Genomic DNA, 144179 nt, shown 5'->3' on the forward strand with positions numbered 1-144179 from the left:
GATCCCTCCACAAACACGCCACCGAAATCTGGGACCTCCTCGACAGCACCACCCCGGACGCAGCATTCTTTACCGAACCCTGGACCAACACCACCTCGAACCTGGACATCACCATCGCCATTCCCCAGGGATACAAGATCTCCAGGAAGGATCGCCCCTCCCGCCTGGGAGGAGGAATCGCCATCGTCCACAAATCCACCCTCCGCCTGAGCACACTCCCCGATGAGCCTTCAGACCTGATGGAATACCTTCACTTCAAGATACCGGCCAGCCCTACCTCCACCCTCTGAGGAACCCTCATCTACCGACCCCCTGGACCCCACAGACTTTTTGCCAACTCCATCACAGACATCATCTCCCCATATGCCATCCCATCCACCAACTAAACCCTACTGGGAGACCTCAACTTCCACCTCGACAACCAACTGGACCCCAGCACCACATTCCTCCTGGACAACCTCCACAACATTGGACTCCGCCAGATCATGACTAAACCCACGCACTCGGCAGGACACACCCTCGACATCCTCTGCACAACAGGAAACTCCATCACCTTCAGCCACACCACCGAACTCCCATGGACTGACCATCGATGCGTCCACTTCACCTTCAGAACACCCACCATCCACAGACACCAGCACCTGCTCCCACGAAGAAACTGGACCAGAATCACCGACAACCAGCTAACCTCATCACTCAGCAACTCCAACCCAACCATCACGGAAAACGACGACCCCAATACCACAGCCCAAACCCTGCACAGATGGATCTCCGACAGCACCAACACCATAGCCCCCCTCAAGAAAAGACAGAATCTCCACTCATGCACACAGCAGCAAAGAACTCTTCAACATCATCGAGGAGTTCGCCCAACCCACCAGCGATTCCACCGACATCCATCCCGCACGAGACCTCTGTGACAAACTCAGCACCTTTTTCCACCACAAAATCAAGAGCATCTACGACAACTTTGATGTAGACAACCAACACACTGAACCCTCGCCAACCACCCCCGACATCCTGAAGCCAGCGATCGACAACTGGACAGCGCTCACCACCGAAGACACGCTGAAGACAATGAAGTAAATCCACTCCTGGGCCCCCATGGACCCCTGCCCCTACCACATTTTCAACAGAGCCACCGACACCATCGCACCCATGCTCTGCCACACCATCAACAACTCACTGGCAACCGCCTCGTTCCCCAACGACTAGAAACACGCTGAGATCAACCCCCTCCTGAAAAAACCCTTGGCGGACCCCACCGGCCTCAAAAACTACAGACCCATCTCCCTGCTCCCGTTTCCAGCTAAAGTAATCGAGAAAGCAATCAACAGCCAACTCGCCACATTCATCGAAGAGCACAACATCCTCGACTCCTCCCAATCTGGCTTAAAAAAAAAACGCAGTAGGGAAACCACCCTTCTCGCTGCAACAGACAACATCCGCACCTTACTGGACAAAGGAGAAACAGCAGCCCTCATCCTCCTCTCACCGCACCCTAATACGCAGACTCCACGACGCAGGGATCCAAGAAAAGGCCCTCGACTGGATCCGCTCCTTCCTCTCTGGCAGAACGCAGCGGGTCAGACTCCCCCCTTTCCTCTCGGACCCTACACTTACCACCTGCAGAGTCCCCCAGGGGTCCCTCCTCAGCCCTACGCTCTTCAAAGTCTGCATGGCTCCGCTTGCCCCCATCGTCAGAACCTACGGACTCAACATTGTGTCATACGCAGATGACATCCAACTCATCCTCTGCCTATCCAACGAACCCAACACCGCCAGACACAACTTTCGAGAAGGCATGGAAGCCGTCGCCAAATGGATGAAAAACAGCTGCCTACAACAAAACGGAAGTACTCATCATGGACCCGAACCCCGACGCCTAGAACGACACCTGGTGGCCCCCTGTCCTCGGAAGCCCGCCCACTCTCACGGACCACGCACGCAACCCGGGAATCATCCTGGACTCAGAGCTCAAAATGGACCACCAGATCAACTCTGTCTCGTCCTCCTTCTTCCAGACCCTTCGCCCCCTACGTAAGACCTTCAAATGGATCCCCCTCGAACACAGAAAGACCGTCACTCACACCCTGGTCACCAGCAGGCTCGACTACGGCAACGCACTCTATGCTGGAATAAACCAAAACCTCACCCGCAAGCTACAGAACATCCAAAACGCCGCCGCAAGACTATTCCTCAACATGCCAAGACACTGTCACATCTCCCAGCACCTGCTCACACTCCACTGGCTCCCCATCGAAGCTAGAGTCACCTTCAAGATGCTAACCCACACTCAGAAGGCCCTCTATGACACCGGACCAGCATATCTGAACAGCCAACTCAAATTCCACGCACCCCAAAGGACCCTACGATCCGCGCAGCTCTCCTACGCCATGGTACCCTGCACCAGAAAGACCAGATTGGGAGGCCGCTCCTTCTCCTTCCGCACGGCCAGAGCCTGGAACGACCTTCCACTCCACCTCAGACAGACAACATCGCACCCCATCTTCGCAAGAAACCTAAAAACCTGGCTCTTCAGCAGACCCCCTCCTTGATGGACTGGAACCTGCGACCCCCTCCACCCCCCAGTGCCTTGAGACCCTTACGGGTGAGTAGTCACGCTTAACAAACACCTGATTGATTGATTGATTGATTGTACTGGATTGTAGCGTAAGAGGTATATAGCTCTTTTTGCCCCTTTGTGGTTGGCTGAAATGCTCGCCTACATGGGCAGCATACTACACAGTGTAGAGTGTGGAAAGTGTGTCCATGTTGTGCGTATGCCCTACCGGACTGCGTTTAAGGGTAGGAAATAAGTTACTGAGGTAGAGGTCACTTTTGTGCAACCACCCACATGCCTCGTTAACTGGCCTCGGTGACCATACCCTTTGTTATGTAATTTGAGTTCAACTATGCCATGGTTCAACCTAGGATAATCTCTTAAAAGTTCACAAATACAGTTTTAACCTAACAAGTTTCTTTATCACCTTATCCTCTTTATCAATGCAAGCTGTTAGCACAATTGTTCTTTTGCTACTGGTGATTCTCTTGTAGGGCCCTCAATGACTTAAATCCCTTCTACACAAGGTCCTACTACTTCCAGTTCAGCAACACACAAATGGCAGTGTAGGAAGAATGCTGCTGTGTAATGCTTCTGTAATGTTATTGGGAACCGAAAATAGATGCTCTTCCAAAAAAGAGGCTTGGCACACAAGCTGCCTCCTAGGTGCTTCCCCTTTATTCCCGAAGGGATTGGCCATCCTTGAAGATGATAGTTGACATGCCTGTTGTAGTATCTTACTCTCATTGGTGAGCATCCGAGGCCCCTCACCGGCACTTCAACGACTGCCTCTTTACAATGCCCTGCCACAAAGTCTCCCCGGCTCTAATCATCATAGTGTTATCAACTGCTTTTCGATTCTTTTTGGGTCCCAAAGGCAGTGGAAGATGAAGATGCTGAAGATGGAGGTTTGGTGGGAGAAGAAATGTTCTGATTACTTACTGATGATCTTTGTTGTTCCTGGAGCCATCTTTCCCATCCAATTAGTTACTTAAGTGAGCCTTGAAATTCTGCTTGTCACCCTCCTTGCAGTTCCCTTTTGCTCCTTCCTCTGGGCGGTCTTACAAAGAAGTCCTTCATGCCTACCTATCACCCTTCCTATAACTACCAAACGAAGCAAGCTGGTCGAAGGTCACCCCAGTCGAGGCAGAACTGATGGTGTAAGTGACTGGACAAGGAAGGTGGTCATAGGTGTAATGAAGATTATTGGTCAGTAATTAGAACATTACCTTCTGAAATCCTGGAAGGAATGGGATGAGGCCCACCTCCTCCTCCCATTCCTTCCGAAACCTGAGTATACCCAGCGCTCCAGCTCCAAGAGGCGTCCTCAGAAAATGACATGACCATCACGATATGCAATATTAATGTGGCTGTCACATAAAGGGAACTTACCTTTTTTAGAGACTGATTTACACATTTGGCGAATGGGAAATTACTCTGTCAGGACAGCGTAGTAAAGTACTCCATTGCCCCGAGGTTGTACCTATCCGCCAAACTTAGAGGTGTCTGTCCTCCCAACAGAAATCTCTTGCATTTCCTGGAATCTCCCTCACATACTTTGAAAGTTTTACGGACGGAAACCGTCAACATGACAAAGCCGGCGGTCAGTCTTTCAAATGTGTTATTTTATTTTCTCAAACAAAAACCCAAAGCGGGATTTTGTTTTTGAAAATAAAAAAAAATCAATGACATGACTCCCTCATAATAGAAGTTTTCTCCCATGATGAGGGGATCATTTTGCAGTTATAATCGTGCTTTACCTCCAGGTAAAAGACAAAGAAAACTTGCCACTTATTCGGCCACTTAAACTAGGGCAGGTGGACAAATGGCAAAACCTCTTACAGCCCTTACTCTGCTGTAACTAACCCCAGGGAGCTGGAGAAAGCGACAGAGAAGCCAACATTGCCCCAGGGACTTTAAAAAACAAGCATTGGCTCACGGAGAACATCAAAGCGGCCGTGCGGCCCCGAAAGTGAAAGTGATCGCGATAGCGCTCAAGCGCAGCGCGCGCCCGCGCACATGCACTCAAGCTCTAGGCCCGCCATGGTAGCATTTTTTTAAGCCCTCACTAAAAGTCTCGCCAGACCAGTGCATGCGCTGGGTCAGGCGAGACCTAAACACCCTGCAGTAGCTTGGCCCCGCCCCGGCAAATGCACAGTGGGATAAACGGCCCTGCAACTCTCCATGTATGCCCTATGCTGCTGCTTGACACTCTCACTAACTCTAGAATGTTAGTACCAGCCTTCTGATTGGCTGAGCCAATCTCAGCATGGTGCTAATATGGCCATAGAGCCTTGTCTGACAGCCCCTGTCATTTAATTCTCATATCTGTGAATCTGAAAATAGTTTCTTCCTGAACTTTAAATAATTAATCTCTGTGATATGCAGTTATGCAATCAAATTAGCAAAGGGCCCTGACTTTCTGTGGTCCAGACGTTGTGGGTTAGTAGTTTGGGACCAGTGTCCCTCTGACCCCACTCCACCGTCCTGGGGTTGATAATAAACTCTCCACGGGTGGATGAGCCCCTCCTGTGAGCCCCAGCCTAACAGCAGCTTGCATGAAATAAAAAATGCATTTGTTTTCTCCGGATAAGAACTTTGGAATTTCATGGTAACATTCTGTACTTTAATGGAACAAGGCTGCTCGACTTGCCTGTTTTTTCTCGGAAGCCATTAAGTGTCAGCTGTTCGCCCATAATTTCCAGATGTTTTTTGTTAGATGCTAAACACACAGAAGGCGATGCATGCCCAAAGAAGGTGGCGACATAAAAAGCCGCGTCGTGGATAAGAAGCAGGCCGTAACATATTGCTGTAAACGTGTCGTCCGCCATAAATCTGCCGCAGCTACGCGCAGTCCCACTAAATAAAGAGAAAGGCGCCTCCATATCGCGCTAGGGACGTTACTAAAATCGGGAATTCGAAGCCTAAATCATAGCGGCCTTGGTGGAACACCAAGAAGCCTTTTTACACTGGCATTCACAGAACTGTACATAAACAGAACAGTCAAGGCTCACCCCCCCTTTATTCCCTCTGCCCCCGCTGTTCAGGGGTCTGTTGCGCCCCACCTAGATTTGCGTCATATAAGCAAGGCCACAGGAATTATGCAATTGTGCGGCCATTTTCACATAAGTATAGGTTTGTCGCATATGCCACACAATCCACCATGTGCCACAGAATCTGCTGATTTTAACAACAACAAAAAACAAAAAAAAATTGTTCCTAACTCAAACGGCTCAACAGTTACTACAAATACAGTGACACGTGTTGCAGCGCAGTGGAAGGCACCTTTCTGATGCTAGATGCTATATTTGGGTGATAAACTGGTACTAATGAAGTGCAAAAAATGCCCAGACACTGTCTGTTATCAAGGTTAAAAATATTGAAATAATGAAGTAAAACTACTACAGAATGTGCCACATAATGGAGCCTAATTGAGCTGTGTCGCGGCCAGGACAAGGTGGCATGGAGTCTGGAATTACTTTAGGGAGTGGAGAAATTTGAATTGAAGACAGTTAAGTTTGAGCCACGGTGATGAGGACAGGGCAGACTTTTTGTAGGCGGCTGACACAGGTTGCCTAATTACAGGGTAAAGATGATGGGAGCAACAGTAAAGAGTGTTGTGAGGGCCTCGAGCACCAGCTGGCCAAAAACGGTGCAGAGGGCCCAACGTGCTGCCCTATGCGTCAGTCTACAATACCATTTATATCTATGGTTTGTAGCAGTACTTATATGGAAGGCCACTGGCATACTGTGACAGGAGAGGGCCAAAGTTTGCAGCAAGGTTGAGTAAATTATAAGGCAAGAAAAGACAAATTCTCCCTGAGTTCAAATGTATGCCAGGAAAGTGATCTTTCTGTCTTCTTGGTGCTAAGGAACTCAGCTCTTCCACTAAATTCTTGAAATCCTGATAAAAAGCCCTGGCACACTCACCTTCTCGTCTCACCTAAGATATTACACCTCTAGTAAATCATCTGGTCCAAGAATGACCCGAGTGTGAAAAAGTATCCTCAAAGTTTTACAAAGTGAGCTGGACACAGAAAACTCCACAAGGGACACTTTTTCTGCCCATCCAATGACATACCCAAATGCGGACCAGACTCCTGGTGTAGAGCAGGTGACCACATTTGGTCATCTCTAAGGCCTCCTACAACTCCTCACAAGAAGGACTCTCTAATTCATACCTGCTTCAGCGACAATCTTCTTGGCCAATGCTTGCCTTTACCGACTGTGCCTCTGCCGAAGACGGTTGGTGGATCAACCATCATTAGTTCTTATACACATAGCCACATACAATCTGTTCCCAGGGATACCAACTTGTCAGATTTAACCTCTTCCTCCGATTGCCTCTCCAGTCTTCTTCAATCATAAGGATACACCGTGATGCAATTCAAGTTTCACTCTCCCATCATCTGTTTTACATAATTTAAGAAAGGTTTCACCACTCTCTTCGACTTGGTATACTTTGACCCGTTCAAATACCTACCGATGCCCCTATCCTTACCCAATCTTCAACAGCTACACTTTGTTCTTTGGTATGTTATCTCTTGAGAAACTCAAACTTTCTTTTCTTTTGATGCTTCTACTCTATTCCTCTCCAGTCTTCATTTGGAGACACCTCGAGCCATCCCTTGTCCCACTTCATCCAACCCTGGTACGAGTTTGGCATCCAGTTTTCTTCGCCTAAACAATTCAGAAGGTAGTCTTATGTGGTCACCTTACCTTATCCACATACAACATCTTGTGCTCGACTTTCTCAGTTGGCATCAAGACTTCCCTCAGAGGTGGCTCGTCCTTTAACTAAAGCTTCTCCAGACTTTATCACTCCTAGAATATAAAAGGAACGATCCCTCATCTGATCTGCTGATGCTCCAAACTTGCCTGTGCCACCAGCTTCCTTCGGGCTGTGGCAAACTCTTCTACTGTTTCCTCTTGGGCTTGTGTCCTGCACCCAAAGTGGTATTTGTCTAAGATGGTACAGGCACATGATAAGTAATGAATATAAGGTTTCCTTATTCAAATGTCATATTCATTCAATTTTCTGGCTGTCTCAGCTTCTAATTCTTGCAGATCCTCTATCCCTCTACACCAAGGCGATACAACAAGATCTCCAGCGTCTTTACCATTCCTAAGTTTGCCACACAAACCCAGACATAGTCCAGGACAACTTCCTTCCATTTTCCCCATTTGATGCTTGACTCTGCTGGGTGACTCAGCAAGAGTGGCGGAGGTGTGACATTCTGCATTTCTATCTCTAGTCAACTGAAGGGCCAGAAACACCACAGAAGCAGAGAACCAACTTGTCAAGTGTGCCTGCCGCCATTCCTTGGGTCGACAAGTCAAAGAAAGAAACCTGAGTTCCACTTAGGGGTGCCTGTCACCGTTCTTCAGGCAGATGCGTATTATGATGTCAACATTATATGATATATTGGCTTTACGACTACATTGTTAGTGGCATTAACTATCTGTGGGGTCATCCATAGACCAATATCATACTTTACTGTCAGGATTCAAGGTAAACACAGGTAACATGCTTGGGCTGGAAACTACAGACAACAAGTCAGTGGAACTCATTGAACCGGGTCACTAGGCTGCTAACTGCATGAAATTACATACTGACCTCCTGGTGGTAAGGTCACATCTGGGTCAACTGGGCAGCCTCATACTTGAGATCAATTAGGGCTTAGAGGCTTCGCCCGGCAATGTGTCATTGGCTCTCTCCATTTACGTACCAGTCTCACTCGTGTCCATCCCTCACATTTGTGGTGTTCCCTCTTCTCCTTAACACCTAGGTTACATAGTGCTGTCCCTTGACCCGAGACATCCCATCTGGGAGCAAGATATGGTCCTACCACCAGCAGCACATTCATCTCTGCTCGCTGGTGTAGGTATTCAGTGATGGTAGGGGTTTCAGTGGGTCTACATCCTCAGAACCCAACCATGAAGCATGTCCATTGAAATTCAAATTTCTCTGGCATACAAATATATGTATATTTATGTATGTATATATGTTCTTTATTCATTTTGCATAGAAAACACACTTTGGTAATAAAATTAACAACACTACAGTTCATTCCTTCTCCAAAATCCAATAATCTGAACCATACACCAGATCATCAGTGCTCTAGGGCGAGTACAATACATAGTGGGAGTATTATTAACCCCACAATCTACTCCTGAGAGTTCTCATAATTTAATATAGGAGATCATATATGACTATTTCTATATTTCACCTACAGCCACAGCCCGTGCAGGTAAGAGCGGCGGGGCCAGGTGGGGGGGAAGGAGGGGGGATTTAAACAGACGACGAGGGAAAATGAATTATTTATTTAATTTTCCCTCTTGGTCGTCTGTCGTCTCCCCCCCACCCGGCCCCACCACTCTTACCTGCACGTGCCGCGGCTGTTCATCTACCCAGCCCATTCATGACGTTCAGGTTGACGTGTCGGGACTTCTTTACATTCGGAATCTCCATCATCACCATCATTTCATTTCACAGGTACAAGAAACTGCTTCATATATTCTTAATTTACATAGTAGTTTGATAGTGCTGAAAATAAGTGCCAACCTATTGTAAAAGGCCTGTGTATACACAATCCGCCCTTATGTTTAAACTTTTCAATACAACTAATTTATTAGAATCTAAAACAGGGATCCAACCCTTCATAATCATTTATTTATCTATGATTGTAAACTATCTATTCTATAACAAACTATTTACATCTTTTTACATAATTTTTTCCTCCTCTTCGCAATCACAATTATGTTGTAAAATGGCACTGGCTTTCCTCAGGTGCACCTTCTCGGCTTCAAACTTGATCCTCGACTGCATTGTTGAGGTGCTGCATCGTTCCCCAACCTGTCACCAAAAGATGATACTGACAATATAAGATGGGTTCAAGTCTTCTCCTTATTCACAGCACCTCAGCCACAGGCCAACTGCATCGTAAGTGTCATCTTCAACATTAAATACGGCTGGAATTACATTTGAAGCCAGAACGAATGACGTCACAGAGATGGCACAGTCCAGGTTAGAACCACAGCTCCTGGTAGCATGATGCCACACACCTCCTTTGTGGTCCTTCCTTTGTAGCCCTTGCATCCTTTTCTGACTGTATTGCCCATTGCAGTTTTAGGCTATGTCTCCAAGCCATTGGCGACCCATGTATTGGTCCCCTCCTCACCTCCTCACCTACCTCTGCATTGCTTCATGTTCACTCTTCACCGGTCCATTGCACCTCCTGCCTACCGCTTGTGTGCTGTCCCCCTTAGCACCTCCCTCCTCACCTGCCATAAGATGCCAAAATATTCTTCTACTGCTGTCATCTCCTACATCCCTCTGGCACTCTCTGCTTGTGCTGTCTTTCTATGAGCTCTGCCTCTCTACCCTGCAGCACAGACGTCTCCTAATTTGCTATTTTCTGTAGTGTGGAACACCAATCTATCTACTTTAATTCTGCTTATATCTCACACCTTGAGCCTTGTCCTCAGCATCACTTTTCATCCTCTAGCTGTCGCTTCCCATCCAATACTGATTCCAACCTTAAGACCGCAAACTCCTTGCAGCCTTCCCTGCATCTCCCAGTCCTGTCTGCTCCCCTCTCTACCACATGATCAACCCCCTCGTTCTGCCCCTCCACTCTAACCTTCCTTCCGTCATCATAGAGGTCACTGAGAGCACCTCCGTGCATCCGATGGGTGAGGTGCCCTTCCTCCTGCCTTAAACGCCCCTTTCCCGAACTATGTTTACTTCCCCTTCCCATATATACAAGATGTGTCCACTGCACCTGCCACCTCCTCATCCTCTGAGTAGCCTTCTCCTTTCCCGTCCACCTGTGCTGCCCACCACCCCCATCTTTCAACTTTGTGTGGTTTGAGACAATCGCAACTTTTTTTTGTTGATTTCTGCTTTTCCTGTGTATGTTCTTTTGGGTACAAGAGTTATCTTGTCCTGAAGGAGGCATGAGAGTATGTTTCTGTCAAGAAGGAGACGTTGTCTTGTGCATTGTGAGATTGTCTGCAATCAATGTGTTTGAATTTAGAAATGTCCTGTGGTTGATACTGCATGCATTTTTTGTGTAACAAATTAAATATCGATACTTTTAAAAGCATAGCGATACATAATATTGTATAGTGAATTCATCACTGGTGGCCATACAAGGCTTCTCGGTTACCCCACCGTCATGCACTTTGTGTAGTATAGTAAAAAAAAAAAAAATATATATATATATATATATATATATATATATATATATATATATATATATATATATATGTGTGATCCAAAGTGCCATGAAGCAGCAGGAGGGCACTCGACGGTACTCACTTCAGGTAAGTTCAGATGTCGCTATTGAATTAAAAAATCCTTGTTTCCTATAGTAGGTAGTGGTGAACAAAAACAGGCCTCATTTGCATAGAGAGCGCCGCGCTGGTAATGTCCCGACAGTTTCAAGGACTACAGCCTCACCTCGCTGGTTCTCCATTTCGCTCCCAGCAGGTGATGTTGCTCCTCCCCACGGCCAGGCACCCCCTAATTCAATAGCGACATCTGAACTTACCTGAAGTGATACATTGCTCACATTGGGACTCCGTGTCCCATCATGCATCTGAACAAATGTTTGCACTAAGCCAACGCCCACTGGGGGCAGTGATACTAATCAATAAAACCGGAAGTTAAAAACCAAATGTGAGCCTCAGATGTTGGTTATTGCAGCCCAAGAGGAAGGGGGTGAAAGTCCCTGAAATGCGTCGGCACATAACTTGCAAGGTGGAGGAGAAAAACGGGCTGCATCTTTAAAGCTGGTGAGCTGAGTACCGTCGAGTGCCCTCCTGCTGCTTCATGGCACTTTGGATCACAAACATTATTCACGGCAGCCTGGCCGTGGGGAGGAGCAACATCACCTGCTGGGAGCGAAATGGAGAACCAGCGAGGTGAGGCTGTAGTCCTTGAAACTGTCGGGACATTACCAGCGCGGCGCTCTCTATGCAAATGAGGCCTGTTTTTGTTCACCACTACCTACTATAGGAAACAAGGATTTTTTAATTCAATAGCGACATCTGAACTTACCTGAAGTGATACATTGCTCACATTGGGACTCCGTGTCCCATCATGCATCTGAACAAATGTTTGCACTAAGCCAACGCCCACTGGGGGCAGTGATACTAATCAATAAAACCGGAAGTTAAAAACCAAATGTGAGCCTCAGATGTTGGTTATTGCAGCCCAAGAGGAAGGGGGTGAAAGTCCCTGAAACGCGTCGGCACATAACTTGCAAGGTGGAGGAGAAAAACGGGCTGCATCTTTAAAGCTGGTGAGCTGAGTACCGTCGAGTGCCCTCCTGCTGCTTCATGGCACTTTGGATCACAATATATATATATAGAGAGAGAGAGAGAGAGAGAGAGAACTTTGCCGCTTCGTTGGGGCGCACTCACTGGAGGTGGGAGGCAGATGCAAAGCTGCTCCCCAGAAGCATTTCCCCATACTCTGCCGACGCATTTCGGGAATCTCCCTTCTTCTGGACAGTTCTTGGCAAAGAAAGGCAGACAACAGCATACCAGCTTATTCCCTCTTTTATTTCGTTACATCTGCTCAGGTGAGCAGCATTTGCATCATGGGACTGGTAGTCTCTTTCTCACCAAGTGGGCGCTGCCTTTGAATTTGCCAATAAAGTTATTTACATGGGACAAACATTGTTCCAACGGGGATGCCTTGCAAATAAATGTCCCCTTCAGCTCCGCTAAACAACTGTGCAAGTGCACTGCGGCGGACCCGCCCCGGTCTTGCGATGGTGCTGTCCCGTGGCTTGGGCACAAAAATCTGAAAGTAGAAGTTTGCACTTTGTTGGGACGCACTCACTGGAGGTGGGAGCCAGAACGCAAAGCTGCTCCCCAGAAGCATTTCCCCATACTCTGCCAATGCGTTTCGGGAATCTCCCTTCTTATGGACAGTTCTTGGCAAAGAAAGGCAGACAACAGCATAGCAGCTTATTCCCTCTTTTATTTCGTTACATCTGCTCAGGTGAGCAGCATTTGCATCATGGGACTGGTAGTCTCTTTCTTACCAAGTGGGCGCTGCCTTTGAATTTGCCAATAAAGTTAATTTCATGGGACAAACAATGTTCCAACGGGGAAGCCTTGCAAATAAATGGCCCCTCCAGCTCCGCTAAACAAATGTGCAAGTCCACTGCAGCGGACCCGCCCGGGTCTTGCGATGGTGCTGTCCCCTGGCCTGGGCTTGGCCACAAAAATCTGAAAGTAGAAGTTTGCCACTTTGTTGGGACACACTGACTGGAGGTGGGAGCCAGAACGCAAAGCTGCTCCCCAGAAGCATTTCCCCATACTCTGCCGACGCATTTCGGGAATCTACCTTCTTCTCCACAGTTCTTGGCAAAGAAAGGCAGACAACAGCACACCAGCTTATTCCCTCTTTTATTTCGTTACATCTGCTCAGGTGAGCAGCACTTGCATCATGGGACTGGTAGTCTCGTTCTCACCAAGTGGGCGCTGCCTTAGAATTTGCCCATAAAGTTAATTTCATGGGACAAACAATGTTTCTTGTTTTTCACCTTTTTTAAAACTCTTTACTTGTGACTTGGTTCTACCGCGTCACAGGATGGCTGCCAACACATTCTGGATCAGAGTGTTGGCAGCCAATCAGAGTGAAGCTTGTGCCCGGGAGGGTTCGTGAATCCTCCTCGGTGCTCAGATATAGATATTCTTTCTTTTGCTAACTTCTCAGAAACTACTGAACGGATTTACACCATTTAAAAAAAGGGCTCTTTCTGAACCAAGACCTACCTTTTTGCCAAATTTGGTGTAATTCTGTTCAGCAGTTCGGGCTGTAGCTTGTTCCAATTTTTCCTAGGGAAATTAACATGGGGAAAACACGTTTTGGGACCCCCCTTATTTCTCGGCCCCCGCTTGACGAATCACCCCAAAACCTCCAAGATAGGAGCTGACTGGAGCGGGCCATAAGTTTTGAAATTTTCGTGGAGATTCGTCAACCGGCGCTAAAGATATTGAGAAAAGAAAAAACACTAAATGAATAGAAACAAGATCGTAATAATAACCACCTACTGGCGTATGCCAGTAGATAATATATATATATATATATATGATGACATATTGAGTGAGCAATAAACATCCTGTCATCCCAACTAAGAGGAGTTCGTGCTGGTTCTTTTCATCGCCCGTGGGGAAGTTGGAAGGCAGCAATTCAGTCATATATATATATACATATATATATATATATCCAATGAAGATGCACTCCTGTCGGAAAGCGTAGCCCTCCGAGGGGTGGCACAGCGCCGGTGGAGTAACCCGGTAATTATATCCTAGCAAAACGGAGTTCCAACTGTGCTCTCAGGTCAAGGAAAAAGACACCACACCGTCCAAGTTGCTTCAAGGGGGTTTATTGCTTCATAAACCCAACGTGACGCGTTTCACCCTCAACGGGCTTGCTCACACACCGTTATGCTACCGGACCATCGTATACATACATTATTCGTACAACCATGGACATGGAAAGAGGACTATTGCAAAGGTTTTACAGCGCCATTTTGGAACAGTGAATTATTAACAAATAGCAATACTTTATGGGCGCCATTACACAACGGTAAAAGCAACTCGTATACTGTAGCAAAGCATACTTTGCAATTTGCTTGTTTTTAAATGGAAAATCCGTAACTCGCTCCTAGTGAGCTTGGTTCTGGGACATAGTTAACCAGCTTATACAGACATGTTTAATAAACATCGGATATACATTAACAGAACCCTCTAGAGTGATTTTGTGCCGTGTGATTGAGCTGGGGGTCGCATAACTATTTGCTTAATTACTCCCTATGTTTAAATAGCGTTCCGCATTACAATGTCGTGACTCACTTCTAGTGAGCTTGGTTCTAGGGCATAGTTAACTGGCTTATACAGACATGTTGAACAAACATTGGATGAAAATTAGTGGTACCCCCGGGACTGAATTTGCGCCGTGTGGTTAATTTTCACAATTGCTCTCTGTGTTTGGGTAGCATCACGCATTGTAATGTCGTATGCCATATTAGGAGCGCGTCTATAATTGGTCGCAATCTGTATAGCTCCTTGATGGTGGCTACCGATCATGTTAGTGATGTATGTATGGCTATTGCCGGGACATTTGGCTATACTATACTGCCACCCACATGTCAGTTAAAACTTGTGTTGCTGGGTGTCCTTGTATATTACTAATTGGTCGCTCAATCCCTTGTGTCACAGATCTTACTGATGTATAACTAGACAGCCTATCACACCTGCCCCGTCCAGCTGTGTCGGCTACCTTGCATTGTCTCTATTGAGCCCAGAAAATTTTTTTTTATTACATTGAATTGTATTGTAACATATTGGTCCATTGGTGCATCCTTAACCAAAATCAAAATAAATTCAAAAGTGTCCCAATAATAAAGTTAAAATAGAATTGGTCTTATCTGTCCACTGGAGAGCAGCATGGGAAGAAAAGGGTAGGGATCCTGTGTCGCGGGCCCGAGACATAGTCCCTTCCTTTCTTCCTGTAAAAGAGAAACACAGGGTCAGTTGACTCCAACTACAATAGACATTCAACAGACAATCAAAATACAAATCACACGGCGCAAATTCAGTCCCGGGGGTACCACTAATGTTCATCCAATGTTTGTTCAACATGTCTGTATAAGCCAGTTAACTATGCCCTAGAACCAAGCTCACTAGAAGTGAGTCACGACATTGTAATGCGGAACGCTATTTAAACATAGGGAGTAATTAAGCAAATAGTTATGCGACCCCCAGCTCAATCACACGGCACAAAATCACTCTAGAGGGTTCTGTTAATGTATATCCGATGTTTATTAAACATGTCTGTATAAGCTGGTTAACTATGTCCCAGAACCAAGCTCACTAGGAGCGAGTTACGGATTTTCCATTTAAAAACAAGCAAATTGCAAAGTATGCTTTGCTACAGTATACGAGTTGCTTTTACCGTTGTGTAATGGCGCCCATAAAGTACTGCTATTTGTTAAAAATTCACTGTTCCAAAATGGCGCTGTAAAACCTTTGCAATAGTCCTCTTTCCATGTCCATGGTTGTACGAATAATGTATGTATACGATGGTCCGGTAGCATAACGGTGTGTGAGCAAGCCCGTTGAGGGTGAAACGCGTCACGTTGGGTTTATGAAGCAATAAACCCCCTTGAAGCAACTTGGACGGTGTGGTGTCTTTTTCCTTGACCTGAGAGCACAGTTGGAACTCTGTTTTGCTAGGATATAATTACCGGGTTACTCCACCGGCGCTGTGCCACCCCTCGGAGGGCTACGCTTTCCGACAGGAGTGCATCTTCATTGGATTTTGAATGGGAGAGCGACGGCCGGCCACAATCGAGATACCAACGCATTCCTGCATACCCCGCGAAGGACCCGACTTCACGCTATCCCTGGAACGGGATACACCGTGAGGTAAGTTCAACGGGTCGGAGGCGGGAGGAATTTGTACTATTAATGCGAGGTAATCAATGTAGCGAGTGTCTTGAGTCCCGTATGAGCGAACCTCCTGTTAGTTTGGTTTTACAACAAGACTGCACTTCCGTATTGTGACAACAACCGAAAACAGACATCACGCTGGCAAACTGGTCGATCACCGAGAGAGAACGGGTGTTCAGTAGGTCCAGGCGCACGCAAGGTGTATGATCAGTTTTTCTCGAATGCTGCTTTCCGTCATACCTGTAGGTGCAATGATTGACCTCACAGTGCTAGTACGGACCACATTCACGAAGGGTGGACAAATCAACCACTGTTCTATGTCCAAGCCGAGTTATACTTGGCAATGATTTTGCGGAAGTGTTTTTCAACCACAACACAAGTTAATATAATTTGACAAGGAGAGGTCTATAATACGAAGGACTCACGCTTATTTCTCTGCTGTATGAACAAGGATTTCCTTGTAAAGACAGAGCGACACCTACATACAACAGATTGTGGCAAGGGGAACCCTGTATTTTTACAGGGGGGTCTCGGATCGACACACACCATAACCAGGAGCTGGTCCACTGGAGAGCATCAGTTCCTTTGGAATGGAAGAGGATGATGAACGCAGAGCAGCAGCACAAACGCTGTTTGCGAGAGCACCTGGGAAAGGTCATAACCCAGCTCTCACCACCACGAGGAATGAACCAACCATTATGGAGACACTAAGGAAATATGAAAAACTTCATAAACAAGAAACAGCGAAGTGGTGGGAAGCGACATCATTACAGGACTACATAGACAAGGGCATGGTCCCTCGCGGACTAAGGATTTACATCACTCCCTCTTATGATTCTCTAAATCCCCAAATGTTGGAAGAATGGTCGGCGAACTCTTCAAACAGCTCGACCAATATGTTGAAGATATTGGTGAAGTACGCCTGGACAGATAGAGACAGTATCAAAACAGAGATTAGACGCATCAAAGAGGAACTAGAGTCTAACCCCGAACAAGAACTAATCTGTAAATTTCTGGAAGAAATGAAAAAGAGATTAAAACTGGTGGAAGAGGATATAAAAGCTAGAAAACAAAGGAAACTCCACAGAGACTGTGGCGATTATGAGTCAGGTAGAATCCTTACTCACAGCAGAAAATACGACCATCTTTATGAGAAGGACGCAAAAAAGAACACACCGACAACCTCAATACCAGTTAATAACAATGAAGACGAGACCATCTATTCAAGCGACACAAACACTGAAGGCTCAGATACGACACCTACATCTGAAGGCACAACGTCGGAAGGGGAAGCCACTCCACGTCCAACGTCTTTTTTAGACGAATATCGGCTCCTGAGACGGAGCCGCCAAACTCTGAAAACAAATCAGGAGAATCAGAGAGATGCAACACCAACGAGAAGAGGAAGGGGCAGAGGAAGAACAAGAGGACCAAGAGGAAGAGGAGGAAGAGGATCCTACAGAGGAGACAGAAAAGACTACGATTCGGAGCCAGTGGGAAGACAACAGACACGCTCCAAGACCAACGCATAATGGATGACAACATGGTAAATTTAACTATTGTGAACCTCTCCAATAGAACCATTAGTCTCAAAGACAAAAGAACCCTATGCTTTGGCCTCTCTTTCTGCCCATCAATCCCCATGAATTATGTGAATGACAGAATTGATATTTTTAAATTCTGCAGAAAACTAAAACTTAAAAAATGGCACACTCTGAAACCAACAAGAAATAGAACTAGGCCCCAAAAAGAGAGCTCTATAACAGATGAGGAATTGACTATAGGGGATATTGATCTGTTGGTTGCAATGCATGAATTACAAAACGACATCAGTGACGGAGATGCCAATATTGAGGCTCAACGAATTTTAAATGAGATGGAGATAAGGTGCGACGCATCTACCATTTCCGGTTTTAAACCAAAATCCACTTTTTTACCGATAATGAGCCACGACAATATTGACACTTTTCAGGAGCAGGTGAGCCAGAACCTTCTGGAATTTAGGCAACAGAACTGGGCCAAGAAAATGCAAACTTTTAAACATAATCTCACCCTTACACAAAGGAGGGCTATACAAGAGCTAGCCGAAGATGACAGTATTGTAATTCGACCCGCCGACAAGGGGGGCAACATTGTCATCTTGTCTAGGGAAATGTACGTAGCAGAAGCTACGAGACAACTGAGTGACACCAACACTTACTCTAGATCCAATCGTACAGATTATAACAACAGCATTGCACAGGTTTGGGAAAAACTGGGCGAATGGAAGGATAAGGGGTTGATTGAATGGGAAGAATTCTGTTACCTGAAGAAAGATCACCCTATCCTCCCTGTGATGTACCTACTTCCCAAAATACATAAAAATAAGGTAAATCCCCCTGGTAGACCCATTATCTCTTCCAGAGGATGTGTCTTGGAAAATCTATCGTGGTATGCGGATCATTTCCTCAGGGAGTTTGTAATTACTCTCCCGTCATATGTCAAGGACACAAAAGACTTCTTGTCTAAAATACACGATGTTAAATGGGAAGATGATTTCTTACTGATAACCATGGATGTCAATTCCCTCTACACTGTCATCAATCATGAACAAGGAACAGAAGCATGCGAAAGATTTCTCAAACGCAGACACATTAGATTCAAAGAGCACACTCTGATGATACTTGAAATTATCAAATTTTGTCTGAAAAACAACTTCTTTATGTTTGACAATGTAATCTATAAACAATCCCTCGGTACGGCGATGGGGACCAGCTTCGCGCCGAGCTTTGCCAATCTCTTTATGGGAGCATGGGAGGAGGACATCAGGAAGGAACCCAGCCTACAGCATGATTTCACTAAAGTAAAACTCTGGTTACGTTATATTGACGACTTGTTTGTAATCTGGAAAGGCAGCAAACAAGAAGCCAATAACTTTATCACCAGACTGAACCAGAACAACAACAATCTAACACTCACACATACTACAAGCAATGTGAGGGTTGAGTACCTTGATACAATTGCGAACAACAAATTAACAACTATTTTGTTTCGCAAACCTACAGCAGGGAATACGCTTTTACATGCTCTTAGCAGTCACCCTAACACACTCAAATGGAGCATCCCCTATGGGGAACTGCTCCGAGCAAAGAGAAATTGTAGCACAGAGGAAGGTTTCCTAAAAGAACAAACAACCATGACACAAAGATTTAAAGAAAGAGGATATCCCATGTGGGTTCTCAAAATGGCGATGGACAGGGTTAAAACGATTGACAGAGGTGCAATCCTTGAACCCTCCCCTGAGTCCAATTCACCCATAAATGATGAGAATGTAGAAACCAGGCTGATTCTCACATATAACGGCCACTCAGATAAAATCAAGAAAATGATCTCCCGGAACTGGAAGCTCCTCAAAGGAGATCCTGTTATAGGCAAGATGATACCTACACATCCCTCAATAAGTTACAGGAAAGGACGTAGCTTAAAAGACATGCTTTTACATAGTGATTTACCTAGCATGGAAAGAAGCAATACTATTGATCTACAAGGCTTCTATCCCTGTGGACACTGCAAGGCATGAGGCAACAGCCGCTTACGCAAGGAGTTTTGGAACAGCAGTACAAACAGTATGATTCCCATTAAACAGTTCCTCACTTGTAGTAGCACCAACGTAGTCTATGTGCTGGAATGCCCTTGCCAACTGAGCTACGTAGGAAGCACCACACACATGGCTAAGAAACGGGTCCTCGAGCACATGAGGGCAATTACGAATAAGGACCAACAGTACCCCATTGCTCGACACTTTGAGGCAAAACACTTTTCAGACTATACCAAACTGTCCTATTATGTAATTGAAAGAATTTTACCCAATAAGAGAGGAGGTAATAGTACTCTTAAATTGAGACAACGCGAATCACGTCACATAATTGGGATGGGGACTAAATATCCGAACGGCCATAACATTGATGAGGAGATGGCAATACACCTACATGGGGATTAAAGGGAGAGCAATTTTCCATCCACAATTAAGACACTGATCACATTTAAGAACGGAATGGATACTCCAAGGAGGGTGATCCATGAGGGAGTTTGTATTGAGGCCCAGCTAGGACAACGATGAATGGTTTATATAACTAATGATTTGTATTTTGATTGTCTGTTGAATGTCTATTGTAGTTGGAGTCAACTGACCCTGTGTTTCTCTTTTACAGGAAGAAAGGAAGGGACTATGTCTCGGGCCCGCGACACAGGATCCCTACCCTTTTCTTCCCATGCTGCTCTCCAGTGGACAGATAAGACCAATTCTATTTTAACTTTATTATTGGGACACTTTTGAATTTATTTTGATTTTGGTTAAGGATGCACCAATGGACCAATATGTTACAATACAATTCAATGTAATAAAAACATTTTTTCTGGGCTCAATAGAGACAATGCAAGGTAACCGACACAGCTGGACGGGGCAGGTGTGATAGGCTGTCTAGTTATACATCAGTAAGATCTGTGACACAAGGGATTGAGCGACCAATTAGTAATATACAAGGACACCCAGCAACACAAGTTTTAACTGACATGTGGGTGGCAGTATAGTATAGCCAAATGTCCCGGCAATAGCCATACATACATCACTAACATGATCGGTAGCCACTTTGGGAATATGTTGCACCATCAAGGAGCAATACAGATTGCGACCAATTATAGACGCGCTCCTAATATGGCATACGACATTACAATGCGTGATGCTACCCAAACACAGAGAGCAATTGTGAAAATTAACCACACGGCGCAAATTCAGTCCCGGGGGTACCACTAATGTTCATCCAATGTTTGTTCAACATGTCTGTATAAGCCAGTTAACTATGCCCTAGAACCAAGCTCACTAGAAGTGAGTCACGACATTGTAATGCGGAACGCTATTTAAACATAGGGAGTAATTAAGCAAATAGTTATGCGACCCCCAGCTCAATCACACGGCACAAAATCACTCTAGAGGGTTCTGTTAATGTATATCCGATGTTTATTAAACATGTCTGTATAAGCTGGTTAACTATGTCCCAGAACCAAGCTCACTAGGAGCGAGTTACGGATTTTCCATTTAAAAACAAGCAAATTGCAAAGTATGCTTTGCTACAGTATACGAGTTGCTTTTACCGTTGTGTAATGGCGCCCATAAAGTACTGCTATTTGTTAAAAATTCACTGTTCCAAAATGGCGCTGTAAAACCTTTGCAATAGTCCTCTTTCCATGTCCATGGTTGTACGAATAATGTATGTATACGATGGTCCGGTAGCATAACGGTGTGTGAGCAAGCCCGTTGAGGGTGAAACGCGTCACGTTGGGTTTATGAAGCAATAAACCCCCTTGAAGCAACTTGGACGGTGTGGTGTCTTTTTCCTTGACCTGAGAGCACAGTTGGAACTCCGTTTTGCTAGGATATATATATATATATATATATATATATATATATATATATATATATATATATATATATATATATATATATATGTATATATATATATGTATATTACCTACTGGCGGTCGCCAGTAGGTAGTTATAGTTAGGACCCTCTTACCATAGGAAATCCGCAACATTCTATTTTGAATAACTTTGGCGCCGGTCGACGAATCCTCGCGAATTTTTCAAAATAGGTGGGGCGCTACGCTCCGCTCCTACCCTGAAAGTCTCGGGGGGATTCGTCAAGTGGGGGCTGAGATAAAAGGGGGGTCCCAAAACGCGTTTTTCCCATGCATTTTTCCATAGGACCTTTAGACACAGCTACAGCCCGAACGGCTGAACAGAGTTCCTTGAAATTTGGCAGAGAGGTAGTCTACAGGTCAAGGAAGTGCCTTTTGTAGGTTTGGTGTAAATCTGTTCAGTAGATTCTGAGAAAATAGCCTTTAAATCAATATATATATCTGAGCCAGCTTACGGTGCGCTTACGGTGCGCTTACCGTACGCGTACGGTGACGTGCGCGAGCGCGATTCTGATTGGCCGTTAGATCTTAGTAAACATTCGAATCGGTCGAAACCAGGAAGCGGCGGCCGCCATTTTCTCTCTCGCACTCTGACAGGGGGTTGAAAAACAAAGTGCAAAAACATGTAAAGGGGCTGTTTTGACAGCTCCCAAGCACCTAGCCATGTCGAGGGAGTCCCCAACGATCCCCCAAGTGAAAAAAGGCAATTTTAATTTTTTCAAAAAATTCGCCGATTACGCTTACCGTACGCGTACGGTAATAAATAATAAAAAAAATAAAAAAATATCCACATTCTCCCCACCCCGTGTGCAAATGGTGCCCGAAGGGCACCATTTGTGCATGTCTTATCCCAGCCAAACAAAACATATATTTTACCTGTCACAACGATGCTCATCATATGTCTGCCATGTGCGCACGGTGCGCGAAGCGCATCGTGCGTTCATGGCCCATCTAGCGTAACGTGGGCACGCGGTGCACGAAGCGCACCGCGTGCTCACTGTGCGCGCACGGTGCGCGAAGCGCATCGTGCGCGCACGGAACGAACTGCGTTAAGTGGGCGCGCACGCCACAAATGGCGTAAAGTAACTTAGCATTTAAAAAAACGTACAAATTCACTGAAAAGCCATAGGTTTCACACACGTTATAGTTAGGAATTAGCATTTAAAAAACCTTGCAAATTCACTGAAAAAACCATAGGTTTCACACATGTTATAGTTAGCTGGACATTTTGCTGATAAAAAACCAATGAAATTCCCCCGTTATACTTACTGTAGGCAACTATAACTCACGCGACCGTAATCCTCTGCTGATGACATATGTGTCTTTATGAAAAAAAAATATTTGTAATATATGTATAGCTAAAATTTAATGGAAGAAGACATGGGCGAATAAGTGTCTAAATACAGTATTAGCATCAGCAGAGGATTGCGGTCGCGTGAGTTATAGTTGCCTACAGTAACTATAACGGGGGAATTTCATTGGTTTTTTATCAGTAAAATGTCCAGCTAACTATAACATGTGTGAAACCTATGTTTTTTTCAGTGAATATATATATATATATATATATATATATATATATATATATATATATATATATGGAGTGATATATATGGAGTGATAAATGGCTTTTGTCATTTTACAGTTTGGCATGGATAGCACTGGGCTAATCCTATGCTTAAAGACTTTGCTGTACAAATGGCAAAAGACTTTGTCCATTTCTATCTCGGCGTGGATAGCATTGTGCTAATCCTATGCTTAAAAACTTTGATAGAAAAGCTGACATTGAGGTGAGCAACTTTAGAGTGTCGCTGGTGTTGAGGGTGCTCTGTACACGAGCTGCCATCCACCTAAACTTGGGAACTACCCAGAGTTCTCTCCTTCTTTTTTGCATAATTTATGCGTCACTCTATGCCTGCAAGGGTTTTGTTTTGACTTATACTGGGTGCTCCCTTGTGTCTGGACAAAGCTAAACCTCTCTGAAGAGCTGTAATGACAGCGAAACACGTGTCAGGGGTTGCTTTTATTCATTTCAGGTTGGCTTGGATGGTATTTTACCAGTCCAAAGCTATAATACTGTGCCTGGAGTGATAAATGGCTTTTGTCATTTTACAGTTTGGCGTGGATAGCACTGGGCTAATCCTATGCTTAAAGACTTTGCTGTACAAATGGCAAAAGACTTTGTCCATTTCTATCTCAGCGTGGATAGCATTGTGCTAATCCTATGCTTAAAAACTTTGATAGAAAAGCTGACATTGAGGTGAGCAACTTTAGAGTGTCGCTGGTGTTGAGGGTGCTCTGTACACGAGCTGCCATCCACCTAAACTTGGGAACTACCCAGAGTTCTCTCCTTCTTTTTTGCATATATATATATGTCTCGGGCGATATTCCAAAACCCGGGACATGTATGGGGTCTAGAGATTATTAGTTCAACAAGTACTTACTTGCACCCACTGGGGTGAACCACTCAAGAAATCAGTTCAACAAGTACTTACTTGCACCCATTGGGGTGAACCACTCAAGAACTCCATGTACCAGCTTCCCCAGGGGCGACCCGGAGGAGGGGCTAGCGGTGTGCGGTCCATTGCGATTGGTCTAACTATATATATATATATATATATACACCAATAGAACATGCTCGGGCATTGTATTTTCAAAACCAGCAGTCATCTTGTGGTTCGTCTCTCGCCTTCTTCAATAGTCCTCCTCCCCAGCTATGTCAGCCTGGGGCTTGGTTAGGTCTTGCCCCTTTGGTTGGAGCGTCTCATCAGTATTGAAATGATGTAGGTCAACAGGGGAGACCAGATCTTGTCACATTTCTTACTGTTCTCCATTAGGTTATAGGTCAGGTTCTCTAGGGCCATCATTTGCCACAGACTATGCACCCATTGGTCTGGTGGCGCTGCTGCTGCTTTTTTCCCCTTATGGCTGCAATATTGCATTGAATTTTCAGTATGTGGAGAGAGGTGTCATGCTGTGGTTCTCCTGCGCGGATTATGGCTTGTGCTTCTTGTGTGAAGGGATGGTTCAATGTAGCCTGCGTTGCACAGTGTAGTGTGTATGTATGTTCACTCTGTGTTAGTCTGTGGCTCGCTTCAGAACCCTGCACAGAAAAAAAACCAATTCTGATTCACATAATGAGAATTAGCACACATTTTCTGACTGCAAAATACACAAACAATTGGGGTCAATCCATTAGCACACTAGTTTTTCCACAGTATCAACTGTAGGGTTAGTAAAAATGGAAATATGGGTGTGCCCAGGGTAAAGGCTTTAAGATGACCACTGGGAAAGTGGTGAACTCCACCATGCCATAACTATGGGGACATTAAAAGCATTTACAAAGGTAATAAATATACAATTTATGTACAATATGTGCCTGCTAAGGCTGGTGTATGTGTATCAATTGGGTGTAAAACATCCATTCACCCCTATAGTGTTTTCCAAGTGGATGAATTTGTGTATGCCAATGCATATTTCCGCTACACCTCCTGTGGATAGTCTTTTTTGGGGGCAATTTTCACAAGTAAATGTGGAGGAGAAGATGCTACATGGAATTCTATAATTTATGCAAATTAAAATTTTAACTCCTGGAAATGTTTGTACATTCCCTGAAAGTTGGAAATCTGTGCAACTCATATTGGGACGCTGTAATGCATAGGTTTCAGATTTCTAGCTAGGGTACAATTTGGTAATTTTAGCTTGAGATCCTGCCCGGGCAGACCTTCATGGAATTCTGCTAACTTCAGTGACTTTAGGTATGACCTAGAGATAGCTTCAGCTGTCTTGTCAGCATCATGTAATGAAACAAAACCATATATAATAAATGCACATGCATAGAGACACTTTTGGTCGGTTCTCATCCATTGGTTTGTTCAGCTGTCGTTCACTTTCGCTTCCTCCCAATCATACAGCATGTAGTAATAGGTCAGCCATTGGTTCTCTTTGGTGTTAAAAAGCCTGATCTTTTTAGCAGTGTTAGGTCCTTGGAGCTCCAGATCTTCTTAAGCTGAATGTAGGCAGCCCTTGCTTTGCCAATTGTTGCCTTGACGTCGGCGTCTGTGCAGCCCTGCTTGTTTATGACAGTGCCCAGGCCGGTAAAGGCCTCAACCTCTTCCAGTGCATCATCTGCAAGAGTGACTGCAATTGTGCTGGCTGTGTTAGCCTTCAGAATCTTGTTTTTTTCCCTGTGGATGATGAGGCCAAGCTTTGCTGATGTGGCCGACACATTGGTGGTCTTCTCTTGCATCTGCAGATGAATATGGGAGAATCGTGCCAGTTCGTCTGCAAAGTCTAGGTCTTTGAGCTGTATACAAGGTGTCCAGTGGATTGCATTTCTTCTCCTTGCCTTGGATGTCTTCATGATTTAGTCTGTAGCCAGCAGGAAGAGAAAAGGTGAGAGCAAACAACCATGGTGGACTCAGGTCCTCGCTTGGAAAGCCTTGGTGAGTTGTCCTCCATGGACTATCTTGGAGGTCATTCCCTCGTAAGAGCTCCTGATGATGCTTACAAGTTTATCTGACTCACCTTAGTGGCAGAGGACTTCCCAAAGGGTCTCGCTGTCCACACTGGTGAATGCCTTCTCATAGTCGATTAAGTTGGCATGGAGGGGGGGAGTACCAGTCCATTGACTGCTCAATGATGATGCACAATGTTACAATCTTGTCTGCGCAGAATCTATGTTTGTGGAAGCCAGCTAGCAACTGAGCATCGACTTGTCCCTTCTTTCTCTTCAGGATGACTCTGTTGAACCACTTGCCTGGGATAAATTGTCCCTCCTGTATGGAGCAAAAACTTGGAGGACAACAGTGCCCACCACCAACAACAAAGTCCATATCTGTTTGAGAAAAACCCTCCAAATCCTCTGGCCAAACACCATCAGCGACAACGACCTATGGCAAAATACTTTCCAACTCCCTGCTCTTAAAGAAACCATGAAAGGACACTGGGACTGCATAGTTCGTACCCTCCCCAAGCCCGCATCAAACACAACCAGGTAAGCCTTGACCTGGAACCCTCAAGGGAAAAAGGAAAAGAGGAAGGCCAAGATACACCTGGCGCTGCGGCCTTGAAGCTGACTGCAAGGAGATGGTTTACACCTGGAGTTAGATTGAAATAAAAGCCCAGGACAGAGTTGGCCGGAGAGTCCAGGTTAATTGCCTCTACCCTAGGCATACGTAAGTATCAGTTCTTTTGTGCTGCGAGTGATGAAATTTTGCTTGGTCACATGTGCATATCCACCTAAATAGAAGGACACTTCAGTGCCAGCACTTGTGGTCCAATACTTCACTTTGCCATTGTTTTTTAAATATCCATACTTTATCCTTTTTTAGTCTTTATTGGATGTTTATACTATGCTTTCAAGTTACAGCATTTCAAAGCCAATAGTATATTTTCTGCTCCAAAAACAATCATTTTTTCTGCTGTGTGTACTAAAGAAGGTTTCTACTCCTGTTTAAAATACACCCGCCTGCTAGGAAGCATCTATAATCTTGTATTCAAATTTTGTGAGATGATTACATTTTTTTATATGTGAACTTTTATTGCAAGCACATGGCTGCCAGGTTTTGGTGGTAGCATGTTACCTTTTTTATCTTCTACCTTTTTATTTTTATGGTATCGGCGTTCAATAAAAATAAAAAAGGTGTTTGTTCCAGCATGCCAAACCAAGATCTATTGGCTTTGCCAATGTTTCTTTTTTATTATTTATTTTTGTGGTATCATATAGCACATATAAGGCCCAACAGGCCTTAGGGGCATAACAGCCCTTTACATGCAGACAGAAGGAAAACGTTCAAAAGATGCATCAAAAAAAAAATGCATCAGAATCATTTACAACAATCACAATAGCACCAGTTGAAAAAACATAAATTGTCAAGAGAGGGAACAGAAATAGTAAGAACAATACAGAGTGGCACAAATATATCAGTATTAGTGGTCATCGAAAACAGCATCATGGTTGGTTGAAGAGAAGGTAGCGTAGGCAAGGGTGAATGAAGGAAACAGGAAAGAACTAGCAAGGGGATGAATGATATTTGTTGGAGACTGAAGAAACACTTATCAATGCAGTGAAAGTGAACGACTCTCCAGTGGCAAGAACCATTTTAGCTGTATGTCAGAATATTGAAGTACAAAATATTGTTATATAAAAGCACAGTGGCCTAAATATAGCCGACAAATGTATTGTGTAGGTAGTATATTCAATTAAGTACTATATATATATGTGACCAAGATCGCGGGTAGCGATTGAAACCCGTCATGGCAGTCACCATGCCTGGAACACTTGGGAGTTTTATTCATGGAGAATAAATCATTGCTTTGATAACTAAAACTTTGGAGTCTGCTGCATCTTTTCATGCACTGTGGTTTATACCTGGGCAGTCCTGTCGTGGGCATTGGCGGACTGGGTATGTATTGGGGTGATTCGTCAATTGGGGGCTGAGAAAAAGGGGGGGGTCCCAAAATGCTTTTCCTCTATGTTAATTTCCATAGGAAACTTTAGACACGGCTACAGCCTGAACTGCTGAACGGAATTACACCAAATTTGGCAAAAAGGTAGCTTTTGGTTCAGAAAGCACTCTTTTTTGTTAAATAGTGTAAATCCATCCAGTAGTTCCAGAGAAATGTATACACTTCTCAAATATACAAATATGGCCGCGGGGGATCCGCGAACCCTCCCGATCTTGAGCCTGCGATCTGATTGGTTGCCAACAATTCCAAGCAGGAAGTGTTGGCAGCCATCTTGTGACTCGGTTGAACCGAGTCACAATGAAAAAAGTTAAAAAAATTTAAAAAGTAAGTAAAGGGGGCAGGGTAGATACGCCCTGATCCCCTAAGCCTGCTCAGCATTTTTTTTCCCAGCGGCATTCGCGTTGGATCTGCGAATCCGTCCGAAAATGTAAAAAAAAAAAATTAGGCACCAGGATGGGCCAGGTCCCGGGGGCAATGATCTAAATACATGCGGGGGCCTGCGCAGGCCCCTGCAGCCCCCGGGACCACCACCTCCCCGGACTTTATTTTTTAATTGATTGCGTGGGGGCTCCTGTCCCCCACGGACCCATTTATGTTAAATGCGGGGGACCATGTGCCCCCCTACAGCCCTGGGGTCTGCTCCCCTCCCCTCCCCGGGGCTACTTTGAAAATGAAGTGTAGGGGTGCTTGACCCCCCCCACCACAGCCCTGGGGACCACCACGTCCCTGGGGCTTCAATACTGTTGAAGGGGGGCTCCCACCCCCAGGGCCGGCTCCAGCAATGTCCTGGGGTACCCACCCCCAAGACATTGCAGTTTCCTATGGGATGGCATCCCATAGGAAACAAGTGCTGCACTGTGAACAAGCGAGAGCATTTTGCTCTCACTTGTTCAAAGTGGAGCACATCGCTTTTTGCCCCCAGGGAGCTGCATGTCAGCAACTCCCTGGGGAATAAAAAGCCATGCCAGCTCCCGCAGGAGGCGGGAGCCAGCCAGGACGTCAGGGGCCCGACCATCTGCCCATGCCTCAGGGGTTGGGGTTCCTAGGGCCAAAAATGGCCCAAGATGGGGGCCGCATGGCCCCCTCCCTTAAAATAATATAAATAAAAAGAAATGGCCTTGCCCCGGGGGATAGTGTTCCTGGGGCCAAAAATGGCCCGGGAGGAAGGCCGCGTGGCCTCCATCCCTTAAAATATTATAAATAAAAAAGAAATGGCCTGGCCCCGTGGGATGGGGCCCCTGGGGCTGAAATCAGCATCAGCAGGGGAGCCGCACACACCCCTCCCTTTTTTATTTAATTTAAAAAAATTGCCTCAGATCCCGGAGGATGGTGTCCCCGGGGCTCTAAATGGTCAAGGGAAGGGGAGGCCACACAGCCCCTCTTCCTAAAATAAAATAAAGGAAGCTGGCAACTCGCCGGAGGCCCCGCACCTTTTGTCAAACTAAAACTACTCTGCAAATGCGCCTCCTGGCGAGCTCTTGGTTGGAGATGAAGTACCCTTTAATATTGAGCGTCCTTTGGGGCCAACTAGCCCACCTGTTACCTCCAGTATGCCCCACACAGTGAGATTGCTGAGAGGTGTTCGGAGGCCACACCCTTTTTTACACCACTCTGCAAACTCACCTTTTGGCGCACTGCTGGTGAGGTGAAGAGGTCCCCTTGTATCCTGAGAACCTCAGGAATAAAGTGGACTTCATCCCCCAAGCAGCAGTGCACCAGGAGGTGCGTTTGCAAAGTGGTTGAGAAAGGGGGCGTGGCCTCTGACCACCTCTCAGCAGTTCAGCTGTGTGGGGCTTGCTAGGAGGTAACAGGAGGGCTAGTTGTCCCCCAGGGACCCGCAAGGGGATTTCATCCCCAACCAAGAGAGCGCCAGGAGGTGTGGTTGCAGTGTGGTGGAGAAAGGGGGAATGGCCTGCGGCCAACTCTCAGCAATCCCATTGTGTGGGGCTTACTGGAGGTAACAGATAGGCTAGTTGGCCCCCAAGGACCCCAACAGCGTATGGGACTTCATCCCCCAACCAAGAGTGCACCAGGAGGTGTGTTTGCAGAGTGGTGGACAAAGGGGGCACGGATTGGTATCAGAACTCAGCAATCCTGCTGTGTAGGACTTACTGGAGGTAATAGGAGGGGTAGTTGGCCCCCAAGGACATCTTTGGGGGGCCAACTATCCCTCCTATTACCTCCAGTAAGTTCTACACAGTGTGAATGCTAAGAGGTCTTCAGAGGCTACACCCCCTTTCTCCACCCCTCTGCAAACGCACCTCCTGGCACACTACTGGTTGGGGGATGAAGTTCACTTTACTCCTGGGGACCGTGGGGGCCAAGAAGCCCTCCTGGTACCTCCTGTAAGTTCTACACAGTGGAATTCCTGAGCGCTGGTTGGAGGCCCAGAGCCCTTTCTCCACCACTCTGCAAACGCATTCTGCTAGTTAAAAAACCATAGAAATTCACAGAAAAAAACACTGGTTTCAGGGACATTATACTTATAAATTAGTACGTTAAAAAAACCTTAGAAATTCAATGAAAAAAAAACAGGTTTCAGGGACATTATAGTTGGAAATTAGCATTTAAAAAACCTTAGAAATTCACTGAAAAAACTCACTGATGTCATTTGAGATATCATGAGTGATGTCGTGAGTAAAGTCACCGACCATGTCATGAGTGATGTAATACCTGAGGTCATAGGCAGTGCATTGCGGGGGAAGAAGTTATAATTAGCTCACCTAAGTATAACGGCTGAATTTCTCTGGTTTTGTACGAGTGAAATGTCAGCCTAACTATAACGTCTCTAGAACCTTTGTTTTTTTCCGTGGATTTCTAAGGTTTTTTTAAATGCTAATTCCTAACTATAGCAATGAAACCTGTGATTTTTTCAGTGAATATATATATTCAATAAAAAAAACAAAAGTTGCAGGGACGTTATAGTTAGGAAATAGATTTTTTTTCAACATAGAAATTCACTGAAAAATCTAAGGTTACAGGGACGTCATATTTAGGTTCTTTGCACGCACAAAACCATAGTAATTCAACAGATATACCTATCTCAAAAACTATAACTCGTGCCCTAAATTAGCTGTAACTCGCGCCCCTGCCATGCACAGTTTTCTAATCAATAATTTTAATGAAAATGTTGCAGTGATATTATCAAAGATGCCGTAGAAGATTTCAGGACTAATGTCATATGTGGGGTAATTAGCGGTGCATGGTGAGGGTGCGAGTTACAGTTACCTTAGGGCATGAGTTCTAACTCACCCACATGCAGGCAACCCAGGAGGGGGGCACTCAGCCCCCCTCCCCAGGCTGGCCACAGCCCCGGAGTGTCAGGACTGATTTTCCGCTCCTTAAGCAAAGCTGTACTGGGCCCTCATTTAAAGTAAAACGAGGGATCTCCATTTTACATGCCCCAATTAAGTAGAGCCAACTAGTGGCAAGACGTTTCAGGAATTCTATTGATTCCTAAGTACTCCTCTGTGGTATTTTCAAGATGGTGGGCTTGGGTTTGAAGTTAGCATTCTAGTGTTTTTGTCCACATTAGTGAGCTTGGCGGTATCGTGCGCGAGCACCTGGCATGCTTCGCACTTCAACCGTCTTATCTGAAGCGGTGACTGAGTTTTGTTGAAACGCTTCCAGTTTTGACCTTTTGAATATTTTAGCGAGGATATTTTTGCTCGCATTTCTCCCGTCTGAGTTCAGCAGAACGTCTGAAGGTTTCTTCATGATATTTCTACAACGCATCTGAAGTTTGGTGAAAGAAATTCCTCTGTGCTTCTGGAGTCAGGTGAAAGGAATTTTGACCTCGCGTCTGGAGGTTTGTGAAAGGATACTCTGCAACGCTTTTGAGGTCTGTAACGAAGAATTATTTTTTGTCCTATCCTAAGGTTTGGTTCTGACTCTAAGAATCAACTGTTGGGAACTATATTTGGAAAAGAACTCTCTTTAGCTTTGAAAGGCTTATATTTTGTATACCTTGCGCATAGACTGCTCATATTTTTATTTGCTCATTCTCAGAGTTAGCTCAAGCACATATCAATATGCTTGACAAGTACATAGAATGAATGAACTGCTCGCTTTTCAGGACTGTTTTGAACTTAGCTACAGTGCTTCTATCCAGACCTGCTAGTAAATATAAATATATATATATTTGTACTTACCAACGATGGTAAAAAGCTTCAGCTGGTACTCTGTAAAAAAGGAAAAAGACTGATTTGAATAAGGTTGCTTCAACTTGTTTATTTTTTTTGTTCTTCATTATTTTTGGGAGCTGAGATTTACCAATCTAACAATTTATAGGAGAGATGATAAATCCACTGTTATAACAGGTACAATACATAAGTCTGAGAACAGTTGTGGTAGGAATAGTTAGCAACTAGAACTGTAGTAATATGTTTGCTTGTGGTTTCAGGTGCAGAGAACCAGTCCAGGGATTCTTCCTGTGAGGGCACCACAGTGGCAGTCTCTCTTTTCTTCCCATTCCCCTTTCCCCCTCGTTTCTGAGGTCAGAGTAGCTCTGGTACTAGAGACGTTGGAAAGTTGGGAAAAAAGGCATCGTAGACGGGGCATTCAGCCGTACTGTTCCTATGGACATAGAGTTCTGGTACCTGATTTGACAGATTGAAGTGCCATAGACATCTACCTGGGCAGGAGGGCTGAAGGTTTCGATGTTAAGGCTTTGGCATACATTTTAGAAGGATTACAAAAACAATTGAGTGAGACTAGAGAGGAGTTGAGGAAGTCTAGTCAGGAAACTGGTTTTCTTCATCAAAGGTTAGATGATCTCACAACTAGTTCCAACCCCAGCCTTAGAGAACCAAAATCTCCAACCTACTCACCTTCTCCTTCGTCAGCAGAATTGACTACTCAGGTAATCCATGCTATGTCTCCAACTATTCCTCTGGCCCCTCCAGAAAGCTTTCAGGGGGACACCCACAAGGCTCAGATCTTCCTTAGGCACTTTTCCCTCCATTTCCAATGGAAGCCCATTTTATTTAAGGAGGATCAGTCTAATGCAGCTTTCATACTGTCTTACCTGAGTGGAGATGCTGCAGCTTGGTCCATGCCACTGGTAAATGCAAACGACCCAGTACTTTATAATTTTGAAGAGTTCAAGTCAGAGTTTCTAAGAATTTTTGACCGCAGAACCATCTCTAAGACTACAGACAATGAACTGTTAGATTTGAAACAAGGGAATCGAGAGTTGGTAGCATGCTTGGCACAATTGAACAAATTAATTGTGGAGACCAATTGGCCTGAGGCCAAGAGAGCGGCAATTTTTTACAGAGGTTTAAAGAACGAATTGAAAGACGGATTAGCGCAAATTCTGAAAAGGCCTACGGAAGTATCTGAATTCATTGATTTGGTCCTGCAAATAGATCAACGTCAAGTGGAAAGAAGAAACGAACGTCGGAAGGAAGTACGTCATATACCACCCCGTTTTGATAGGATCAAGTCGGAAAATTCCAAATCCAGTGAAGTTGGTACTAACGAGTAGCCCATGAAAATTGGCACAGTACGAGGGCCACTAATTAAAGAAGAGAAAGAGAGAAGAGAAGGAGTGGCAAGTTGTGTATGTTTTGTGGAGGCTCGGGTCACTTCGTAAAAGAGTGTCCAAAGAAACCGAAGAACAATGCATGGGTAAAAGACAGGCCCCACCAGTAGATGGAGTTGCTCTGGTGGGAGCTGTGGATGAGACAACTCCAAACACTCAGCTGTTAGCAAATACTTTGCAGTCCTCTGCCCCACATTTAATAAATTCCAGACGAATTGCGTTTCGAGATGTTGAGGTAGATGAAGTTTCGGTAATGATCGACTCTGGTGCAAATGGAAATTTCTGCGACATCAAATTTGCTAGGACCCTTGCAATTCAATTTGTCAAGAAAGAAAGACCGGAACCAGTTAGAGCTGTTGATGTCACCAATCTTTCTTCTTATCCCATCACTTTTGACACAGAAGAAATTATTTTGATGGGACCCAGTGAACATCGATCCTTTTTTAAATTTAGCCTCATCGATGCTCCCCAATTTCAGTTGATTTTGGGGTTGCCATGGCTTACGGAACACAACCCAAAGTTTGATTGGGCGAAAAGAACCTATTGAATTAAATTCAGAATATTGTCTGGAACATTGTTTTCACTCAGGACCAATTGATTTACAGACTTCTCTAGCATCTCGTCTGGCAGAGCAGCCGCTTATGATTTGTGCAGTGGAAGTTCAAAGTATTACTGAAGAGTATTGCAATTTGAGTTCAGTTTTTGATGAAAAAGAAGCACAGAAACTGCCTCCGCACCGAGAGTACGATTATAAAATTGAACTCGAACTGGGCGCATCCTTACCCTGTAGTCGAATATATGCTTTGTCAGAGGCTGAGAATAAGCATTTAAAGGAATACTTGGATCAATACCTTGCCAATGGATTCCTTCGGCCTTCTCCACTATTCTTTATTCTGAAGAAAGATGGAAATCTGAGAACTTGTATAGATTATCGAGTTTTGAATCAAGTAACTAAGAAGAATCGTTACCAGTTGCCTTTGATCTCTGAACTGTTGGATCAGGTCAAGGAGGCTCAAGTCTATACAAAATTAGATCTGAGAGGGGCCTATCATTTAGTACGCATGACTGAGGGAGACGAGTGGAAGATGGCATTTTGAACTCGTTTTGGGTTATTCGAGTACCAGGTCATGCCTTTTGGCCTGTGTAATGCCCTGGCAGCTTTCCAGCATTTCGTAAACGACATTCTACGAGAATTCTTGGATCGTTTTCCTTTCGTTTACATCGATGACATCCTAATTTTTTCTGCAAACATGGAAGAACATGTTCAGCATGTACGAGTAATTCTGGAACGATTGCTTGAGAACCAACTGTATGTTAAGTTGGAAAAGTGTGTATTTCATTCCAACCGAGTGGAGTTCTTGGGGTTCATCCTATCGCCGGAGGGAGTGTCCATGGATGACTCGAAAGTGAGAGCGATAAAAGAATGGCCTGCTCCATGATCAGTCAAGGAAATACAGAGTTTCCTGGGTTTTGCCAATTTCTATTGGCGATTCATTCCAAATTTCTCTGAGAAAGTTGTTCCCATTACTCGATTGTTAAAGAAGAAAGAAAGATTTGTTTGGAGTCCGAAAACAGAAGGGGCGTTTCAGTTGCTTAAAGAAACTTTCATCACTGCGCCAGTTCTGATGCATCCAAATTTAGGAGAACCCTTTTATGTGGAAGCAGACGCTTCCAATTTGGCCTTTGGAGGAATTCTGTCTCAAAGGCATCTGGAAACTGGCAAGCTTCATCCAGTAGCTTATCGCTCTCGTAAATTAACTACTGCCGAAGTCAATTATTCAATTGCAGACAAAGAATTATTAGCTGTGTAAGATGCATTTCAAGAGTGAAGGCATTATTTAATGGGTGCTAGACACGTAATCACAGTCTTTACTGATCATCGAAATGTACAATTTCTTAAGTCAGCAAGAACACTTACCTCAAGGCAGCTCTGGTGGTCAATCTTTTTTGCTGATTATAACTTTGTCTTGACTTACAAGCCGGGCTCAGTTAATTGAAAAGCGGATGCCCTGTCTCGGTTGAACACTGGAGAAGGAAAAGAGATCTCAAAATGAGGTCATATAATTACCGAACAGAAGATTGTGGGATCAACAGTGTACGCGGATTCGGAAGACAAGATCCGAGAAGACTTTCTTGAATCTGAGAGAATGGATTGGATCCAGGAAGGCCTGGAAAGAGAGATCAGGGATGGAAAGCCCTTCTATCAAGGGAAGCTGTATGTGCCTAATGAAGAATTACGAAAGCAGGTTATCCAATTGTTTCATGACAATCCATTGGCTGGCCACAAAAGAGTAAAAAAGACTCTGGAACTATTGAAAAAATCATTTCATTGGCCTGGCATGGAAGCTCAGGTGAGGCAGTATGTGGCATCTTGTGAGCTATGTGTTAAAGGGAAGGTAATTCGACAGCCCCCACAAGGTCTACTCATGCCCTTACCAGTGGCCCCTTGCCATACAGTATCCATGGATTTCATTGTTGATTTGCCGTCTTGTCAAGGTTATTCTTCCATTTGGGTGGTGGTAGACCATTTTACTAAGATGAGTCATTTCTTTCCATTAGAAAGCCCTTCCCACTGCTCCGCAGTTGGCCAAACTGTTCACTCAACATATTGTAAAATTGCATGGAATTCTAAAGATTGTAATTTCCGATCGGGAACCGCAATTTGCGTCCCATTTTTGGAAATCTTTCTTAAAAGTTCTAGGAGTAGATTCTGGTTTGTGCACCAGTTTCCCCCCTGAGACGAATGGACAAACTGAGAGAGTGAAGCAGGATCTTGAGCAGTATTTGTGTTTGTACCTAATGGATCAGGAGGGAGAGTGGCCAGCTTCCTTTGCACTGCGGAATTTGCCTAGAACAATTCAGAGCATTCCTGTACAGGTTACTCTCCATTTTATTTGAATTCAGGAAGACACCCCAATATGTTAGTAGACAAGGTAGACAGTGACCACGATACATAGATCCCTATCTAGTTGAAAAAATGGTGAACTCCGTCAGTGTAAAAGTCAAACTCCCTAGTAAGTTTAAAGTACACCCAGTTTTTCATGTTTCCTTGGTCAAAAGCAGCCCCCCAGATCTAAGAAAGATTTTACCTCCAGCACCAATTCAAGTGCTATCTGAAAAAGAATTTGAGGTTAAAAGAATGATTCAAAGATCAGTAGAGGGAGAATATTTTATTTAATTGATTGGAAGGGTTTCGGTCCTGAAGAAAGATCCTGGGAACCCACTACTAATGTTCATGCCCCTAGGTTGGTTAAGGAATTCCAGAAGACTCATCCTCAAAAGCCTAAAGAGGGAGGAGAAGGGGTTTTGGTGGAGGGTACTGTCAGGACTGATTTTCCGCTCCTTAAGCAAAGCTGTACTGGGCCCTCATTTAAAGTAAAAGGAGGGATCTCCATTTTACATGCCCCAATTAAGTGGAGCCAACTAGTGGTAAGACGTTTCAGGAATTCTATTGATTCCTAAGTTCTCCCTTACTCCTCTGCGGTGTTTTCAAGATGGTGGGCTCGGGTTTGAAGTTAGCGTTCTAGTGTGATATTTCACTCGTAAAAAAACAATGAAATTCCCCCGTTATAGTTAGTTCAGATAACTATAACTTGCGCGACCGCCACTCTATCACAAGGATGATGTCATCAGTGATGTCATGAGTGATGTCACTGACCATGTCATGAGTGATGTATTATGTGACGTCATCAGCAGTGCATTGCGGGCGCGCGAGTTATAGTTATCTGAACTAACTATAACGGGGGAATTTCATTGTTTTTTTACGAGTGAAATATCCACCTAACTATAACATGTGTGAAACCTATGGTTTTTTAAGTGAATATATATATATATATATATATATATATATTTATATATATATATATATACACAACTCAGAGGCCCAGTTCCGGGGACATGGCTTTATTAAGGACACAGCAGCACGACTTGTTTCCTTTTCCCTTACGCGTTTCGGCGTTAAGACGCCTTGCTCACAGGTGGAAGTCCTTTGCAAAGTGCTTACGTGCGCGCTTTAAAACACAAAATAAATCACGTGACTGTTCAAATACTTCATTTCCCAAAGTGCATTGTGCTTTTGTATGTAAAGTACGTGCGAAAAGTTCTCATTGTAATTAGCATGGTGCTTACTTATTTTTCTTGCACAAAGCACTGTCGTTGTTTGTAAAATCCCAATGGAAAACAGTCAGGTGAGTCGGCTTTCATGCATGCAGAGTGCTCAAAGTAAGATCTTGTAACTGTCCTTGACATCGCCTGCCTTCCGGACCGACCAGCACGGAGATTCCTCAGCGCTGAATCCCTTCCTCGCAGGCCAACAGTTTTGCTATATAGCGTTCCTTTTGTAGGCATGTTGCTGCAAGTGGGTCATGCTCCAGATTCATAGTACCACACAACAATCCTCCGCGCACAGGAGCCCCCAACCCTACAGGGCGGCCTCTGTAACAATGGGCACGGAGAAGCCCATCACTTTAACTCCATAAACACAACTCAGAGGCCCAGTTCCGGGGACATGGCTTTATTAAGGACACAGCAGCACGACTTGTTTCCTTTTCCCTTACGCGTTTCGGCGTTAAGGCGTCAGTGATGTCATCGGTGATGTCATTTGAGATGTCATCAGTGATGTCATGAGTGATGTCACTGACCATGTCATGAGTGATGTAATATGTGACGTCATCAGCAGTGCATTAGCTGAACTAACTATAACGGGGGAATTTCAATGGTTTTGTACAAGTGAAAAGTCCAGCTAACTATAACACCCCTGAAACCTATGGTTTTTTCAGTGAATTTCTGAGGTTTTTTAAATGCTAATTCCTAACTATAACGTGCCTGAAACCTATGGTTTTTTCTGTGAATTTCAAAGGTTTTTTAAATGCTAATTTCTAACTATGCCTACAGAGATAGGACATGTGAAGAAAGAAGAAAAAATGCACAGAAAGAAAAAAAAGAAGTGCAGAAAGAAGCAACAGAAGTCCTCAAAGACGAAGAAAAGTGCAGGAAGAAGGATAACGTGCAGAAAGAACAAAAAGAAGAGCAGAAAGAAGCCTTGTTGCAAAATCATCCTGTACCCTCAACTTTTTCAGACGAATACTGGTGATAACTGAGTCTGACTAACCAGTCCTAGAGCCAGTGCTATGTTAAAAGACACTTAAAATACAGTGAAAACACCTACATACACTAGGGAACATTATGCGTTGGGGTCCCCCTGTGATTAGCATGACCTCCTCTGTAAGCCCCTAGTATATAATAGGGCAGGGGGATTAAAACTACCTCTTAAAACAGGCCACAGGGCGTTTTTGCACACGTTAACTCAGGGCCCGTCCCCTCCCTTCACCACTGTGTAAACACGCCCTGTGTCCGTTTTTAGCTGGGAGATTAAGTTCATTTGAATCCTGAGGGTCCCTAGGGTCCAACTAGCCCACTAGGTACCTCCAGTAAGTGCCACAGAGCTGCGTTGCAGAGAGGTGTAAAAAGTGGCACGGCCTGGACCACCTCTCTGCAATGCAGCTCAGTGGCGCTTACTGGAAGCACTTGGTGGGCTAGTTAGCCCCCAGGGGCCCTCAGTATTGAAGGGAAATTATATCCCCAATTTAAAACATGCCATAGTGCGTGTTTCACACGTCACCTCAGGCCCCGTCCCCTCCCTTCACCACTGTGTAAACGCGCCCTGTGGCTGTTCTAAGTTGAGAGATTAAGTCCCCTTGAATCCTAAGGGTCCCTAGGGTCAAACTAGACCACTAGGTACCTCCAGTAAGCGCCACAGAGCTGCGTTGCAGAGAGGTGTAAAAAGGGGCTTGGCCTCAGAACACCTGTCTACAGCGCAGCTTCCTGGCGCATACTGGAGATGCCTGTTGGGCTAGTTGGCCCTCAGGGACCCTCAGTATTGAAGAGGAATTAATTCCCCAACTTACAACTCGCCAGGGGGCGCGTTTGCAGAGTGCTGTAAGGAGGGGGCGTGGCCTCCAGCATGATGCCAGTCTTTTATTTATTTAATTTTTTAAGAAGGGGGCTGTGTGGTTCCCCTTCTTATTCTAATTTATTGGCCCTGATGACCCCATCCCCCAGGGCCTGTTTCCTAATTATATTTTTTTTACCCCAATCCCCGGGGCCGCCCACTGTTTTTTATTATTTTTAAAAAAATATATATTTATAGACACACTTAGGACATGCTGGACAAACCGTATGTACCTATCACCATGACGATTTGCGTGATATTCATTAAAAGGCGACTATGCATACAATGAATCCACGTGGAATGTATTTACACCACTAGTGAAGCTCTGACATGTCTGATGCCCTACCGTGCCTAATCCCGGTAGACACCCTTGTCGTTTATTTATACAAACATGGGTAGCTATTGACGGGCACATTTAATACACATGCACACCAAGCCATTCAAAGGGGATTCGACAAAAATTCGACCAAAACTATGCAAGAAACCCCCCTCACGGTTAATAAAACACACATCCACTGCCGGATGTGTAATACTTTTTATTTTACTCTCTGGAAAGGGGACGAACATCACTTGAGAGTCACAGCGCGCTCCTGGCAGAGCCCAATGCTGTGTTACACCCACCATTGCCTGCTGAGTGCCACACTCCTCTGTGTTGTATTCCACTAGCTAGTGCATATGCTATGACACTCTCTAGCCCATGTGCACTGTAACACCACCCCGTGAATATGTCATGCCACACTTGTCTTCGCACGGGTAATATTGCCCCATCTAACGTGCCTTCCTCGATGCCTATGTTATAACGCACAGTGCTATGCCATACATATTACAATCTGGGATCCATATCTTTGTCACAGTGCATATGCAACGTTACACTCCCCAGCACATATTTTATATTACAACTTTAGAGACTAGTTAGGTTACACAACACTGCCCTGTGCATATTACACTCCAAGGCACATATCGCATAGCACGCGCTAGTGCCTGTGCTATCTCGCGCTCTCCAATGAATCTGTCATTGCGCACAATGTATTGCATATTATATTTCATGCCCGGTTAATCTTATATCACACTTTTTGGTGCATAGTTTATACCATACACTATATCTAGTTTTCATTTTCAATCGTGCTCTCGGGACTATGTTCTATACCCTTTTCACGGGCATTACATTTTGCGATAGGGGGTGGAGGGTCAGGGGGTGTTTCTGCCAAGTGAGCCCGGAGTCACAGTCACAAACGTCCTCTTCTTCCTGAATAAAAGTGAGATTATGCTGCATACTTGTTCATATTTTAAGTAGTTCGCACAGACACACATTTTAAAAACAATAAAGTTCCTAATACCCGCCTTCTCTGAACAGTTAGCTTGCTGCCCCATCCCCCTCCTCCCTATCCTCTGTTGTGTGAATCCATGGACTAGCCTCCTCCCTCCTGCCATGCATGGTCTGATGTGCTGCCACTGCCCTCAATTTAGTATGATGTACCAGTCCACTCCTCCTGCCCTCCATTGCCCAATTCTATGCCCCATCATTGACCTCCTGCTTAAACTCTGTGCTTAGCTTGCTGCCCCTATTCTCCTTCCCCCTGCCCTCCGATGTCTTTGTGCATGCCCCTGCTCCATCCTTTTTGCCCACAACGTTCCATGGACCTGCCACTCCTATCTACTCTGAGTGTTCTGTTGAGCTGCCACTCCCCTCCCACCTGCCTAGCATTGTCAGATGACTGTAACCTGTCCCTTCCACCTCCACCCTGCCTGTCCACATGCCATGCCCCTATCCTCTTCCTCCTGTCCTACATGGTCCATTGTAATGCCACACCCTTCTGCCCTCCCTGGTCTGTTGTGCTGCAACTGCTCCTCCTGCCTGCCCCGTGCGGTCTGTTGTGAGGCAACTTCCCCTGAACTTTCTTGTCTGTGCACAGGTCCCGACACTCCCTTCTATCCTCCATCGTCCTTTGTGCATGCCCCTGCACCCTACTTCTTGCCCATCATAGCCATTGTGCTGCCACTAACCCTCCCACTTGCCATGCATGGTCTTCTGTGCTGCCATGGCCCCTCCCACCATCCCTGTGTGGTCAGTTAGCTGCCCCTGACCCCCTCCCACCTTCCCTCCATGGTCTGTGTGTATGCCATCACAGTCTCACTGTTGCTCTTCATGGTGTGTCTTGCTTCTAGTGCCCATCCTGCCTGACCTCCATGGCTATCTTGCTGCTCCTGCCCTGCCCCCCTGCCCCCAGCCCTCTGTTTACATGTGCAGACCCCTACTCCCTCCCTCCTGGCTTGTCTGTTCCATTGTAATGCCCCTGATCCGTCCCTCCTGCCATTTATGGTCTGTTATGCTGCAGCTTTCTCTCCTGTCTGTCCATTATGGTCAGCTAGCTACCATTGCCTCTTGCCCCTCTGTTCTCTGTTGTCCATGTGCATGGGCCTGTCCCCTCCCTCTTGCTTTCTATGGATTGTTGTGCTGCACTCCCGTCCCGCATGCCCTGTGTGGTGTATTGTGCTGCTGCAAACCCTGATGCCTGCCCTGCAGCGTCAGTTTGGTGCACCTCTCCATGTCCCTCCTGTCCTCTGTTATCCAAGTCCATGTCCCTACCCCATTTCCTTCCATGATCCAATGTACCATACTTGCGAACATTTTGAACTTGGTAAGAGGGAGATTTTGAAAAAACTGGGGTATTGATTTTCCCCTTTGAGTTACATTAAAAAAGAGGAGATTGTAGACAGGAGACAGATCAAATAAAGCCCATTTGAGCTTAAAAACATTGGACGTTTCCTGGCTGAATCGGGTCTGTTGGCATGTATGGTTGTACTACCATTGCCTCTTCCTTCTGCCCACAATGGTCTATTACATTGCCACAGCCTCTCTTGCAAGTCCTGTATTGTTGGTTTGTTGCCCCTGCCCCCCTTTCCACTGCCCTCCATAGTCTGTTGTGCTGCCACTGCCCATCCTGCCTGCTCAGTGTGGTTAAATTGTTGCCTTTGCACCCTCCTACCTGCCTTCAATTTTCAGAGTCCGTGCCCCTGGCCTCTGCCTCTCAACAGTATCCTAATGAACAACTAGATTGATAACATTCTATATTTATTACAAAAGTGTAGAACGCCTGGCGTCATCTTGATGTAATCAAAACTGTAATACCTAGAGCATTTCCTTTAGAAATTACATATATGAGAGGGTCTTATTGGCATAAAACTTATGGTTAGTGCTCTAAAAGACTAAAATAAGGACATATTTTCTGAGTTTTCAAATAGCGACAAAGCACTTTTAAATTATTTGTTATCTTTATGTTTTTTTATCCAGTTGACCACTTGATTAAATGTTGCACTTAGGGGAGAGGATGTGGTGTTACTTCCAGAACTGCAGACTTTGCAACTGGGGAACCAGGTTGGAGTTTCTGCTTCAGCTCGACATTCTGTGATTCTGGTCAAATCACTTAGTCTCCCCATGTCTACAACCAAAATGAATTTGTTCTTGTGTGATGTAACCAATGCTCATGTAAAGCACTCCAATACCTGACAAGTCTAAACTATATAACACTGCAAAAACACAAAATAATAAGTGTTTTGCAAACTTCTGTCATTGGGCTATATTTGGGCTACATCTGGGTGATTTTGGGCTATATTTGGGCTCTTTTGTCTCCGGTGGCCATCTTGGGAGACTTATTTGTTATGAAGTTTCCTAATTTCCTCATGTACTGCAGTCTCCTCAGTAGGAAATGCTTTCAGTTTTTTACTTAGATTCCATCATGAAGGTATTCAGATATGTCACACATTTGCCATAAATTCTGAATGTTAGCACTATAGTTGCTCATTAGATCACTGTAGTAAAACTACCGCTCACCAGGGAAAACTGCTGCTGGTATTGAAAGTGCATGTTTCAGTCTGCATGTCAGAATTTTTTAATGAAATAGAAGAGGATTTGAGAAGTCACTCAAAATGTGCCCTAATTTTTCTTTCTGCAGCACTAATCATACTTTTTATGGAAAAATGAACCCCCTCATTTTGATCCTTTTTAAATTAAATGTTTTAAGAGTTACCACTTTAATCCAAGCAAGATGGCTTCAGGTGTGCCATATGTTTATCATAAGTAGGACTGTTAGCGCTCTAGTTGTTCTTTGGAACACTCTAGGAAGCTGCAGTAGAACACAAATGAATCAACTGACAGTCTCTGCCCTTCTTGGATGTACATGTTTTACTGAGAATGTCAGACTTCATTCTCACATGACTGAGAAAGATAATGTGAATTTACAGAAAATAAGCTCTCAGTTTAGCTTATAGATCACCTTCCAAACCTCTGTGGGAAAAGCATGAGAAAATATTTCTCTCTCAATCATGATATCCCAGCAGAAGGCTTTTTCACATGGTGAAATCACTTTAGAATATACCACAATTCCTAAAATGAGTATAGTACCATCAACAAATGATTTATAATGTAACTAAAGTCTTAAAACCTTCTATTAACTGCAATGCTTTTTAATGAGGTGCTATCATGTATATTGGTCCCAAGATGGCTGCCAACACTTCTTGGATGAAGTGCTGACAGCCAATCAGATCTCAGGATGAGATGTGTGGTTAGGCTCCGCCCACATATATATATGATTTTACTTTTGATTTTCTCAGGAACTACTGAACAGATTTACACCAGGCCTGCAAAAGGCACTTCCTTGACCTTATGGCTATCTCTCTGCCAAATTTCAAGTAATTCTGTTCAGCCGTTCGGGCTGTAGCTTGGACTAAAGGTCCTATGGAAAAATGCATGGGGAAAACGCGTTTTGGGACCCCCCCTTTTTCTCAGCCCTCGCTTGACGAATCCCCCCGAGACTTTCAGGGAAGGAGCGGAGCGGAGCGCCCCGCCTATTTTGAAAATTTCGCGAGGATTCGTCAATCGGCGCCAAAGTTATTCCAAATAGAATGTTGCGGATTTCCTATGGAAACACGATCCTAACTATAACTACCTACTGGCGACCGCCAGTAGATAATATATATATATATATATATATATATTACCTACTGGCGGTCGTTATAGTTAGGACCACGTTTCCATAGGAAATCCGCAACATTCTATTTTGAATAACTTTGGCGCCGGTCGACGAATCCTCGCAAATTTTTCAAAATAGGTGGGGCGCTCCGCTCCGCTCCTACCCTGAAAGTCTCGGGGGGATTCGTCAAGCGGGGGCTGAGATAAAAGGGGGGTCCCAAAACGCGTTTTTCCCATGCATTTTTCCATAGGACCTTTAGACAGGGCTACAGCCCGAACGGCTGAACAGAATTACTAGAAATTTGGCAGAGAGGTAGTCCTCAGGTCAAGGAAGTGCCTTTTGTAGGTTTGGTGTAAATCTGTTCAGTAGATTCTGAGAAAATAGCCTTTAAATCAATATATATATCTGAGCCAGCTTACGGTGCGCTTACGGTGCGCTTACCGTACGCGTACGGTGGCGTGCGCGAGCGCGATTCTGATTGGCTCTTAGATCATAGTAAACATTTGAATCCGCCGAAACCAGGAAGCGGCGGCCGCCATTTTCTCTCTCGCACTGAGAGTTAGGTTTTAAAATAAAGCCCAAAAACATGTAAAGGGGCTGTTTAGACAGCTCCCACACACATAGCCATGTTGAGGGAGTCCCCAAAGATCCCCCAAGGCCAAAAATGTAATTTTTATTTTTTCGCTAATTTCGCCGATTACGCTTACCGTACGCGTACGGTAAAAAATTAAAAAAAAAAAAAAACTATCCACACTCTCACCACCCCGTGTGCAATTGGTGTCTGAAGGCCACCAATTGTGCATGGCTTATCAGAGGTGCGATAAACTATAATATTTTTCAAAAAAATAATAAAAGAAAAAATTATCCACACTCTCTCCACCCCGTGTGCAAATGGTGCCCGAAGGGCACCATTTGTGCATGGCTTATAAAAATTACGAAAAATTAAAATATTACCTTTCAAAACGAAGTGCATCATATGTCCTCCATGTGCACACGGTGCGCGAAGCGCATCGTGCGTATATGGCCCATCTAGCGTAACGTGGGCACGCGGTGCGCGTAGCGCACCGCGTGCCCACCGTGCGTGCACGGCACTAACTGCGTAAAGTGGGCGCGCGGTGCGCGAAGCGCACCGCGTGCTTACTGTGCGCGCACGGTGCGCGAAGCGCCCCGTGCGCGCACGGAACGAACTGCGTTAATCGGGCGCGCACGCCACGAATGGCGTAAAGTAACTTAGCATTTAAAAAAACGTACAAATTCACTGAAAAAACCATAGGTTTCACACACGTTATAGTTAGGAATTAGCATTTAAAAAACCTTGCAAATTCAATGAAAAAACCATAGGTTTCACACATGTTATAGTTAGCGGAAATTTTACTGATAAAAAACCAGTGAAATTCCCCCGTTATAGTTAGTGCAGGCAACTATAACTCACGCGACCGCAATCTTCTGCTGATGACATATGTGTCTTTATGAAAAAAAAATATTTGTAATATATGTATAGCTAAAAATGTATGGAAGAATACATGGGCAAATAAGTGTCTAAATACAGTATTAGCATCAGCAGAGGATTGCGGTCGCGTGAGTTATAGTTGCCTGCACTAACTGTAACGGGGGAATTTCACTGGTTTTTTATCAGTAAAATTTCCGCTAACTATAACATGTGTGAAACCTATGGTTTTTTCATTGAATTTGCAAGGTTTTTTAAATGCTAATTCCTAACTATAACGTGTGTGAAACCTATGGTTTTTTCAGTGAATATATATATATATATATATATGCACAAAGCCCCTCCAGTCAAGAAAAGGAGGAGGCCACACAGGGAGTAGATTCAGAAACGTTTATTCCACACAGCTTAAGGCATGATGCATTTCGGCTAATAAAGCCTTCCTCGGATGCCACTGTAGTAATCAGGATGCTGCCCCACCTGCGCTTTCAAATAGTCCTGCGCTCTCCTATTTGTGAGAGCACCAGTCAACCCCTGTCAAATGACCGCACATCAGAAGCAGTGTAGTATACACTGCAACTTCCAGAAACCACCTCACCGGGATAGATGCTGCGCGGGGATGGACATGATGAATTCTGTCCAGATTAAATAAAATGCTGGGCAGGACTGGCGCAGAGTGTCCGAAATGAAATAATCCTGGATGACAAAGTGTCCCAAAACGCTTCCTTATCTCCCCATATATAAATATAAATATATATATATATATATACTGCACACAAGGGCGCTCCTGCTAGGATCCTTGGCCAGAGGCAGGTGGCGTGGGAAGGCGGCGGAGCAAGCCGTCAGTCAATTGCACATACAGGAAAGAGTGTCCACACTTTCAGTTTGTGCCACAGTGGGGTTTAATTACATATGGTAACACGTGTCGATAGCCGAAGCTGTCTTGATCACACAATTTGCGTATAGGAAATGCATCATTACATAGACTGTAGTTCGTCATGAAAATGGAAAAAGGACCATACAAAGCAGTAAACTAATACATAGTGAAAATTCGGTGGCCATCTTACTCTTGCCTCGCCGACAACCGAGAGACAGCAGGGCAGCAATGTGAATAAGAGACTATGTACGGCCCATTATCTTTTAACGAACAACATAAGGCGAGTATGTACATGAGAAAAGTAGTAATAGAAAAAAGGCTGTGTACCAGATTACCATAGCCATGGCAGACGTGATTGACCAAACTGAAAGGCATAGTGCCAGAATAGAGGCTAGTTTTATGAAAGGCATAGTGCCTGGGGATTGTGTATATGACATTGTCAACGTTGATCTACATATGTGTGAAGACTAATTGTGGAGTATACCTATCTTAAGCCAAAGTGGCCACTAGTGTAAAGAAGATAGTGGGTGTTAGCCGCGGTGGCTGGGACAGGTTACTGAGCAATGCCAGGAAATCTATTAAGCTTCCTGTACCCTATTGCAACACCATGTCCTGATCGAAACTTATGACACGCACATATGGTTGATTACCATGGTACAGGAACACATACTAATCATATATAATAACAACAAGTCCTAAGAACATCAGATTAATTCATATTAAAACACAATCCTGTACAGGAAATGAGAAGCAAGAGAAAAAAGAAGAGAACAATGAAAAAGTGAGAAAAATTGTGAATAAAAGAAATCTTATCTGAATATGTAATGCCCCTAATGAGAATGAAAAGGGCAGGGAACCCGTGTATGTAAGTCTCCGTCACATGTCGGTGGGTCCCTTCCTTTCCTCCTGTGAAAATATAAAAACAGAAGTGCAGAATTAAAATATTGAAAAAAAGTTGCTAGTACTCTACACATTACATACATTATAATTAGGGCTCCCGGTTTTATGGTATTTATTTTTTTGCCATTTCCGTCTGTATTTATCCATATTTATTTTTTGGGCATTTTTTCTGTATTTATCCACATTTATTTTTGCCAGAAGCAAAAGACGAAGCTACAGCTAGTATTTTTCCACATTTATTTAAATTGACAATTTTATTCGTTTTCTAGTACAATATAGTCTATATTGTACTAGAAAACAAATAAAAAATTTAGGACAAAAAAATGATAGATCTTGGATTGCTAATTAGAGAGCTGTGCTGCTTTGTCATTCTCGCTCTCCTTCCTGCTTGACTATGTATCCCTTACTCCTAAAGGCGACGCAACAGCTCCAAAAGATTGTGCTTCAAATCAGATGGAGTTTCTTGCTGTGCGAGATAACAAAGCTGACAAGCCGCACCCGAGTACTTCACAGGTCTTTAAAAAGATCATTCACATGTTAACAAGGCTTTGTTGTTTATTTCACCCCTTTTTACCAGACTGCGGGCAGTGTCTACCCCCTGTGAGAGTTGCCTTTTACACGGGACATGGGTGGGAGCTACGTGCCCATATTTTTTTTTTATTTAAACAGAAACATTTGCGGTGCTGTTTGCAAAAGAAAAGAAACACAGCCCTCAGATGCCTGGTCTGAAAGGAAACGGGATGGGTGCCGTGAACCTGAAGGACAGCAATCTAAACAGCGACCCTCGTCAGGAAACCTGACACCTGTAGAAAATGTAAATGTGGCAAATGACTAATGATGAAATGGAAAGGCGGCGTGGGAGCCATTTAGGCTTTAATTGACAGAGTGCAATGAATTTTCTTCGAGCGCAGCTAGGAGCGCAAGTGTGGGAAGCATACTACCTCCCTGCAAGTGTGGGAAGCTTCTACTACAGCAGGCATCCCAAGTCCATTAGCCACACTTTGCTTCCGTCTGTCTGTGTCCCTTTGTTTCTACCCGGTGCCCGGCTCTCCAAAGTCCTCGCCAGCACGAGACACCGTGACCCGCGAGTCACTGAAAACAGGGCACCCCCACTCCGCGCTGCCAGCATGGAAGCCGTTCTGTTTATCATTCATTAAACTCTCCCAGTCTCGCTCCGTGACGGATGCCTTCCTTCATCCAGCATAGTCTGCCACGGGTACAAGCGCCTTATCTTCCATTCCAAGTGCCCCGTCGGTAGCAAAATACCCGACGGCAGCGTGGCCAAATTTGCTAGTATTTTGCCGTTTATAAATATAAATACAGACAAAGGAAATATAGATTTCCGTCTGTATTTATATGTATAAATCCGTAAAAACGGAAAACCGGGAGCCCTAATTATAATACATGAATGCTCAAATTGACATTGTAGGGAAGAATACTAAAACACAACAATCAACGCTGAGAGAACTGCAAAGACTACTGACAAGCAGTTCAGTCTACATGTAAATGTATATTCAATTCCTCATCTAAATTGTGGCCCCCCGGCTGTTTGGTCTTGAGTTCCAGGATCCATTTGGACTCCCGTTTGCGTAACAGATCCACTCTATTGCCCCCTCGGGTGTCTGAGTGTACCTGTTCAATTATGAAATACCTTAATAGAGCACTGTAGGACAGATGGCGTGCAACCGGTTAGTGTGAATCTCTGTTATTTATGGCCCGCATATGTTCCAAGACTCTTTTTTCGGCCATAAGAGTGGTGCTACCGATGTAACGGAGACCTCTAGGGCAATCCAATGCATACACAACGAATGTAGTGCTACAGGTAAGGAATTGGGTGATCTGTTTTTGTTGGCTCGCCCTAGTATGTTATATTCTTTAACCAAGCGGCTGTTCCAGCAAGCCTTACAGTGACCGCAAAGGAAGAAACCTTTGTGGTTATGATCTCTTTGTTGTTGTATTTGTGTAACATTGTTGCGGACTAGGATGTCCCTGAGGCTGCCGCCTTTCCTATAGGTGATTCTAGGACGTGTGTGAATGGATTTGCCAATATCTGAGTCACCTGTAAGTATGGGCCAATGTTTGGCAAAGATATTGTAGATCTGCTGGGAATTGTGACTATGTGTGGTAATTAATCTGGTCTCTTATGATTCTACCTGGATTTCCTTGTCAGTTTTGTGCTTGCTCAGGGTAGCAGCTCTACTGATTTTGTTAACTTTTTCTATGGCACGGTTGAGTACCCATGTCGGGTACCCTCTGTTGGGGGAATCTGATGATCATGTTGTCCTTCTCAATGTTAAATGTTTCTTCAGTACTGCAGTTTCTCCGCACCCTCAGTAGTTCTCCAAAGGTGATAATCCATTTAAGAGTTTCAGGATGTCTACCGAGGGCAATGTAGAACGGTGTTGCCTGCAGTCATTTACCTGAAGAGACTGGTCTCCAAAGTGTTATGTTTAACCAAAACTAATACGTCCAAAAATTCAATCTGTTGTTTGTTTATATTGGATGAGAGTTTGATGTTGTATCTATTGGAATTCAGCTTGTCGATAAACTTGGTGACCTCGTCATGTGTACCTTGCCAGATAACGAAAAGGTCGTCGATATATCGCAACCATTAGTGTACTTTGGAGAATTCAAATACAAGGGTAGCTCCTTTTCTGATTTCCTCTTCCCAAAGCCCTAGGAACAGGTTGGCAAAGCTAGGGGCAAAACATGTGCCCATAGCAGTACCAATGAAAATGATGTTTTTAAACATTGTTTCATCATTTCAATTAACATGTTACTATGGTCCAAATATCCAATGGGTCTGTTCTTGAGATAATGGTAACATGTCTTTACACCCTGGATATGATCTATTATAGTGTAAAGTGGATTTACATCTAGTGTTACTAGCAGGAAATCCTCTTCCCAGTTGATACTTTCTGTTTTGGTCAAGATATCTTTGGTATCTCGCACATGTGAGGGCAAAGCTGTTACATAATCACTTAAAGAGTGATCCACATATTTGGACACATTTTCTAACGCGCTGCCAATAGATGAGACTATAGGTCTCCCTGGCGGTCTAGTAGGGTCCTTGTGTACTTTCGGTAAAAGGTACAAGATCGGGAGTTTGGGGAAGTCCCTTTTCAAGAAGCAGTATTCATCCCAAGTGATGATACCACTGTGTTGCCATTCCTTAATTTTATTCCAAATTTCTAAGTGGCGCGGGACGCGGCAGAGCAAACCGTCAGTCAATCGCACATGCAGGAAAGAATGTCCGCACTCTCAGGTTGTGCCGCAGTGGAGTTTAATTACATATGATAACGCGCTTCGACAGCCGAAGCTGTCTTGATCACACAATTTGCGTACAGGAAATGCATCAATACATAGACTGTAGTTCGTCATGAAAATGGAAAAAGGACCATACAAAGCAGTTTGTTGCACATAAACTAATACATAGTAAAAATGTGGGGGCAATCTTATACTATAGAAAAACTGATGTTTGCAATTATACAGATAGTACAAAATAGATTAAAACGAGAGTAAACCCACTAGGTAACCTTTCAATTCATGGTAAGCTGGTTGCTAAACATACATACACCGATTGATGAAAGTTAAGCATTAAATATTTAAAAAAACAATGTAATTCTAATTATATCTTCGATGTGTAGAGATCTCTAGCTTACTCTTGCCTCGCTGACAACCGAGAGACAGCAGGGTAGCAATGTGAATAAGAGACTATGTACGGCCCATTTTCTGTTAACGAACAACATAAGGCGAGTATGTACATGAGAAAAGTAGTAATAGAAAAAAGGCGGCCCAGATTACTATAGCCATGGTGGATGTGATTGACCAAACTGAAAGGCGCAGTGACAGAATTGAGACTAGTGTTATGAGCTATGTATATATATCAATTCCTCCTTTCGCAACACCAGCCGGTGTTGCTGCAAGACATGGACACAGGTATGCTGGTACAAATAGATTGCTCGGTTTATTTTCTCCCAAACTCCATTCGGTTCTGACGCGTTTCGACCGACGCAGCGGTCTTGATCACATGATTAACACGCACAGAACGTGATACTTTTAAACAAGATGTGTGACACCCTACGTACAGACATAAAAAAAATACTTTACGTATAGGCATAGAAAAAATACGGTCGCTTAGCTGAGATTCCCTCTCATAGGTATATATTGGGATCAATCCTGTATGCTAGCATGTTCGACAATTTCCAGAAATATACGGTTATAGTGAATGTATCCATATATGATGAATATAGGTAAAAACAAGGTAGTTTACTCACATGCAAACATACTAATTAGTATGATGAACTGAATGGGGAGATGTACATAGAAGAAACTTCATTTACCAATAATGTGCAAATAACGCAATATATGTGCAAAATGAGCGTAATGGTAGTATATGTGCAAATACAGCTAGATGTGCAAATCTGCAAAGAAAATGTGCAAATCCGGCAAGTTTTACATTTGATTGTGCAAATACGGCTCAATGTACAAATCCTCAATATGATGTGCAAAATATGTAAAGCATTCATTATAAACCAAAATAAATACCCAATACATTATTCATGGTACAATTCTAAAATGAGTCTGGAAAACTCGTAAAAACCCATATATTCATTCCCTTAATGTCTGATAAAATCACAAAAAGATGGCACACAAAAATAGTATAAAAGCACAACTAAAAACACACAGTGTATATATATGTGTTGGCCCCGAGGAAGCTTAAATACTTAAATACCCCTAATATTCACTCACAGACCTAAGGTATACAGAAAGAAATATAAGATGCCCTAGTCACTCCTCTTGAACCATCATGATAGTTGATAAACTCACTCTGATATGACTATGCATACGAATATATGTGGACCAACAAGGGAACAGAGAGAAAACCCATATGTATAAATAAAACTGATGAACCCAACAGACTGCAATACAGTTCTCATAAAAAATGGTGCAGATCCTCCCCATTGTTCAATCCTCCTCGTGTGTCTAATTCCAGTATATATTTACATTCCAATTGCCTAAGGGTTTTTTCACGATTACCCCCTCTCTTTTGCTTTGGTACCGAATCTATGATGAAGTAGCTCAGACAGCTCAGATCGTTATTATGGCAAGCTTTAAAATGTCTGGCTACTGGGTACGTGGGATCGGAGTTGACTATAGCACGTAAATGCTGCAGAATTCTGTTGTAAGCTTGTAGCTTTGTACTGCCAACATATTGAAGTTTGCATGTACATTGCAATATATAAACCACGTGATCTGTGCGGCAGGTATAATGTCCCTTCAAACATTTAGGCTTGTCGCTAAAAGGTGTCATATAGTGGTAGGTGTTGGTTCCAAACTTACAAGCTCTACAGGAGGAGCATTTAAAAAATCCTTTTGTGGGAGTGAGCCAAGTGCCTCCTACTGATACTTCCGGACTACTGGAGACCGAGTATGTACATGAGAAAAGTAGTAATAGAAAAAAGGCGTCCCAGATTACTATAGCCATGGTGGACGTGATTGACCAAACTGAAAGGCGCAGTGACAGAATTGAGACTAGTGTTATGAGCTATGTATATATATATATATATATATATATATATATATATATAATAATGCTCCATCCCACTCCGGCAAAGAAGAAGGCACATGCTCAAAGATGTAAGGTAAGGCTTTCTTTATTATATCAGGTCTCACACGAACCCATGGCTAGAGAGACGCGTTTCGGCTTCGCAGAAGCCTTTATCAATCTAATTGGCACCCTACTCCTGAGAATATTTATAGCCCTTCCCCCTTGATGCATGGATGGACATAAAGAAAATACTATTGCACTTTAAACACGTGTAAATGTAAGACACCTTTGCCAATGTGTAAGCATGCTCCTGACAACAAAACGAGAAATGCAGCTGGTAAAATTACGAAGTGCGATAGTGTTCATGAAATACACTGTGTAGGGAATTAAACAACATATTGCATCATAATATATCACCAGGCTTTGTTACACTCGACTATGCATAATAAGTGTAGAAACAGTTATCCAGGATAATGTTATCACTAGCCTTTCGGGGAAGAAAAATATGTCATTTCTAAATATAGACGGTGGCGCCAATCACTCTAGAAAATTAAGCCCTTAATATAAAAAACACACATTCAGATAAGGATGCATGACAATGTGCTACAACTAATACAAGAATGTTACAGCAGAGGCATTATTAAGTCAGTCGCGCTACTTCTGATAAACATAGGGCCAGCAGCATGTTGAGTTTGAAAGCTGAACTGCGGAAATTGGTGTTACCTTAAACCCAATTTAAATCGCTAAAATGAGTCTTTTCATGCACAAGGTACCGGAAGCCATAAATATGACAGCAGTTGCTATATATATATGTATATATATATAGATAGATAGATAAATAGATAGATCGATAGATAGATAGATAGATAGATAGATAGATAGATAGATAGATAGATAGATAGATAGATAGATAGATAGATAGATAGATAGATAGATAGATAGATAGATAGATAGATAGATTGATTGATTGATTGATTGATTGATTGATTGATTCAAATTAAAAACACAGTTGAAGTGCGGTTATGGTTACAAATTATAATCGAAATAGGAAGGAAATTTACAAGTTATGGGTAGGAGCACAATCAATTGCTCACACAAAAGCCATGCAAACCATAACTCGCACACCAAATGCAAAGCTCATGATCTCACCACTAATAAAAAATAAATGCAATGACAAATGTTGTAAATTATCTTACCTATAAAATTACATTTCACACGACTCATCATTTTGATAGAAACGACCATGAATGTAGTGTAATGTATTGGTTAGAGTATATGTTGTTGTTTAATTACATTTCAGTTTTAGGTATTTATTTATTTCGAGTGATTTATTATTTCAAGTTCAGAGAAAATCGCAATTCAGCCTGATTCTGAGATGTTCGATATTACCAAACAAAGTAATAACTCATTGTTTTCCGGGGACAGACACATCAGTTCTAGCAGGTGCAAAACGACCCATAAAACGGTCAGGAATTCAGTAATTACCTGTGGAAATTGGCGTGGTGACACTTTTCCCCCGTAATGCCCTATTTCAAAGGTAAAAACCCAAAAAAGGTGAGGTCCATTTTGCATCCAGTATTTACAGATCCCCACGATATTGGCAATTACGGGAGCAAAATGACTGCTGCATTATAAATAAGGCTCCTTCTTTTCCGTTTTTACGGATTTTTACAGATAAATACAAACAGAAAATAATCTATTTTATGTCCGCATTAAATTTTAAAAGTGGATAAATACAGAAAATGGTGATGCTTTTATGTGACTCTCCGTGCTGTCTTTCATGAACTATAGCCCAACAGCTGAGCAGATGGACAGCATGGGAAATTCAAAAACAGGATGAAATTTCTTTAAATAGCGGTATGTCAATATACATTTGTGGTGTAATGCTAGTATTTACCAGTGGATGTATTGGTATGTAATATTTGGCAGCTTCAATAGCTAAAACACGGCAGACATCACACTATGAGTACGTGTCTATCAGTTAAATAAATATGATAATGTACAGTTTTACAGCTTCTATTAAACGCAAAACTCAAAATAAATATGGATAAATACAGATAAAATGGCCAAAAAATTAATATGGATAAACACAGACAGATATGTTAAAAAAAAATACCATAAAACCAGGAGCCCTAATTATAAATCGTGCCCGGCTGTGAATCAAGATCTAAGGGTCTCGGCATTATTGACAGATAAGGGATGTTTATTGTTACCCAACACATTGCTGCTCCTGTTATCCACATTAGAAGGATGAAAGGCTGAGCAGATGGGCAGGACTCGACGCAGTGACCATGTTATCAAATACGAATCTCTGCACAGACATACCACGTACAGGCACTGGGCTCCACATACAATCGGTGGACTCTCACATGTATTTGAATACAGTTCGTATTCCCCCAGAACAGAGGCGAAAGGCATCTTGACTGAGCATGTAACTCGAACTCTCTCTCCCATCACAGCGCTTTGTTCAGCCTGGGGGGCTCCAGAGGGTCTCCCAGCACTGCCTGTTCCATTCCAGCCTTTGCAGACGAATCCTTCATTGCGGTGTGCTGCAATCGGAAGAAGTAATGAACTTATTTGAACACACATGATCATAGCCACACATAAATAACATGTCAGACAGGAATGTGCTCTGAGAAGGGGGGACAGTCAATTACAGCCAGCGCCCTGCTTTCCTTCTCGGCGCTGTAAATGGAGAGTGATTGTGCCCAGGGCATGAGGCAATGTCCTTTCCGTTTGTATTTCGTCATTTTCATCAAGGGTTGGGTTTGGGTGTCGGATCCCTGCGCTTCCGAGCACATGGAGCTGGTCAGCGTTGTTTAAAAAGGAAACATCACTTTGGATGTGAAACACCATGGGGCATAGTATCCACGATATGCGATGATTATCGCAAAGCGCGCTTAGCGCTGTTGATTTTATCGCCGGCTATCGCTGGATTTCCTCACCGTGATAGCGCGGTATTATCAACGCGTATCGCAAAGGCGATAGGAAACCCAGCGATAGCGTGTAAAACAAGCAATAACGTGAGAATTCCAGCGCTAAATTAACTGAGCTAAAGAAAAGCTTGCTAATAGGCAAGTGTGTCCTTAACCTAACAATCCACCCCCCATGGAAAAGATGGCTAAGTCAAGTTTTTTTCAGGCATTAAATTCCAGCGATAAGCGCGGTTAGCGCGACTTTTCTCATAGCTTTGCGGGAATTGAGAATAGAGGGAAGTTGTGTTTGCGACTGTTTCAATGGAGTTTAAGTCAGGAACGCCTACTTTGCATGTCATTAGCGATATGTATCGCTGACATGCAAAGTGGAGATAAGACGGCTGCTATCTCAAGGAAACATGCGTTAGCGTGTCCTTGATAATAGTGCGATATTTAAATCGCCGCTTTTCGTCCGAAAACAGCCGCTAAAGCGGCGAAATTGGGCTTGAAAATATGCCCCCATGTTTTTTTTAACAGACCCTCCATGTGAGTACCTTTCGGCTCCATGATTCTCAGCATCACTTAAGGGCCCCTTTCCTATTGTGGCGGTAATGTTGTGTTGCAATTCCACATCCATAGTATGTGATAATGCCATTTGCTTTATATAGTGGTGATAAAATAACCACACCATTGTGTGGTGTAATGTAAATGTAATCAATGTTTGTAAAGCGCGAACATATCACCCCTTAAGGTTTCAAGGTGCTGGGGGCCGTCGGGGACATTAAGTGAACTATTGGTGCTGAGCGAGCTGCCGCCGGTGACGGCGATCAAACCATGAGCCCCACGCTACGCAGTCAGCCGCTCTGGTGCCTGCGCCATGCCTCTCCTTCTGGGCCTCAGATTAGCAGATAATGCTATCAGGGAAGTAGCTACCATTGATGCAGCAGGTGCAGTGGCACCAGGGCCCAGAGGTCTGAGGAGCCCATGAATCCTGATAATTGCTCAATTTTGCTACCAAAACAGCAGTCAAAGGGGCATTTTCCTTGTTTGCAGCAGGGACAAGGGCACCCTTGCTACACTACTGTATGCTACAATTGCGCATACACTCAGTCTTTCCTAGTTACGCAGACGTTGTCCAGAAGGAGCGGAGACAACAATATCTCCCCTCTGGGGGTTTGACCAATGCGCTTGAGGAATGGTTAGTAAGCTGGGGGCAGAGTTAGCAGGGGTCTGTTGGTGTGTGGTGGGTGGTTTCAACCTTTATCCCTGTGCACCAGGCAGCCATTTCAGAGACTATTTTGTTCCCCCCGCCCGCAAGTAGGCAGTTGTGGTTGAGTTTGCTAGGAGGTGGCTGACTGTTTTTGCTGGTGCTTTCCTTGGTGAAGCAGGTCTGTGCAGTTTTTCACGTGTATTGTATTGTCTCTGGTAGGACAGGCCTATTTATTGATGAGGGCAGTAGGGAGGTAATTTTTAGGGATATAAAGGGGGCGGGGAGGATTGTGTGGCTATCTAGTGGGTGAACCAGTTCGAGGGGAGGGTTCAAAGCAGAAGCACCAGTGAGGTGTAGGCTTTGGAGGGAATCAAAGGTAAAGAGCAGGGGAAGGTTGTAGAGTGGACTAGGGAAGGTGAAGAATAGTGGGAATGTTGGTGTATATAGATGAGGAGGCAGTATTAGGTTGAGATGGGTTCAATCTGGGACAGATTATTGTAGAAAGGATTATGGAGTGGCAGTGATCTCCATCATCTCTGTTTGGTTGAGGCCGGGTTTCGTTTATAGGATGCAAGGCATGTTGGGCTGGTATCGCTTGTTATGTTGACCCGTTCCATTAAATTAGCGAGTTACACGTGCCAGGGGTCTTCGGTGATTAGCACCATCTGACTCCTACCTGAAATTTGAATAACTTTACATAAGAATGTTGCTAAATTCAAGCTGCTGGAAATTCTTTATGCAAAGCGTCCGCAAGAAGTACCTTAGTGGTAGTTCCCATGTGTGACCAGTCTCCTGAATCGGTATTAAAAGTTGTGTGCACTCGGGAGTAGTGCCCTAGTTGTAATGAGAATAAGTTCAGAACAGAGGCAACCCTTTAATAGGCTGAGACCATGAATACAGAGGAACGTGGTGCCTTTCGTAGGTGGTCCTCTTCCTGTTGCGGAGACGCTCCATTTTTGATCATCTGACCGACCCGATGTGGCACAACACTGATCTGGTGATCTCTCGACTCGGTCCATGAAGCAAATCCTTAGATTTATGGTTATAATTTATTATGACCACTTACATCAGTTACCACTTGCGCACTTTAATTACCTGGACTTATGATGACCCTTTAAATTACTGGGAGTAGGGAAGCCACCAGTACCTTGGACAACTGGACCTCAATTAAATGAATTCTAGAACCCTTTCATTGGATATTTATGACTCAATCTGTACAAAACAACAATGCAAGTATTAATAATATGGTCTATTGCCTCTCTTAATTATACAAACTGTTATGTTCTCTTGAACTGGCTGGCACTGTGTGATCACCTGAGCACAGAGCACGGCCATGATGAATTACCTGCAGTATACCCTACCTCTTGCTACTGTGACTGACTGCTTTTACTGATGCCTTCAGCTGAATGGTCATTATCTAATTGTATAATCTCCTAGTTGTAATGAGGGCCTTAGGTGACAGTGACAAGATTGCTGCGGTAGTAACTGCAATCTGGGAAGATCTGGTCCTGAGAGACAGAGCTGAAACTGGCACTCTGGAATTAAAACTGGAGTCTATCAAGGCAAAGTCACATCACCAACACATGCACCTGATATCTTAGATGGATGGACATAGGCCCCCTCCACTTCCAGCTAAGGCAAGTTGTAGTAATAAGATGAACAAGGAGTTATAGCAACAGATAGAGCACAATCATCCCTTTAAGTAGTCCAAAAGTTACACAAATAGGATTTTGATGGAGTATCGCATCCACCAAACTCTAAATCAGGCCCTTACTCTCGTCAAAGGTAGGAGTAAATCAATTGCCAGGATGGGAAAGTTAATGTGCAAGCACCCTGCCAATTTCTGCATGAGCTGATATATGTTTGTGTATTGGGTCATGCGAAAATGGAATTCACAAAGGTTTGCTTGGAGTACCATTTCCGGGTCTACTTCCGTAAGCTTTTGTGAATTATTGAGTTGTAAACCTGCATAAATGCAAAGACCTATACTTGTGGGTGCGCTTTTGTGAGTTTCATCAGGAATTGGGTCCCTAATTCATTGTCATCTTGCCCATAATGGTTTTAAACTGAGTCTACGTTATACATCTTTTACAAAAAATAGCATGCGTCAAACAAGATTTACCAAGCGATGCCCCTCGAAGATGCTATTCAAGTTCAGACAGAGGTTTTTTCTAATTGCACATTTTCACATTTAACTTTAAAAGTAAACCTACAATCACTCAACTTGCTATAATGCTTATGCTTGTATTTGCATATGGACAGTGTATTCTGGGGGCACTTCACTTATATATGTGCTTCACTATGCTGCTGCCTACCCTCACTGTTGCATCCAGAACTGCTGGACTCCCCGATATGCCAATGCACACCATGTTGCTGCGAACCTTATCGGTGGGATATGTAAGACTGCTGTGAATATCTTATGGCTCTTCTGAGGACCCAGATGAGCCACTTGCCAGAGACCGAGTTTGCCCTGCCTTTAAGCACAAAGTGATGTGGACTCAGCGTTTTATCTTTACTTTGTCTAAACAGCTGCAGCTTGGTTTCCATACATCTGGCTGTGCCTTTGGAATATTTCTCAGGCTTTCCTTGGTGGTCTCAATCAGAAAAAAGTACCTCAGCCCATCCGCCATGCAGTCTGAAGTACATAGAGCAACAACCTGATGCCAGTGGGGCCATCCAGCTCAGGCTTCCACCAGCAGAGGCTCTACCTGTGGAAACATGATGGTTCGCCCAACTGTAGATAGAGCGGGCGATTCAAGGCTTTGGCGGAAAGGATACTCCACCACATTTGTGGTAGAGCACCCTGGTTGCCAAATTCTAAATAAGCCCCTAAGTATCTTGATTACTTAGCAAGCAATGCCCAGAAACATGAGGCACTCATAGTCCATGAATCAAGATGGCCGCCACCACAGCAAGTCTTGTGAGAGATCCGCGGCTTTCTAGTAGCTGTTGTCTGCATTGACTCCACTTGTGTGTTTTGTATCGGAAGAGGATCGAAACTTGGAGTCCCACACCAAGCGGCAGCTCCACTCAGTGAGCTCGACTGGCCTCTTCTGCTGACTTCTGGAGCCAAGAGGTTTGAAGGACTGTGTCTCCAAGCCTGACCAGCGTATACTGGTTTGCACAAGCTGCAGACCATGATACTCTCAGCTGTTACTGCATAGTCCCCAGAAGAGGTTATGGTAGGGTTCTACAGTCCAAAGCATTTCCTACTCTGCTTCCATAAACTGGTTTCTGCAACAGCATCCACCACATTTGGTGTCATTATTCTGTTAAGACACATTGCTGTTTATCATCACTTAGCTGTATTCCTGATTTCTTTTGCCATTTACCCCCTCCTACATCTTCTTGCATCAATTCATGGTCCCACTGAGCCAAGTACCTCTGATCTCTTCCCCATAAATTTGCAGCTTGCTAAATTCGCATGTGTTGTTTATTGTATGTTTACATGAGTTTCTCACATTTTGGGAATAATCACACTGCATTGCTTTGCATTACATAATATATATGTTCTTCACTCTGCTGACCAACAATATTGTGTTCAGCCCAGATTTTGGTTATTTTAAGATTTTCTTATTTATTCTTTGAGGAGAAACAGAAAAATTTGCTCAGGACCTGGGTGGATTGATAGCGCTATTTAAGTGCTTAAGCATGTAAATGGTACTTGTCCGACTCACCTTGCTCTTTATTGGACAGATTTAATCACCTTTTGTTTCACAATAGGAACCTTTTTCAACTTACTAGCGTTGGGCAAGTATATCTTCCCCTCCTAAAGAAACCGACTGCATACTTTGATGCTCCCAGCCACTATATTTGGGTATGAAGCTTCCATTTTTACCAAACAGTCTGGGAGGTTGTGCCAAAAATCAACTAAAAAAGTTGACAACTTTCTAGATGACGTCCAGTGGGATTTCAGAGCAGGATTCAATACTGAAAGCACTCTCCTGCAGGTCATTTATGAGACCCTTCGCCTGCTAGAAAATGATAAGTCTTACCTGATCAAACTGCTTGGTCTCTGAGCAGCCTTTGACACGTCAATCATGAAAATGTACTGAGAATTCTACAGGAAGGCATGGGGTTTGAAGACAAAGTACTGAACTGGTACAATCCTCTGGTAGATAGAGATCCCTTCTAGTCAAGATATGAGACGCTTTGACTATCTTTGTTCTCATCTCATTCAACAACGTGCTCCACGGGGCTCCATGATAGTTCCATGTCTCTTTAAATTGTATATAAGACCTTTGGACGTTTTATGCAATAATTCCTGCATATTACATCACAGATAAGACTATGACACTCAATGACACTGAAAGTCTTCACTCTAGAGGACTTTGGCTATCATGCCAAAATACTGGCTGACGTTTAGGCCTGCATGCCTCGCCCTCGTCTAAAATGTAACTGAGTAGGAGTGGTATCCTTCACTTTTCTGATCGGGTGGGGCACCACGCTGGGGTGCCCGCTGTCGCCCTTTCTGTTCGCCCTCGCGATGGAGCCATTGGCTGCGTGGGTGCGAATAGACGCACAAGTGGCGGACTTCGAATGGGCGCCGGGACTATCGGACCGTATCGCGCTCTACGCAGACGATGTTCTTTTCTTTCTAACTGAAGTTAACAGGACAGGCCCCAGATTGCTGCGCATCATGGAGATCTTCGGAGAGACTTCTGGCCTGTTCATGAACGCGGGTAAATCCGTGTTGTGGACACTGGGGCGTTCGGTGGAACTGGGCGCCTGGGCCTCCGCGGTGCAGGTCACCACCGTCGGCATGAAAAATGTGGGCGTCTTTTTGTCCGGGTCAGCAGGTGAGTCTTGGGACTGTAATGTGGCACCGGTCTGGGTACGGGTGCGCGATAAGTTGCGCACCTGCTTGCATATGCCCCTTTCTCTTCCAGGTCGGTCGGCCATTTTTAAAATGGTTTCATTGCCACGGTTAATGTATCAGCTGCAAAATTATCCCTTCCCTGTTAAGCCTTCTTCGTTCCGCCAGGTTAACTCTGTTCTGGGACAGTTCCTTTGGGCTGGGAAAACACCTAGGGTGGCTCTCCAAACCTGCTTTCAGTCCACATATTGTGGCGGGCTGGCCACCTCGGACATTCAATCCTATTATGTAGCCTCACAACTGCTGATATTGAATGAATGGTGGTATGGGGACCGTTCGGATCCGGCATATGCAGTGGAACGGTGCCAGATGGGATCCTATTCCCTACACACAGTTTTGTACTCGGCCTCTATTCGCAGGACTCTGCCGTCCGCCGCGAGCGTAGTTTTCCAGTTGTGGAGGCGGGCCCTGCACGGGATGGGTTGGTGGGGCAAGCTGACATGGGAGCCTGTGGTCTAATGGCAGGCTGCCACAGCTGGCTGGTTTGGGGGGCTTCCGTGACTGGGATAATATTGGGATCTCTACCCTGGGGGATGTTATGCGGGGTACAGTTCTCAAATCGTTTCAGGACTTTCAGCGGGAATATCAGATGCCAAAAACACAATTTTTCAAATTCCTGCATTTCCGACATGCATTCTCCTCAGCATCGCGGAGTTGGGGTCTCTCCCCGAGTTCAGCCCCGTTGAGGCCAAGGTATTCATGGGGGACCTGCACGACCATAAAATCTCTAAAATCTACCAAAGCCTGGTGACAAATAGTCCAAGCACGCTAGATAAACTTAGGGGGAGATGGGAAGATGGCCTGGGTCCCATGGATGAGGAGGACTGGACGGAAGCGCTTGCGTCCCCTCGTGGAGCGGCATTAGCCATGCGTCTCCGACTGATTCAATTTAACTATCTCCGCCGTGTGTATTATACTCGCGTTCGGCTGTGGAGGGCTGGCTTGATAGAGACCCCGGTGTGCCTGCGTTGCGGCTTGGAGGATAGTACTCTCTTTCACACAATTTGGCAGTGCACGGTAATAGAAAGGTTCCGGCAGAGAGTCTTGGCCTGCCTTGCGGAAGTCATGGGGTGGGAGCTTCCTTACTGCCCACAATTGGTGTTGTTACATGTAATGGAGGGGGGGGGGAATATCTACAAACGCCATTGGATGATGCTGGGCTTTACGCTGGCTAAACGGGAAATTGCACGTAGGTGGAAGGCTGGGGCTCCACCCCCGCTATCAACGTAGAAAAATGGGTTGGACTTTAATATGGGCTTGGAGGTTCCTATCTTTCAGACACGGGGTGCCCGATGAGACAATATAAGATCTGGAAGAGGTGGGTGGTCTATCGGGGCTTGGATCTGGAGCCCCCTGTTGTGAGAGATGTGGCAGTTGATGGATAAGCTGGAGAGGAGTTGTGGTTCTGGGCTTGTTGGGTCCTGCGAATTGTGTTCTCTATGTGTGGGCGACTGTGTACAAACTTTAGTGGTGTATAACGACAGTGCGGGGGGGTCTATGTTTTCTTATACTTTCAGTTTTCTTTAGTATAATGTTTATGTAAAATGTCAATGCACTATGCTTTGTGTATTAAGTGGCAGGATGTCTCTGGGTTTCAGAGCTCTGCATTGTATGTGACTATTGACGAAATAAAAATTTTTGTTAATAAAAATGTAACTGAGTAAAAATAGAGTTTCTATTCACTTGTCTTCTCTTTTCTGGCATACAGGTAAAACGATGGCTCTATGAACCTACAATTCTGGATTTCAAACCCAACATTATGGAAAACACCAACTCTCTTGGTTGGATCTTAGACATTGCACTTCAACCTCCACAGACCCATAAACAATGTGGTCATTGATGGCCAACATCAGCTCACGTTCATCAGAGGGGTTCGATCTTTTCTTCCGGAACATGCACCTAAACAAGACGTGCTTGCAGTCCTTGTTCCTTGCCAGGCCTGAATCCTTACAGGATTCGTAAAATGCACCCCGCTCCTGTAGAAGCGGCTTCTCATGCCGCTGCATGCTCCTTCTCAAATAGGTAAAGAGTTTTACTCCATCACACCCATACCCACAAGGTTACAACCCTTTCCATGGATTGTCAAGGCATTTACAGAATGCCCTGCATAAGGGGTGTGTGTATGAACTGCAGATGGTGTCACATAGGAATACTGCGTTATGCTGCAATGCACATAGACTCGCTTGAGGCCGGTCCTGGGTGTACTTCAGGGGCTGTGGTGCAGGCAGCGGTTAATTTGTGAAAAAATAAGTGCCGGGGCTCTCGTCAGGAGGGAGGCAGCTTGCACCAGCCCATTGCTCCTATTAGCACTGTCTAAAAAAAAACTACTATTAACCATGAAACCCTACAAATGGGGAGAGGATGTGGTGTAACGGCCAGAGCTGCAGACTGTGGAGCAGTGAAACCAGGTTTGAGTCTGGCAGAGGCTCAACATCCTGCAATGCTGGGCAAATCATTTAATCTCCCCGTGCATACAAAAAGTGAATGTGTCCTTAACTGGTGCTCATGAAAGCACTCTAATACCTTTGGGTCAAGTTCGTGCTATAAGCACTGGTGTTGAAGATTAAGTACCGGTGCCGAACAATGGAAACCACCGGCTCAAATTAAGTACTCTAACGCTGGATATACAGCTCGCTCCTGCATTGCCAGTCTCTCTGAAGGGACACCCCAAGCTTCTTCTAGAGAAAGACCCCTTGAATAATCCTTAGGACCGGTGCATTCCCTGCCAAAACGCACTCCGTGGCGCTGTACCTGTGGCCCACCTGCTGTGTGTTGAAATGCTCGGCATGTAATCCAGTCATTGGTTTGGAGCCAGCAACTACGAATATTCCAGATGTCCAGCTGTATGTCTGGAGCTTATTTGGACCCAGAAAACTATCCATTTTCGAAAAACGAGCACTCCGGCAGAACCTCCAGGTTTTCCGCGCCCCAGAGTAACAAGTGTCAAAGTCTTCGCTCGTGTTATGAATGCCTCAAATAAACCTGCGTTAGGATTCCTTATTAAACATTGGGACTGTTTCATTAGGTTACTGGAAGGTGCCTGAATTGATTTTTATAAGTAGAAAGTTGCTTCGCTCAAAGCGAAGGAACTTTGGTTAATGTGAAATATCTATTTCTTTTAAGATTTGCAGCAAACCTTATTGATGTACCTAGGTGTCTCGCGCAGTGCAAACCCAGAGATAAAACAAAGGGGCAACCTTAAGACATGAGGGTTTGGCAGAGAGCGGGGCAGGAGGGGAATCACTTTAATGGAAGATTTTAGAGGAGACCAAGAAGATATTCTGGTGGAAAACAGAAAAGAAGGAGTATTTCTCCTGGAGCACCGTTGTGGCTCCCAGCCATGGTGCCGGCAGCTGCTGCCCCTCTCTCTGCCACCGCGCTGGCAGAATGTCTGAACGCATAGATGTGAAACTAGAAATATACCGATGCTCAGCGCAATTAGCACAGTATTAGGACTTGTGAGATCTAACGCTCATTACGGCTCTGCCATCTTGCATTTTCATTAACCTAAGTCATAAAGGCTTTTTCACATCTATGAAGAACAGATGTGCAAAATAACAGGGAATCTGCTTCCCCGGATGGGGGAGATATATTGTCTTGGGTGAGAATAAAAGCTGTGCATGTCAGCTGGAGAGCGATGAGGGCGGGGCTACTGGGGAAGTAAATAATTAAAAACTGGAAATGGTGAGGCACACTATTTTTCTTCGATAAAGGTAAAAATAACAGTTGCCTCCAGTTAATCGACTTTGGTGCAAGTGGGCAACGCCCTCTGACCATAGGGCGTAGCAACTGAATAAATGTAAAGAAGCCCTGGGTGAACCCCACCCAGTGTCCCCTTGTTGCACTCCTAGGGGTTCAAGGACCTCTGATTTAAAGTTCAAAAAACGAGTTTGACCAAATGTTTTTCTGATTTCTGTTTATTATTTTCTTTTCAACTCAATGTTATCCATCACATGAGAATTTTGCATTATTATTCAATTCAACATTTCTTTGAAGCAATTGAATAACAATGCCAAATTCACATGTGAGGGATAACAGTGTGAGTTTAACAGAAAATAATAAAGCAACAGAAATCAGAAAAACATTTGGTCAAACTCGTTTTTTGAACTTTAAATCAGAGGCCCTTGAACCCCTAGAAGTAAATAGTTAAACACGATTGACATTGTATCCCGCCCTCCAGTTAGCCAATTAAGCTGTTACTGGGTTTGTATAGCGCTTTGTCAGGCATCAGTATGGCCAGAGGCACTGGGCGTCGTGGTGTCGCCCTCCATTCAATTTCAAGGTTTTCCAATGGAGGCTGGAGCCTCAATGTCAAAATTTCCGCAATCCGCATTTTACCGGAAATTATTTGCTTGCTCGCGCTGTAAAATAATACGTTCTCGCGTGCGCGCGATCGCCTTACCTGAATCCCTGCGTTCGCCGACAAGTTTTCCCGCTCCGGGCGCGTTCTCCGCGAGATGTTGGATTGTTGGTAGCCATTGGCGCTGTCTCGCGACAGTTCGCGTCCGCAGTAACGTCATTCGTCACGCGATCACGTCTTTCTTCTCGCGATCATAAACCGCGAGACAAGTGAAAACAAGATGGCCGCCCCCGCGAGCAACCGCATGGGTAAGTTGGCGAGCCGCGACCACGCAGAAAATACCCTGAATGGGCGGGAAAAAAACTTCCGCATCTTCGCGATATTTCCGCGTGTTTGCGGAGATTTTTAACATTTAAGCGATAATTTGCAAAAGTGATTTTCGCAAATTCCGCCCACCCCTAGTAATATTCACATTTCCCGTAACAAGCATAATGTGAAATGGCGGAAATTGCAGGTGATTACGCCATCGTAAACGATATTTCACATGGGTACACAAAAAAGTTCAGAATTTGACATTCGTAAGTAGACTCGTCTCTCTCTCCCCCTGTCTCTTCAGTGTGAAGTCTTTTTAAACAGGATCATTCGTTCATTCTGGTATTCCCTATCTGTTTCTGCAGGATTTGAATCTGAGACCTCTCTCAGCTCTCCTTTGACTTTTTTTTAGTTTTGCCAGGAATAGTACTCCTTCATTTGATAGAAGAGGAACTCAGCAGCTTTGTCTCTTTTTTCTTTGCTTAGTTTGTTCTTTTAAAGCTAATATGAACCCACAATTTGCCCCTTTTCCTAACTGAACTATTTCATTGCCGCAAGCTCTGTAGGCAAGCATGCAGATAACGGGTTTTGTACAACAATCTGGGATCCTCCCTTTTCACACACACCGGGAAACCTGCCAATCTCGGTTATTGTTTGCTACATAGTGTATATTCAATTTCATTCCTTTGCCAGTTTTCGAGTCCTAGTTTCCAGGTGAAAATGTTACCTTTTGCCTGAACATTTCAGAATAGATTTTGTCTCTGCCTCATTTATTAGTATACTTTTTGTATATTGTTTAGAACATGTTCAAGGGGGTGTATTAGCACGCAGTGGATTTTTTTCTGGAGATGCCAGTGGAAGAATTCTGCTTGCATATTTTATTCTCGGACTAGAAAAGTCTATTGTTTTGGTACAATTATGGCCCTCACTTAGCATGGTTCCCTTTGATCTCAACTGTTCTTTTCTTCTCTGGTCGCATACTCAGTCGACTGCTTTACCCAACACTTTCTCAAAATTGCACTTCTTTTGTTTTTAAGAGCATTATGTGACGTTTGGTTGCAGGAATAAGAGCGGTACACATTTATGAAGTTTAAACAGACCATGGATTATTCGACACCAACAATCTTGAGTCATTTGATGGTATATACCGTGCATATATTTTTAAGATCTGACATCAATGTAACTTCCTACTTTGAGTTTTCAGAAGCTGCACTTACGAGCCGAATTACATTTTATTTAAAGTATTTTCGCTAACCATAAAGGGAGTCAAAATTGCAATATTGTTCATACGAAAAAAGGACTCTGCATTTTTTCCAAGTCCAATCACCAAAACACCATTATAGCAACATGAGTCAAAGACCCAGTTGCGAGTAGCTTAATAATTGCAGATAGACGTCCTTAGAAACCTGCTCATAGCTAATTTCCGCTATCTGTTGAAGGATGGTGAGCGAGGTCCGAAGCTCCCTGATCTGTGTAACAACGTAGACGTATGTCCTGGTCCCTCTATGGCGACCAGCGTTTTAAAAAAACGAAAAAAAAAACTGAGACCAGTTTTTTTCAAACGTATTCATCTCATCTTTCACAAGCGCTGCCATTTTCTCAGTCGCATAATTCGACTGTGAGTTAGACCGCCATAAATTGAGGAGAAGTGGATTAGGGTGCTTCCATGAATGTGCTATCATCAGGCGTGGAGCCAAAATAAAGTGAGCGATGAGATAACCTGTAGGAGTAGATAAGAGATGCCCCAAATCTGGTCTCCCAACAAGAGAGTAAGAGGATTCAGGGGCAAATCAATATCTGTCATTCATTTAATTTAGCCTAAAACCTCTCTCCAGAATGATTGAACTAGCCTACAAGACCACCGGATCTGCGCCATAGTTCCCTTTTCCCTGCAATTTCTCCAGCACCCATTGGGCAACCAAAAGCATTGCTAGGTTAGGTACCACTGAAGGATTATTTTGTAACTCTTTAGGTCGAGCATTGGATACCTCTTGTATAAACGTCAGTATATACTTATTGGGTTGAGCATTCGAGACCTCTTGTATATACTTTCGTTTATACTTATATGTGTATGCACTTTGTGGGCTCTGGAGATCAGCCCCAGGACTTGTCTGTTTCTGCTTAGGGACTTTTTTCGGTTCAACTGCCTCTATTTAACTGTCTTGATAGAAAACGACCAGCAGAGGTCAGTAAAATACCAGAATCACTTTACCATTCTCTAGATTCCAGTCTATAGAAATTGTCTTTCACGAGCACCCGTAGACAATAATATTTTTTTTAAATCTTGTATTTTCAGTGATATGACCACCGAAGGCCCTGATTTTATATTAAAAACAGAGCTTTGGACTATACCATTACCCACTGAAAGGACATATTTCTCTCCATGTGTTCCCATATCTGGCGTGTCACGCAGTTTGGTGCTTTCTTACCCTCCATGTTAAAGAACAGTAGATGTTTCAGCACCCAGGCTAAGGTGCTGCACAGCTAAATACATATAAGTTCCCAAAGGCGAGACCGATTGCATTGCAAATGCTTGTTTCTTTGTGTTATCTGGAAATCAAGTGTTGGACTTGGCCCATTTGGCAAATTCACCCCTAAACTTTTTGCATTTATCCTAGCCTTTGTCCCTATGTAGTGTTAGTGGTTTTAGGCCTCTAGGCACTTTAGCACTGTGTCCCAGTGTAAAGTGCGTGCGCTCTGTGTTACATTTAGTGAGACTGGCCTGCCCTCCAATAGGAATGCATGGGGGATATGTGTGTCCATGGTAATTCCTGGTGAGAGAGGAGTGCAGGGTCAAGTTTAGTATGTGCGGACTCGTGAGGATAAATGCTGCGCAATGGTGTGTGCAGATTTATTGGGACTGGTGGAGAAGTGCCACTTCTAGAAGTTGGCGTTTCTGTGTGCTGTGTGTCTTCCTGCCTGATGTGGAGTGCATGTCTGGCTTGTGATTGACAGGTGCTGGATGGTGTAGGGAATTCCAGGAGCCAGGGTGAGTCAGCCCAGTGGTGAATAGAGAGATCTGCATGAAGATGGGAGGGAGGAGTTGCACCTGGGACCTGAATAGGACTGTGCCCTCCCTCCACAATGCTGGCTACGCCCCCTGTGGTGCGTCTGAGCACCTTGCCCCCACCTGACAATGGAGAGAGGAGCTGAACAAAGTGCCCCAAAGCTCCCCCAAACCAGTTGCATCTGGTTTTGCCCTAAGCCCTGTGCTGTGACAAAGGGGGATCTGTGTATAAAAGAAAGGGCTGTGATCCCCTGAAAATGTTCTCTGTTGCTCCTGACTTGAGGGGGGCCTGCTGCTGCTGCTGGGCGCCAGGAGGAACCGCCACTAGGGACTGCCTCCCTGCTGGAGGGCCCGGTGAGCTGGCCTGCCTGGGCCCAGCCTTTGCCCCCTCTTTTCATCCCAAGACTTTCCCTGAACTTTGCCTTTTTATTTGGAGAAGCGCTCCACTTGTTGATCCTGGACTTTTGCCTCTAGCGCCCTGTGAGCGCTGCATTTGGGTTGCCTAAGGGGAGAGGACCAAGCCCTGCTGCAGCGCGAGGCTGCGAGGGAATCCCGGCGTGTGGGATTCCCCCCTGAGCTCCTTATCGAAGCGGGAGCCCACCCCACATTTGTGTGTGCTGCCGGCGGGTGCCCACCCCGCAATCATCTTTATTGAAAAAGCAGGAGCCCACCCCGCGTTATGGCTGCCGTGTAAACTAAGTTCTACAAGCGGGTGCCCACCCCACATCTCCGCAGTGAAATCCCCGCCGCCGGCCCGAGATCAAAATCGTGCACTGAGGGCTGGTATTTCTTCGCCACCGGCCCCCGATTGCCAGGAGTGCTGCCTTGGATTTGGTCCTCCCTGCTGCTTGAGCAGCCTGCCCGAGGCCGGGTCCATGATCCAAAAGGATCCGCGTTCCCGTAGGATTAAAGCTGGAGGGTTGCCTAGCAACCGGGACTCTCGCGGCTATTCCCCTTGAGGCGGAGTGGAAGAAGGAAGTCCCGTCCCCGCCGCAGCTGTGTCACGAGAAGAGAAAGACTCCCGTCCAGAGGTCCGCCGCGGTTAGAAGAGACGTGCCGCAGCCATCTGGGAGTGAGGCGGAGGGGGCCCGAGGCATTCCAGCCCCACGCAGTCCGCAACCAAGGAGTGAGACGCCACCGCGGGAGACCGGAGAGAGCACACTGGAGCCCAGGTGAGGCTGCCTTTGGTGCATGAAGTCCCCGTGTGGCTTGGGGCATTTCTTGGCGCCCTCAGTCTGTTAGTGCCAGTGAAGGCACAGTGCTTGAGCGGCCCCGCCTGCCAGAGGGCCGCTCCAACGTTGGCCTTTGTTTCTAGGGTCCCAGTGGGGGACTCACAGGGCACAGTGGTGCCCGTGCCATGTTCAGCTGCTCTGCGAGCGCACAGGCAGCTGCCACGTCTGGGTACATTTATTTCATTTATAGTCCCAGAGAGGGCTCAGGAGGCACACTGGTGCCCAGGCTCATTGTCACAGCTGCCCAGCACGTGAAGAACCGGGGTTTAACCCAGCGGCGTCAGGGGCACGCCTAAGATCTTCGAGTTCACCTGTCTTGGTATACAGAGACACGGAATACTTCTGGATGGCATCAGAGACCAAGTTTATTAGCTGCAGCTAGTAACAGTGATCCTAGAAATACATCACGGTGTCTCGCCTTAGTAAAATGAGCAGTCTCCTTTTATACCCAATATTCACATTATAAATGTACACCCACTACACAAAATTCTAGCCAATAAGGTACATTTTCAAACAAAGTGTCACATAACAAAAATTCAATTTACAGTATCCCAACCCAAAAGTTAATTATTAGGAATGTCCCAAATTCAATCTCCACAAGCCGGACAAACCTATAATTGAAAGCATAACCCATGTAATGAAGAAACATAAAAAAAGAAACGGTAACAGATGCTGAACAAGATAAGGCATGTGCAAGGAAACTAAAAGTTAACGATGTCCTGAACATTAATTGGCAATCTCAGACAAAGATCGATCAGGGAAATTGGCTTTGCGGGGTCAGTTTCAGGTGCAGAGGTCAGTTTCTTACAGTTCATTTCAGAGTCAAAAAGTAACCTAGTTAATGTATACATGAACTAAGAAGGCCAGGCCACTTTATTCGCCAGGCTACCTTCACAGGCCTACGTGAGGGCAACACAAAATGGTGGCACACAACAAAATGGAGTCAGATTCGAGAATTACAGAACCTCAGACCCTCCTTTTGCCATTACGTAGGCAATAACCTAAGACTCATGTTAATCTGGATCTAGGTCTATGTCGATATTCATTAGGTCATCAAGGTGTTGCTGTAGCATCATCTTATTATTCTCTACTTCTCTCGGGACAGGTCTTCGAACACACATAGTAGCACAAAGACTACAAATGGCGGGACCACACTGGATGCAAAGACAACAAGAGAAAAGGATGGTTAAAACCATACCAAGGAATGTCAAAACCTTCCATCCCCATTTGGACAGCAGTCCCCAAAACCATCCCGTCAATGACCAGTCTCCTTCGTCTACATGGATAGACTCAGAGATTTTATACAACCTAGAGATGGCTTGGTACACTGTAGGGGCATTATCTGGTATGTAAACACAGCAACTGGATCCAATCAATTTACATACTCCTCCTCGATCTGCAAGTATGATGTCTAATACCATACAGTTCTGCAAAGTCATAAGGCGGTCCGCTTGAAGCTCAGCTGTAACATTACTAATAGCACCTGCTGTCTCATTAATAGTAGCTTCAACAACGCGGACAAGCTGTCGAATATGCCTACTATTGATCATAGGACCCCAAAAGGGCAAGAAGCCCTTGAAGAAATCTCATACTTCGTGTGCTGCGGTATCTTCCTTATTGAAGACACCTCTACCATATCTCGTTCTATGATAGTCTGAAGGCGTAGTGTATGTAGGGGGAAGTAGAAACGCCACATAACATGTTCCTGAAAAATCAGGTGGCAACCATGTGTAGGCTCTGTCATGACAAACAAAATATGTGCCTTTAGCTGGCACAAACGGTGGAGAAGTCCGAGATGAATAGACATAGGTTTGAGCACACACACCTAGCTCAGCTTTCGGATTCCGACCATTACCTTGAAAACAAAAGTGGCCTCGGTGGGGTACAATCCAAATAGGGGGAGACCTTTTTTGTCTCTCCTTCTCTGTCAAACTGGTACTATATCCAGTCACGTTCCAACCAACGTAAGCCTGCATCTCATCCTTAGGGATAGCATTATATGCATCAATATCTCAGATCATAGCTACTATTCCCCTTATTAAGGCACTATTGCTTGAGTTATCTAAGGGAACGTAAGGGGCGTACCTCATTTGCATAGATAAACATGGTCTGAAAAGCCCACAAAGACCCATTAAAAGAAAAAGGCAAAACCAAATATGGCATACCTTTATCTGTCGTATGAGGCATAAGACCACAAACCCAACAATTAGTGGTATTTACTACTAACTGATGCTGATGCAACAACTGTATAAATGAGTTGTTGACAAATTCTGATCTCCTTGTCTGTTCATGTTCAGGTAACGTATAAAACTGGTGCAAAGAAGCGGTAGTGAAAGAAAGCATAGGTTGGGAGGTGGGTGCAGATGTCTGTTGTGTAGCATAGACAGTCCAACCCACACACGCTAATGTGATACTTAAAAACATCAAAAAGCACAATATTATAAAACATTTGCTCTGTATCAATGTACAAAATCTTGTCTTAAGATCTATTCTCTCAACATCTCTTTCAGTTACAACAGACTCCATCCTCTAACGTGCTGCTCACAGCAATTTTCCTTCTTCACTCAAGTGTGCGTCCAGGCGTCCTAGACGTCCCTAGAACCGCAGACCTTTCGTCAATACGCGGGCCACCCCTTAAGTTCTTATACCGCGACCCTGCAGCTGAACCCGGATGGTGGTTCGAAAAAGAAAAAGAAAAATAGTCTCTTGTCTGAAAGAGTGTAATTCACAAAAAAATTCAAATTTTATTTGTCCTTTTTAGTCCTTAAGTTGTAGCGTTCTTTACCAGGCACGGTTTGATCCTGAAAGAGTGTCTCTGGGTGCGTAGTATCAAGTCTCAAACACGGCGGCACAGCTTCTTGCAAGACTTTATCATCCGCACGTTCTGACTGAGTCCATTCCAAATGTGCATCGCTAAAAGGTACAAATCTCGGAACCCTTTCACTCTCTGAATCGGCAACACCTTCCCGGACCCACTTATCGTACGGTAAGGGCAAAGGTATCTTCTTACAATGGGTACCATGTACCCAGTTTTTCTTGCCGAACACCTTAATAGCAGTCTGAGTTGATAACAGGACTTGGTATGGACCGGTCCATCTTTGTTCCAAGTTCTTTGACCTCTCGAAATTCTTGGTTAGAACCCAGTCGCCAGGTTGAATGGTGTGGCCTGCGTCTACAGAAACTGAAGGCAAAGTGTCATGGACCTGTTGGTGAAGAACACGCAATTTAGCAGTCAAATCATGTAAGTAGTCAACCAACATAGGGTACTCGATATCACTGTACTTCTTAGGCCTCGGCACACCCCAGACATTCGCCGGGGACAAGAAACCGGATTACGAACTGGGGCGCCAGAAAATCCTACTGAAACATTGGTCAAGCCAGACAAAGGTGCGCCGGGGAGTTTAGAGTGCATGATAGAACTCTTTGCTGCACCAGTATCCAAAAGAAAAGGTTCTGCCACACCTGATGTAATCACTTCAACACTGGTCTACTGGAACTGACACTACTCCCTCCCTTTGTCCATGGCTGTCCTAACTATCATTAAAACCAGCACTCTCACTTCCAACATAATAATCATCAGTGTAGTACTGAGCGGACTGGACGGTCGGAACATTCTGTCGGTCAAAATAATTCATAGAATTCTGAGGGGAAAAGGAACGTTCATTCTGGGGAAACGTACCACGTCCCCTACCCCAAGGTACTTTTGGAAACCACCACGACCTCTCAGACCAGACATACCATTCGCACGCTGTAGCAAGATCGGGCAACTATTCTTGAAGTGACCTTCTTCTTTACAATAAGCACACTGATTAGGGCCTAGCGGGAGTCGCGAAGCAAAAGACTCAGGCTTCTGCAACAGTTTCTGAAACTGTGCGGGTTGCTGAAACTGGGAAGGTTGCTGAAACTGACGCTGATTAGGGCGAGGTGGATAAGCCTGCTGCAGAAGAACTTTCGTTTTTAATTCTCTAGTCTTCTTCTCTACTTTATCCTTCTCATCTTTATCTCTATTCTCATAGTATTGTGCAGTAGCCAATATCTGAGCCGAAGAAAAAACAGCCCATGAACTCTCAGAGTCCTTTAACTTATTAGAAAGTTCAGGAAGTAAATTAAAAACAAACTTATCTACAAACAACCTCTGACCACCTTCTGTACTCATATCCTGACCACTATGATCAATGAATGTTTCCTCAAACCTAGTGAAGAAATCAGACACACTCTCGTCTTTCTTTTGTTTGCATGCTGCTAACTTGTCCCAATTCACCCGCAGAGGAGGCATCATAGTTTTCATTAAATTAATAATCCTACCAGGTAGTTCTGCAACTAAGGGTTCAGGTTTGGCACCTCCTACCTGCCGACCATCTGCAGCAGTAATATTAACCCACGTATCTTCTAACTCTGGCGCGTGATCCTCGTGACGGATCTTCGCCCACAAGGGTTGAGGAACTACATTACCCATCAACATATCTATGTCAGCTAAATTCATAACACACGCATCAACTGTCTGAGACAACTCCTTATAATAACCAGCAGGAGTTTTACGGGGGTCAGGCAAAGTCTACTTAAGAGCCAGGACCTCAGCTCTCTTCCAAGGGACATGCACCCACACTCGCTGAAAATGAGCCGGTGCAGCCGCAATACCATGAGCGGCATCAGCCACAACTGCCTCTCTCCATACAGGGGGAACCTCTCTCATAGGATACTGCTTCACTTTTCTCCGAATAGAAGGGTCAGGTTCGAACAATGACTGAGGTGGAAGTCTAGACCTAAAAGTGAGTAGTGTCTCTACCGCTTCCTCAACATCGGAACCCACTATCGTCCCTTTAGCAAATTCAGACTGAACATTAAGCAATTCCAGTGGAATTGAACCCAACTCATTATCTTCCCACTCCTGACGAAGGAAGGTACACATGACATCAAAAACATACCTTTGTTTTGGTGCCTCCCACTGTGGTAAATAAAATATTACGCTCTATGTATTTCAGAATATCAATAGGATCATGCATAAAGCAAGAGGCTGAGTCTGTGGTATCAGGTTCTAAAAGGGCTTTATTCCAATAACTCGAGTCAAAGGGAGAATATTTCCATCACCAAAATTGGATCTGGAAAGGGGCTCAAAAGTATTCTCAATATTCTCAAAACATTATTCACAGAGTACAGTATATATACATTTCTCAATTGTACGTAAGCAAAAGAGCAAGAGAGAATGAGATAAGAGCATGTGGGCGTGTAAGTAGGCGTGAAGGTGGGCGTCCATGTGGGCGTCCACTTGATGATAATGGGTAATTTGTCATGTGTGGGTGGATACCTGGAGAATCCTGCAATGTCAGCAGAAATATTTGGCAGAGATGCGTGCACAGTCGCATGACGTGTGATTGACGTGCAACTAGAGGGAGAAAGGGACTTGACATTTAGCTCTACATGTGGAGACAAAAGTCTGGGGTTATGTCAACCTAATCCCAAATCATATCTAATATCCTATGTTTAAAGAACTGTGTTATCCAAAAAGAAAGGTCTCTCGAACAAAATCTATTCTATACTGACTGTGAGTGCGTGTACAAGCGTCTAAGTGTCTACACTAGATGCGAGGGCAGAAATCTTCCATAGTAACAGGGCTATGAATTACTTGCATAAAGACAGAGAAGCCGGGCCCTTTGCTCGATAGCTGGAAGAATGTTTACTTAAACTACTAGACAGGAATGCATTGGATAGGGAGCGGAGCAGATAATCACAAGGTGAAATACAGTTTTTGGCAGGCAACAGGCTGGAGTCAGGCACCGTTAGCCGCGCAGGGAATAGGACAAAGTTCATGGATACAGATGCGAGCTCAGACTGGAGCTTTCAGAGGCAGAAGGCAGGAAAAGGCTTGATGGCAGAATCAGGGCCTACTCGCCTGGACTGTAAAATGGCATAAATGAACCATATTAAGCCGGTGGCCTTTCATACTTAGGAATGGAATATCCGGCCCATTCATGGCGGATCTGAAAGAGGACATGTTGACGGTGGACGCACAAGTGTTTGCGTCTTCATAACTGGAACTGGAGGGAACATACATGTACTTGTGATTTATACATGAAACCGTTGGGGTCCAAGATAGGGGACATAACTGATCATAAAAATCCATATTTCCACATTCCCTCCTTGTCCCCTACTTGCCCGTTAAGAGATATCAATCTTCATCAATCCGTTGATCTGTTCATATAGCATCATTTGCTCTTCTTTTTTTCTTCTGGGATGAACGAAATTTTGGTGGTGGAATACACGATGTGGCACACAGACCACAAATCGCTGGTCCACATTGTAGGCATAAGCAGCAACTGAATAGTATGAGAAAGCCAATACCTAGGAAGGATAGGACCCTCCGCCCAAAGGTAGATAATACACTCCAAAACCAACCGGACCAAGTCCAGGTGCCTGGATTCTGGTGTATCTGGCTTACAATCTTATGAAGGCGAGTTATGGCTTTATATACAGATGGCGAATTTTCTTGTATGAAAATGCAACAGCTTGATCCGATGACCCTACAAGCTCCGCCCCTATCGGCCAGGATAACGTCAAGGACAAGACGATTTTGAAGCACAACAATCCGCATAGCAGACTGCTCTTCTGTTAAATTGCTTAAGGCGGAAATAGTTTCGTTCACTACTGCTTCAAGGGTTCTGGTTAATCTACGTATCAGCTTACTATTGGTAACTGTACCTATATAGGGAAAGAGACCTTTATTGAAATCTGTGTATTTTTCCCATGCTGTCTCAGTGTAATCGACAATTGGGAGATCTCTCTGCTGTCTATTGTGTACTAAATGAGTATTTCTATGATAATCAGGAGGAGCTAGGAAAACAGGTGGCAAAAGGAATCCGATGTAGCAGGTACCATCCCAATCTAGAGGTAGGCGTACATATGCGGTCTGGCCACATATAAAGTAGGAATGACGAGAAGCTCTAAATGTAGACTTGCCTTGATCACTGAATTTTATTACAGTGGTGCATTTACTATGGCCCATGTGTATGGAGCCATTCTTTCTTATACATAATTCCCCTTTTACTGGGAATACGGACATGGCGGGCAAGATTGGTGTAGCTTCAGATTCAACGTTCAGGATCATGAGGTTAAGTGTAAAATTACCTAATCCATATACTTCATTTTCTAGATCAGTTCCTGTTCTTTTGGGAAGTCCCTCCTTTTTAGGGTAGCAGACTTTAAGCAATACTAAGTTCAGGTTTCCCCATACCCAGTTGTCTTGATAAACTGCGGAATTCGAATCTAGGGAATTAATCAAACTAAACCATGCTCCACAGGAGCCATTGTGTGTGAACGGATAGAGAAAGAGGGGCAAAACTCCCTTATAGTTCTGATAGGGGGGGAGTCGGCCACAGACCCAGCAGTCTGTAGCATTGCTAGTCTGATGTGAATGGTGCAGCATCTGAATAAAGGTATTGTTGCGTAAGGCAAGTCGATATGATAGCTCATAGGATGGCAGATCACTAAATGTGTGCTTTATGGTATCATTAGTGGAGGAGTGTAAAAGTGAGGCAATAGGAGGAAAAATAGCATGTAGTATTAAGCTGATACATATTATCGTGATGCACATCTTGCTCTTTTTTTTTATCAATGTTATTGTCCAAGATCTTATGCAAGCCAGAATACATGTTCAACCGCTTCACCACCTAGTGGACTTAATTGATCAAACGGGTTCTGACTTCTTAGATCAAAGTTTAGCTTTGTGGAAACTTCTGGGGAGTCTCCTCTAGAAAATGGTGTTCAAAATCCAAAATCCAAGTTCAAAGTTTTTTCCTTTGTAAAAGAGTGGTGAAGGTGCACTTTGACTTTAACGGCCGTCTCCGTGGTCCAGAGCACTGACTTTGGCGCCTTCCATCCAGGAGCGATGGAGTATTCTTTGACCTGGGTGTTGTCAGGGAAGGCGGCAGCAACCTGCGAACAACAAGAGAGTAGTGCAGACATCAAGGAAGCCAGGTAATCTGTCAGCATCAGTAATCTTTTAGGCATTGGAGTGCCCACATATTTGGTGGTCTACCAAAGACCACTTCATAGGGAGATAAGCCTGTTCTAGAATGAGCTACCATTCGCATGTAAAAGAGGGCAACCGGCAGGGCTACCATCCAATCTACACCTTTGTCTGCGCAAATTTTTAATGTCTGTTTATGTCTTTCTACAAGGCCTGCTGCTTCAGGATGTCGCACACAATGGAATTTCCAGGTATACCCTAACAGAAGGGACACCTGCTTCATTAGTACCAGGACATATTTGTAACCTCTACATCTGTTTATTTGGATATAATCCATTTGGAGCACTTCAAAAGGGTGGTCAGGTGGATGGAATCCACCTTGTTCCATCGGAATGCCTTTACCTGGATTGAATTGGCAACAGATCATACATGTTCTGACCTTTTGTTTCGCTGCTGCACGCAGGTGCTTGTTGAACCATATATTCTGTAAGCTATCTATCATTGCTTTCTCTCCTAAGTGTGCAGGACTATGTGCGGTATTTATAATCACTTGTACCATCGAATCAGGAAGAAACCATGTGGATTTGCCCTTATTCATCCAACCCTGATCAGTCAGTACCCCTCCTTGTTCCGACCATTTCTTTAATTCATCTATAGTAGCATGTGTCTGTATGTCTTGTACATCCTTGGAAGGATCCCTAACTGTCATGGCTTTGGACACTTATTGAACCTGTAACTTTGTCATGTTTAGTGGGGTCTGAGCTGTCTGTTTAGCTGTTCGGTCTGCCAGATCATTGCCTTGGGAAATGGTATCTGTGGCTCTAGTATGTGCTTTACATTTTAGGATAGCTATGGCTGTTGGTAAATGTATTGCTTCCAGTAGGGCTTGAATATGGGGGCCATGCTGTATCTTGGCCCCATGAGAGGTCAAGAAACCTCTTTCTCGCCAGAGAATCGGTGTAAATGTTTACTCTCAGGTGCTTAGCTCTTATGCACGCTTGTGTCAGGGCGATGAGCTCTGCTGCTTGTGCTGACAATATGTCTATTCTTTTAGTCTCTATTATTACAGTATCAGTAGTCACTGCATATGCTGCCACTAATTCTCCCGCCCCTGTCCTCATGCATGAGCCGTCAACTTATAGTGTTAGGTCGGGGTCTGGGAGTGCAACGTCTGTCAAGTCTTGTCTTGGTTTAGTCACGGTATGTATTACTTCAACACAGTCGTGTGGTGAAACGCTTTCTGTACTGGAGGGCAAAAGGGTAGCAGGATTCAGTATGTTGCATCGTCTGATCTCTATGTGTGGTTGAAATAACGTTGGCTCATAGCCTGTCAGTCTAGCTTACAGTCAGGTGTTGTGTTTGTGTCCGGTTCAAGAGAACCTCTACTGCGTGTGGTACTTGTACTGTCAGAGGGTGGCCCAGCACTATCAAGTCACTTTGTCTTATGGCTAAGGCCGTTGCTGCAACTGATTTTAGGCACGCAGGCAAAGCCTGTGCTACTGGGTCTAATGTACTAGAAAAATAAGCACAGGGCTCGTGTTTTCCTGCATGATCTTGTGTTAGGACAGATAGTGCTGTTCCATCCCGCTCTGTCACAAAAAGCATAAACGATTTGTTGTAATCAGGGTTTGCTAAAACTGGTGCTTGACATAAAGCTCTCTTTAATTCTTCAAATGCCACAGTGTGTTCTTGAGGACTTTAGTCTTTTTGTGTCTTGGGCTGGGAAAAACCAGAAATCAATTGAATACGTTCCGGTGCCCACAACTAATTCCCCTGAAAGATCACAATAAAACATGAGAAAAAGGGGAAAGCACCATACCTATTTCCTCGACTTAATTTCTAAGGGGGCTAATTTCTAAGGGGCTTAATTTCTTAAGGGGCTAGCGGGAAGCGAACCTCCTCAGGGGCCAGCAGAAAGCCAATATTCTCCTCCTTCCCCCCCTTTTTGACAGGAGGAAATCTGAAACAGATTTCACTGCTGTCAAACACTATCAAACCCTGTGTCTTGTCAACACTATTAATCCCTGTGTGTAGCTACTGGGCGTAAGCAAAATTATAGGAGATACACAGCGTATTTGAAACGGCGAGAAATCCTTCAAATTAATGTACAAACCTCATTGTGTTAGCTCATAAGCTGGCCAAATGACATCTCATATGCAAATGTCCCTATTACATGAACCTACACCAACCTGAAGTCAATATTAATGCTAGTAGGCCCTAATAGGAATGCTAAATTACCTAAATATTCGGAAAACCAAGTTTAAGAACAGTTGTTAATGTTGATAATTAATAATTCATCTGCTAAAAAAAAAATCAGTCATTTTGCAATAATTTCCACCTATACAAAAAACAGCCTAATTTAAAAACAAGTCAACTTTTGGGGCCACCACTTACAAGAATGAGCTTACTAAAGCAAACTTTAAAAAGGAAATCCTGTCAGATATTTTCTCATTACCCTAAATACCGAGCCTCATTTGTCACTCTGGGGTGGCAGTCCTTATTTAAAACAGGCCTTTCAAGAGGTAAGATGCGAGTGCACAGATCATAATTGTTCCTCAATGTCCAATCTGGAAACATATGACCGAGGCTGCCTGTCTATAAGAGAAAGGCAGTCATGTGAAAAATATTTTAGTCTTGCATAACGTTTTACTTTTATTTCATTCATCTCCAACACCAATTAGACATACACTGATAACGTGTTGTCTGCTATTTTGACAGCATGATAAAGGTAATATCATGTCTGTGAAATTTAGTAATTGTGAACAAGTTCCAGCCAAGCGCTGTGCAAAGATCGCCGTCGTCACGACTATCTCGGTACTGCACAGGAGAACTTTGTATTAAACGCTAAACAGACTGGTCAATACAACACAAAAACAAAACATATATAAAATACATATGCCAAGCCATCAGTATACCAAGCACAGAAAGCATAGACAATTACACTAACATATATAAATGAGCAGCGATGCGCAATTATAGTACCTACAGCTCAGAGGCGAACACTCTGGCCTGCTTAATTTGTCAGGCTTATAATCAATAACTTATTTACCTGCCCTATACACCCCCATCTGAAATCACCGTGTCAAGTCTGACACACAGAATCAGCAATAATAATCAAAAACGAAGAACACACGAACCTGTTTGTTTTCTTTTATAAAACCAGAATCAGCAATAATAATCAAAAACGAAGAACACACGAACCTGTTTGTTTTCTTTTATAAAAATGAGCTATGCATCTTCGTCAACACAATGTACCCTAATGTCCCAGACGAAGACGCACCTCTCATCTCTCCTCACAGACTTTTAACCACTGGATCATTTATCCAATGCAACTGGTGGCAGCTTGTGGCCACAATTCAAAAATGTCTGAATTTGAAAATCGTTTTTATATAGGCACATAGCCCTTAAAATTCCAAGCAAGAGCAACATTTTACTTTCCGGCCAGAAGCAATATAACAATTGCTAAAAAATAAAACAAATCTTCTCCATAGACATTTCCTCGGGGCACTGGTTTAGCACAGAATAGACCAAGGGAATCTTTCTCGACTTACATTTCTCAGCTGCCCTGTCTTAAAAGAGAAGCTAAAAATAGCCCCTCAGTGCGGCCTGAGCCTGGGCTGCCAGCCAACATTTTTGTTGTTCCGGCTGCAGGCATTACACAGATGCGATGTCAGAGAAGCTTTCTAAGCAGTGCCTCTGTTCTGCTCCTCTCACCGGCCCCCACCTACACTGGCTACAAGGTCAGAATCTGTCTCCGATTTCTGTATCACATACTGCTCTACACAGCCCCCACCTTCTCCTCACTCTGAAGCTGTCAAAGACAAAAAGACTACTCAATTCCATAAAAACTGCAATAATTCACCCAATTGAAAAATTATTTTTATATACAATTTGCTCTCAGGGGGTCATAATCTTACCGTCTTGACCCAGCACATTGGCTCACTGGACCACCAAGAACACAAACCTGGATTCTGGAACAATTTTGCAAATTCGAAATACCCACAATGTTTCTTTTTTTCAAGCTAAACTTTTCACTAATTATTTTTTCGTTAACACTTTGTACATTAGGGGTGTCATCAAATCACAGGTGTTGCTCCTTCTCTAGCTACACCCCTCTCAATTTCCTATTGACAACGTAGTCAAATGTTGGACCATGTAAACACCAGCTATGCGCTGTACATTTGGTGGGTGGCTCAAGAACCTCTGGGCTACTATATCATTATTATATGTATCGTGGTACTTGCGGTGGCACTCTAACTGGTCTTTCTACTGGGGCCACTCTTGCTAGGTCCTCTGAAAGGACGGGATAAATACCAGCAACGTCAGTATTTCTTTTTCTGTCAGCCTGCGCTCATTTTACCAGCTCCACTTCCTCCTGTAACATTTTTCCTTGGCTTTTCCAGACTCCAGTCTACTTCTCTCTGCTTCGTGAAACACTTACTCTGACCTCCTATGTGACTCCTTGCGCCAAAACTCAATGGCATCCTTCCAAGCTGGTCTACATTTTCTCTTTCATAAGAGTGTTTCGTTGTCTATCTACTTGTTCTGCTTTTACTCGGATACCTTCCTCAACTAACACGTTTTCTCGGGCTTTGTCTGAATCCTCCCTACTTTTCTCTTCTTTTCTGAGCGCTTTCTTTGTGCGTCTATGCAATTCTTTACGCCATAATTCAATGGCATATTTCTGTGACTGTCTGGCTGTCTTTTTCCATAATTCTTCTTCTACTCTCATGATGCAATCTGCATCCCATGTCCCAACTGCGGGCCACCTCTGACTTTCTGGTAAATCCTTGGTGTAGTCCACCCATAAATCAAGAAATAATACGGCATCTAGGCCATGCTTATGATACATAAAGTACCCTGGAGTGTCCCTAGGTGGAATGGGAACAGCTTCTTCGAGTACCCCTTTTCTAGTTTTGATCTGTCTTAATTTTGAAAAGAGCGGCATTTTTAGACCTTATTACTTGAACACACTTAATACAATAAACACAATAATGAACAGTCATTCACACCACAATATGTAGAACGTATTTAAAACATTTAACATTTAACATTTAATGAACAACAATGGCCATTAGGGAACTAATCACTTAGCATAATACTCGACACTAACTAGGTGATTCTGAATTATATACTAGACATACTAGATATACTGCTAAACAGTACAGATACACTGCTGAAACAGTGCAGACCGGATTTGTGTACCCAAACCCGTCTTGACCGGCACAACCTATGTGCACGTCAGAACGCCTCCCCGGCAATGGTACTCACCGGGTAGCTCGGAACGGAAGGCCTCGGAACTGAACTGGACTGGACTGGACCGGACTGGACTCGACGCGGAACTTCGGAACTTCGGAATCTGGTGGGCCTCTGTATACCTCGGACACAGCTCTCTCGCAGGTGGGCTCTGGGTAGGACAATCTGCGTTCCTCACCGCCTCGTATGGATGCCTGGTCGCAGTCTGTCCCCTTCGTTGGCCTGAGGGAGTTGGCGGGAAGACCCGCGACGTGCGCGCTTGAAGTCCGTCACGGCTATGGAAGGGGGCAAAACTGGACCTTCATCTCCGGCGTGTGGGGAAAGAGATGTCCCTATTCGGGCGCCATTATGTGGTAAATAAAATATTACGCTCTATGTATTTCAGAATATCAATAGGATCATGCATAAAGCAAGAGGCTGAGTCTGTGGTATCAGGTTCTAAAAGGGCTTTATTCCAATAACTCGAGTCAAAGGGAGAATATTTCCATCACCAAAATTGGATCTGGAAAGGGGCTCAAAAGTATTCTCAATATTCTCAAAACATTATTCACAGAGTACAGTATATATACATTTCTCAATTGTACGTAAGCAAAAGAGCAAGAGAGAATGAGATAAGAGCATGTGGGCGTGTAAGTAGGCGTGAAGGTGGGCGTCCATGTGGGCGTCCACTTGATGATAATGGGTAATTTGTCATGTGTGGGTGGATACCTGGAGAATCCTGCAATGTCAGCAGAAATATTTGGCAGAGATGCGTGCACAGTCGCATGACGTGTGATTGACGTGCAACTAGAGGGAGAAAGGGACTTGACATTTAGCTCTACATGTGGAGACAAAAGTCTGGGGTTATGTCAACCTAATCCCAAATCATATCTAATATCCTATGTTTAAAGAACTGTGTTATCCAAAAAGAAAGGTCTCTCGAACAAAATCTATTCTATACTGACTGTGAGTGCGTGTACAAGCGTCTAAGTGTCTACACTAGATGCGAGGGCAGAAATCTTCCATAGTAACAGGGCTATGAATTACTTGCATAAAGACAGAGAAGCCGGGCCCTTTGCTCGATAGCTGGAAGAATGTTTACTTAAACTACTAGACAGGAATGCATTGGCTAGGGAGCGGAGCAGATAATCACAAGGTGAAATACAGTTTTTGGCAGGCAACAGGCTGGAGTCAGGCACCGTTAGCCGCGCAGGGAATAGGACAAAGTTCATGGATACAGATGCGAGCTCAGACTGGAGCTTTCAGAGGCAGAAGGCAGGAAAAGGCTTGATGGCAGAATCAGGGCCTACTCGCCTGGACTGTAAAATGGCATAAATGAACCATATAAAGCCGGTGGCCTTTCATACTTAGGAATGGAATATCCGGCCCATTCATGGCGGATCTGAAAGAGGACATGTTGACGGTGGACGCACAAGTGTTTGCGTCTTCATAACTGGAACTGGAGGGAACATACATGTACTTGTGATTTATACATGAAACCGTTGGGGTCCAAGATAGGGGACATAACTGATCATAAAAATCCATATTTCCACATTCCCTCCTTGTCCCCTACTTGCCAGTTAAGAGATATCAATCTTCATCAATCCGTTGATCTGTTCATATAGCATCATTTGCTCTTCTTTTTTTCTTCTGGGATGAACGAAATTTTGGTGGTGGAATACACGATGTGGCACACAGACCACAAATCGCTGGTCCACATTGTAGGCATAAGCAGCAACTGAATAGTATGAGAAAGCCAATACCTAGGAAGGATAGGACCCTCCGTCCAAAGGTAGATAATACACTCCAAAACCAACCGGACCAAGTCCAGGTGCCTGGATTCTGGTGTATCTGGCTTACAATCTTATGAAGGCGAGTTATGGCTTTATATACAGATGGCGAATTTTCTTGTATGAAAATGCAACAGCTTGATCCGATGACCCTACAAGCTCCGCCCCTATCGGCCAGGATAACGTCAAGGACAAGACGATTTTGAAGCACAACAATCCGCATAGCAGACTGCTCTTCTGTTAAATTGCTTAAGGCGGAAATAGTTTCGTTCACTACTGCTTCAAGGGTTCTGGTTAATCTACGTATCAGCTTACTATTGGTAACTGTACCTATATAGGGAAAGAGACCTTTATTGAAATCTGTGTATTTTTCCCATGCTGTCTCAGTGTAATCGACAATTGGGAGATCTCTCTGCTGTCTATTGTGTACTAAATGAGTATTTCTATGATAATCAGGAGGAGCTAGGAAAACAGGTGGCAAAAGGAATCCGATGTAGCAGGTACCATCCCAATCTAGAGGTAGGCGTACATATGCGGTCTGGCCACATATAAAGTAGGAATGACGAGAAGCTCTAAATGTAGACTTGCCTTGATCACTGAATTTTATTACAGTGGTGCATTTACTATGGCCCATGTGTATGGAGCCATTCTTTCTTATACATAATTCCCCTTTTACTGGGAATACGGACATGGCGGGCAAGATTGGTGTAGCTTCAGATTCAACGTTCAGGATCATGAGGTTAAGTGTAAAATTACCTAATCCATATACTTCATTTTCTAGATCAGTTCCTGTTCTTTTGGGAAGTCCCTCCTTGTTAGGGTAGCAGACTTTAAGCAAAACTAAGTTCAGGTTTCCCCATACCCAGTTGTCTTGATAAACTGCGGAATTCGAATCTAGGGAATTAATCAAACTAAACCATGCTCCACAGGAGCCATTGTGTGTGAACGGATAGAGAAAGAGGGGCAAAACTCCCTTATAGTTCTGATAGGGGGGGAGTCGGCCACAGACCCAGCAGTCTGTAGCATTGCTAGTCTGATGTGAATGGTGCAGCATCTGAATAAAGGTATTGTTGCGTAAGGCAAGTCGATATGATAGCTCATAGGATGGCAGATCACTAAATGTGTGCTTTATGGTATCATTAGTGGAGGAGTGTAAAAGTGAGGCAATAGGAGGAAAAATAGCATGTAGTATTAAGCTGATACATATTATCGTGATGCACGTCTTGCTCTTTTTTTTTATCAATGTTATTGTCCAAGATCTTATGCAAGCCAGAATACATGTTCAACCGCTTCACCACCTAGTGGACTTAATTGATCAAACGGGTTCTGACTTCTTAGATCAAAGTTTAGCTTTGTGGAAACTTCTGGGGAGTCTCCTCTAGAAAATGGTGTTCAAAATCCAAAATCCAAGTTCAAAGTTTTTTCCTTTGTAAAAGAGTGGTGAAGGTGCACTTTGACTTTAACGGCCGTCCCCGTGGTCCAGAGCACTGACTTTGGCGCCTTCCATCCAGGAGCGATGGAGTATTCTTTGACCTGGGTGTTGTCAGGGAAGGCGGCAGCAACCTGCGAACAACAAGAGAGTAGTGCAGACATCAAGGAAGCCAGGTAATCTGTCAGCATCAGTAATCTTTTAGGCATTGGAGTGCCCACATATTTGGTGGTCTACCAAAGACCACTTCATAGGGAGATAAGCCTGTTCTAGAATGAGCTACCATTCGCATGTAAAAGAGGGCAACCGGCAGGGCTACCATCCAATCTACACCTTTGTCTGCGCAAATTTTTAATGTCTGTTTATGTCTTTCTACAAGGCCTGCTGCTTCAGGATGTCGCACACAATGGAATTTCCAGGTATACCCTAACAGAAGGGACACCTGCTTCATTAGTACCAGGACATATTTGTAACCTCTACATCTGTTTATTTGGATATAATCCATTTGGAGCACTTCAAAAGGGTGGTCAGGTGGATGGAATCCACCTTGTTCCATCGGAATGCCTTTACCTGGATTGAATTGGCAACAGATCATACATGTTCTGACCTTTTGTTTCGCTGCTGCACGCAGGTGCTTGTTGAACCATATATTCTGTAAGCTATCTATCATTGCTTTCTCTCCTAAGTGTGCAGGACTATGTGCGGTATTTATAATCACTTGTACCATCGAATCAGGAAGAAACCATGTGGATTTGCCCTTATTCATCCAACCCTGATCAGTCAGTACCCCTCCTTGTTCCGACCATTTCTTTAATTCATCTATAGTAGCATGTGTCTGTATGTCTTGTACATCCTTGGAAGGATCCCTAACTGTCATGGCTTTGGACACTTATTGAACCTGTAACTTTGTCATGTTTAGTGGGGTCTGAGCTGTCTGTTTAGCTGTTCGGTCTGCCAGATCATTGCCTTGGGAAATGGTATCTGTGGCTCTAGTATGTGCTTTACATTTTAGGATAGCTATGGCTGTTGGTAAATGTATTGCTTCCAGTAGGGCTTGAATATGGGGGCCATGCTGTATCTTGGCCCCATGAGAGGTCAAGAAACCTCTTTCTCGCCAGAGAATCGGTGTAAATGTTTACTCTCAGGTGCTTAGCTCTTATGCACGCTTGTGTCAGGGCGATGAGCTCTGCTGCTTGTGCTGACAATATGTCTATTCTTTTAGTCTCTATTATTACAGTATCAGTAGTCACTGCATATGCTGCCACTAATTCTCCCGCCCCTGTCCTCATGCATGAGCCGTCAACTTATAGTGTTAGGTCGGGGTCTGGGAGTGCAACGTCTGTCAAGTCTTGTCTTGGTTTAGTCACGGTATGTATTACTTCAACACAGTCGTGTGGTGAAACGCTTTCTGTACTGGAGGGCAAAAGGGTAGCAGGATTCAGTATGTTGCATCGTCTGATCTCTATGTGTGGTTGAAATAACGTTGGCTCATAGCCTGTCAGTCTAGCTTACAGTCAGGTGTTGTGTTTGTGTCCGGTTCAAGAGAACCTCTACTGCGTGTGGTACTTGTACTGTCAGAGGGTGGCCCAGCACTATCAAGTCACTTTGTCTTATGGCTAAGGCCGTTGCTGCAACTGATTTTAGGCACGCAGGCAAAGCCTGTGCTACTGGGTCTAATGTACTAGAAAAATAAGCACAGGGCTCGTGTTTTCCTGCATGATCTTGTGTTAGGACAGATAGTGCTGTTCCATCCCGCTCTGTCACAAAAAGCATAAACGATTTGTTGTAATCAGGGTTTGCTAAAACTGGTGCTTGACATAAAGCTCTCTTTAATTCTTCAAATGCCACAGTGTGTTCTTGAGGACTTTAGTCTTTTTGTGTCTTGGGCTGGGAAAAACCAGAAATCAATTGAATACGTTCCGGTGCCCACAACTAATTCCCCTGAAAGATCACAATAAAACATGAGAAAAAGGGGAAAGCACCATACCTATTTCCTCGACTTAATTTCTAAGGGGGCTAATTTCTAAGGGGCTTAATTTCTTAAGGGGCTAGCGGGAAGCGAACCTCCTCAGGGGCCAGCAGAAAGCCAATATTCTCCTCCTTCCCCCCCTTTTTGACAGGAGGAAATCTGAAACAGATTTCACTGCTGTCAAACACTATCAAACCCTGTGTCTTGTCAACACTATTAATCCCTGTGTGTAGCTACTGGGCGTAAGCAAAATTATAGGAGATACACAGCGTATTTGAAACGGCGAGAAATCCTTCAAATTAATGTACAAACCTCATTGTGTTAGCTCATAAGCTGGCCAAATGACATCTCATATGCAAATGTCCCTATTACATGAACCTACACCAACCTGAAGTCAATATTAATGCTAGTAGGCCCTAATAGGAATGCTAAATTACCTAAATATTCGGAAAACCAAGTTTAAGAACAGTTGTTAATGTTGATAATTAATAATTCATCTGCTAAAAAAAAAATCAGTCATTTTGCAATAATTTCCACCTATACAAAAAACAGCCTAATTTAAAAACAAGTCAACTTTTGGGGCCACCACTTACAAGAATGAGCTTACTAAAGCAAACTTTAAAAAGGAAATCCTGTCAGATATTTTCTCATTACCCTAAATACCGAGCCTCATTTGTCACTCTGGGGTGGCAGTCCTTATTTAAAACAGGCCTTTCAAGAGGTAAGATGCGAGTGCACAGATCATAATTGTTCCTCAATGTCCAATCTGGAAACATATGACCGAGGCTGCCTGTCTATAAGAGAAAGGCAGTCATGTGAAAAATATTTTAGTCTTGCATAACGTTTTACTTTTATTTCATTCATCTCCAACACCAATTAGACATACACTGATAACGTGTTGTCTGCTATTTTGACAGCATGATAAAGGTAATATCATGTCTGTGAAATTTAGTAATTGTGAACAAGTTCCAGCCAAGCGCTGTGAAAAGATCGCCGTCGTCACGACTATCTCGGTACTGCACAGGAGAACTTTGTATTAAACGCTAAACAGACTGGTCAATACAACACAAAAACAAAACATATATAAAATACATATGCCAAGCCATCAGTATACCAAGCACAGAAAGCATAGACAATTACACTAACATATATAAATGAGCAGCGATGCGCAATTATAGTACCTACAGCTCAGAGGCGAACACTCTGGCCTGCTTAATTTGTCAGGCTTATAATCAATAACTTATTTACCTGCCCTATACACCCCCATCTGAAATCACCGTGTCAAGTCTGACACACAGAATCAGCAATAATAATCAAAAACGAAGAACACACGAACCTGTTTGTTTTCTTTTATAAAAACAGAATCAGCAATAATAATCAAAAACGAAGAACACACGAACCTGTTTGTTTTCTTTTATAAAAATGAGCTATGCATCTTCGTCAACACAATGTACCCTAATGTCCCAGACGAAGACGCACCTCTCATCTCTCCTCACAGACTTTTAACCACTAGATCATTTATCCAATGCAACTGGTGGCAGCTTGTGGCCACAATTCAAAAATGTCTGAATTTGAAAATCGTTTTTATATAGGCACATAGCCCTTAAAATTCCAAGCAAGAGCAACATTTTACTTTCCGGCCAGAAGCAATATAACAATTGCTAAAAAATAAAACAAATCTTCTCCATAGACATTTGCTAGGGGCACTGGTTTAGCACAGAATAGACCAAGGGAATCTTTCTCGACTTACATTTCTCAGCTGCCCTGTCTTATCAGAGAAGCTAAAAATAGCCCCTCAGTGCGGCCTGAGCCTGGGCTGCCAGCCAACATTTTTGTTGTTCCGGCTGCAGGCATTACACAGATGCGATGTCAGAGAAGCTTTCTAAGCAGTGCCTCTGTTCTGCTCCTCTCACCGGCCCCCACCTACACTGGCTACAAGGTCAGAATCTGTCTCCGATTTCTGTATCACATACTGCTCTACACAGCCCCCACCTTCTCCTCACTCTGAAGCTGTCAAAGACAAAAAGACTACTCAATTCCATAAAAACTGCAATAATTCGCCCAATTGAAAAATTATTTTTATATACAATTTGCTCTCAGGGGGTCATAATCTTACCGTCTTGACCCAGCACATTGGCTCACTGGACCACCAAGAACACAAACCTGGATTCTGGAACAATTTTGCAAATTCGAAATACCCACAATGTTTCTTTTTTTCAAGCTAAACTTTTCACTAATTATTTTTTCGTTAACACTTTGTACATTAGGGGGGTCATCAAATCACAGGTGTTGCTCCTTCTCTAGCTACACCCCTCTCAATTTCCTATTGACAACGTAGTCAAATGTTGGACCATGTAAACACCAGCTATGCGCTGTACATTTGGTGGGTGGCTCAAGAACCTCTGGGCTACTATATCATTATTATATGTATCGTGGTACTTGCGGTGGCACTCTAACTGGTCTTTCTACTGGGGCCACTCTTGCTAGGTCCTCTGAAAGGACGGGATAAATACCAGCAACGTCAGTATTTCTTTTTCTGTCAGCCTGCGCTCATTTTACCAGCTCCACTTCCTCCTGTAACATCTTTTCCTTGGCTTTTCCAGACTCCAGTCTACTTCTCTCTGCTTCGTGAAACACTTACTCTGACCTCCTATGTGACTCCTTGCGCCAAAACTCAATGGCATCCTTCCAAGCTGGTCTTCATTTTCTCTTTCATAAGAGTGTTTCGTTGTCTATCTACTTGTTCTGCTTTTACTCGGATACCTTCCTCAACTAACACGTTTTCTCGGGCTTTGTCTGAATCCTCCCTACTTTTCTCTTCTTTTCTGAGCGCTTTCTTTGTGCGTCTATGCAATTCTTTACGCCATAATTCAATGGCATATTTCTGTGACTGTCTGGCTGTCTTTTTCCATAATTCTTCTTCTACTCTCATGATGCAATCTGCATCCCATGTCCCAACTGCGGGCCACCTCTGACTTTCTGGTAAATCCTTGGTGTAGTCCACCCATAAATCAAGAAATAATACGGCATCTAGGCCATGCTTATGATACATAAAGTACCCTGGAGTGTCCCTAGGTGGAATGGGAACAGCTTCTTCGAGTACCCCTTTTCTAGTTTTGATCTGTCTTAATTTTGAAAAGAGCGGCATTTTTAGACCTTATTACTTGAACACACTTAATACAATAAACACAATAATGAACAGTCATTCACACCACAATATGTAGAACGTATTTAAAACATTTAACATTTAACATTTAATGAACAACAATGGCCATTAGGGAACTAATCACTTAGCATAATACTCGACACTAACTAGGTGATTCTGAATTATATACTAGACATACTAGATATACTGCTAAACAGTACAGATACACTGCTGAAACAGTGCAGACCGGATTTGTGTACCCAAACCCGTCTTGACCGGCACAACCTATGTGCACGTCAGAACGCCTCCCCGGCAATGGTACTCACCGGGTAGCTCGGAACGGAAGGCCTCGGAACTGAACTGGACTGGACTGGACCGGACTGGACTCGACGCGGAACTTCGGAACTTCGGAACTTCGGAATCTGGTGGGCCTCTGTATACCTCGGACACAGCTCTCTCGCAGGTGGGCTCTGGGTAGGACAATCTGCGTTCCTCACCGCCTCGTATGGATGCCTGGTCGCAGTCTGGCCTGAGGGAGTTGGCGGGAAGACCCGCGACGTGCGCGCTTGAAGTCCGTCACGGCTATGGAAGGGGGCAAAACTGGACCTTCATCTCCGGCGTGTGGGGAAAGAGATTAAACTGTTCGGGCGCCATTATGTGGTAAATAAAATATTACGCTCTATGTATTTCAGAATATCAATAGGATCATGCATAAAGCAAGAGGCTGAGTCTGTGGTATCAGGTTCTAAAAGGGCTTTATTCCAATAACTCGAGTCAAAGGGAGAATATTTCCATCACCAAAATTGGATCTGGAAAGGGGCTCAAAAGTATTCTCAATATTCTCAAAACATTATTCACAGAGTACAGTATATATACATTTCTCAATTGTACGTAAGCAAAAGAGCAAGAGAGAATGAGATAAGAGCATGTGGGCGTGTAAGTAGGCGTGAAGGTGGGCGTCCATGTGGGCGTCCACTTGATGATAATGGGTAATTTGTCATGTGTGGGTGGATACCTGGAGAATCCTGCAATGTCAGCAGAAATATTTGGCAGAGATGCGTGCACAGTCGCATGACGTGTGATTGACGTGCAACTAGAGGGAGAAAGGGACTTGACATTTAGCTCTACATGTGGAGACAAAAGTCTGGGGTTATGTCAACCTAATCCCAAATCATATCTAATATCCTATGTTTAAAGAACTGTGTTATCCAAAAAGAAAGGTCTCTCGAACAAAATCTATTCTATACTGACTGTGAGTGCGTGTACAAGCGTCTAAGTGTCTACACTAGATGCGAGGGCAGAAATCTTCCATAGTAACAGGGCTATGAATTACTTGCATAAAGACAGAGAAGCCGGGCCCTTTGCTCGATAGCTGGAAGAATGTTTACTTAAACTACTAGACAGGAATGCATTGGATAGGGAGCGGAGCAGATAATCACAAGGTGAAATACAGTTTTTGGCAGGCAACAGGCTGGAGTCAGGCACCGTTAGCCGCGCAGGGAATAGGACAAAGTTCATGGATACAGATGCGAGCTCAGACTGGAGCTTTCAGAGGCAGAAGGCAGGAAAAGGCTTGATGGCAGAATCAGGGCCTACTCGCCTGGACTGTAAAATGGCATAAATGAACCATATAAAGCCGGTGGCCTTTCATACTTAGGAATGGAATATCCGGCCCATTCATGGCGGATCTGAAAGAGGACATGTTGACGGTGGACGCACAAGTGTTTGCGTCTTCATAACTGGAACTGGAGGGAACATACATGTACTTGTGATTTATACATGAAACCGTTGGGGTCCAAGATAGGGGACATAACTGATCATAAAAATCCATATTTCCAGAAGAGAAAGACTCCCGTCCAGAGGTCCGCCGCGGTTATAAGAGACGTGCCGCAGCCATCTGGGAGTGAGGCGGAGGGGGCCCGAGGCATTCCAGCCCCACGCAGTCCGCAACCAAGGAGTGAGACGCCACCGCGGGAGACCGGAGAGAGCACACTGGAGCCCAGGTGAGGCTGCCTTTGGTGCATGAAGTCCCCGTGTGGCTTGGGGCATTTCTTGGCGCCCTCAGTCTGTTAGTGCCAGTGAAGGCACAGTGCTTGAGCGGGCCCGCCTGCCAGAGGGCCGCTCCAACGTTGGCCTTTGTTTCTAGGGTCCCAGTGGGGGACTCACAGGGCACAGTGGTGCCCGTGCCATGTTCAGCTGCTCTGCGAGCGCACAGGCAGCTGCCACGTCTGGGTACATTTATTTCATTTATAGTCCCAGAGAGGGCTCAGGAGGCACACTGGTGCCCAGGCTCATTGTCACAGCTGCCCAGCACGTGAAGAACCGGGGTTTAACCCAGCGGCGTCAGGGGCACGCCTAAGATCTTCGAGTTCACCTGTCTTGGTATACAGAGACACGGAATACTTCTGGATGGCATCAGAGACCAAGTTTATTAGCTGCAGCTAGTAACAGTGATCCTAGAAATACATCACGGTGTCTCGCCTTAGTAAAATGAGCAGTCTCCTTTTATACCCAATATTCACATTATAAATGTACACCCACTACACAAAATTCTAGCCAATAAGGTACATTTTCAAACAAAGTGTCACATAACAAAAATTCAATTTACAGTATCCCAACCCAAAAGTTAATTATAAGGAATGTCCCAAATTCAATCTCCACAAGCCGGACAAACCTATAATTGAAAGCATAACCCATGTAATGAAGAAACATAAAAAAAGAAACGGTAACAGATGCTGAACAAGATAAGGCATGTGCAAGGAAACTAAAAGTTAACGATGTCCTGAACATTAATTGGCAATCTCAGACAAAGATCGATCAGGGAAATTGGCTTTGCGGGGTCAGTTTCAGGTGCAGAGGTCAGTTTCTTACAGTTCATTTCAGAGTCAAAAAGTAACCTAGTTAATGTATACATGAACTAAGAAGGCCAGGCCACTTTATTCGCCAGGCTACCTTCACAGGCCTACGTGAGGGCAACACAAAATGGTGGCACACAACAAAATGGAGTCAGATTCGAGAATTACAGAACCTCAGACCCTCCTTTTGCCATTACGTAGGCAATAACCTAAGACTCATGTTAATCTGGATCTAGGTCTATGTCGATATTCATTAGGTCATCAAGGTGTTGCTGTAGCATCATCTTATTATTCTCTACTTCTCTCGGGACAGGTCTTCGAACACACATAGTAGCACAAAGACTACAAATGGCGGGACCACACTGGATGCAAAGACAACAAGAGAAAAGGATGGTTAAAACCATACCAAGGAATGTCAAAACCTTCCATCCCCATTTGGACAGCAGTCCCCAAAACCATCCCGTCAATGACCAGTCTCCTTCGTCTACATGGATAGACTCAGAGATTTTATACAACCTAGAGATGGCTTGGTACACTGTAGGGGCATTATCTGGTATGTAAACACAGCAACTGGATCCAATCAATTTACATACTCCTCCTCGATCTGCAAGTATGATGTCTAATACCATACAGTTCTGCAAAGTCATAAGGCGGTCCGCTTGAAGCTCAGCTGTAACATTACTAATAGCACCTGCTGTCTCATTAATAGTAGCTTCAACAACGCGGACAAGCTGTCGAATATGCCTACTATTGATCATAGGACCCCAAAAGGGCAAGAAGCCCTTGAAGAAATCTCCTACTTCGTGTGCTGCGGTATCTTCCTTATTGAAGACACCTCTACCATATCTCGTTCTATGATAGTCTGAAGGCGTAGTGTATGTAGGGGGAAGTAGAAACGCCACATAACATGTTCCTGAAAAATCAGGTGGCAACCATGTGTAGGCTCTGTCATGACAAACAAAATATGTGCCTTTAGTTGGCACAAACGGTGGAGAAGTCCGAGATGAATAGACATAGGTTTGAGCACACACACCTAGCTCAGCTTTCGGATTCCGACCATTACCTTGAAAACAAAAGTGGCCTCGGTGGGGTACAATCCAAATAGGGGGAGACCTTTTTTGTCTCTCCTTCTCTGTCAAACTGGTACTATATCCAGTCACGTTCCAACCAACGTAAGCCTGCATCTCATCCTTAGGGATAGCATTATATGCATCAATATCTCAGATCATAGCTACTATTCCCCTTATTAAGGCACTATTGCTCGAGTTATCTAAGGGAACGTAAGGGGCGTACCTCATTTGCATAGATAAACATGGTCTGAAAAGCCCACAAAGACCCATTAAAAGAAAAAGGCAAAACCAAATATGGCATACCTTTATCTGTCGTATGAGGCATAAGACCACAAACCCAACAATTAGTGGTATTTACTACTAACTGATGCTGATGCAACAACTGTATAAATGAGTTGTTGACAAATTCTGATCTCCTTGTCTGTTCATGTTCAGGTAACGTATAAAACTGGTGCAAAGAAGCGGTAGTGAAAGAAAGCATAGGTTGGGAGGTGGGTGCAGATGTCTGTTGTGTAGCATAGAAAGTCCAACCCACACACGCTAATGTGATACTTAAAAACATCAAAAAGCACAATATTATAAAACATTTGCTCTGTATCAATGTACAAAATCTTGTCTTAAGATCTATTCTCTCAACATCTCTTTCAGTTACAACAGACTCCATCCTCTAACGTGCTGCTCACAGCAATTTTCCTTCTTCACTCAAGTGTGCGTCCAGGCGTCCTAGACGTCCCTAGAACCGCAGACCTTTCGTCAATACGCGGGCCACCCCTTAAGTTCTTATACCGCGACCCTGCAGCTGAACCCGGATGGTGGTTCGAAAAAGAAAAAGAAAAATAGTCTCTTGTCTGAAAGAGTGTAATTCACAAAAAAATTCAAATTTTATTTGTCCTTTTTAGTCCTTAAGTTGTAGCGTTCTTTACCAGGCACGGTTTGATCCTGAAAGAGTGTCTCTGGGTGCGTAGTATCAAGTCTCAAACACGGCGGCACAGCTTCTTGCAAGACTTTATCATCCGCACGTTCTGACTGAGTCCATTCCAAATGTGCATCGCTAAAAGGTACAAATCTCGGAACCCTTTCACTCTCGGAATCGGCAACACCTTCCCGGACCCACTTATAGTACGGTAAGGGCAAAGGTATCTTCTTACAATGGGTACCATGTACCCAGTTTTTCTTGCCGAACACCTTAATAGCAGTCTGAGTTGATAACAGGACTTGGTATGGACCGGTCCATCTTTGTTCCAAGTTCTTTGACCTCTCGAAATTCTTGGTTAGAACCCAGTCGCCAGGTTGAATGGTGTGGCCTGCGTCTACAGAAACTGAAGGCAAAGTGTCATGGACCTGTTGGTGAAGAACACGCAATTTAGCAGTCAAATCATGTAAGTAGTCAACCAACATAGGGTACTCGATATCACTGTACTTCTTAGGCCTCGGCACACCCCAGACATTCGCCGGGGACAAGAAACCGGATTACGAACTGGGGCGCCAGAAAATCCTACTGAAACATTGGTCAAGCCAGACAAAGGTGCGCCGGGGAGTTTAGAGTGCATGATAGAACTCTTTGCTGCACCAGTATCCAAAAGAAAAGGTTCTGCCACACCTGATGTAATCACTTCAACACTGGTCTACTGGAACTGACACTACTCCCTCCCTTTGTCCATGGCTGTCCTAACTATCATTAAAACCAGCACTCTCACTTCCAACATAATAATCATCAGTGTAGTACTGAGCGGACTGGACGGTCGGAACATTCTGTCGGTCAAAATAATTCATAGAATTCTGAGGGGGAAAGGAACGTTCATTCTGGGGAAACGTACCACGTCCCCTACCCCAAGGTACTTTTGGAAACCACCACGACCTCTCAGACCAGACATACCATTCGCACGCTGTAGCAAGATCGGGCAACTATTCTTGAAGTGACCTTCTTCTTTACAATAAGCACACTGATTAGGGCCTAGCGGGAGTCGCGAAGCAAAAGACTCAGGCTTCTGCAACAGTTTCTGAAACTGTGGGGGTTGCTGAAACTGGGAAGGTTGCTGAAACTGACGCTGATTAGGGCGAGGTGGATAAGCCTGCTGCAGAAGAACTTTCGTTTTTAATTCTCTAGTCTTCTTCTCTACTTTATCCTTCTCATCTTTATCTCTATTCTCATAGTATTGTGCAGTAGCCAATATCTGAGCCGAAGAAGAAACAGCCCATGAACTCTCAGAGTCCTTTAACTTATTAGAAAGTTCAGGAAGTAAATTAAAAACAAACTTATCTACAAACAACCTCTGACCACCTTCTGTACTCATATCCTGACCACTATGATCAATGAATGTTTCCTCAAACCTAGTGAAGAAATCAGACACACTCTCGTCTTTCTTTTGTTTGCATGCTGCTAACTTGTCCCAATTCACCCGCAGAGGAGGCATCATAGTTTTCATTAAATTAATAATCCTACCAGGTAGTTCTGCAACTAAGGGTTCAGGTTTGGCACCTCCTACCTGCCGACCATCTGCAGCAGTAATATTAACCCACGTATCTTCTAAATCTGGCGCGTGATCCTCGTGACGGATCTTCGCCCACAAGGGTTGAGGAACTACATTACCCATCAACATATCTATGTCAGCTAAATTCATAACACACGCATCAACTGTCTGAGACAACTCCTTATAATAACCAGCAGGAGTTTTACGGGGGTCAGGCAAAGTCTACTTAAGAGCCAGGACCTCAGCTCTCTTCCAAGGGACATGCACCCACACTCGCTGAAAATGAGCCGGTGCAGCCGCAATACCATGAGCGGCATCAGCCACAACTGCCTCTCTCCATACAGGGGGAACCTCTCTCATAGGATACTGCTTCACTTTTCTCCGAATAGAAGGGTCAGGTTCGAACAATGACTGAGGTGGAAGTCTAGACCTAAAAGTGAGTAGTGTCTCTACCGCTTCCTCAACATCGGAACCCACTATCGTCCCTTTAGCAAATTCAGACTGAACATTAAGCAATTCCAGTGGAATTGAACCCAACTCATTATCTTCCCACTCCTGACGAAGGAAGGTACACATGACATCAAAAACATACCTTTGTTTTGGTGCCTCCCACTGTGGGAAGATATCCATATCCACTTGTGGACTGTACTTGGAGGTATTCGAAACCCATCTACGAGCAAGGAGATCTAACACTGCCCGCTCTTCGGGACCAGGGAGCTGACTACGTCTCTGCTTACGCTCAGAAACAGGGGTCATATTCAGTGACCCAAAGAAAGGAGACAAAAGACTAGTGACAGTCTCAGTCATTCGTTGCCGAGCAGAAGGAGAAGAAGTTGACATGAGGACAGGAGACAAAGTGTTTTGAGGTGACAGAGACGTAGGGACAGAAATAAGAGAAGTCGAAGATAAAGGAGTGTAAGGCAAAGGAGTTTGAGGCAAGGCTGATGGCAAGGCTGGCGGCCCTGGAGAGGGCTGCGCCGGGGGAGGAAGAACCACCTGTGAAGCAACGGGTGGCTGAACAACAACAGGGGGTTGAACGACAACAAGGGGTGCAACAACTGGAGGTAACGGAGGTGCAGTAGCACCCTGCACATAAGGGGGTGGTAATCTCAGGAAATGTGACATCAAAGGATCCTTTTCAGGGTCTACAGTCACATTTGAAAGGGGAGGTGGCAAAGCCGGGTAACATTTGTCAATGGTTATGCAATGTTGTCTATCTGACACTTCAATCGCACGATCTTCTTCATCTTCCTTAAACTGCCTAGCAGCTTGCATTACCGATATATTCCTTTCCTTCCTATCTCTCTTAGCTTGCTTAATTTCTCGCTGTTTGGCTTCCTTACGCCAAAGGCGGAAAGAGTCAAACATCGCCGGCCGGGCTTTCTTCTTAAATAGCGCAACTTCTAGGTTATCTAAAACATCTGATTAAAAACTACCATGTTGGGGCCATCGTAAAACACCATCTTTCCTTGTATAACGGACCCATACTTCATTAAAAGTAATGAGCCCTGAAAGAGCCCTGAAAAACCCCGGTGTCCAATTTTTGTGAAGTGGCCGAGAAGGGGGAATACACATTTGTTGGCTTCTGTCCTTCTGTCCTCCAGGAAGAATTCTAGCCAATTCCATGCTGATCCTGTCACTCCTATATCCAGCAGTCGGTCTAATAGAAGGATGTGTGGCACCATGTCGAATGCCGCTGACAAGTCCAATTATACCAGTACTGCCCTATCCCCTGTATCCAGGGTGCCTCTGATAGCGTCCACTACCTCAACTAGTACAGTTCCAGTACTATGCAAGGCCCTGAAACCTGATTGTCCTGAATGTAGGAGCCCATTATGCTCCACGAACCGCGAACTTGTCGCTCACATTCTGCTGAATTAACTATTCAACCACATTTTTCAAAATGCATAAGTTTCTTTAATTTCAATGGAATAAATGTATTATTGTGGTTACCCATTGTTGGTTATAAAGACTATTTGTTGTGAAGGTGTTGTATGTTTAGGTTATTTTTTAACATTCATTTGTACCTTTCCTTTTAAAGCTTTTAAGATTTTAATAATTATGCAATGTCATTTTGGCTAAATATTTATGATTTTTTGGTAATTTAATTCTTAAACACAAATACAATTAAGTGAAAGGGAATTCTGTTATCTGTGTTTCTTCATAGTGTTTAACTATTAACTCTATAGGTCTTTGCAGTTGTCTACTTGCCCTGATGGGCAGCTGGACTGAATTGCTTAAAACTAATATCCCACCCTATATCGACATCAAAATGCGAAGCCGCACTAGCAAGTGCTGTATAAAAAGAAATGTCTTTATTTCATTTCTCTCCAATGTGTACAATGTTTACATACAATTAGAGAATGGTAAGAAAATATTGTCATGTCTCCAGTTGTTGACAAATGCCATTTTAGTGCTCAGCACTAACTGAGGTGCTGGAACACTTATTGCCCGACTCACAAATTATTTACGTCTGATTCCTCACATGACACAATGAGAGTTTTTTCTGACACAATGCGCATGATCTATGAAACAACATGTCCTCCGGAACTACTGCCTTGTACGAGCCCTGCTGAACCTGTTGTTTGCCACATTTTGGTGCACTGTCTTATACAAGTTAATATGTTCTGCATACAATGGGAAAAAGTCTTCAGAACTTTGGGGGAAACTCTCTTCTACAAATATAGTGATTTGTAAAAGTATAATGATAAGCAGGTTCTTCACTACAAATGTTGGGGTGTTTTGTGGCACCACGATAGAGATAATATGGACCATAGTGAAAATTAGAATCTGCAGCTTAATGATAGGCGCTAGGCGCACCTTAAACTGATGTCTGAGGATAAAGTGAATGGAACAACAGTGTATTTTCAATAAGGACAAGTTCATGTATGAGGAGACAAAATAAGTGTATTTATAAAAGCGATAAGTTAATATTGTGGATAAATGAGTGCATTTTTAATATATCTCCATCTTATGTTTGACTAATAATGAGGCTGATTTGGGCACCAGCAGGATATGGGAGCTTCAATCTAGTGATAATCCATTCTTATCTAGGGATCAGCATTGTATTTGAGTTGATATATGAATAATAGTTCTTGCTGCTATAGGGAAACATATTGCCAGTGTTACAAATCACGTTACTTGTGCGAGCGGGAATATTTGCTGCTATGGCGGTTCAATAATCACTCATGGAAAGCCTTTCTAAAGCACATTCCCTTTATTTTTTTGTAGTTAATTTGGATTAGTTCGAACTACGCCAATGCTCATTGAATATTTGGCACATGGTTGAGCCACACAAAAATACAGGGAATATGCTTTGGAAAGGGAATTCTTTTTTTGTTCTGCAAGATCAACCAGAATACATTATATAAATTAAATACAAATAATGAATATTGCAATGTTTGGATTTTTTCACCATAAGAAAAAATAGGGGCTAATCATACAAGGAAAAATGAGAACATTGCATCCAACTGTCTGGTGTTCTGGTTTGTAAACGAATCCAGACTAATAAAGAGTGGTCGCTGGAGAAACAAACTGGATTAAAAACAATCCAGCCTAATAGAATTGATAAGAATTGTGGGCCAGATGCACAAAGCATTCTTGTGATCACAAACACTCCCATTTGGAATTTGTGACTGCAACCATACTCTTTGTACTGTACTAAACCCTTTTAGGAGTCTGTAATTTTCTTATGGGTTTAGAAATGGATAAGGAATCACTATTTAGAAGCGGCATGCTGTAGGCGTCCCTTCCAAATAACGATTCCTATCACTATGTACGACCTGGCCCTACTCTGCCAGACCTAGCTATACATGCTGGAGAAGACCAAAAATGAGGCAGCCACATCAGCACAACTTGGCCTCAACACCCACAGGGAAAAAACCAAGATCCTGAAGGCTAACAAGGCCGGCACAACTGCAGTCACTGTAGCAGGTGATGCATTAGAAGAGGTTGATTCCTTCACCTACCCGGGTGGGCAGTATCATAGAGAAGGCTTTTGGCACAGATGCTGACATCAAAGCAAGAATTTGCAAAGAAAGGGCTGGATTCATTTAGATAAAGAAGATCTGAAGCTCCAAGGACCTAATGCTACTAACCAAGCTCAGGCTTTTTACACCAATGTAAAATCGGTCCTTTTGTATGGAGCTGAAACTTTGAGGACAGCAGTGACCACCACCAACAAAGTGCAGACCTTCATTAACCCCTATCTGAGGAAAATCCTTCAAATCCCCTGGCCAAACACCATCACCAACTATGACCTATGGCAGCAGACTTTCCAACTCCCTGCTCATGAAGAAATCATAAAAAAACGCTGGATAGGTCACAATCTCTGCAAGTCTGTGGCAAACACCACCAGGCAAGCCCTGAGCTGGGGCACTCAAGGAAAAAAACAGAAAAGAGGAAGGCCAAGAAACACCTAGCCGCGAGGCTGACTGCAAGGAGATGAGTTACACCTGGAGTCAGACTGAAAGTACGTACGTATCATTATATGAGTGGGTTAGGACCAAAATAGCAGTCATAAAATGTTGAAAACTTGCCACCCCTAAGTTGGGGTGGTAACTCATTTACAAAAAAGAAGGGGTCTGCTTGGAAATCCATGCACATTGCCAATATTTTAAAAACAAAGTTTGTTGGGGAGTAGGCAGTGGTCCAAGGGAACTTGAATTTTTATTTTTATTTTTCAAATGCAATCCCATTTCTGTTAAGGAAAATGTACAGCGTTTACTTCATTGAAAGGCAATCACAGATATGTTGGGCTACTGACCCCAGTAAGCCACCATCCATCTGATTGCATTAAATCTGAATGAGTCGCAATTTGTGATCTACCGCATGTATATTAATGGGGTAGGTCAGATTTCAACGCACTCCTAATCTGAATTGTTTGAGCCAACCTATATGTAAATAGGTCGGTTCAGAAAACTATTTACCAGTCACTAACCTACTTGTGGCAAATTACTACCAGTATTTTCAGAGTAAATATTACTTCTGGGCAGTAGTTGGGTTGGTCTTTTGAGTTTCAATCTTTTCAAAGAATCCCACATGTTCTTACAGAATACTTTAGTAGCTGTAAGTATACCACACTGGGTTTGTCAGGATCATGCCTACATTTTCAAAAACATAGGCCGCAAGGGACAGGTTAACTATTGATAACAAAAACTTCAGTAAAGCTAATTTTATAAAGTTTAATACTGTGTTCTCCACTATTGTGTTCATATAATGTGTCATTGGCAGACGCTAATTAATTTTATGTCCATCTGATGTGTTCAAGTTCTGATATGGGCTGTGAAAAGTGAGTGATAACGAGGATCCCAAGGGAAGAGAGGATTTGTCATTTTTGAAAAGGCATAGTGGAAACAACAATGTAATCAATTAACTAACCTTAGAACAATTTATATAAATTCTTGAATTAGGACAGAAAGTTGTACAATATTAGCTGAATACCATAACTTTTTAATGAATGGAGAAAATAATGCAAATTATATGAAAACTGTGATGTTTTAAGGATTTAAAAAAATTATATTCCACAGTGTCCTTACAGTGCTGTCTCACCAATTGCTTGACCTCTTGATGCCCTTTGGAGTCTCAATTGTAGCTGTTGCCTGCATCTGGTACTTTTGACCAACTAGAAAACTCCAGCCATTTTATTCCTGGTTGCTGTGTCTCTTTCTTCTTTCTCTTTCTTTTTCCTCTTTTCTCAACTGTCTTTCATGCACTTTTGCCCTACGAGTCTGTCTTTATTTCTTTATGCATCTTTCAAGACGAAAGTGTAGGGCAAAACTGTGAGGGTTACTAGGCTAATGCGTTTGGAGATCTGCATTGTTCTACAGCCCATAAAAAGTGTCTGGCAAGACAGTAGGTATTTCATAATGCCCTATATACAAGGCCTGCTCATGAACAGCTACATGAGAAAATTGTACTGTAACCTCACAAACTTTTTGAAAATACCTTACAACCTTGCCCTCCCTATCTACGATGCAATCTGCTTATTGTTTATGGTGTAGATGTCTGTTTTCTTTTTGTCTTTAATATGCTTCTACTGTTTATATGCAGTTATCTATTATGCTTTTCTGCTCAAGCTTAACCAGCAGGTGGCGTTGTACAGTGCTCTGATACCCTGCCGGGTCATGTTCGCGCGTTATAAAACGTTTCAAATAAATAAAAATAAAAAATACTACTACAGCTATGTATTAACAGCGCCACCACCAACCAAAACTTCACTAAACTACACCACTGTAACCACAGTACACTCTGCAACCAAAGTACAACATTTCACCTAAAGCACTATAACGATGGCTGCAACAAAAACACCTGATTAACACAGAGCAGTGTGCAATGCAGAGATTCAGAGATGCAAGTGCGAAGGCTCCGCCATGACAGCAGGGCCTCTGTCATGACTGCTGAGACTTTTTGTGAATCAGGCTCTACAACCGCACAATAACAAGACCACCACTACAAAGGATACCTGTATTGTGAATGCTACAACATTACAAAACGAATATATGTGCAACTTTTCACCAGTTCAACTATAACACCTCAAATAAACAACTACTACAAAACATTGCTACAATTGTACATCACTATCCAACACTGACACAGTACAACATTGCAGCAATAAAACTACAAGGATTAAATGTCACTAACATGTGATCATGTATTCACACAAAGGTATGTAGTTCCTTAGAAATACTAAAGAAAGGAAAGTAGAAGACTGGTCGGTACAATTAAATGTCGAAAAGTAGGAGAGGGAGTCATCCAGTTCTGGAACTGGGCCTCTCACACACCTGGCAGGGTGTCATGCTTCATCGTAGGGCATGCTCCTCGTCAGGCAGGTGCTGCAATGCCTGACGGGCACCATATGAGGGGCTCTTTGTCAGAGATCTTTTGTTGCCAAAGCCATAAGGTGTCGTGCGAACATAGGGCCTGATGGTGTAGATGAGTGTAAAGGGTGCAAGGAAAATGTGAGGGAAATTCAAAACAGGACCCAGTGGTACTCAAAATTAATTTTAATCAGCAAGTCCACTTATCATGGCTAAAACCTGAGTTAGCACACTACTGGTATAATGTTCAGCAGTGGCTAAAGAGTAGAGGTCAACATGTTTCTTGCCTAGGTTGTCGAGCGATCAATTGGCAATTTGTCAGGATCATGAATAAAATAACTATCTGCACAGTGGTTGGTGTCCGCATTAGTATCAAGGGTAAACCAAACACTCTAACAACCTAACAGGGAGGTACCTTGTGGTAATACCGACCTGGAAAACACAATAGTCTGCATCATTAAAAATCCTCGATGCAAACAGCATGCAATAGGATTCTAATCATGCTTATTAGTAAAAAACGTATATGACAGGAGCAGTGTAAAGATAGAAATAGGTGGCAGGCTGGTGGCACATCTATGGGCTTAGGCAGGCGGGCGGCTTTTCAAACAACTTGGTATACAATAAGCTGTTGTAATTCACATATCGGGGGTGGCTCACCAGCTGCCTCGATTGCTGGTAGAGTGAGAAAATATCTTTTAATATATAATAATCTAGCAGTCATATTTAAAATAAGTGCTGCACATAGCCCTCAGAGAGAAAGGGAAGTATCCCCATGGTGACCGCATGGAGCAGGGTACTTACACTTAAGCAGCGGCTCAGTGGCTGGATGACCTACCCTTGCTCTACCAGCTCGGTAGAGTGTGTGGATCCGTGTGGGATGAGATTCAATACTCCCACCAGCATGCCTGTCGGTCTGTTCAGAGCAAGAGCCCCGGCTCACATGGGTGAGTGTATCGCGTACAGCTAGAAGTGCGTGGCTGGCAATGCAGTGTGGTGAGTAGTAGTGACACGTCCGTGTGTCAGACCTAGTTTCAAAGGTGGGCGCTATATTAGAACATATGTTAACCAATGCAGAAGGGCTTTTGGCATGCGAAAAATGATCACCATGGCAGTAGCCAACTTGGTGATGAAAACTTTAATGGTATTTGCTAGAAAGAACCTACTGGAGTGGTCCATAACAAAATAAAATGCAGCAGCATTTGTGTGTGTAAAACCAAGTCACATTGTGGGCGCCATATTGTAATTGCTGTTCCAGCCAATGTTATTAGCCTGTGGCTACAACTACTCCCTGCAGTTAGTTAGTAAAGTTGTAATGTAAAGGGTCATGACAAACCAAGCAGCGTGTGGGGGTAGAGAGAAATTAAACGTTAAGTTATGTGTGGCTGCTGTAGGATTCCCTGGTTCCTAGAATAATGGAAACATGGACGCCATATTGGAATATGTGATGGCAGATGGATATATTCTGTCTGGGACGTATTCGTTTAGTGTATATATCACCATTGTGATGGTGTTGCTTATATTGGGCAGTAACAACCAGATAATCGATGTAGGAGAAATATATGAGTTCATGTTGAATGTGTAAAAGTGACCATAACTCAATACACGGGTTCCTAGGATAAAGGAACCTGGTTACAAGGTATTGTGAGTTCGACAAAGCAGATCATCAACTGGCCAGGTTTCCATGAGGTATTTTGTACATGAATGTGAAAAGCATAGATATCTATATCAATATATATATCTGAGATTATCAAGGTCCAGGAGGAGTTACATAGAGACACACACATGGGAGCGGAGAGGTCTATTTGTTCAGTGCGCTCTAAAAGGGATGTCCTCATTTATACCCTGTCTATCAGTGGCGAGACAAAAAATCCAATTTTGCTCTCTCCCGAAGAGGGAATTTTTGTTCATCAGGGGGTGTGCCTCCATTATTGTCCATCGTAGTCTGTCAGGTGTATGTCCCTTCTGTACACATCTTAGTATTGAGTTTGTGAGAACGAATGTTGCCGTGCCAGTTTTTACCATTCTAGTAGTCATACAATGTATCGTTATTTACAGGGGCATGTTAGGGTGTATATGCAGTTGCTTGTGTTGCAATTGGTGTGTTTTCTCTGCATCCATTTAAACGTGTTGGAAAATTTGATTTCCTTGGTAATCACAGTGAAAGCGCATACTGTGCAGGATCCATGTGGGTAGTGTCCTGTCACTGGGGGGGGAGAACCCACAGGGATCTTTGGTCAAATTGGGTTGAAGATGGTGGTCTGGTATGTACGAGTATGTCCTTCAAGTTCCTCGTGTGTTTAAAGGCAAACCGAGGTGGGGGTAATGTCATTTCACAAGTTTGTAGAACGCCCCAATGTTTTTTGATGATCTTATGGATTTGATTTGAATCTGCTGTGTACGTGGTGACGCATGTCAATGCGTCTGTTGTTTGTCTCTGATTCTGTTCCAGCAACGCCTCTCTGTTATTGTTACTGGCCCTTTTCTTTGCCAGTATCACACTGTGTGTGGGGTATTCCCGTGAAATGACGTTGTGTGCAAGTTGGTCAGCCTTAATATTCTTGTTCATTAAGGTACTGCAATTGCGGCGTAAAAATAGTCCAAACTGGAGGTTTTCTCTCAGGGCTTTTGGATGATGGCTGCTGTATACGAGAAGACTGTTAGAGTCCGCAGGGTTTTTGTAGACTGTGGTACTTAGTTGTCCATCAGTGAATGTAATCATAAGATCAAGGAAGGGAATGTTCTTGTTAGATATAGGTTTGGAGAAACAAAGGTAGGGATTGAGAGTATTAATTCATCAGTAACAATTCACACAAAATACCCTTTCACCCTTCCAGAATATCAAGACATCTTCAACGTATCTACACCACAGTAATATGTTGGCGTTGTAGGGATTAGAGCCATGGAAGATCATTGCTTTTTCAAAAGTTGCCATGTAGAGGCAAGCTAGACTAGGGGCAAATGTGCTCCCAATGGAAGTCCCCTGGGTTTGGTGGCATAGTTGTTTTTTTAATTGAAAAATGTTTTCAGTTAAAGCTAGTGTGGTACACTCCATGATGAAGTGGACTGGACTTGGCAAATTCCAGTCTTCAGCTAAAAGGACAGCCACTACCACCTCTAGTGTAGCTGTCTGGGTAATGTTCATATAGAGTGCCTCGACATCCAACGTGACAACATGTCAATCTCATTTGTGGTGTCTGTTTTCAATGAGACGTAGCACATCCCTAGTGTCCTGTAGAAATTATGGAGTTTTACGTACCACTGGTTGTAAAAAGTGGTTCCGGAAGCTTGACAGTGGCTCTAGGAGTGAATCAATCCCCGATACAGTGGGTCGTCCAGGTGGAGGATTTAGGACCTTGTGAATTTTCGGTAGGATATAGAAGTAGGGCGTTCTGGATTCCCTATTGATAAAAAGGCAGCTTCATTCCTACTCATCCAATCCTGTGTCTCTGTCGTGGAGACCATGTGAGTAATTTGTGTTGTCAAATGACTAGTAGGGTCACTGGCGATGGGAGTGTAATAGTGGCGGTTAGCCAATTGTCGGTTACATTTATTATCATAGTTCAAAGTGGTCATGATCACGGTAGTCCCTCCATTATCTGCTTGCTTAATGGGGATTTTCTGATCATTAGCCAAAGAATTCACAGCCGTGAGTTCTAAGGCAGAGAGATTATGGAAAGGGGTGGTTGCACCGTTAGAGACTTCTTTGCGGACTGCTTGTTCAAATGTCAGAAGTTTATTCGGTGCCATGCTGGCATTCGCGGTTAACTGAGAGGGATTGCGTAATCCTGTGTCCAGTTGTACTTGGTTGGGTTTATCCTGAAAGAATGCTCTTAGATGTATTTTGTGGAAGAAGTTGAAGAGTTCACAGTTGTCTCGGAATTTGTCTGTTCTGGGTGTGTGCACAAATCCCAGGCGATTCTTGAGGACTCGGATTTCAATTTCAGTGGGAAATCTGGCAGAAAAATTTACTATCAATTTTTCTTCCTTGATTGGCTCCGGGTTTGCACTGACTGTTGTGGCGGCTCTTCCACTGTACCCGTTTTTGATTTCCTCTTTTGCAACCTCTTCCTCTGCCCCAGCCTCAGTCTGAAAAATAGGGGTTGGAAATATGGGGGAAGAATTGTTGTGAGCCCTGTGGGAACATAGGATATTGCCAGTAGGCAAGTCCTTGATATGGGGACATTTCATATCCAAAGTAAGGTGGTCATGGGCCCCTACTGGTTCCATGGATACTCCAGCTTTCATTGCTAGAGTTACTATTGGTCGAGGAATTTCTCCTATGTAAGTTCTGCTTTCATCCAATGAATTGTCACCTCCCATGGGTGTGTAATACTCTTTGATATAAGGATACACCTTCTTCTTTTCAAACTTTCTAATGTCATTTTGTAATTTAGTAATCTTTTGTTTCATCAAGTAGTCTTTGTGTTCTGTAATTTCACTATCTTTTTCAGCTAGTTTGGTTTTATAGGCTGTTATCAAAATACTAGTTTATACTATGCCCCTTCTGCTCTCTGGATTTTAATCAGTAGTGCATCTGCTAGCTGTTTAGCAGTATTGATAATTAGGATAAGCCAGTCCCTGGTGCATTTCCTTGCAATTAGAGACCATTCACTTTTGAAAGTGGTGTCTTCCAAAAAGAGACATGGTAAGTTGCTTACAACAAGGCCTTTGGGTGCTATTTTGGCTCTTAAGTATTCTGTCATGATTGTTATGTGGAGTTTAATCTTGATCCATTCTCTTTTCATTGTTGTGAGTGAATGCCAATCGTCTAATTGGTTGCCTGATGAGTTGCTGCTTTCAGCCTCTAGCAGAGAAGGAGTTCTTAAAATCTCTGCAACCATGTCATCCCCAAAGCTTAAGCCCTGGTTATCTTCCATCTGTTACTGAAGGTGTCTAATCATTAATCAAGAAAAAAGAAGGAGAAAAAGGGACTACACTACGAATTTGGCATGAAGTCAAGAGAGTGTCAAAAGGCTACTCCTAATCAAATTGAAGTAAGTCTAACGGTTGTGCACCATGCTCGAGATATATCAAAAGTAGGAAGGACTGGGGACATTTATAGATCCAGCATACATACCCCTGGGCATGTGTATTCAAACAAAGGTATGCAGTTCCTTAGAAATACTAAAGAAAGGAAAGTAGAGGACTGGTTGTTACAATTAAATGTCCAAAAGTAGGAGATGGAGTCTCCCACTTTTGAAACTGGAGCCCTCACACACCTGGCAGGGTGTCATGCTAAAAATGTGATACCACAATACTGCAATATCAAATGTAGAACAATGAAACGTTATAACTAAAACCCATTACCTAACTACAACTTCAATAAAACAGCACACAACACTAAGTCACCACCACAACTGCAAACTTGCAATGCTTCCACAACCCTTGATCTACACCTACATTTCAAAGCAACATTGCTAACTGCAATGCTACCTATCTACAACATTACAATATAGGTCTGCAGTAACAACGTTCAAGAACAACTGCACTACAACTAATGCCTAACACCACCTCAATGCTACAACACCACAATCATAAAACTATTGTAACCAGAAAACCACATCATAACAAGACCAATACAACATCAAGCTAGATTCATATCTTAAGAATGTGGTTTCTTAATAATTATAATATCCACACTAGTTTAACGTTACCTCAAATACAAATCGACATAAAGACTCCTGTTGTACCTTAAAGGAGCTGGCATTTAGGTTTATGAATTTCTTGTGATTCACCACACTTCCACTCAATGTATAGGTACTAAAATGTATGAAACTTGTATATTTCCAAATCTAAACATGTAAGCCATAACCCTACAACAGGCAGGTTATAATGTTTTTACTATGTAGAATGTATCTGTTTATGATTAGGCAGAACAGTGTATCTGAACTGTATCTTTTCAGTTTTTTCCCCACAGGTAAATACATTTTCCCTATGGGTAAACATCTTCTCTAATATGATCCCATGACTTCAAGAAAATTGAAACCAACATTGTTTTTAGTTTACATTTATAAGCATTTTGCAGGTTGGAAAACTATCTGAAAATGTTTTGGGAATCACACACTACTCTTTGTTGAAGTTCCCATCAATTCTGTCATGTCTATTGGCCCTTGACAGCCATTTTAGCCCCTTTTTCATCCCATTTTATGCATGTAGTCAAATAAAAACACTTGTGGGGTAGGCACAATTTTCCTCTCGAGTAACTGCAAGCCAAAGCTGCAGTGCAGCCACAAGACCTATTCTTCAGGACTACAACTTTTTTATGCCCATAGCTGAAAACCTACACGAGTAAACTAAGTTTGAAACTCTACCCCAAAATAAGTAGTTTAAAAAACCTTGCATCCAGTAATCTAACATTCTATTTCAATGGAGTCTGGACCCGTTATTACTTTTGTACTGTTCTCAAAATGCCCAAGAATCAGGAAATACACTCCAAGAGACACTATCTGAGTGGGGATGCTAGCTTTTAATTAAATTAAGAATGTCCCAGTGAGCACTGGAGTGTTATGTAAAACTGTATTCCTTTTGGGAATGAGTACAGCAACTTTATACAACTTTAGTACATCAGACTGACACCTCAGGTTATCCAGTTTCTGTACAAGGGTTCTGGAGGAACATCCACTGCTTTGATACGGTTTATAGAGAATTGGTTTTGCTGTTTTTTGTGTGTTGGTAAGATTATCAACCCTAGAATGAGACTCACACACTTTACCTGGCAGCAGCAGCAGGGAACAAGTAATGCAGTGTTTCCTCTCCCCGCACCGCTGGGGACTCTGACTCCCATGAGCCCCTGCACTGCCACAAACGTTTAAGAAGCACCTGCAGTCCCGAGGTGCTGGATGCGTGCGGGAATGCACCCGGGGCTAAGCCCGGGCCAAGGGCGGGCCTGTACACGTCCATTGGAGCCCAAAGGAGGCTGGGCTGGGCCCCCCCTCTAACAACCGGGATCTGCATAATGTACTGTGATGATAATAATTGATTGACCATAACTGACCATACCCGATTAAGGAATCGTCAAGCGGAAAGGACCAAGTGAGCAAGTGGGAGGAGTGGTAGTAAGCACTATTGATGCATTTTTCACAAGGGCAGCGAGTGTCCTCACACATGAGAAAGAAATAACAGAGCGATGCCTATCACTGGAGCCTCTGCCCTCGCAGAAGCGCTCCTCTTTAGGGGGTAAAAGCTTAGATAATGTTCCTATCCAGCCACTTCTATCAGCACCATTAGATCACTTGGCAACGAGGCCTCCAGAATCATCTCATGTGACAGTTACCACCCCTCTAATATTTACTACGGGTCCTGCACTCCCATCCCATTCCGATTCCAACAAAGAACCGCCAGTTAAGAGAAGAAGGGGTGGTGGGGTACACAAAAAAAAGCCTGCAAGAGTCACTCATGTAACAAACCAAGGTAGTCCACAACTGTGGAAAATCCCAAGAGTATTCTTCAGTCCCCGATCCCGCTTGCACTGATGAATGATGATGATATGTGGAAAAATTTTGAAAATATGATAACCACTTTATTGAACCCTCTCCTACTCAAATTAACACAGATCGAAGGGAGATTATCTCACCTCGAGGACCAGGGTGCTGATAACCTACAATCTTTAAATCTCTTGCACCCTGGGACTGGTCACAAATCGCAGGCAAGGAGTCAAGTAGTAGAAGCTGACCGATATCATCCACATAAAAATCCGGGACTGGTTTCTTATTCAAATGATCACACTGAACTCGGACCTCATCCCTTGGCTCACAATACTCCTTCACAAGCTAATGCACACCCTGAGAAGTTAACAGAAGACATAACGCCAACTCCACCTATTAGAAGTTCTCCAGAGAGACCGGCCGTCCTGATGATGGGGGGCATGGGGAGGGCTGACTCCCGGAGGCCAGAGAGACAAAAGGCGGGGAAGAACTTTTACTTGTATCAGACGCTGCATCTTCCACCAGTGGCTTCCCCACTTGTATTGGTTCTGGCAAATGTACCGATTCTGCCAGAGGACCAGCAAGAAACAACAACCCAATTAATGGACAAAAGCCTCCACTGGCTGTTGCGGCATTCATTTTATCTGGGAGGGGGGGAGGTGGTTCTTTGCCCAATCAGATTATCATGGCAAGGAGAGTAGGGTGGTTGGGCACCTCTAGTAAATCAATATCAGGCAATTGTGTTGTAATACATTTTAACAATGCATTTGTAGTCAAATCCTTCTTAGGTCAGCTACACAAATCACCCCTTAAAGGCACACAGATCACAACCTTACCCCTGGAGTATTTTTATGGTCATATCTCACTCTCAGGAATTCAACATAGTGGTCATCTGAGGGAAGGCCCTACATGGAACTGCACAGACAGAAATATTGGCATTGCAGGGCTGAGACTGGAAAACAGACATGCCCCCCTGACAGACCTGGAAGCAAGCATGTGATTGACTACCCTTAGGCTGTATCGATCTTGCAGAGGGATCGGATAGACCGGAAAGATCAGATGTCGATACTCAAGGGAGCTCCAAAACTACAGAACCTCATAATGTGGCATAAAACTACCCAACTAGATTAGCTTCTCGGAATGTCGCTGGCATTGGCCAAAAGCTAGGCAATGAACATTGGCAAACACAGTGACAAACCCAGGACATCACATGCCTACTGGAAACTTGGGCCCCGGAACGTATTTTTATAAAGAGTTACCATTCATTCCAGACAGAGACAATTCCATCATTGTCAGGCAGAGCAAAGGGGGGTCCTCTAACGCTAATCTCAAACACATTACCGATAAAAGTAAAGAAGTTTGAAGGTCCGAGTGCCCATTTTGACCTGCTCTTGCTAGAGGTTGCTAGTGAGGGTGCTTGGCTCTTAATTAATTATTACAATAATGATTTTGGGGGAAACATGCACTTAGTGGTAGCTGAGCTGAACAGGGAGATAGATAAACTCACCAGAAGTGCTAACAATGGAGCTCTCAATATTATATGGGTGGATGATTTTAATGTACATCTTTGCAAGCACAAACAAGATCGTGTCTGTGGTCTAGAAGACACGCTGGGAAACCCAATTTATCACTTTGCTCATAATGAATATGTAAATAGCTTAAATAGATTGCTATATACTAGGAACATGGTAATAGCTAATAACCCCAATTCATTAATCGGTAATGTAGGGAAAACCTTTAGACGAAATGGTTATGAATCTACTATTGATTTTATATTAGTCTCAATTCCTTTTAATGATAAAATTATCCACGTAGATAACTTATTTAAGAGTTTTAGTGATCACGCTATTTTATCTATACATCTGAGTTTGGCCATTAGGAAAGTGACACAGCATCAGGAAATAGAAAACCCATCTCTGTCTAGAAAGAACGGTCTCCAACTAAAGTGGGCAAAAATTGATAAGTTGAAAGTGATCCCTGGGATTACATCGAATATACTGGATAACATCTTCAACTGCCTAGAAACAGAGGCTAGCTCAGCACTATTACTACCAAATTTTATAGAACTTCTAGGGAAAGTAAAATTGGCCCTCACTTGTCATAAACCACAGAATAATGTTATACCTAAGCGCTAGTTTGACTCCCCCTGTGCAAAATCGCGAAAAGCCCGCACCAAAGCCCTGAAGAAAACCTAGAACAGCAGATCAAATAAGATCATTAAGCAGGGATTGCAAGATAGCAAGAAAGAAAAGAGAAAGGGACATTAGGGAGGAGGCCTGGGCTGATCTTGACAAGCCGCCAGGACGGGAAATAGCAGAAATTTCTGGAAGGTAATCAATGCACCTTGCTTCAAAAACCCTAAGGATCCCATGTTGGATACTCATGTAGGCGAAGAAGCATGGGTGGCACACTTTGAACATATCTTTACCTCCAGTACATCTCCAATGTTACTTCCAACTAACAAAGATCTCAAAACGCAGGGTAATTAATCTTTCTCACTTCTAGAAGTAAGAAGAGGCTCGTGGCCCGTAGTGCTCGGAAGGCTCCGGACCCTGATGGGGTACCAATAGATTTTTTCCAGGAAAACCAAGACCTGTGGGCCCTACTAATAACCAATGTCTTTAACAGCATAGCTAAGTCAACCCCTGCCTTCCTGGAAGACCAGTGTAATTGTCCTAATACATAAAAAAGAGGACAGGGAAAACCCACAGAACTATAGGCCAATTTCTTTTCTAGATACAACTACCAAGCTCATGGGTCCACTCCTTCTATTTAGACTGGAAGGGTGGGCCCAAGATAAGAATGTTTTAATGCAGGCACAGTATGGGTTTCAAAGGGAAAAGGGCACCATAGACAAGTGCTTGAATTTATCGTTAACTATAGATAAATATAACGGAGTGAAGGGTGGAAAAATTTATATGGCCTTTATGGACTTATCTGCAGCTTTTGACTGCGTGAGCCACTCCAAGCTATGGTATATAATGTAGGTGATGGGGATTGATCCAGCCATAATTAACTTTATTCGCCAATTATATTTCAATGCCACTGTATGTGTTCATTATGGGAAAAATGGGGAATACACCCACTCTTTCAAGATTGCCAGGGGAGTTAGGCAGGGATGTGTCCTTGCCCATTTTCTTTTTTCCATCTATACAAAGGGGGTTGAGGCAACCCTTTTGGGTTTATCACTGGATGTCCTTGTGTTTGATACCTACTCCCTACCAATATTGACTTACGCTGATGACTCTGTGTTGATTGCCAGAAGGGGGCTAGCCCTCAAACGACTTATAACAACATATGCGTCTTTCATGGCATCACTTGATTTGAACGTTAATGAAACAAAATCTTTTGTCATCGTAGCAGAGGCTGGCAGATGTGATAAAGCTTCGTACTTCCATATGGAATCTCACAAAATAGAAGTGGTAGACTTTCCTTACCTGGGGGTTTTGTTCGATAAAAACCGAACTTGGTCAAACTTAGTGGCGGGTAGGGCATTAGGCATGGAGAGGAGTCTGACAGCTATTTCCGTTTCTAAAAAGCTGGGCGCAAGATTCTTAGACCCAATAAAAAACATTTACCAGGCTGAGACTAAATCAGCAGCTACGTATGGTACAGGAGTTTGGGGTATGGGGTCCATAGTCTCTCTCCAAATTCTTGAACACAGATTTTTTAGGAGCTTAATGTCACTTCTGTCTTCCTACTTTAATTATACCCTACACACAGAATTGGGTTTGGCCTATATGGCAGATACAATCAGATTAGCTCCGATCTTACTGTGGTTTTCCATTTGGTTTAGGGATACGGTAAATCTAACGCAAAATATTATAAACACTGTTTAAAATTGTAAAATTACAGTAAGATTAGATGGCTAAAATACGTGGAGTTAAATCTGACTGCTATTCAGCTAGTAGAATTATTTAAGGATCCAACTGCGTGCAGGAAGATTTCGAAACAGAAACTGATTGATACCTTTACGCTGAGTGCACACTATGACCGAATGGAAAGGAATCATAACAAACAAGCAGTACTTGCATACAATTTGATCCCGTCCAGGATAGAGGGAGAGTACTCCCATTTAGCACGCACTAGTATAGCACAGTATAGATACGTTCTATTGAGATTCCGTATGACTCTGATCCCCTGTTGCTAGGTTACCCGGAAAGAAGTTTATAGCATTCTGATCTGATTTTGTGCCCCTGCGATAACCACTCACCCCAATCTGACTTGCATCTAGTTTTGTTTTGTGGGTTTCTAAGAAAGAAAGAGAAGATTATATTTTTTAGATTTTAAGGCGTTACAATTTTAGACAATGTCGGGTAGCATTATATTTTTTAAAGTCCATGCCTGATCCTTTTGTTTGCTTCTCGGTAGCCACATTCTTGTGGCCCTGTATAAGGAGGAGAAAATTGCGGGTTTTGTAGATTGTGTGGAATATTCATTTCAAAACCAAGCAGTAGATAAAGGGTAATCATATATATATTGTACAAAACACGGCAAGTCTTTACTGTACTTTAAAAAATAATTGTAGTATCTATTTAGGTTCTTTACAGGTAATCCTAGTCATTATATGGATTTTAGAATTTATGCATTGGAGTTTTATGATGATTATTGATTTTATTTGTGCTTTTATGATCTGTATATAATGGATCGAATAAAGAATTTATTGATTGATTGATTGATTGACATAGCAACTGCAATATTACAAAGCCACAGCAGCACTACAGATGCAACAGAGAAAATGCAGAGCTACCATGACAACGGTACAACCTCAAACCATCATCACTAAAAGAACCTTAAACAGCATGGTTAGAAAAACAGCAGCAGTACAAAACTGCAGATAGAGTTTCACTGACACTACAACCCCAATACTTCTGGACCTATAGATTTCACAATGAAACCACACTAGAACTACAATGCTCAGCTACAAGACAATACTTAAAAAGTGCAACTAACACTGGTAAACTATATGACACTATAATTATAACACAAAAGCGCTACAACTACTGTATCAAAAATGCAACTACTTTCTATAACTATATTATGGGTCCTCCCTGAGCACTCAAGGTAAGTAATGTTCTGTCCAACAGTAATGCAAAAAAAGTATTTTGTTATCTCATTTGTTCAATTGTTTATTCGGATACTCAGCGTCAGACACTCAGCAGCATAATATTTCCAAAATACGGCTTCCAAGAAATGTTGAAGTACAGTCGAACAATTTACAGCCAACATGTGTTTGTCGTGTGCTATAGCACACAATTGCTTCTTCAGGGCGGATTCCGTAGCCAGCTAAATCCCCAATCTGTTCGGGATAATAAGCCAATAAAATAATATCCGTATGGCCCACGATTCCCGAGCAAGCCAGGTAAGTATAGATGTCTCAGTCAGTACACTATTTTCCATGAATGCATAATCATCCATAAACTGTAAATCAGGGGAGAAATACAACGCTACACAGAGGACTTTCCAGCTCGGGAGATCTTTTTATATGTCATGGACTCGTGATCATATTTCACCTTCATAGTTTATCTGGACTTGTATCTTAGGCCCCTTTATCATAAATCTAGGTGAGCACTGCAGTGACCTGAATCTAAATCAGCACATCCATGTACCCACTCACCAGAAAGGTCACAGCTTGGACCAGATATGGACGCATAATCTATCTTTATCCAATCCAGTCATCAGCCCATGTATCTGGTCGGATCATTTCATCATCTATTTCACACTAGAAGTAGGCGGAAATGTCAAACCCAAGCCATGCAAGAGCAAAGAATTCCGCAAATGGAAATCTATGGACCTTCCGGGATTTATTGACATTTTAAACAAAACCGTACCACCACCGTACGATGATCTGGACACTAGCGAGAGAGCGCTGTCTAACTGGTTACTTAACGCAGCTGACCTCTCAGCCCCCTTAGTACGGGTCCCTAATGTTAGAGGAAATGAAGCACACAAATGGTTCTCCCAAGAACTGAAAGATCTTAAACTGGGAGTTCGACAGAAGGAACGGAAATGGAGACAAAGCTACTCCCCTCAAGCCAGGACAGTGTACTGTTCCGCAAGAAAGGAGTTCCAAAAAATCTTGCTCCAACATAAATCTGACTATTTTTCTCAAAAATTTTTAAATTCCTCAAATAAAACTAAAGATATTTTTAACATAGTCAACGAGCTCTGTGACGATGATAGGACAGCCCCATCAATAGCCCCTACCCAGAAGTTGTGTGACTCTCTGAATGATTTTTTCAGAGAGAAAATTGTAAATATAAAACGCAACATTGCTAGCTCTCCTAAATCGTCTCCTTTAGATGATATTTTTAACAACCCCACTACATTAGACACCCTTCCTGCTATAGATGCTAAAACTTTTTCAACTCTCCTGGCACGGGTTAAGTCTGGATCACCCGATGACATCTGCCCACCCCACATTTTTACAGAGATTGGGCACTCTATCCCTCACGGGATCCTCTCTCTGCTTAACGACTCACTTAACCAGGGAAAGGTACCGGCAGGATTTAAGCATGCTCTATTGATTCCCCTGATCAAAAAACCCAGTCTTGATCCTCACGATCCATCTAATTACCGCCCGATATCCCTGCTGCCATTCCTATCAAAAATCCTGGAGGCACACGTTGCTAGCTGTCTTTCTAGCTTCGTTGAAACCACTGGATATCTGGAGCATAACCAAGCTGGGTTTCGACCAGGGCATTCAACCGAGATGGTGACACTGGCGGTCCAGAATGTACTAAGAAGCAATGCAGATAGGGACATTCACCAAGCATTGGTACTTCTCGACCTATCGGCCGCATTCGACACGGTCGACCACACCATCTTGGTCGACCGTGTCGAACAGGCTGGCCTGAGAGGCTCGGCACTTAGATGGCTGAAGTCATTTATCTCGGAGCGTACCCAGGCAGTGAGATTGGGAACTTTTACAGCGCCCAAAATCAAAAATGAATGTGGAGTCCCCCAAGGCTCGTCCCTGTCCCCACTTTTGTTTAATTTGTACTTACGACCCTTGTTATTTTCATTAAAAAAGTTTAGCGCCTTAATTTTTAACTATGCAGATGATCTGCAACTGATCTTCTGTCTGGACTCCCCTGGCGCTGCCACCGAATTTCGGGAGGTCATGGTTCACATTCAGAGATGGATGGGCCTAAATCATCTGAAACTCAACCCAGGCAAAACTGAACTGATTTTGCCCGGGAAGAGTGAACTGCATTGGGGACCACACTTCTGGCCTCCAGAAATGGGAGATCCTCCAGCTAAATCCCAAACAGTTAAGAGCTTAGGTATCACTTTTAATGAAGATCTTTCACTCAAAAGCCAGGTAGGGACTGTGGTATCTGCAAGTTTCTTCCAACTTTGCAAGATTAAGAAGATCGCCCACCTTTTAACCCACCCTGCTCTGATTCAGGTCATCATTGCTCTTGTGCTGTCCCGTTTGGATTATTCCAATAGTTTATATCTGGGCCTACCGGCGGGGCAGCTCAAGAGACTCCAACTGGTTCAGAACCAAGCGGCCAGGTTGATCTGTAAAATTCCTAAGTGGCAGTCTATTAGACCTGGACTGGCCAGTCTCCACTGGCTGCCTGTAGCGCAGAGAGCAGCATTTAAAGCGGGATGCATTATCTTCAGGGCTCTACAAGGTAAGGGCCCTGGATTCATTAGCTGCCTGCTGGTCAGTTACACTCCCTCCCGTGCTCTCCGTTCTGGCCAAAAGAATTTGTTAGTCGTGCCCCGGATCAGGAAACAACGCCAGGGAGGAGGATCTTTCCACTTCCTGGCTTCCTCCCTGTGGAACTCCTTGCCACTGCCACTAAGACTCCACGAAGATCTGTTAGCCTTTAGACAGGCTTTTAAGACTTGGCTCTTTAAGCAAGCTTATCCTTAGTTAAATTTTCTTTCTTTCTGTCACATGTTATGTTTGCTAGTCTTCCACAGCGCCATGAAGCCTACGGGCGTACGTGCGCTTAATAAATTTAATTTAACATAACATAACATAACATGTGGACTGGGAAGTTATACGCTACTACATGTGACAACTAATGTTCTATGAAAAGCTCCAGTGTATAACTAGTTCCATTGGTTGGTTGTCTTTCTACATATGATGCTACAGTACTACAACACTACAACTGTAAACATGTGTGACTACCAATCATTTTAGAGAGTGGATTTCTGGTATTAATTAGTGGTCCTGGGTAGGACACATAAACCCCACTTTAAAAGGTGAACAAATCAGTTTGTACATTCATATTAGTTTACTCAACCATATTAAAAACTAGACAAATGAATAAAAATCAATGTCTGTGCAATATTTGATGCTGTCAAATAAAACATACAAAAGTAAGTTGGAAAGAAAAAATATAAGTAATCAGCACTGTAGCTCTTGTCCAGACATGTTAAAAGGGGACAGAGACAGCATTCAGGTTACATGCAGGCACCCGGTCAGGAACAAGGTCCATGGTAGTAGGAGATGGTGGAAGGCAGGTTAGTGGAAATGGGAGAGAATGAGAAATTGTAAACTGTTGACTTCATGAAGGTACAGTTTCTTCCTGGGTTGGGTCATTTCTGGGTTACTTGTTGAAGAGCTGTTTTTAAACCTAACACAGCTCTCAGCTCTTGCCTGGAAATGTGTTGTGGGTTACAGTGAATATCCACTATTGGCACACATCACCCGTTCCTCACATTTGTTGTTTTCGTCCCTTTTGGTCTCCCCTCAGTTTTCCCCATTTAAGACCTGTGCTATGTGTGCTTGCCTTCTAGCTTCTGTCTGATGAAATTGCAGTGTTATCCTTGGGCTCTAAGCTGGTGTCTAGGTCTTCCTAAGGCGCATCAAACACCAAACCCCTTGCCAAAACCATTGGTTCAGGAAAGCCTGTCTCTGAAACATCAAGTTAATGTTATACTGCTGCAATCATCTTGTTGGCAAATGAGGTCCAGTCTGGTGTTTCTATCTTGCTTACTCCCCTTCGCTGTCTCCAGATCCATACTGTAGGTTGCGAGTCAACATTTGCTTACTTGTGTAGGTATTTAGGGATGGCAGGAGCTGTGAGTGGTCTACATATTCGGAACCTGACATACACAGATCATGTCAAAATCTCCAATAAAACACAGTTTACAGATATCCTCCAAGCTATACCTTTAAAAGCAGCTTTAAAGTACAGTTCTTATATTTCAGACTTGCATTGTAATCAATGTTTACATTAATATAGCCACCAATCACTTGCTGATTTATTTTTATTTAGATTAAGGCAGATCCTTGTATACCAGGGTACTGTAGGTTTATCGGCAACAAGTCAACATAAACCGATGGCTCAAATTTATTATAAAAGGAGAAAGACATCTGTTTCATACCACCAGGCACCATTGCTTGTTTTGCATATCCATCTATTGTATTCCATAGGAAAGTTTGAGCCTGATTCACAAACTCCAATTTAATAGTAGGCTTATGAATTTGGGTGGAGAACTCCGCACATAAGATAGGACATTCCTGTTTTTTTATGTGTGGAGTTCTTCGTCCCGACCGCAGAGCATCCACAGTTGTAACCATACTATTAAATCGGAGTTTGTGAATTCCAAAACAAACAAAGTTTACCTTTGTGAATCAGGCCCTTAGTGTTTTCGTGACCAAGGTTAAGTAGTTCAATATTGAAAAAGTGATTTCTAATCTACCTAATCTATAAAGGCTTTTATAGAGCGCATAGCTACCCGTCTCTAGAATGCTAAATAGCAAAGAGGAAGGTTTTTAATTGTTTGCGGAAGGCCAGTTCAATTTTGGTTGTCCACAGTGAATATAGCATGTTACAACGCATGCTATTACATCGTTTGCTTTTACAACGTGGTTGTTAGTACGCGATACCTTAACATCGCAAGTCATTAGAACGACTTGCTGTAGGGGGCATGCTGGACTTAGGAATAGTATTAATTACTATTCCTACTCCAGTTTGAGCAACAGCAGGGAAGGTGTTGGATTCCATAGCCAATACCTTAGTGCCCCCTTCAGCAAGTCGTTCTAATGACTTGCGATGTAAAGGTATTGCGTACTAACAATGTGGTTTGAAGCCGAGTCCCACAAAAAATGCAAAAATAAAGAAAAGGGAACAGGGTAGGAATACACAGACCCCCCAGATATAGTGGTGTGGTCCCACAGGCCCCCACCAGGGGTTAAAAACATATTTGAAAATTAAATATTGCAGTGAATTCACTGGTGGAACGGTGGCAAAATTGAAAAAAAATGAAGGGTGGGCTCCAGCTCTTCATTACTAATTCGCCCCCGGGTGGGCCAGGTCTCAGGGACTTTTTAATAAAGGGGGAGTTAATTAGTATACTAGGTGCACTACTTCTGTGTGAGACTACTTCTAACATATTAAGTGAGTGGCTGTGTGACTGTATGTATCCTTGTGTGTATTGGTGTGTGACTGGCTGTGTGGGTGTACAAGTGGGTATGTGAGTAGGTATGTGGGTGAGTGAGATGCTCTGTGAGTGGCTGTATTGGTGAGTGAGTGGGTGTGTCGGTTGTTTGTATGGGTGAGTGAGTAGACTGATTCCGGTTCTTGTTGTTTCGTGTGGAGCCCTGCATTGGAGCTGCGTCTGAGCATTGGAGCATGGTGCTCGGTGCTCACATCTGCTGGCTTAGCAGTGCTTCTTCTGGGTGTGGCAACCGGTTTAGGGTTCCTTCTGCAGAAGCGGCCCGGATGTCCTAGGACCGGGTGCGGCTTGCTGAGGTCTCGGTGGTCCCGCGAGGTAGCCACGCCTGCTTCACTCGCCTCGTTTAGGGAAAACTCTTCGCCAGCTCCTGGTGAGCAGAGATAATCCGCAGCTCACTGGATCAGGCTAGGCTGTAGCTTCGGCGCCCAGGGGGAAGCTCGTGGCAGAGAGATCGTGAGCGGAGAAACAGCAACGGAGGATCAGGGAAGTCTAGAGGAGAAACGGAGGTGTCAAATCCGGAGACGCCTTTCAGGGGCCACCGCCGAGTCACGAGCACAAGGTACAAGGGACAAGGGAGGGGTAGGGGGAACTCGCTGCTGCTGCCAAGAGCTGAGAGTGAGCCGGGAGCTACAGTTCTCCTGCTCGGCTCCGTGTTCCCCGAAGCCAAAGCCCTCACAGCTGCCACGCCTGAATAAGGAGCCCAAAATGCGGTTGTAGCCCCCCGCAATCCACCAGACAGTACCAAGTCAGCAGGAGTGGGTAGGGTCCGGAAAAGACACAAATAAATAAATACATTTTAAAAAGAGTGCACCCGCTAGCCTGCTTTGGTCACTTGCAAGTCTGCCAACATCGTTGCTCACTCCACGTCTCCCCCACTAGGTGGCGAAAATCCAGAAACACTTAGCCAGTGTGGGAGACAGCTCGCCGGGAGCAAGAAGGTGCAGGCGCTCCAGGCCCCTGTACAGGGGCGTAACAAACACCCCCGCAGCCCCCGCGGTGCGGGGGGGCCCCCAGTCTTCGTTAGGTGAAGGGGGCCCCCTCAGCTCTTCGGCTGGGAGAGAAATGCTTGCTGTAAAGCAGGTGCAGTCTGCAGCCTGCTCAGAGCTCCTCGCGCTGACCCAGGGCAGGGCTGAAGAGAAACAAAGTAACAAGTTACATTGTTTCTCTTCAGTCAGAGCCCGGCCGGAAAAGGGATGGGGGTGGGGGCCCCAGAGAGAGCATTCCCCACAAGGCACAGCCTCTGAGAAGGGACGAGGCAACAGAGTGTTGGCGGAGAAGGTTTGCAGCTCCAGGGACAGGACTCTGCTGGGAAACATTGGAAGGTAAGCAAGCATTGGAAATGCAATTGGCTTCGCAGTCTCCCTGGATGGCACAGAGTGTTTCCTCTGTGGCCTGAAGTGTCCCCGATGCTGATAGTGAACATGGAAATGTTCCCAGATCTCCACAGAAGAGAGAAAAAAAATGGCTCAAGAATGTTTGAAAATGGATGTACGTGTAGAAAATGACAGAGAATACTTTTTTAAATAGTTCAATATAGCGTAAGCTCGCCCCCAAGGTATTGGAGCGCTTTACACGAGCACCAGTTACATTACATGGATATTTATTTTTCTATGCAGCGCAGGAAAAAATAAGTTTGTTTATTCCTATCACCTTTCCTGACCCCTGCAGCTGCTTATCACATCAGGCTGTGACACAAAGTTTGACTAATGGTGTAGGTAAGAGAATGTGTTACCATTTGTTTTTCTTTTTAAAATATGCACAGGCCCAGCAGGACACATACTTTGTGTGTGCTTCATTTAAACAGTGTTTATCATTATCATGGCTGATGCAGGACAACAATAAGACAATGCAAAATGCCCAGATAACGCTGGTGCTCAATGATCCTGATGGAGAGAAATCATTTGTCTGTTAGTAGTTTTTAAATGCAGATGAGCTGTATTTTATGTGGAAGCTCAGTGGGTTACTGCCTTTGTCACAGAGATCATTGTGCTACTTGCAGTTCAGTAGTTACAATCCTAACATAGGACAGTGACCAATGACCTGTCATCAAACAGCTGCAGACCAACATGAATGGTATAGTTAGAACTTCGCTTTCTTTTTTTGTGATATAGTTAGAACTTATCCAGTCTTTCATTATTCTAATGTTGCTAAAATGAGTAAGTGTGGGCAGATATACATTTTTATCAGTAAAGCTGACCCCCATGGAATACTCTTTAAATCCTGAGCTTGTGTTTCCCCAGACCAAACCCTCTTAAAATATACTGCCCACCAGTATGGATGACATGTGATTCCTACACCTTGTAATCCTCATTGGCTTATGTGACATTCCCTGTAGACTGATTTACATACTTGTATGATTCACTGTCTCTGTATAATGTGTGCATGGTGTAAAGTACTGACACACACTACACTGATATGAGTAGCGCTACACAACAAATGAAATGCATATGAGAGAGGCGCTACGTAAAGATGAGGAGCACTGTTGGAGGGTTACACAAGGCCACACTTATTTTTTAAGCACGGGGTTATTAAGTGATTTGCCCAGAATCACAGGATGTTGAACCAACGCTGAGACTCGAGCATGATCCCCCAGTTCCAAAGCCAGCATCTCTGGCTGTTATGCCACATTCCATTTGTATCAGTGGTCTTCCCAGCTGCAAAGGAAGGGAGAACATGTCTGTGGATGTTGCACATTTTTGAGCGACATTTGAGACCAAGTGCAAAACTATCTGGAGCCTTCAGCAAAATTCTATTTTTATGTTTTTTGCTCCCTCCTTAGAATTAATTGGTAATATTTGATGCTTTTGGTGTCAATTTGGCACTGTCTGGTGCTGGCACCCTAGATACCTGCCTAGTATTATTAACTCGCTTTATCATCAGCCCTTTATTTACTTTTAGACTCTGGCCATGGGCGTACATACCAATGGTTCAGCATGTGCAGTGGCATCGGGTCCTAGGAATGGGAGGGGCACACTGACTATAGCTTTCTTTCACTACCCAACCAGGAGCCAGGGAGCAATTTTCACCTCCTTAAATCCTTAAATGAGGGCGCGTGAGGCTCGTGCTACGCCACTGACTCCAGCTTAACTGAAAAACTCACATTTTAGGGGCTTCCAGAGTACTATAGAGTTGGGGAAAGTCATTCCCAGGTTCCACAGCACAGAACCTTCATTTTCTTTTTTTTAAATACATTTTAGGTATCCAGTTTCTGCCCATGCTGTGCACATTTTATTTTATGTTTGTTTTGCTATGAATTCTATTTCTTGTTATTCACATTGGTAATATTTTTTATTGAAGAATCCAATAAAGAGCAGGTTATGAATTGGTACTTAAAGTCTAATGATGCATAGAATGAGCCCAGAACAGCAACGAAATGCTAAAAATAATAGAGATATATTCAGGGAAATGAATGGGACTGGAGTGTAGCAAACTATCACCAGAGTCATATGGGAGAGAGTAGGACACACATAAGAATGGAAGGACATTGTGGGTCGGAAGGGGAGAATCCATGTAAGATGTCATATCTAATAAGCGTTGGCAAAGCCAATAGGTCTGACGTTGGTTGGAGGACTATTGGCTGTACCATTGTATGTTTCTTTTGCTGTAGTTTATTATGAATTTATTGTTCCAAGATGGCTAATGGATGCTGAGAGAAGAAAGACATGAAGGAATCATTGAAATACGAAAGGGTGTAAATACAGCGGGTGGACAGCGGTGTATGAGAGACAATGAAATACTTCAGGGTGTAAATACAGTGGGTGGACAGTGGTGTATGAGAGACAATGAAATACAGGGTGTAAATACTGCAGGTGGACAGTGGTGTATAAGAGACAATGAAATACTAAAGGGTGTAAATGCAGTGGGTGGACAGTGGTGTATGAGAGACAATGAAATACTACAGGGTGTAAATACAGTGGGTGGACAGTGGTGTATGAGAGACAGTGAAATATGAAAGGGTGTAAATACAGCAGGTGGACAGTTGTGTATAACAGACAATGAAATACTACAGGGTGTAAATACAGTGGGTGGATAGAAATGTATGAGCGACAATGAAATACAGGGTGTAAATACTGTAGGTGGACAGTGGTGAATAAGAGACAATGAAATACTACAGGGCGTAAATACAGTAGGTGGACAGCGGTGTATGAGAGACAATGAAATACAGGGTGTAAATACAGTGGGTGCGACAGCAGTGTATGAGAGACAATGAATTACAGGGTGTAAATACAGAAGGTGGACAGTGGTGTATGAGAGACAATGAATTACAGGGTGTAAATACAGTAGGTGGACAGTGGTGTATGAGAGACAATGAAATACTAAAGGGTGTAAATACAGTAGGTGGACAGTGGTGAATAAGAGACAATGAAATACTGGGTGTAAATACAGAAGGTGGACAGTGGTGAATGAGAGACAATGAAATACTACAGGGTGTAAATACAGTGGGTGGACAGTGGTGTATGAGAGACAATGAAATACAGGGTGTAAATACAGTAGGTGGACAGTGGTGCATAAGACAATGAAATACTGGGTGTAAATACAGAAGGTGGACAGTGGTGAATAAGAGACAATGAAATACTGGGTGTAAATACAGTAGGTGGACAGTGGTGAATGAGAGACAATGAAATACTACAGGGTGTAAATACAGTGGGTGGACAGTGGTGAATGAGAGACAATGAAATACTGGGTGTAAATACAGTAGGTGGACAGTGGTGCATAAGACAATGAAATACTGGGTGTAAATACAGAAGGTGGACAGTGGTGAATAAGAGACAATGAAATACTGGGTGTAAATACAGTAGGTGGACAGTGGTGAATGAGAGACAATGAAATACTACAGGGTGTAAATACAGTGGGTGGACAGTGGTGTATAGAGACAATGAAATACAGGGTGTAAATACAGTAGGTGGACAGTGGTGCATAAGACAATGAAATACTGGGTGTAAATACAGAAGGTGGACAGTGGTGAATAAGAGACAATGAAATACTGGGTGTAAATACAGTAGGTGGACAGCGGTGAATAAGAGACAATGAAATACTGGGTGTAAATACAGTAGGTGGACAGTGGTGCATAAGACAATGAAATACTGGGTGTAAATACAGAAGGTGGACAAGGGTGAATGAGAGATAATGAAATACTACAGGGTGTAAATACAGTGGGTGGACAGTGGTGAATGAGAACCAATGAAATACTACAGGGTGTAAATACAGTGGGTGGACAGCGGTGTATGAGAGACAATGAATTACAGGGTGTAAATACAGTAGGTGGACAGTGGTGTATGAGAGACAATGAATTACAGGGTGTAAATACAGTAGGTGGACAGTGGTGTATGAGAGATAATGAAATACTAAAGGGTGTAAATACAGTAGGTGGACAGTGGTGAATAAGAGACAATGAAATACTACAGGGTGTAAATACAGTGGGTGGACAGTGGTGAATGAGAACCAATGAAATACTACAGGGTGTAAATACAGTGGGTGGACAGCGGTGTATGAGAGACAATGAATTACAGGGTGTAAATACAGTAGGTGGACAGTGGTGTATGAGAGACAATGAAATACTAAAGGGTGTAAATACAGTAGGTGGACAGTAGTGAATAAGAGACAATGAAATACTGGGTGTAAATACAGTAGGTGGACAGCGGTGAATAAGAGACAATGAGATACTAAAGGGTGTAAATACAGTGGGTGGACAGTGGTGTATGAGAGACAATGAAATACAGGGTGTAAATACAGTAGGTGGACAGCGGTGAATAAGAGACTATGAAATACTGGGTGTAAATGCAGTAGGTGGACTGTGGTGAATAAGACAATGAAATACTGGGTGTAAGTACAGTAGGTGGACAGTGGTGTATGAGAGACAAATACATACTACTGGGTGTAAATACAGTAGGTGGACAGTGGTGTATGAGAGACAATGAAATACTACAGGGTGTAAATACAGTAGGTGGACAGTGGTGAATGAGAGACAATGAAATACTACAGGGCGTAAATAAGGTTGCACAACATAGACTTGAATTAACACAGGGCAGGGAGTAAATACAGTGGGCTCTGAAGTCGTGACCCTCAGCTGTCCTGCAGAGAACTGTACTCAAGTGCCCCATAGTCAATTTCATACCCCGCATCACGCATAAAGGTCAAGCTATTTTTATTCTCTAAAATTTCTCCCCATACTTCCCTAAATAAGTAACCATTCCAGGATGGTTGATATGCATTTGACCTGTAGAAGGGTACAGGGGACATATGGGTGTCCTTGTGTACTGTGGGAAGGGCTGTGACGAGAGGGGTTGGACTGTTAGAGACAAACAAGGAAGCCGTTCATATCTTTCTCTCTCTTTTCCATTGCGCCTGCGACATGCCTTTGTGTAGAAAAAACTATCACTAGGTAAAGAGGGGAGCTTGTCACAGCCACTAGTGAGATTCTACAGAGCTACCCCATTTCAACACCAGCAATGTTCCATGATTGTGTACTTAATAAATAAAATAACATGACATAATGTTGGCCTTGCCATAATGGTGGCACATATCGGCCCAATGTGCTCACCCATGGTATAATGGAGCCCAAACCAGGTAAAATGCGGGCGCTGGCATAATAGTGGTAATTCCTGTCTGATTGCGTGGTGCACAGTCCTCATACTTGCTTCGGCATAATGGCGGTAATTCTTGGCATAATATTGGCGCATATGACATGCAACTATGACACATAGTATTCAAGGTGGAATCCAAAACTGTCTGTACGCACCGCGGTGCCCGAGCAACTTTGGGTGATGCCCGGAGGAGCTGTTCTATGCAGCTATAGAGGAGTTTGGCTCTGGTTCACCCCTTGGCCGCCACCTACCCAGCCGGACATCGGACATTGTTTTCCTCGTCTCCACGTTGTGTTTCTTTTCCCTCCCCCACCTCCTCCCTCCGTGATTCTTTGTCTGCCTTCCCTTTTCCAGCCTGACTCTCCTATGTCACCTGAAGTACTTTCCCCCTTACCGTTTTTTTTTCTAATGTTATGCTATGCTTTTGTAATTCATGTAACTTTTGTAACTCCAACAACTGATGTAACAATGTTCTGAAACAATGTCCTACTTCATGTAAAGCGCTCTGATACCTCCGGGTCTAGCCAGCGCTATATAAAACTTTTCAAACAAACAAACAAACAAACAAGGCGGAATCTATCATGTGTTTTAGTGGTTCATGACAATAATTGAACTTTTTCACAAAAAAGATAACTTCTTGATGTATGTAAATTTAAATTATTTTTCTTGAAGGCAAAGCTGGTATTTAATAGCAAAACGTGTCTGCTTTCATAAACTGACAAGCTGATATTTTGGAGACAAATGACTGAATTTATTTAAAGCTGAAATTTGAGTGGTTAAAGGGCCCACTTGGGAAAGCCAACCCCGAACACACCTCTTTCACTTTGGTGTGCTTGCTGTACTCACTTCCTTCTTCAACTTGGTTCTCAGCTTTTCGTTCCACCACTTTTAGAATTCACCAGCCGCCACTGGTGCATGCGCAGCAGGCCCCCGACCTGAGAACTCCTGACTGAATCCGGAGCGTGGGGGTCCCCTCCACATTCTTTGCAGGGGGGCCCCCTCAAGTTTCGTTACGCCACTGCCCCTGTAAACAATATTGCTTTTCCCTCTGCCAGAGATATTATCATCTTGCCAGGAGGCACATAGCCACGGCCACAACTGGTGGGTAACGACCTCGGAGTCAATCTTGGATTCCCCCGGTCACAGAGGCCCGTGTTAAATTCCGCAAAGTAAAAAAATTTAAAGGAGTCCTAGTGTAAAAAATCCTTTGCTAAAAAAGAGTTGCAGAGCATTGAAGAACTGACAGGCCATACCATCAGCCGCCATAAGTCCCTACCATAACTCCCTGAACCAATAGACAAAGCAGAAAAAAGCAAAAAGGGTGAAGGGCAGAGGGCAGAGGGCAAAGCGCTTTATTAGCTTACCACGAACCACGCCACGAACCACACCAGTGCCAGGAATTGATACGGGCGTGGGAGAGCCAAACAGCATACGCAAAAAGTGATGTGATTAGCAACTGCGGAAGTGTACACCCTTAAAAATATCACCACATTACACACGCAGGAACAAGTGACCACATAAGTCAAATAATCCAAGGAAAACCACCCAAACAGGGAAGATGAGATCATGAAAAATCCGCCAGGCGGGAACAAGCAAAAACAGGAAAAACATCCCCCCAACAGTACTAACTCTTTCATCAAGCAAAAAAAGGAAGACGACCGGGTTGAGAGGGAGGCTAGTTTCGGCACCAACTCCAGAACCAACACTTTTAAATTTTGGCAGCAAAAATGGAAAACAGAAATTCTTCTTCTTTATGCCCCAACGGAAGAGGTACCCGATTTCCCAAGTCCAATGATCCCAAATAAAATGGACAAAAAAGCCATCACAAATCAGGATCGTCCGAACAACAGGACGTATATCCACGCGAAAACAAGTCCTCCTCTCACTCAGACAGATAGCAGCAAAGCTCAAACAGAGAATCCAGCCAGACGGAACAATTTTAACAAGCAGACAGATAACTACAACTGCACAAGTGCATCAGAATGTTCCCTTGCCAGGTCAGAATAATGAAATAGACAGTAAGAAGATCACACCTGGGCAACAAAAATGCTCTTACGGAAGACCTTTTTAGATAATATCTGCACACAGGCAGTTCCCTTGGTCGAAGCTTGGACCCGCTCTTTTTCCTTATCTACTGATGCAAACCTACTCCAAATCTTGGAAATAAACACGATAAAACAAGATGCAACTGATGTAGTTAACCCTGGGAAACACCTTCCTACTACTACACTGACGGGAAGGATATCAGGTGGAAAGGAGGGAGGAGCCCCAACCCCCTAAACTTGACCCCCAGTAAAGACCCTCAAGTGGAAAAATGAAAAGATGGAAGCTTTTTCATAAAAGCTAATCAGATATGTCTGTCATCACCGATAACAATATCATCAGTAAGCAGAATAGAGTCACAGCTGAGGTCACCAGGAAAGTCCTCCCAAGAGATACCAATTGCCCCATGGAGTAAAACCCTGCTAGGCACTCTGGAGCAAGCAATAAGGGCACTGAATTTTCAATCAGACAAAATGGAGGTGCACATCGACCTTATTAAACTGATTGCAGAACACATTGCAGGAATAAATACAAAACTGGAATCAATCACGACCCTACTTCAACATAGGAGCAGCAAAGAGATGCAATTAAGCAACCCACAGCAACTGGCTAACTGTGGTTGCGGTAAAATAATTGATAAATTGGCTATGCTCCCAGAAATCCTCATAGACATACTAAGGGCAGTTCAACCAACAGGTAAAGTAGAACCTATAATTGGATATCAAAAGAAGGATGAAAACAAAGACAAAGAAGAGCTCCCAAACACAACAAAAGTGACACGAGTCGATGGCAAAAACAAAGAGGAAGTAGAGGAAATAGAGGAAAAGACAGGCACAGGGGAAAATAAGGCTGAGGCAAAACAGACTCCCGTCAATCTTTCGCTAAACGGAAAACCAACGAAAAGGCAACGAAAACGCGCCAGGAAGGCCAGGCTTAAGCTTAGCAACCAAACCGCACCAGGTTCCAGGCAAATTTACTCAATATTCACTAAACAAACAACGTTTAGATCAAAAAACAGGATTTACAAAGAAGCAACTTCAGATACCTCTATTTCAGGGTCCAATCTATCTAATAACTCTGTCGACCTCAAAAAATCAAATAAAATTCAATTGTATCCGTCCGATCAAGCTCCCAGCAACCAAGGGAAAATGAATTTGGTAGATACCAACATAATTAAACAACAAGAGCTTCATCAAGAGGTGCAAAAGCATGGACCTGGGATGGTGAGATCAGATCAAAAACAATTGATTAATAATGAAGAAGGGGCAGTATGAACCCCAAGTGACCATATAGCAACAGCACCTTCAGGTCCTAGAGACTTAAGCCAAGAAAAGGAGGCACAAAGAACCAACATAAAAGAGCTAGAAAGCGAAACGAATAAACCTGCCAAAGTGGAAGAAACACCAGGGGTAACATTTTCAGACGAAACAACATACAAGGAACAAAGCAACCAAATTCTGATAACAGTTACCATAAACAGGAAGGGACGCACATGCAGGGCCGCATGGGCATCAACACACAAAAAAAATTAGAATTGAGACCCCTTGGGCATCAACACACAAAAAACCTGGGAACCCGGAGGTCAAAATTGATGAAGGAAATTTCACCGCCTCATCACAAGAAAGGGTTCTCAATGAGCTTGTTGGCCAAGAAAATCAAACTGGCCCCAAAATACACAATATTCAAAAACATCAAACAGCCAAAGATGAGACCACAAAATCTTTAAACCACACCAGAGAGACTTCATCAAAATTGACATTTGTGCCAGAGTACCCAACTAAAGGGAAACAAGACACACTGATCCGGGGGAATTTGTTAATGCTGTTTAAAGAGAAACAGGAACTAAAGGGAATAACATCTCAAGATCTTCTAGCTGTAGAATTCCAGCAAACTGCATCTTCCCTAGACTCAGAAGAGTCTTTGACCACTGGGATCTCTAAGGAACTAGTGGACCGGATTTATGCGACCAGAACAACATTTGAAGCCTGGGGATTCACTCTAAGGCTCCACAAACGGACAAAATACCCATACCCCCTTTTACAAAGCACTGCGATACCAAAAACGGGACAAACCACGGGGAAAGGTAAAAAAACATGCCTACTTGGTGCTAGAAATACCTCGCCGCCCGCACAAAACAACTCAACCCATAAAGATGTAACTAAAAGTCCACCAAACTTTGAATGGCAGCCAGGTAATAATCAGGACTGGTTATAGGTGCCGATGGCCCTGAGCAAAAAATGCACCTGATGAAAATCCACAGACAGATCCTGACAACACCACAGGGGCACACTCAGGCAGAAACAACGGGGATGAAATTAAAACCTGTTCAAGGAACAACCATGGTTTTGGAGAAACGGGCCAGGACACAATCAAGATCTGTTCATGGAACGTCCACGGCTTCAGAGAAATGGGCCAAGACCATAAAACTTTGTCCTTCCTGCAAAACCAAGATCTAATATTGCTCCAAGAAACATGGTATATGAAACCAACCTCAATCCTGGGTTATGCAGAACATCATATTATGGCAGAAATTATTTCTAACTTCAGGCATCCTAGAGGGGGACTATCAATTTATGCTCCGGTAAAACATGGCTGGTTAACAGAAGAATTAGACGCCAGAGAAAACAGGTTGCAAGTATTAAAACTCACTGGTAACCTTTCCCCCAGTGAGACAAGTTGGCAATTAATACTAATCAACGTATATATTCATCCTGAGAAAAATATGAAGAATGAAAAATTACTTACCTTGGTGAACATGATTAAGGTGCTGCATAGGACCCACAAACATAGTAACCTGATTACTTTGGGAGATTTCAATAGCAATCTCATCATGAGCAAACAGAACAGAAGAAAGAGGAAAGATAACCCGGGAAATCAAATAATAATATCGAGAGCTGGAAGCACTAGGCTTAACAATCCTGAACGGAAATGTAATAGGAGACAGACCAGCTGCCATTACACACCTGAGCGGAAAAAGTCAATCAACAATTGATTTGACCTTGGCCAGTAAAAACCTCATCCACATGATTGATTCCTTTCAAGTCTGTCCACGCCCAGAAAGTAATAATTTCCCAAAAATTATAACTTGAGGAAATTAAAAGTGGCGAGGATCAGACACAAAGGCAATTATGGATACAATTGAAGATCACGTGAACCAAATAGGGACACTGAAAGAACAAGAAGTAGTAAAAAAATTGGGAACATTTGGGTCAAGTCCTCATACAAAAATTCCCTGCCACACCCGGACGCCAAAAGAAAATAGAAACCAGGAAGGAACCATGATTTAATATTCAGCTGCGAGACCAGAAAAGAAGGATCACAAGAGAGGTGAGACTTCAAGTAGTGGCCGCAAAAAAGGGGATAAAAACAGACAAAAGCAAGCTAAAGGAAATGCGGAAACAATACAAGGAAAAATGCAGGGAAGCAAAAACAGAGTACAAAGAAACCATCAGGAACAAATTACTTTGGGCAAGTAAATTGCCAATAAGCCGGGAATTCTGGGAAATAATAAATAATTTGACTAAGGGACCAAGACTCCAACAAGAAGCAGGAATAGGCGAAGAAACAACATGTACAAAAAATGTACAATAACACGGATCACAATAAGCACACTAAAGAGATCATGGCACTTGAAGCATCTCGACCGCAAAGGCATGGAGAAACAGAAATCAGTCTCCACCCCCAGGGAGATCGTCACCAGGCAGAATCAGAGATAAGTAGCAACGGACAAAACATACTAACTGATGCTAAACAACTAAGAGGAATTATAAAAAACTCAAAACGGAGGGGGCAGCAGGGCCAAATGGGCTCCCAAATGCTCTAATCAAGCAAGCGCCCGACTTCTGAGCAGACCACCTTACGCCCCTCTTCAACTACATTTATAGACAGAATAAGTTACCAAAATCCTGGAAAGGGAATATAATTCACCCAATTTTTAAACATGGAAATCGTAGCAAGCCAGAAAATTACAGACTGATATCCCTGATCGACGTAGAGGCCAAACTATATGCATCATGTATCCTAGTCCACCTTCAAGACTGGATAGAGGAGAAGAGCGTAATTCTAGTGTTCCAAACAGGTTTTAGGTGAGGGATGGGAACAACCACAAACTGGCAACGCTGGTGGCACTTTTAATAGACAAGGCAGTAACAAGAAAAACATGATTACTTGCATGCTTCATCGACCTGAAATCAGCGTTCGATAGAGTGACCAGAAATCAACTATGGGAAAAGCTAAAAACCTGGGGGCTACCAATTTAATTCCTAGATGCAATGATCACCCTCCACAGTGAAACCTGGGCGAGAGTGAAACTAGGTGTTTGGAGCAGAGTATCAGCCAGAATAAATACACAGCACGGCCTAAAACAAGGCTGTGTTCTGGCACCACGTCTATTCAATCTGAATCTAGCAGATATAACTAAACACATGCTATCAGTTAAGAGTCATCCTCCTATCTTGGCCAAAGAGCCAATCCCTTATTTACAATATGCAGACGACATTGTGGTGTTGAGTCAAAGTCCGATTGGCCTGCAAAGAGCAATAAACAACCTGGTAATCTACCTTGACCAGGAAAGTTTGGAGTTGAACAAAAAGAAAACAAAGGTTGTACCCATGGTGGCTCCCAAGAAAAACAAGTTCAGATGGTACGTCAACGGTGTCCAAGTAGAAGAGCAAGCCTCGTACAATTGCCTGGGTATAAAACTGGGGCGGGCATGACATATAAGGACCAGAAAATGGAACTAAGAGCTAATGCCCAATCACTAACCTTCGCCTTCAAACTGTTGAATACAAAATTGTGCTGCCCGGCCTATACCCATTTCCTAAAATTGATGGCAGCACAAACTTTACCTACCCTGTCATACGGCCTAGAAACATGGTGTGGTAAGGAGGCCGAGTTATTGAATGAGCTTCAGACCAAAGTATATAAGGCCGTCTTTAGTCTCCCTAAGTCTGCACCCCTGTACAGGTTCGGCTAGAATTTGGACTCCAGAACCAGAAATTCCGAAGCATGAATTCCTTTATGAAGCTGTGCATTAAATTCCGATCATCTGAATCTGGCTCATTGAACAGCTTATGCTGGGTAGAGATCAAAGCTCAAATGGACCAAGAAATATCCAACACATGGGGTGCTTACTTGAAAAAATCTTTAGAGGAACTGGACATTCAATCAGCATGGGACAGCATGGAAGAAAAGGCGAATTTCAACAAGGTTTGCAACAAGATAAAAAATCTTGACTAAACGACCACAGGCATGGACAGTGATAAACTCCTATATACACGTAAAGCCTCAAGGTTATCTAGCAGCCCACTTTCGCACAGAGATAAAAAAGAGCTTCATCCAATATCATTTAGGAATGCATGACTCAAAGGATCTTCTGCAATCATGGAAAAGCAAACAACAAGCAGCGAACTGTCGATTATGTGGTTATTTTAACAAAACAACTCATTTGTTGTGTGCATGCCCTGCAGTTAAGGATCTAAGGAAATATCTTTTAAAATCAATTTTTAATGAGCTGAACATTCGCACATGCAGACAAGCTGTGATCCGCTGGATGGAGGGCTGATCAAATATCTTGTTTGCCGAGGTGTAAAATATTTTACACGAATAAGGAAACTCCTCTGGCAAGCTGACTCAGGAAATAAGAATGTTAGCCTATAGAACAGTTTTATCTAAATAAAAACTTTAAAAAAACTGCGGACTGGAAAGATAAAATAAGGAACGCACACCAAAGCAGAACTATTGGAAAAAAAATGTAATTGTATGTATTGCATCCTAATTAATTGTATGTATAGCACATAGCATTGCCGCAATAAGGAAACAGATAAAGTGGTCCATACTTTCAAAGGGTTTCAGCATCACTGCTCATGCACTTTATATCGTCATACAATCAAGGGACTTAGGCACTATTCATAACTGGCTAAATCTACACCAGCTTTTAAATCAGGATTAATATCTTATCCGTTCAACAAGAACCAAATGTACTGCATTTCTTGTTTTTAAGGTTTTTAAAATGTTTGTATGGGTTTTTATTAACTAAACAAATAAAGGATTGATTGATTGATTGAGTGAGTGGCAGGGTGAGTGGCTCTATGGATGGGTGACTGGGTGTGCAGTGACAGAATGGGTGACTTAGTGGGTGTTTCAATGGCTGTATGAGTGAGTGATTGAGTGTTTGGCTGCATGGGTGAGTGAGTGGCTGTTTGAGTGAGTGTTTCGGTAAGAGAGTTGTATGTGAGTGGCTGTATTGGAGAGTGAGTGTCTGAGTGAATTGCTGTATGGGTGAATGAGTGGATGTTTGAGTGCTCGTATGGATGTGTGAATGGGTATGTAAGAGATTGCATGGGTGTGTGAGTGAGTTTGTGAGTGCTGGTATGGGTGAGTGAGTGGGTGTGTGAGTGACTGTATAGGTGAATTAGTGGGTATGTAAGTACCCGTATGGCTGAGTGTGTGGCTGTGTGAGTGATTAGATAGGTGAGTGACTGATTGCATGAGTAGCTGTATGGGTGAGTGAATGGTTGTGTGAGTGGCTGTACAAATGAGTGAATGGGTGTGTGAGTGGCTATATGGAGGAGTGGGTGTGTAAGTACTGGTATGGGTCTGTGGATGGGTATGTGAGTGGTTGCATGGGTGTGTGAGTGGACATATGAGAGGTATGGGGGTATGAGTGGGTCTGTGGATGATGTCATCAGTGATGTCATTTGAGATGTCATCAATGGTGTCATCATTGATGTCACTGAACATGTAATGAGTGATGTTATATGTGAAGTCATAAGCAGCGCTATGCTGGGGCGTAAGTTATAGTTAGCTCAGGTAACTATAACTGCTGACCAGTTATTTGATACCGAGCAGACCAGAATCAAATGTAAGTCCCTTTGCATGGCACACAGAGCCGTGCATGGTAGAGGCCCAGCTATGCTACGAACTTTGATCTTCCCTTATACACCCCGCCGCTGTCTTAGATCAGGGTCGAATTTTTTGATGTGCACCACCAGAATTAAGAGGTCAAGGTGGGGTGGCAGATCATTCTCTTACATGGTGCCGAAACTCTGGAACAGCATGGACCCAGAGTTGCGACTTATCGAAAACTAACAGTCTTTTAAAAAGAAACTTAAGACTTGGCTGATCCCCTAACTCTCACTCCAGATAGCTGCCTTACCTGTTATGGCGCTGGGATGCCCGCGGGTAGCCATGCACTCTATAAATACCTAAACCTGAATTTCACTGGTTTTGTACGAGTGAAATCTGAGCCTAACTATAACGTCCCTGTAACCTTTGGCTTCTTTCAGTGAATTATTGAGTTTTTTAAATTTTATTTCCTAACTATACCGACCCTGTAACCTTTAGTTTTTTTAAGTGAAAATCTAAGGTTTTTCAAACTCTATTTCCTAACTATAATGTGCCTGTAACATTTGGTTTTGTAAGTGAATTTCTATATTTTTTTAACTAATAGTCATGTTTGCAGAGAGGTGGAGAAAGGGGCATTGCCTCTGAAGACCTCTCAGCAATTCTACTGTGTGGGACTTACTGGAGGTAACAGGAGTGCTTGATGGCCCCCAAGGACACTCTAGAGTTAAAGGGACTGCATTCACCAACCAGCAGTGCACTCAGAGGTGCGTTTGCAGTGTGATGGAGAAAGGGGCGTTGCCTCTGAAGACCTCTCTGCAATCCTGTTGTGTGGGACTTAATGGAGGTAACAGGAGGGGTTTGTGGCCACCAAGGACCCTCAGCATCCGAGGGGACTTCATCACCCAATCAGTAGTGCACCAGAAGGTGCATTTGCAGAGAGGGGGCGGGGTCTCTGAACACCTCTCAGCAATCCCACAGTGTGGGACTTGCTGGAGGTAACAGGAGGGGTTGTTGGCCCCCAACGACCCTCCAGAGCCAAGGAGACTTCATCCCCCAACCAGTTGTGTGCCAGGAGGCCCCTTTGCAGAGTGGTTGATAAAGGTGGTGGGGCCGCCGCTGACTTCTCTCTGGCCAGCTGATGGTTATTTTTTTAAATGTATATTAAGGGAGCAGGGTGTGTAGCTCCACTTCCCTTGGCCAATATTGGCCCTGGGGACCCAATGTCTCGGGACGCGGCCTTCTATTATTTTTTTTACAAGATTAGTAGGGGAGGGGGGCCATGTGGCCCCTCCCCAGGCTAATTTTAGCCCCTCTGGAACCCATCCCATGGGGCGTGGCCATATTCAAATGGGGGAGGAAGCCACACGACCTCGGCCCCAGATGTCCAAACTCTTTATTCTGGGTGCCCCAGTGTCACCCAGGGCACCCAGTTCCCTCCATTGCGAACTGTGAGGGGAACCTCAAGGCCCTGTGGCTGCTGCCAGCTCCTCGCCTCCTACGGCAACCAGTATTGCGTTGACAAACAAGGAGCTGCTAAAAATGCATCTCCTTGTGTTAAAGCAATTGTCTTCTGTTTCTCTGCCTACATGTCTGCGGGCAGAGAAGCAGATGAAACCTCACCTCTCAGCAGGCGACAGCAGAGTGTTTTCCCTGACTTGGTGGGAGCTGTCAAATGCTAATTACTAACTATAATGCCCCTGAAACCTGTGTTTTTTCCAGTGAATATATATATTTGTGTGTATGTATTTATGTGTATATATATATTCACTGAAAAAACCATAGGTTTCACACACATTATAGTTAGGAATTAGCATTTAAAAAACCTTTCAAATTCACTGAAAAAAACATAGGTTTCACACACGTTATAGATAGGAAGCAGCAGTCCTCTTCTGGGAGTGAGCAGGACAGCATTATTAGACAGAGAAAGAGGAAACAGAAGGATTCTTTTGTCTGGTAATATTTTACATTTCCAGAGGGGCAGAAAAAAGTCAATGCTCCATTAGTCACCTGCAGACTTTGTGGGCGTGTCTTGTCTAGAGGAAATCCAAAGAAGAAGTATTCTTTTGGAATTTTCTCTATGTTTAGACACATTAGGGATGTACATCCCAAGACTTTTGCTCGACATACTGAAGCAACCCCTCCAGTAAGCCACCCTACCTCACAATTTTTTTAAATTTATTTAATCACTTTTTAAAAAAAATGTTTTACCGTGCCCGCACGGTACACGCACCCAAAAAAAAAAAAAAATATTTGTTTCACCCTTCAATGTACTTGAGGGACCACAAGGGAAATGAGAAAAGCAAAGTGAGGAGAAGTGAAAAAAAGGGAGTATGAAAGTAAATGTGTGATAAATACAGATATTTCAAACTTACCTGACCAACAAAATAACTTAATTAACAATAAATGTTTTTTTTTAATTGCTAGAAAAATTTTCCTAAATTTTCTTTCTCAATCTGTAAAAAAAGAAAAAAAGTATTAATATTTAACAATACATTTTAGAATACAGTACACATATTTTCTTATTTAAAAAAACAAATTTTTGCCCTTTTTTTGCTGTTTTCAGAATATATTGAATTTCACTGTAAATCGTGAAACCAATTGCATTCATCACTTAACAGCGGGCAAAAAAATTAACAATCTGAAAGATTGTTTAAAAAAAGCCCTGAATCGCTTCTCAGTAAAACATACCTTTATAGAAATGTAACATATTTAATAAAAACATCATCTAAAAACAATAAATATTTGCAATAAATATCGTCTGTAAATCTTGTTGCTTAAGCACATACACCAAAATAATTTCTGTCAAAGAAGTCCACAAGAGAAATTTTTACCTTTCCATGAGGCCAAATGGTAATTTTTAAATTCTTTTTTGATGAAATATCCAATGGTAATCCAATAAAGTCGCAAAAATGATTTGTTCAGATGTTGCAATGTGTATCTAAAATTTTGGTTTCAAAAAAATTAAATATGAATTTGGTAATTCGGCAGGCAAACGTTGCTTGAAAATCAATTGAGAATCATTACACAGTGTCCAGCCTTTTTCACATTTAAGATAAACTGTGTAATGACCAGAAGTTCTAGAAGGTCCATCATGGAAAATTATTGCAACTGCAACAAAAGTTTTTCCAGACATTGATAATTGATGTCCTGTAAACTTCTTTATTAAAGTGTCCAATTTTGAACCATCAGCTCTACAACGTTGCATCATTAAAATTACATACTGTCCGTATTTCTTTAAAAATAACGTTGAAAACATGTCTGATTTACATTTAGAACATTCCATGTTGTGATTGGCATCTTTAACTAATTTACTAAAAGTCACTGATTTACTCTCTGGTAATGTTAAATATATGAACCTTTCTGAATCAACATTAGAGCTGCATGTGTTGAAACAGTTTTCACAACTATGTTCCCATTTATAAGAGAGACCAAACATATTTTCTATTTCTACCCCTTCTTCTTTCAGTACCATAAGGATATACATCAAGAATTCCTGTGCATCTTGCTGGACATTTTGAGTAAACTGTGTACATCCTGAACATACATCTAAAAGTTTTCTAACATCAGAAGCACTTTCTATTTTAGTTTTATCAATACTCAGCTTCTCAAAAAGAAAACACAGCAGAGAACAAAATCTTTTTACATGATTAAGTATTATCTGCTCTTGCAAACTTTCAAGATAAAATACAACATTCAGCACTACATTAGCGTAGCAGTTGACACCAGAGCTATTTTCAAAATGACAACCAACAACCTCTTGAACACTGTCCTTTTTCTTTTTGCTTGCAATCACATCACTCTCCTTTTGTTTTCTCTTTTGTACATCTTCATTACAGATATTCTCAATTCTCCTTTTCCGAGAAACAACACGTTTTTCAAACACAGGATACTGACCTAAATGAGGAGCATAGGTTCTTCTTAATCTATTATACTCCTTTACACAATTTGCATCAGCACTAACTTTTGAGTCATCAAAGTCTATCATGAATAAACCAGATAATGTTTTCACTCGTGACAAAGCAACATATGCCATACCTTCTTTGAACACAGTAGAGCCAATGTTTACAAAAGCACTATCTACAGTTAATCCTTGAGATTTATGAATAGTTACAGCATATGCTAGAGAAAACAGAAACTGCTTCCTACGTACATATAAGTCTTTTACAAGCAAAAAACTGACTGAACAACGACTAATGTCTTTAACCTCTTCAATCTGATCAAATTTTATTTTTAAAAATTCAATCCCATCTTTTTTCTGGTATTTCACAAAACCCACAACTTTACTCATAGCTCCATTCACTAAACCTTTTTCTACATCCAAATTTCTTCCTAAAAATACTCGACAGTTCATACAAACATAAAGATTTTTTTCTAATCCAGCTGTTTTCGAAATGTTCTTCTCTAGAGAATCCAATTTATTTTTCAATTTGCCTGTTAATGTAATAGTAATTTCTTCATGCTGAATTTTGTCCACTGCTTCCATTTTCTTAATCTCTTCCTTTTCCAATTTCAAAAGTTCCTCATTGAATATCGAGCATTCACGTAGTGTTGGCATTAAGCAGATTACAGTATTTTTTTCTGCAATGTTCTGGTATATTTTCTCTGCAACTATTTCTTCACTTGGAAATAAATTATGTAGCAACCGACTCTGTAATGCTTCTCTGCCAACTTCTGTGAGTAGTCCAATTCTGATATCTTTCAGAATACTTGCATAATCTTCATCGTTTGCTTGCCTCATATTGGTAGTGAGTTCTTTGTACTCAAAGAATGACCAAATATTCGCATTACCAATACTTCCTAATGACTTCTTCGTGTCTTCATGTGTCACAGTATTAAACACTGGTTGTCCTTTAACTGGAGTGAGCTGCAGAAGATCCCCAAAAACTATAACATGTTTTCCACCAAATAACACGTCATAGTCTCTCTTTAGAATTTGCTGCATTCTTAAATGCACAAAGGCAAGCATTAAGTTTGATACCATGCTTACCTCATCAATAATGCGAACTTGCATCTTCTTCAACACTCTTGAAACTTGAAGCATGCTTCTCCTGTTAGCTTGTGA

This window comes from Triturus cristatus, chromosome 1_2, assembly GCF_964204655.1.
Source record: "Triturus cristatus chromosome 1_2, aTriCri1.1, whole genome shotgun sequence".
NCBI lineage: Eukaryota > Metazoa > Chordata > Amphibia > Caudata > Salamandridae > Triturus > Triturus cristatus.